The sequence below is a fragment of the Barbus barbus genome (assembly GCF_936440315.1).
Source record: "Barbus barbus genome assembly, chromosome: 45".
Lineage (NCBI taxonomy): Eukaryota > Metazoa > Chordata > Actinopteri > Cypriniformes > Cyprinidae > Barbus > Barbus barbus.
In genome coordinates, this window is record NC_136723.1 from 24,116,018 (window position 1) to 24,260,196 (window position 144,179).

At 36.0% G+C, this 144,179-nt stretch overlaps 4 protein-coding genes across 6 annotated transcripts; 3 read left to right on the plus strand and 1 right to left on the minus strand.

Annotated features, from left to right (window-relative positions):
• Positions 1-342: 342 nt before the first annotated feature.
• Positions 343-31,496, minus strand: atg10 (ATG10 autophagy related 10 homolog). Of its 2 annotated transcripts, XM_079407435.1 has the most exons (8): positions 31,460-31,496; positions 27,721-27,843; positions 26,446-26,562; positions 15,887-16,019; positions 15,391-15,488; positions 3,511-3,608; positions 2,348-2,429; positions 343-1,191 (listed from the first exon to the last, which is right to left on the minus strand). In XM_079407435.1, the coding sequence occupies exons 1-8, from the start codon at positions 31,460-31,462 to the stop codon at positions 1,159-1,161; spliced, it is 687 nt and encodes a 228-aa protein (XP_079263561.1). In that variant the 5' UTR covers positions 31,463-31,496; the 3' UTR covers positions 343-1,158. The 2 variants fall into 2 exon arrangements, with proteins under 2 accessions (XP_079263561.1, XP_079263562.1); XM_079407436.1 differs by lacking the exon at positions 343-1,191 and having other exon boundaries at positions 1,501-2,429.
• Positions 31,497-33,148: 1,652 nt separating this feature from the next.
• On the plus strand, positions 33,149-114,349 carry LOC306863867 (single-stranded DNA-binding protein 2-like). 2 transcript variants are annotated; one of them, XM_079407439.1, is made up of 18 exons: positions 33,441-33,458; positions 54,201-54,273; positions 54,495-54,556; positions 55,620-55,681; positions 55,766-55,850; positions 85,694-85,783; positions 104,283-104,342; positions 104,699-104,765; positions 105,958-106,028; positions 106,114-106,181; positions 106,288-106,333; positions 106,470-106,505; positions 109,560-109,614; positions 111,042-111,112; positions 111,246-111,324; positions 111,605-111,633; positions 111,769-111,867; positions 112,850-114,345. In XM_079407439.1, the coding sequence occupies exons 3-18, from the start codon at positions 54,545-54,547 to the stop codon at positions 112,877-112,879; spliced, it is 960 nt and encodes a 319-aa protein (XP_079263565.1). In that variant the 5' UTR covers positions 33,441-33,458; positions 54,201-54,273; positions 54,495-54,544; the 3' UTR covers positions 112,880-114,345. The 2 variants fall into 2 exon arrangements, with proteins under 2 accessions (XP_079263564.1, XP_079263565.1); XM_079407438.1 differs by lacking the exon at positions 54,495-54,556 and having other exon boundaries at positions 33,149-33,458; positions 112,850-114,349.
• A 3,193-nt stretch (positions 114,350-117,542) lies between these two features.
• Positions 117,543-128,138, plus strand: acot12 (acyl-CoA thioesterase 12). Its single transcript, XM_079408091.1, has 15 exons — positions 117,543-117,857; positions 120,090-120,159; positions 121,166-121,226; positions 121,311-121,412; positions 122,548-122,692; positions 123,107-123,266; positions 123,984-124,103; positions 124,358-124,508; positions 124,613-124,668; positions 124,758-124,821; positions 125,591-125,674; positions 125,758-125,891; positions 126,004-126,132; positions 126,908-127,034; positions 127,113-128,138. Exons 1-15 carry the CDS (start codon positions 117,671-117,673, stop codon positions 127,251-127,253), a joined length of 1,731 nt encoding a protein of 576 aa, XP_079264217.1. The 5' UTR covers positions 117,543-117,670; the 3' UTR covers positions 127,254-128,138.
• Positions 128,139-134,440: 6,302 nt separating this feature from the next.
• On the plus strand, positions 134,441-135,787 carry LOC306863834 (alpha-2B adrenergic receptor-like; the record flags this gene model as incomplete). The annotated part of the gene is made up of 1 exon (XM_079407376.1): positions 134,441-135,787. The coding sequence occupies one exon, from the start codon at positions 134,441-134,443 to the stop codon at positions 135,785-135,787; it is 1,347 nt and encodes a 448-aa protein (XP_079263502.1).
• Positions 135,788-144,179: the final 8,392 nt, after the last annotated feature.

Below are 144,179 nucleotides of genomic sequence, written 5' to 3' on the forward strand. Positions count from 1 at the left end.
ATACGGTCTGTACAGAAGAAAAACCATTACGCCTATGAGAGTCCCCACAAGAATAGTGAAACGAGTGTGTGTGTGTGTGTGTAAACTATTCCATTAATTTAATTAGATGTTATCATTTACACACTCTCATCTCATTTCATAATTTCTCGCTTCCAAGAAATGCTAAAGAAGCTAGTTTAAAGATGGTTCAGACTGTTTTCATCTATACAATTGAAACATAGTGACCAGGGCCTGTCACGAGTTACAGAAAGGGACAAAATGCACCATCAAAGCTAACAAGGAACAGTATCAGGACTTTGACTAACATTGTGATTCACTTAACGCTGTGAACAAACATTTTTTGGATATTTGTCTTTTATTAAATGTTTCAGAACGTTCAAAAGTAACATTTCCTTTATTATAAAATGTAACGTTACTTTAACATTCTTCCAGTGCTACATAACGTTAATAGAATGTTCATTCAAAGCTGTCTGGTCTTTAATAACATTCTCAAAATTCCAGCACAAACATTTTAGTATATGAACGTTAAACATTTTAAACATTACACTTAAAAAACGTTCAGAGAACATTAAAAAATGTGTTCTCATCTGTAACATTCGCATAACCAAAAAAAAAAAAAAAATTACAAAATTCAGAGAATGTTTTTTATTTTGTATTGTAACGTTACCAAAATGTTTGTAGAACATATTTTTCTTAGATGGGATAAAAGCAGACTTAAAAATGAATTCAAGACACAAATGAAACCAAACACCATTGGACGTACCAATTTCAAGTACACAGATTTGAAAAGATTTACACACTGTAATTGAGTTTGACAGTCCTTAATTCATTTATCTAAAGTAAACCTTTAAGAATGGCCCTGTTTATGAAGCAGGTAACATTTCCTACTGTGCTGCATCTATGCGTTTCTCCATCATTCCTGTCTGTCCATTAGAGCGAGATGCTTCGGGTAGGAGGCTGACCTCCTTACCAACACTGATACAGTCCCCTGAGAGACACGCGCCCCATTTAGACATGCTGACTGAGGACTTTCACCGCCTTCTCTCAAACTCCGGACTCTAAACTCAGCTCCTCCGTTTCAGACTTCACATCAGACGGTCAGGATTTCAGAGGGATTTGATTCCATTTAACTTTTAAACCGTGTCCTGGCACGGCACACTACTTGGATGAGCAATGAAGAGAAATGTCAGACTGCGGGGAGACACAACAAAAAATATATTAGACTATTTACTTTCCTTATTAGATGCAAAGTTCTAGAAATCACGTTGGACTTCGATTTCAGGCCTCTGAAATGTCAAAAATAGGCCAAACGCAGTCGCATGCTTCACAAAACCCGACCAGTGAGGGAAAACATATTGAGTCACACACACCTACGCAGCAGAAGACAAAGACTTCCAGACTAATGTTTGAATAGCAATCCTCCGTATGCCTGCACACACAGCTGCTCTGATGAGTTTTACAATCCCTTTGATAATGCAAAAAAGAAATAGCAGCAGAGAAAACTATTGTTTGTCTTTTTAATTTGATTATAATATCACATACTGTACATTTTCTGAACAAATCCCTTTATATAAACGATTTTCCCATGAACAACGATGGCAGCAATGCAGGTTGCATGCATGCATCCTCTGAAAAAATGCAACTGGGTTCTCAGGCGCATTTCCGTGATATCTGTCAGATAATATGGATGTTTTATGGTTGGTAATACAAAAATTTAATTACAGTACACACTATTTTGTATACACTACTAGTAAGATTTTTTAAAATGTTTTTGAAATAAGTCTCTTCTGCTCACCAAGGCTGCATTTATTTGATCCAAATGTAATATTATTATAATTTAAAATATCTGATTTCTATTTGAATATTTAAAAATATTTATTCCTGTGATGCAAAGCAGAAATTTCAGCATCATTACTCCAGTTTTCAGTGTCACGTGATCCTTCAGAAATCATTCTAATATACTGATTTACTGCTCAAGAAACATTACTTTAAATCCATTTATTTAAAATAGAAAACTTTTGTAACATTATAAATGTCTTTACTGTCAATTATAATCACTTTAATGCATCCTTGATAAATAAAAAAAAAATCTTACTGACCCCAAACATTTGAGTGGCAGTGCATGAATTATTTTAGTGCAATTTATTTAAACATTAAGAGCATTCTTGAGCTAACTTGTGAACTTAAAAACTTGGTGTCTTGAATGCTCAAGCATTGCTAACAAGACTTCTGAAGCATCTTTGGCCCCTCGGAGACCCTCAGCATGTCCTCTGGGTCTGTGGAGTCTGAGACAGACAGGAAGATCACAGCAGGCCAAAGCAGAGGCGCTTCAGTTGGGAGCGGACACCTCGGTGCTGTAGCTCAAAGGGATGTCCAGTCCGACGACAGGTCCAACAACACTGAGCCAAGTCACGATATAGTTCACCCTCCTGAGAACAGATGAGAAACAGAGCATCTACCCATACTGCAACGCTGCAAATTAAGAAATGATTATATCTATCACTAATGTAGCTAAATAGATGGATATGCCAGATCTCATAATTAACATTCAGAGCTAAATGAGACAGCCATAACTCTATGAGATGATATAATACCATATTAAAATGTTAAAAGGAATATTTCTAGATTAAATAAAGCTTGTATTAAAAGTATGCTGTTGATTACCACAGAAAATAATGTTGATTCGTTCCTCATTTTAAATGGAATCTATCGGGCAAGTATTGTGGTGGGATTATTTTAAAACAAAACACTTAAAATAAATAGTAGTTAAAATATTTAAATGAGCTGTAAAAATCATATGTTTGTGGATGTTTCTTGGTGAATAAAATCCTTAGATATAAGCTTGGTTTCCTGAGGCTTATGGAAAAAAAATTAAAATTAAAACAAAAATCACAAAACTTAAACCAAAATAAATCTCAAAATCAGTGCTTTTAAAAAAACAAAAACAAAAAAACTGTGCAAACACCCCCTATGCTTCCTATTATTCATTTATATTACATTGAATTATAATACAATCCATAAAAATTAAACACATTTCATATGTTCATATATAATTTGTCAAGTCCTACCCACTGAAACCCACCATGTTTTTTGTTGGTCAAGATAGTAATGTTTAAATCATATGTTTAAATTTTCATAGCAGTTGCATATTGTTGGTACTTGCACAAGTTAAACATTTATTCACTGTGCTGTTTGATTGTCTACTGGATTCCAATGGAAGTGCATTATTGAGGAATGAGTCCATATATATATATATATATTTCATGGTAATCAACAACATGCATTAGATGTGTTGACCGAGCTCAAACAGCAGAGAATAACGCAAGCAACACCAAGCTTATAGGTTTGATTCCCAGATATTGTGTGAGTTTATGTACCTTGAATGCAATGCACTGTAAGTGGTTTTTGGAAAATAGCGTGTGATAAATGTAAATGTAAATATGAACTGAACCCAGAATATTAATTTCACATAATGCATGACGAGTAGAGCTGCAGCAGGGAGAAACTCACTTGTTTTCAGCTTGTGCCAAATCCAGAGCAGGTTTCATAAACTCCTCAGTGCGACATGGATGAAGCATGAAAAACGGTTGGCCTAGTAAAGGATGTTCCTACACACACACACACACACAGATCGTTCAGCTCTTTGTTAATGTCTATTCTGACCTCATTTTTTATTAGGAACAGGTTCTCACTGTCACACGCTGTAACACAGCCATTAAAGCAATGCCACAACATGTGTTTTTCCATCTTAACTCGATGTTAACTACTCACACGATACTTTTCACTACCCGAATCCAATTATGCTCAAAGCTTCAGATAGATTAAAAAGAAAATTACGAGGCAGACTTGAGCAAATCTGCCATGCGACACATGGGCTTCATTGGCACCCTGCTGCTCTCGAGCGAGTCTCGCACACTGGAGGGCACTCATGCACAGCAGAGATGGAGGAATGTCCTATCCCATAATGCCACACCAGAGAGACCTGGACCACACCATCACAGCGAGATTATTGTGGGGCATTTGAAGAAGTCATACTTAGGAAGAGGTTTGTAGCAAAGGCAGAGAACAGTGGCTGAACATAATATAATAACTTCTAAGCTTTCCTCTCGAATCAACAAGAAAAAACATCTACGATCATTTTAACTTCCGTAACCTGATGTAATCTGAAATATACATCAAGGAAAAAAAAAAAAGAACTACATGTAAATCCATTTTTTTTGTGCTGTTCTATAATTAATATTACATTCATTAATTCATGTTTTTAATGAATGATTATAAATTATTATTTTATAATAAAGTTGGTTGAAATATAAAAAATGTATACAGTATTTCAATATAATTGAAATACAATTTATTTAAATAATTTAACATCTTTTTGGAAACCATGACACTGTTTTTCTAAATATAGATATTTTTCTTACACAAAATGTTTCGCTTCACTTCAGAAGGTCTTTATTCACCCCCCGGAGCCGTGTGGAGCACTTTTTATGATAGATGCATGCACTTTTTGGGCTTAAAAATCTCAACCCCCATTCACTGCCATTATAAAGCTTGGAAAAGCCAGGACATTTTTAATAGGACTTCAATTGTAATCGTCTGAAAGAGGAAAGTCATATACACCTAGGATGGCTTGAGGGTGAGTAAATCATGGGCTAATTTTCATTTTTGGGTGAAATATCCCTTTAAGTTCAAATTCAGTCAGCAGCATTTGTGAAAACAAAAAAAAAAAAGGTTTGACTTAATTTTGTCCCGTGTCTACTTTTTTTTTTTTTTTTTTTTTTTTTTAAATGAAAGTTACTGTGAAGCTAGTGCGGTCACAAAAAGTACTACTATTAATCACTTTACATTACACATGAAGTGTATCTGTGATAATAAATACATTGAATCTCATTTATATGAACACAATCCATAGACATAGCGACACGCTTCATCATCTGAAAACCACACCCACTGGTGGGAAAACGATCCAACCCTGACTTATAACAAAAAAACAGAACAATGTCTAAAAGCCGCTATGTGACAAGATGTACAGCAATCAAGCTAAAAAACCCAGAACTACGTTTTTATAAGCTGTCAACCCAAAAAAGGAGCTTTTAAGGAGACAAAAGTAAAGCGCAGCGTGTAATATTACTCTGAGATGGGAAACGTAATCGCGACAGGAAACATTCATTATTTTAACCATGTCTATTGATTATTTCACCACCCTATTTGAACCTGAGAGGAGGAGATATATTGAGAAACTAAATTTTATTGGTCTGTGTCAGTGCTTTTGTTTGAGAAATGATCCGACTGAATGGCCCAATGTGAAATACCCCGACATCTACAACTATTTGTGTCATTAAATCCTCTTTTTTTGGGGTCAACAGCTTATAAAAATGTAGTTCTGTTTTTTTTTAGCTTGTTTACTGTTCACTTTGTCACACGTCAGCATTTAGGCATTGTTCTGTTTTTTGTTATAAGTCAGAAATGACAAGGAGGCAGCTTCCATTGGAGAGCGTTGGGCATGGCTGAAATGTCTCTATTGCTGAAATAAATACTGTCAGTGTCTTTCTGTGGTGAGCTGAAGTTCCTTTATGCACAAATACCTGAAAGAATTCCACAAAAACAGTTCCTTTATGCATAAATACAGATGAGGAACACAGCACAGTTCACTCCAGGAGAGAAACTAGAGCTAGTTTGTGGGCATCTTGACGACACTGAAACTGTCAGACAGTCTAAATGAAAATATAGAAAAGGGCACAACTCAGAAAATGCACAGAGAAGATGAAAAACATTGATGATGTCTAAGAATGTTGTAAGAGGTGAAGTCAGAAAACAAAGATCATAGATTCAAAACGATGAGAATCCCAGATTTTGACAAAACAAGCCGTCGCCGCCACTGATGTCACAACCTGAAGCTCATCGAACACTGAACGTTTTCAACGCAACCTGCTTTCAAAATGAACAAGCTCCTGATGGCTTTACACATAAACATGCAAACTGTGGCAATGATTGTGTTTTTTCACATGCTTATTAATGGTCATTAGGTTTTTTGAGGAAATGTATTAGCAGTTTATACCTGAGGGAAGTGATTGTGTGATAATATATGCAATTAAACCTCATTTAATCAAACCAAGCATTGCTGAAGACTTTCTGCATAAATACTGGCCACACAAACGCAGATGAGGAACACAACACAGTCCACTCCAGGAGAGAAACTAGTGTTCTTGAAGACACCGAAACTATAGAACATTACTAAAAAGGGTACAAAATGCACCGAGACGATGGACGAATGGCTGATGAGGTGTACACAAATATTGACGGTGTAAATGTTCAATCTGGAAAAGAGATCGCGGACTGTAACGCAGCAAGTATCCAGTCATCTGAACTCCCAGGTACTGAGATTAATCATGAATCAGCACACAAACATAATACTACAGATTTGATCACTTATGCATGTTTTCAGTTGCTGCGAGCGGTGTTAAATGAATAAATAAAGTGAATAAAGCTACATTTGTCTATTGTAAGGAAGTGACTGTGTGAAGATGAGAAGCTCCAGAGCACCTGAAGTGTGTTCTTCTGCTGACCATAATCCTAGTGCTGTGTGTCCTCTTCACTCGAGCCACCCAACAATACCAACTTCACAGAAGAGAGAGAGATCAGCTACTAACCAAGATGATCAACCTAATTCAACTAAACGTACAATTAGTTCGAGAGAAACATGAACTGACAAAGTTTTTTCAAGGTATTCTTCAACTGAAACCACACACACATACTGCACAGAGAGAGGAGCAGATCTAGTGATCATTAATAACAGCGGAAAACAAGTGCGTGAAACTTAACCATATTTAGAGGAGGACTAGAAGTGACCTAAATCTGACAAAACAACCCTACAGGGATGTCCTCTTATGTAAATAAAGTATGCAAAGTAGTGCTGTCGAACGATTAATCGCATCCAAAATAAAAGTTTTTGTTTACATAATATATATGTGTACACTGTGTATATTCATTATGTATATATATATATATAAATACACACACATGCATGTATATATTTAAGAAAAATGTAACATTTACACATTAAATATATTTATATATGATATAAATTATATGAATATAAATATATACATGTAAATATTTTCTAAATATATGCTGTGTGTGTGTGTGTGTGTATTTATATATGCAAAATAAATCTAAAACTAAAAATCTGAAAATATAAGTAGCTATAAAATTATCCAATTCTAAAATAAAACAAATTATACAGGCATTCGTTATAAACAACAAAGGCCTATAAACATCTAGCAATGCTATAAATTTGATGTTGTGTGTACGCGAGAGGCTCTGGCGCGGAAACTCAACAGAAAAAAAATCTAATATTCTGTCGTTTTTGGTCATAAAGACAGGAGTAAGACATTTGAAACTGTTAAGGGTTTACTTTTATTTATGCATACTCACAATAAAAGCAAAACTATGCCTTTGTTTAACCCTTTGGATAACATTTTGTGTAGGTCTATTTATTTTATTTCTATCATATGTCATTTTATTCTGTTTTCCGTTTTCTCCTCTAAACCACTGAAAATAAAAACATCTAGTTGTAATGGGTCACATACACTTATCAAATTAATTTAAATCTAATATAATATTCTAATTGTGTTGATTACTGGATAGGAAATGAACATAATATTAAAGAATTAGCTCAGTCTGTGGAGAGTAGGTGGACTTTAGTGACTTTAGTGTTGAATCTGAACACGTTCAACCACATGAGCATCCACACAATCCGGAAAAAAATGCGGTTTTGACTACCTCTGTAATGCCGAGTTCACACTGCACGATTTTAGCCTGATTTTTCACTCGTCGATAGGTTTTGATAAATCGCCGTCAAATGCCCGAGATCGGAGGCAAACCGGTGCTCGTTCACGCGAGTGACAATCGCGCGGTGTGTGATGATTTCTGACTGAAAACTACTTCAGCCAATGAGAGACAAGGGCAGAGGGAAGTTCGGGGAGGAGTTATAGACCAGAATATCAGTATTTTAATAGATATATGTACAATTATATCATACAGAAACAAGCACAAACATTTGCTTGACCAGCCGCAACATAGCATAACAGTTACTGCAAAATTATTATTTCCCTCTCTTTGCAGAACACACAATCCCTGTTCCCCGCATCTCCCTCCTGCATAATCTGTTTGTCTTTTTGTAGCTGGAAATCAGCCCACAGACAATTTGCGGGCTATATTTTTTTAATATTTCCAGTCTCGTTCGAGAACTCCGGTCTGATGCATGCGGGTTCTCGCGTTATTTCCTTATCACTTCTCGCGTGCGTCTTGTTGTGAAACGTAGTTTGCGGATCAGACAGAGATGTCATATGGACATATAAAAGAGAACTGTACAGTCACTCATTCAACAGGATGGGCTGATTATTCATGTACGATCTGTTAGAAGACTTTATTATATGCATTACATGTTTATTTTAAGTTTAAACATGCAGGATCATGACATTTACCATTTTTAATGACTAAAGTCTTGGAATTATTAACCTGCACATTTATCTTGTTTGTCATCTTGCTGTAACTCCCAGCAACAATTATATGTGACCCTGGACCACAAAACCAGTCATAAGGGTTAAGTTTTCAAAATTGAGATTTCATCATCTGATTAAATGAGCTGAATAAATAATCTTTCCATTGATGTATGGTTTGTTATGAAAGGACAGTATTTGTCTGAGATACAACTATTTGAAAATCTGGAATCTGAGGGTGCAAAAAAATCTAAATATTGAGAAAATCACCTTTAAAGTTGTTCAAATTAAGTTCTTAGCAATGCATATTACTAATCAAAAATTAACTTTTGATATATTTACAGTAGGAAATTACAAAATATCTTCATGGAACATGATCTTTACTTAATATCCTAATGATTTTTGGTATAAAAGAAAACTCAATAATTTTGACCCATACTATGTATTTTTGGCTATTGCTACACAGCAACTTGAGACAGGTTTTGTGCTCCAGGGTCACATATTGGAATAAATATGCAAATAACAGGAGCAGCAGTGAGTTTAGATCTGCTAAACAGTTGTCAGTCCTGTTTTTTGAGAGCTAACTATTGTTTGTACACTGTTTAGATATGAAAACAAAACTCCCTTTCAATATTGCAACAGAATTTGGTGAGTGAGTTCAGTAAACCTGTGTTGTGAGCAGAAGTGTAAACAGACGCATTCGACATACCTCAGAAACAAGCAACGTGACAAAACACCCTGCCAACACCTAGAAACCAGTCAAAATACACTAGCAACCAATCAAATAGCCTTAGCGATGTCAGGTAACCAGCTTGAACACACTTCTCATCTTTATTATTTACTTATGGTAATGCCAGTATAAGCTATTCATGGTTCTCTTGCAATTAATGGAATATTCCAGGTTCAGTAAGAGTTAAGCTTAAATTCATTCAACAGCATAATGTTGATTTACACTTGACTTAATTTGGTCTCTTCTCTATTTTCCCTCTGTAAATGGAAGTTACAGTACTTTAAGAAAAAAAAAAAGCTTGACCATCTAACAATTGCACTCTTTATTCTATTATATATATACAGTGGTGGCCAAAGTATTTTCACCAGCAAAAAATTGGTTTTAAATCAGTTATTTCTATTTTTGCTGTAGTGTGTCAGTACGAAAATATCAGTTTACATTTCCAAACATTCATTTGGCCATTAATTGTAATAATCCAGTGAGATTTTTGTGCTCCACACAGAGATCTGATCTGATTATCATCCAGTCTGTCTGGAATGACATGAAGAAACAGAATAAATCCAGAAGAACTGTGTCTCGAAGACGCTTTAAGAAACCTTCCTGCAAAGCTACAGTGCTGTTAGAAGTTTTAAGCACTTGTGTAAAAATGCTGTAAAATGATGATGCTGTTAAAAATAAAGTCATAATTAGATTTTCTTTATCAATTAACATTTATTAACTAAATTAAATCAGCATTTGGTGTGAGCATCCTCTGTGTTTTGCCCTCGGTGCCCTTGAGCAGAGACTCTCAGGAGCTTTGCAGGTAACTTTCTTGAAGCATCTTGGAGAAGTTGCTACAGCTCTTCTGGATTTAGTCTGTCTCGGTTTGTCCGTTTGTTATTTATTATAAAAAAAAAAATCACTTGAACCTCTAACACTAGCTCTCTCTATTCTATATCACTTCTTGTGCAAAATACTTACATTTCCACAAAAATAGTTCCTTTCTGCATAAATACTGGCTACACAAACACAGATGAGGAACTCTACACTCCAGGAGAGAAACTAGTGTTAGTTTGTGAGCGCCTACATGACACCAAAACTGTCTGACCGTCTAAATGAAAAGGGTATTACTCAAGAAATGCACAGAAATGGATAATATCTACAAAAATGGGATGTTACTATAGGTAAATTTGGAAAAGAGATCACGGACCATAAACACACAGGTACTAAGAATAATTAAAAATATTTTGAGCACACAGTAGGAATATAGTCTAAAATAAACCTGAGGAAATTGTTTCAAATGTAAATAATGCACGAATGTTTCCTCTTTTTGGGTTCATGTATTTAATTCAAAGATGTATTGAGTGTACTGAGTATTGTGCTCATATGCTGAATGTTTGAATTGGTTGGAGGACGACTATAAGGTCCGATGGCACCACTTTTAACAAACACTTTCCTGTCAGTAAGCACCATTTTAATCCAGTTATCCAAAACCTCAATAAAAAAACATCTCCTCTACTCTGCAAATAAAAACAACCTCAATGCACGGTCACCATCTGCATTAAAATTCACAACATCAACTGTCTGGATGCATTGCTCTGTTACCGTTCAACAGAAGACGTGCTGACTCTTCAAATTCCCTCGACGACACCTCACTGTTAGCATCAGCGGTATAGAGTTGGACTTTTTCATTTTATTTGTGAATAACAATGCCTATACTGCAGCACGATTCCAGCTCGGTTGGTCAATTATCATGACTTCATCTACAGGCCTCATGGGAGAACAGACTGAATCACTATATGCACACAAACTGTTGTGAACGTGGACACTAAACACTGCATTTAGAGACTTGTTCTGTTAAAACAGGCACTTCTGTTATATATATACATATACATTTCTGTCAAGAACATTTTATTAAACTAAAGAACAACAATTTTTTATCTCAATATTTTTTTCCACAATTTTGACTTATATATAATTGTGATATAAATGTAAAATTCTGACTTTTATCATTTATGGTCATATTATTTAAAATAATGTAAATATAATTTACATTATATACATTTTAAAAACTAGACCATATCCATGTATATTTATTTATTATTACTTTTTAAATGACTTTTGACTGTAAAGTCACAGCTAGCACATAATGGCATAAGAGTGACAAACTTTTTTTTTTTTTTTTTGAAAGATGCCAAATTTAATTTGTGTAGAAAATAGTTAATAATATCTCATAATTCTGAATCCACAATTAGATTTGCAAGTCAACTTTCGAGTTTATACCTCACAATTTATACATTCTTTTGTCTCAACTTTTGTTTTTCTCAGAATTTTGAGAAATATACTCAGAATTCTGACTTTTTACATTTCGCAATTCTGAAATCTTATCAGCCACTTCTGACATGTTTTCTGAGAATTTTGAGTTTACATGTCGCAATTGTCATTTTGTTTTCCGCCACATTATATATAATATAATTCAGGCCCTATGAAATCTATTTTAAGTTTTTCCCAATTTCCCTTTTTTCCATTTTATTTGTTCTGGGATTCTGTGTTTCTTTTGTTTTGGAAGAAAAAAAAAAAAAACATGTCTGTGCCATTCATTCACACAGAGACATGCAGAACATGCAGGATTCATATTTAAATAGTATTTTTGCTGCTTAATATTCACAGACACTAGTACATACCGCATTTTGATTTAAGTGTACTGACCTACTTTTTACTTATTCATCCAAAAGCTGGCAAATTCCGTGTTATACAGTAAATCTTTGCCCGGATTTCGCGATTCTGTTCGTGTTTTCTACGTTGCAAAAATCACAGGGCCCTAAGAATACAAAACGGGTTTTTGCTACTTTTTATCTCACAATTCTAACGTTTTTTGTGAATTTAAATATTTTTTGCAAAAAATTAAAGGGGTCATATGATGTGATTTCAAGTTTTCCTTTATCTTTGGAGTGTTACATACAAGCTGTTCATGCATAGATAAGATTCCTGAAGTTGTAAAGATTCAAGTCTCAAAACCAAAGCGATATTCTTTATCAAAGTTAAGACTCTGACGCCCACATGTCTACGTCACGATGTGGGAAGATTTGCAAAACACCGCCCAAACGTATATGCAAAGAAAGAAGGCTATTATTCTGGCTGTAGCATTGTTGCTGCCGCCGGGGCCATGTCCTGGAGACGCTGTGTTTCGTGGTGAAAGCGAAACTACTTTGCATGGGCTTCCAAAAGAGGACACAACTAGAAATCAGTGGTTAAGTTGTGTTTACAACACTGTTCCAGAACAGTTCAAACCAAATATTAGAGTGTGTGCAGCGCATTTTACAGAGGACTATTTCCTGAACCTGGCAGGAGAGTAGCCTACAATGCTTGCTTGCTCAAAGGCTGTTTCTATAAAGTGGGGCAATTCCAACTTTACAAGGGCAGTCCGGCACTTCTGACGCACAGCCTGTAAGTAAGTTTTCTTATTTAAAGATTTTGCTACTGGCGATTCAAACATGAGTTTTGAGCAGTGTAGAGTAGTGCTTGTTGTTTGTTGTTTCTCCAATCATCACAAATGGAGATATGGTAATGTTTACGTGGTGTGATGTAACGCGACGTGTAAAAAGACAATATAAGTCATTATAATCAGTAATTATGTCCTCACTGGATGCAACAAATGCCTTGTTTATAATAGGTTTTATTGTTTATAATAGGTTTTATTGTCGTCGCACCGGGACACAGCATCACAATACGGTGAGGGGCGTAACATTTCCGTCACACGCTTGAGGTACTCGGCCAATCGCAATGCACTGGATAGCTGGCCAATCAGAGCACACCTCGCTTCTCAGATGAGCTTTGTACAAATCGACGCGTTTCAGAAAGGCGGGGCATAGAGGAGCAACAATAATGTACAGTATGTGGAAAATTATGTGTTTTTTGAACCTTAAACCACATAAACATTGCATTACACCAAATACACAAAATAATGTTCTTTTTAGCAACCCCTTTAATAAAAGGTAACTTTATATCTCACAATTTAGCCTTGTTTCTGGCAACCAAAAGAAAAATCAGAATATTTGTTTTATTTATTTCTGTGGCAGAAACGGACTTCCATATTTTATTTTCGCAAGTGTACAGTCTCAGTTGTGTTCACAGCCTGGGTTTGTCAGTCCACAGTCAGTTTGGGGCCTTATTGAGTCCTCAAGAGAAAAGTGTTCTGTGTTGTCCTAATCGGTTATGTCCTAATCGGTTATGCCAAGAATGCGATTTGGCTTTGAGAAAATTGGGCAGATAAAGAGGAGACTGAGAGATTCAAGAGGGCAAAAACAGAGAGGAAAGCGAGAGACCGAGCGAGAGATAAAGAGAGAGAGTCCATTGGCGTCACTGCTCATAAGGCCTTGATGTGAGTCACTCATGTTTACCTGCGTCAGTGAGAACCTCGAGACCCTAAACCCTTCTCCAGTCTCTCACCCTGCTATTACTGCCGTCCCTCTTCTCTAGTATCCTACACTACCTCTAATCAGCCTTTTTCTGCATCTATTTTTCCACTCTCTCCATCCATTCAATATCTCTCTGTAGTCATGCCTACTGCTCTGCATCCCTCGCAGCAGAGCTAAAAAGAGCAGCAGCAAACAGCCAGAGTCAGTTTTTCCAAACGCTCCCGGAGATCTATGAAGAGGGAAGGCCAGCAATCGGCGTAAAGTTTGATCAACATTGCAGCTTGTTCTCGCCAAGAACTATAACAGGAACATCCAGAGTCCGAAATTTTTGCACGTTACAAAAATAAATACGACCTCAGGTTGTGTCAATCACGTTTACACACTGCCTCCGAAACTTTCGTCCGTCATAAACAAAATTCGGATCAGGTTCGATTTTCTGCGTTTTTGCATCCGTAGCATGCATTTTGATAAGAAAGGATGAGCAATATGAAAAAACGGAAAAACGCACGCTAAAATTTCGGACTCAGTTTTGATATAAACAAGTAAAACTTATAGGTATGTTTAGGGCATAAGGGAACACGTTAAGAAAGGCTACCTCTGATGTTGATTTGACTGCTTTTTTATGACTACACTTATAGTCAGAGTAAATCTGAAATCAATGATTTGACAATAATAATCTAGAACAAAATAAAATGGCAGATTATTTTCAAACAGTACAAAAGTCTCCATAAATGATTGTGTAACACTTTACAATAAGGTGTCCTTTGTTAACATTAGTTAATGCATTAACTAACATGAACAATGCATTCATTACACTATTTATTCATCTTTGTTAACATTAGTTAATAAAAACACAGATGTTCATAGTTCATAGTGCATTAACTAATGTTAACAGACCGAGTCTGTTACACAGCTACTTATGTAACCAAAAGATTGTTACATATGTTTTCCAGACTTTATACAACGTAATTATAAATGTAAGTACACAGACATAAGCTACTTAAAATAAACTGCATCAAGATTGTACTTCATGTGTATCTATACTGTACACCTTATCCAGCTGCACCTTAGTTTGATTTAACCCACCAGTACACAGCTAAAATACATGTAATACCTTTCTAATTACATTACAATTACAGAATATTACACAGGCATAAGCTACTTAAAATAAAGTGCATCAAGATTGTACTTAAGTGTACAAGTAGCTGTGTAACAGACTTGGTTTGTTACATATGTGTAACAGTATCTGCCTATTACATCTATATAATTACAAACTGTAAGTATAGTCTGTTCCATAACTTACTTGCATGGCAAGTACATTTTGTTTCATGTAAGTACAACGGCCACTACTAAATACTTAAGTAATTACTCTGTATTATGACACCTTAAAATAAAGTATTACCAACTTAATTTTTGGGAGTAATCCAGATTACATGTTATCAGTTACTTCCCAGCACTGATTATATATTATTTTCTTTTAAAATAGAAATATCACTTATAAAAAATTCTGGCACCTTGTAAACCATTTTGCATCCTGACCAATTAAAACCTGTGCATCTTGAATCTTAGGAACTGCAAAGGCGAACATTCGCAACAGAGCATTGATTTTGAGAAAGCAACTGCCTCCTGCAAAAGTGCAATGCGACAGTCTATGAGCCATTTTTGGTAGTTTGTATGCATTCCATCTGCAGCTTTGACTAGAGTGACACCTCAGAAACAACATGAAGACTCTTCAACAAATACATGATGTCACACAGGTTACCTGTTGGGTCAGTGTGTCCCAGGGTCCCTGCTGTAGTCTCTGTCTATAGTTCGGATGAACATTGCTCCACACCTCCTCGAGAGATAGGGGTCGCCCATCTGTGATGGAGAATGAGGTTTTCTGATTACAGACCCGTTTGAGTGATCACTTTCAAATGGATCACGCTTGCATGTGCCTATTTGTTAACTTGCTCAATAACAGCTCTGAAAATGTGTACATGGCGGCTATTAATGTATTTACAGCACAAAGTCAAACTTTGTTGAGCAGAGATGCGAGTCGCCGCGCTGCCTGCTTTCTCAAAACTCAAACACTCCTGTCGAGATGGGATCTCAGTGTAAATGTTGAGTCTGTTTTTGCAGAGCACATTAAACCAGACTTTGAGAAAGCAGAACATAGAGGGTTCTGAAATACACACACTGATAAGGGAAGCAGACAGCATATAAACAAGGCTGTGCGGTTTAATGATAGAAATGCAGTGAGGGAGAATGGCGTGTACCTAACGTGGAGGCTCTGAAATAGAGGACGGGGATCTGATAGCTGCAAGAATACAGAACGTGGTATTCATAGCGCAGCACAGCGTGAATTTCACATACTGCCTGAACTCCAGCCCTTTCATCCTCAACGTTTGCCTAGAAAACAAGACAAGAGAGAAATGGGTAGAAAGTGTGTGTGTGAGAGAGAGAGAGACACTCGTGCCATTCAATGACAAAAATACGGACATATTTGCGACACAAAAAAAAAAATAATAATAATTTGAATAAGGTTTCTAAGATGTCTGTTAAGGTAGGGGATTGTTTAATATCAAATAGAACTTCCATTAATTTTCTTGGATGTGTCCTTGACGATGATTTAAGTGGTGTAAGTATGGCTATGAAAGTCCTGGGTAAGGTTAATGCTAGAACAAAATTTATTGCCAGACATGTTAGTTTTCTTGATAAACAGATCATAAAATTACTTGCATCATGTTTAGTGTCATGCCATTTCGAATATGCATGTATTTCTTGGATGTCTGATTTGTCTTGTGGTTGGTTGGATAAGTCACAAAAATCTCAGAATAAATTGATAAGGTTAGTTTCAGGGTTTAGTCGTTTTACACATGTGGAGGTTTCCCATATTAAGTGTCTTGATTGGTTACCTATAGAAAGTAGACTAGAACATATGAAATTAAAAATGGTACATAAGATTATCAATAATAGAGCTCCTTCATATTTAATGCACTTTTTTCTAGGGTAAATGAGCAGCATTGTTATAAAACTAGGCAAAGTGTTATGGATATTACATTATGTCGTTTTAAAACTATGTATGGTCGTAGGTCTTTTAGATATTCTGGGGCACTTTTGTGGAATAAGTTACCTCTGGATATTAAAGGCATGGTTAGTTTTAGTTTAAAAGCTAAAAGTTGGCTCTTAAGTAGGTTGTTTTGTTGATGAATTTGTATTACGTACGTGGTTATTTGTGACTGTAAATGTGGAATTTTATTGTAATTTTTGTATTTATAATGCAGTCACAGTGTCAGTGTACCTGTTACCGGGAGTGGAGTTTGAGCTTCACATCAAGGGCCACAATGTAAACAAGTTTTATTTGAAACTTTATTGTGTTATCCTTGACGAATTGAGTGTATTCACTACATTTTTTGTCACATAAAGAGAAAGACAATTGCTATAAATGATTATCAAGTAAAATTTTGAGATAACATACTAAATTCAAGTATTAATTCTCTAAAAATGAATATTCTACCATCATTTACTCACTATCTTGTTGTTCTAAACTCTTATGGATTATTACAATCCATAGAATACAAAATACATTTATTAGAAGGTTTACACTTGTTGTACATAAAGTCTGGGGTCAGTAAGATTTTTTTTTCTTTTAAAGAAATAAACATTTTAATTCAGCAAAAATGCATTTAATTGATAATAAAGACATTTATAATGTTACAGAAGATTTATATTTTTTATATTTATTTTAAACTTTCAATTCATCACAGAGTCCTGAAAAAAGTATTTTTTTTTCCCTCAAAAATTTAGCAGCACAACCGTTTTCAACATTGATAATAATAAGAAATCAGCCTATTAAATTAATTTCTGAAGGATCATGTGACACTTAAGACTGGAGTAATGATGCTGAAAATTCAGCTTTGCATCAGAGCACTAAATTACATTTTAAAATATATTCAAATGCAAATCAGTTTGTGAAATTCTAATAATATTTCACAATAGTACTATTTTTACTGTATTTTTGCTGCTATAAATGTAGCCTTGGTGAGTAGAAGATGCTTTCTTTTCAAAAATACTTAAATTTACTGACCCCAAACTTTTGAAAGGGCATTCAAGCTCTAAAATTGACAAAATAATAAGAAAAAAATAAATAAACACTATAAAAGTGGTCCATGTGACTTATATTGCTATAGGATTCAAGTGATACTGTATACCGTAAAAATCATATGCACTGAAAAATTTGGTGCATTAAACAATTTTCACACATATAATTAAACATGGAATTTTGTTGACGAAAGATGCAAGTAGCATTTTGGAGTAAAACATACTTCAATAATATTTATTTACAGTACAACTTGTGGATTAAACCTATAGTGCTTTCATGTTGTTTCTGTTTTTGGATATCAACAGAATCCGTCTCTGTTAACTGTTAAGAGCAGCCAGCGCATTCTCCTCAACTTCTCCTTTTGTGCTCCAACAGAAATAAAGTCGTAGAAGTTGAGGGTGCATGAATTAATACATTTCCATTCTATTCATATACAACAGATATGAAATCTTGCCACGTAAATGCTAATTCGGTTTAATGAATCTTCTGCAAGAAAAGGAAGTGGTTTCCACATGCAAGACGTCATGTATGGAGCCACATCACATATCTGATCCATGATACGTGTGCAGACTTGCCATTAACCCCGAGGCACCATACCAAACCCAAAACCAGCGACATACGTAAGTGATTCATCGAGCGACTTCATTCTTCTTCCCATAACTTGACTGATGAAAACAAGATCTCCTCAACAGTTCGTGTGGGCAACACCATGTGTTTACTTTTTCACTTTCCTCTTGCATCCTTCATTCAGAGGATGTTGTTGACATGCTGAGGGAGTTTGTATACTCCCCCCTTTGTGTTGTGGCGCATGAGTAATGGCATCATGCACAGGACCCTCGAGCGGGTCCACATGCACATATTTTGTGCAGACTGTTTACCAAGGTTACGTCTCTTTCAGGCGGCGCGCGCTGGATTTTCCCGCTCTTTCTCGACCTGCAACCCCTGGTGATTAATTGGCTGTCAGAAAGTGTAATAAAGGTTTAGGGCGCTGCAACTTGCACAAGCACAGATAAACAGGAAGGGATGCCGTCATACTTGGGAGGAGTTCACAACCATTACTGAGGAGTAACCAGAGCTAACAGAGACACAGCTAACTTACTGTAACTACATCACAGACTACATCACAGTGTAGCTTCGCCACTAACAAGATACTTTTATTGACTTGCAATTCAACAAAAGACTATGTTGCTGTTTTATGTAACAATTTGGAAAATCATATTTGTTTTAGTAAATCAGTTAAATTGGACAGTCGTAAAGATGATATAAATCAATAAATCAAAGTATTATATATATATATGTATTTCAAATGAATTAATAGCAGTAAATTACATTGAAGCTATATGAGCTGAAATGAATATGAAAATAGTTTATTATAATAATTATAATTAAATACTACTACTAATACTAATTATTATTATTATTGTTACCAATATACTATAATGTAATATAGTATAATATAATAATAATTATTACTACCAATAATATGTAATAATATTTAAGAGGGCAATGTATTTGATTAAAAAAAAAAAGATTATAAAATAATATAATATCAATAATAATGATATTATTATTATTCTATTGTTTTACACACACACAGACACACACACACAAATATAAATAACTATACCAATAATAAATAAATATTATAAAAATATTCTAGGTCAGATTAATACTACACTGAAGCAATAAAAGAGTGCAATATCTTTTAAATATATATATAAAAAATAAAAAGTCATAATTACTAGAATTATAATACTTTATTTTATTTACATTTAAATGATATTGCCCCCTTCATTGTAATTAGCTTTTGTTATTAGTACATCAAAAACATCTACATCACAAAACAATGGCTTGATTGTAATAAAACTACTTCATGATTTAAAAAAAGTCCTAAATTAGCACTCCTAAATGGCACCTGTGACGTGATTTCGGTCACATGGAGGAGGCTTTGAGACGCTATGACATCACTATGGCCTTTGCGGCCCACACTGATCCGCGCAGGTTTAATTAGCGATAGTGTCTGAGCGACAAGTTGGATCAGCAGCGGCGGTGGCTGGATCCCTGGCTGCTTCAATGCAGGCTCCAGGATTGTTCATGCATCCATGCCTCCACCGATAACATCTCCTCCCTCCCATACAAGAGCAGTCACTACTACTGTTTCACATCCGACGTCTGTCAGGAATGAAAGGGTTTGGAAAGAGGGAAGGCAGGTCAAATAAACAATGACGTCATGCTTTTTCCAAACAGTACCGGCACTGAAAGGTAAAATATCTCACCTAGAGGCTGTAAAATAACGTGTGGGATGATGAGTTAAAAGAGATCGCATACATGCAAGCAGAAAACGCATTCAATTTCGGGTCCGCCGTGACAGGAACTCGTTTAGCACAACGAATACTCACAGCTCTCATTCAACCTTTGCATAACTGACTTCGACTGCATTTGGAATTAAATAAAGGACAAAAGTTCAGCTGCTGATCGTGCACCGCTTAAAAATGTCAAAAGGTCAAGTTCAAAAAGGGCGTTTATTAACTTTGAAATGTGTTTCTAGCAACAACTTCTGGCATCCGCCGCCGTTTGTTGTCATTCAAACGCTGCCATGTTTACGTTCAAGCAGGTGCACAGACGTAACGGTGCAATCACTAAACGACGGCACCTGTTCAACTCCACAAACACACGAGCAAAGCAAAGGGCTGCGTGGCACGCTGGCGCAGATGCTTGAAATAGCATCGTCTAAAGAGATCTAACAGAGCCATGAGATCAGGTATACACTTTATAAGCGCTCCGTTTTTCACTGTCAAAAGGAAGATCAATACTGGACACGCAATAGCAGAGAAGACGTTCCCTTCGCTTACCTGAATGCCTGCGCATGGCTGGGTAATTTCAGAGGATGATGAAGGATGGGCTCTTTCATTAACCTAAATAAGCCCTAATTATGGGTTTAATTATCCTAGTAATTCCGTTTACATTCTTTGCACTTGAAGGATTAAAATACATTTGGCTTCTGCATGAATCTATTGGGGAACAAATAAAGATTGCTTCCTTAAATGTGGTTATAAAGCAGCACTCTAGTGGTTGAGTGAGACCTAAAAAAAGAGCCTGCTCTAAAAGGGAAAAACAATGCTGACTGCAAATAATAAAATGCATCTAACCATGTAGTCGTGACTTTTCTATGCTGAATTATTGGCTGAAACCATTTTGAATCACTACTAAAACTTAAAAGTATGGAGGGTCAAATTACTCAAAATGAAATCATTATGCTGAAATAGATAAATCGTTAAATATTAATCGTAGCGTTAGTTCGGAGTTTTTGCCCAGAACAGAACCATACCGCCAAACCAAACTGTATGCTAAGTGTCTATCACTGATGATAGTGGTCCTGACAGAAACATAATTAAATTACACTAATAATTAATAGTGATATATATATATATATATATATATATGTATGGATATACACACAGTGGTGTGAAAGAGTGTCGGCCCCCTTCCTGATTTTTTTTTTTTTTTTTTTAATGTTTCAGATCATCAAACAAATTTAAGTATTAATCAAAGATAACACAAGTAAACAACATGCAGTTTTTTATGAAGGGAAAACAAAATCCAAACCCACACGGCCCTGTGTGAATTTTTTTTTGAGGTGGATTATTTATTTATGGATTTATTTATTTATATATGTATGTATTTATTTATTTCCTCCACACTTCATTTTCAGGGTTATGGTTGTTGGCAAATAAATAAATAAATAACAAGTATGGATTGCATTGTTAATGAATGAATTAATTAATTTATGTATTTAATTATATATTTATCAATTTTTTTAAATAAATTTCAATGATTAATGATTTAATTTTGAGTAATTTGGCCCTAAATCAGGCAGCTAAATGAATTTCATGCTAATTCAATTTATGGTAATATTATTAAAAAAAAATTGTTTATATATATATATATAAATTAATTAATACTTTCATTCAGTAAGGATGCATTAAATTGATCAAAAGCAACAGTAAAGACATTTATGTAACAAATGTGACAAAAGATGCCGTTCTAAAACAAAATTACTGAATTTGTGAACTGTAGTGAGAGAATGAAAGAAAAAAGTAACTATGGAAGCAGTTGAGAAGCACATTCTACTGCCTGCATAACTAAATAAGACACTATAAGGACGGCTATTCTTGTTTACTGAAGTAACGACCCCTTCATGTACAGGTGCTCATAGACAAAGAGTAACATTGAGCACAGCTCCACAGGAGTCAGGTGTGTGGCACTGAAAGGGTTAACCCTGATAGATTTTTGTTGAGTGAGGCATTTATTCACTCCCTAAAAGAATTCCACCACTCAAAACAGGATGCCACAAAAAAGAAAAAAAAGCAGTCCTGGCTTCTCTAATCTTCCACAGATCTTTTTGGATTTTTTTTCTTCCTTTCCTCAACAATGGGGAAAAAAAAGAGGCTTTCTTGTAGCCTGCAAGCTACTGCTTGCTGGCGAACAGTCTTTACCAAGGTCAAGTTTTCTAAATGTTCTTTTATGCAGGGCATGTCAGGTGACGTGCGCTGTGGTACGACTGCACGCAAGACTTTGAATGTTGAGGAGTGAACAAAGGAGATGCTGATGTTGAATTGGTATCACTGCAGACAATACTGGCCTTTTGGTTTATTAGTAATTAATCTGCAATTAATAAATTGCACAAAAATATGCTAACATTTCAACTCAAAAGCAAAAAGACAAAAAATAAAGCATTTGCATAACGAGTTACATAAACACAAAGCTTACTTTTTCCATTAGGATTTTATGCTTGAGATTTATGCATATTTTAAGAAGTTTTTTCTATTTAAAATATACAACAAATACTACCTTCATAAATTAACTTTACAATTTTATATAATTTACTACACTATTTATTTTTGCATTAAAAAATGTTTTTGCTTGAGATTTATGCACATTTTCCCTTCCAATTGGGACATTTCACTGTAAAGTAATTTTTTTTTACTTAATACTACAAATTATTTATAAATTACTAACTAATACTACAAATTATTTATTCTTCATGGTAAAGTATATAATTTTATTTAAATTTCTGCATAACAACAATTACATTATTTTGCTTGATTTATATATAAATATATATATGCACTGTAAAAATAATTTGCTCTAGGTTATACACACACACACACACACAAACAGTATGTATATGTATATATATATATATATATATATATATATATATATATATATATATATATATATATATATACACATATACACATATATATATATACACATATACATATACATATATATATATATACACACAGTGGTGTGAAAAAGTGTTGGCCCCCTTCCTGATTTTTTAAAAATTTTTTGCATGTTTGTCACACTTTAATGTTTCAGATCAAACAAATTTAAATATTAATCAAAGATAACACAAGTAAACACAACATGCAGTTTTTGAATGAAGTTTTTTATTATGAAGGGAAAACAAAATCCAAACCCACATGGCCCTGTGTGAAAAAGTGCTTGCCCCCTAAACCTAATACCTGGGTGGGCTGCCCTTAGCAGCAACAACTGCAATCAAGCGCTTGCGATAACTTGCAATGAGTCTGTTACAGCGCTGTGGAGGAATTTTGGCCCACTCATCTTGGCAGAATTGTTGTAATTCAGCCACATTGGATGGTTTTCGAGCATGAACCGCCTTTTTAAGGTCATGCCACAGCATCTCAATAGGATTCAGGTCAGGACTTTGACTAGGCCACTCCAAAATCTTCATTTTGTTTTTCTTCAGCCATTCAGAGGTGGATTTGCTGGTGTGTTTTGGATCATTGTCCTGCTGCAGAACCCAAGTTCGCTTCAGCTTGAGGTCACGAACAGATGGCCGGACATTGTCCTTCAGGATTTTTTGGTAGACAGCTGAATTCATGGTTCATTTATCACAGCAAGTCTTCCAGGTCCTGAAGCAGCAAAACAGCCCCAGACCATCACACTACCACCACCATATTTTACTGTTGGTATGATGTTCTTTTTCTGAAATGCTGTGTTACTTTTATGCCAGATGTAATGGGACACACACCTTCCAAAAAGTTCAACTTTTGTCTCGTCAGTCCACAGAGTATTTTCCCAAAAGTCTTGGGGATCATCAAGATGTTTTCTGGCAAAACTGAGACGAGCCTTTGTTATTTTTGCTCAGCAGCAGTTTTCGTCTTGGATCTCTGCCATGCAGGCCATTTTTGCCCAGTCTCTTTCTTATGGTGGAGTCATGAACACTGACCTTAACTGAGGCAAGTGAGGCCTGCAGTTCTTTAGATGATGTTGTGGGGTCTTTTGTGACCTCTTGGATGAGTCATCGCTGCGCTCTTGGGGTAATTTTGGTCGGCCGGCCACTCCTGGGAAGGTTCACCACTGTTCCATGTTTGTTCCATATCCCGAACCCCAAATCCCATTCATAGTGGAAGTGGATGCCTCCACCACCGGCGTGGGAGCAGTGCTGTCTCAATACCACTTCACCAGGAAGCTTTCCCCAGCGGAGCGGAACTATGATATTGGAAATTGGGAGCTGCTCACAATTAAACTGGCGCTAGAGGAAAGGGACACTGGCTGGAGGGAGCTCAACACCCCTTTACGGTCATCACTGTCCACAATAACCTGGAATATCTCCAAAGTGTTAAGAGGTTAAGAGGCTTGCTGGGCCCTCTTCTTCACCCGGTTCCAGTTTTCCATCACGTATAGAACCGGAGATAAGAATGTCAAGGCAGATTCCCTCTCACATATCCATGCCCCCGACGAACCCTCCACACCTGAACCCATACTCCCTCCAGCTGTCCTTGTGAGCCCCATCCGGTGGGCCCTGGATGAACAGATCCGCATCGCCTCCATCACCGAACCCGCTCTGCTGGGAGGCCCAGAGGGCAAAACCTAAGTGCCCACTTCCTTGAGGACTTTCCTTCTGGGCTCCCTGCATGCTTCCCCAGGCTCTGGACACCCAAGCAGCTAGCGTACTCTCTCGCTCACTCGAGCTCGGTACTGGTGGCCCACTTACCCGCCGGAAAATTAGTCCCATTACCCATTCCACGTCGCCCCTTTTCCCACGTCGGAGTCGACTTCGTCACAGATTTCCCCAAGTCAGAAGGTTATACCTGCATACTCGTTGCAGTTGACAGATTCTCCAAAGTCTGCAAGTTAATTCCCCTCTGGGGTTTACCCACAACCCTCGAAACAGCAGAGGCCCTCTTCCATAATCTCTACCGCACCTTCGGCATCCCGGAAGATGTCGTCTCCGACCGTGGGCACACAGTTTGTCTCCCGTGTCTGGAAGGCATTCTTCAAACTCCTCAATGTCACCGTCAGTCTCTCCTCAGGGTATCACCCCCAGACTAACGGCCAGACTGAGCGGAAGATTCAGGAGATTGGAAGATATCTCCGGGCCTACTGTCATGACAACCAGCACAGCTGGAACCGCTTCCTCCCGTGGGCAGAGTATGCACAAAATTCCCTCAAGCAAACCACCACCGGCCTCACCGCAGTCTCCACCAACGACCAGACTAGACCAGATCCCAATCCCCTGATTTCAGATAACCGCCACCTGTCAGCAATAATCAGCATCCCTGCACTCCTCCCGTTCACTCACTGTCTGGTCTCAAACTTTCCATGTTGACTAACCTGATCCACTTACCCTTTGTCTACTTACCAGTTGCTCCACTGTTCCTATCCCTTTTCTCCACCGCTCCTGTTCTCCACCATCTCCACGCTCCACTGTTACCTCCGGATCCCCTGGATAATGAAAAAGGACATTCACACTCAAATAAGCCCTTAGAGACATTCCCATTCCCCGCCTGCTTACCTGGACATTCTGCTCATCTCATTCCCCTCTGCTACTACTCAATAAACCTGTTGATTGTATTGCACTTACCTCTGTGTCCTGTGTCTATCTGCTGACAGATGGATTGCATTATAATCAGTTACTTAATAAAAACTAAAATTGTTTTCTCCAATAGCACTGAAATATGGCAAAATCTCCTTCATGAAAGGAGAAGGTGTCGAGACTTCACTAGTGTGTGTGAGCTGAATGCAAATATGCAAGAAGACGAGTCATTTGTAATCAGCCGGAAGGGCTTACTAATGAAATGGGCTGAGAGTGGAGGTAAAGAAAAATCAGCCACAAGGCACAACCCCAATGTTGGAGGAGCTCACGATACGAATCAAAATATTTTGCTGATACTACCTTTAAAGATATAAAAATAAATGAAGCGTACATACCCTTTAAAGTTTAAATATGTCACACACAACCATTTTTTCCCTAAATGGAGAATGCATATAGTGTGCAGACAAAGCTAAATGACTGAGTGTGCAACACCCTGATGGACAAAAGAGCATTAACATCTTAACAGTCACATAAAATCGTATGCCAACATTAGCAAGTTTTTCCAAAACTAAACCCGGGATGGTTGTAAAGTGCAGGATTTAGTTAAAGTGTTTCCTTCAGGTAATTGATCCAGTATGTGGGGAAACTCTTAGGTCAATCTTCCTTTTTGGTGGCCCATTTTGTTAGGGTTTTATAAATGGACTGGCACATTCTACCAAGATCCACTCCTGGTTCAGAGACAATACACTTTTATGACTAAAATGGGTAAAATGAAGTGCTGAGGGATGACTTGATTGTCAAAGGTTAATACTTAGTGTTAGTTCTTTGTTCAAATCACTAACCGTAAGTATGAGTAATAGTAATAGTGATGCTTGTCTTACCTGGATGTCATCTGTCACCATGTTTTCATCCTGCATGGAACACTCATGTTGTTTGTGCAAAATGCTTGGTTTTACAGGGATAAGAACAGTCTTCTTCATGAAGCCTTCATCAGTGCCCTAGAACAAAGTACAAAACCTGTCGGTCACATTTTACCAATAAAACTGTTTTAAAAAATTATATACATTATATTTTGGTTATAGAAATAGTTCACAAACTGTAAAAAAATAGTTTCAAAAAGTTGTTTCAACTTAAAATAATGTTACCCCCGCTGACTTTATTCTTTGGTTTAGTCAGCTTGAAATTTTAAGTTACTTAATGTTCATTTAAGTGACAACTGGAATATTTTAGTTGACTAAACTAAAAATTTAAATTTTTACAGTGCACAAAAATGCTAATTTTCAGAAAATTTATTCACCCTCAGGTCATCCAATATGTAGACAAGTTTGTTTCATTTTGGGGAAATATATCATTACATCACTTGCTCACCAATGGTTCCTCTTTAGTGAATGGGTGCCGTCAGAATGAGAGTCCAAACAGATGATAAAAACATCACAATAATCCACACCACTCCGGTCCATCAATTAATGTCTTGTGAAATGGAAAGCTGCATGTTTGTAAGAAACAAACACACCACTAACACATTTTTTAACTTCAAACCATTGCTTCCGGCTGAAATAAGAGCCTTCTATCCTCACTCAGCTTTTAACTTCACAAGACGTTAATTGATGGACTGGGGTGGTGTGGATTATTGTTATGTCTTTATCATGAGTCCTGTTTGGACTCATTCTGACGGCACCCATTCACTACAGAGCATCCATTGGTGAACAAGTGATGAAATGCTAAATTTCTCCAAATTTCATTCATCTACATCTTGGATGACTTGATGGTGAGTAAATTTTCAGCAATTTTTAAAAAATTATTTTTGGTTGAACCAATCATTTAAACAAAGCCTGTCCTATTTTTTATATTCCTCAGTTAACTTTGGACGAAAGCATCTGGTAATGTAAGGTAATGTAAACAAAGTGGTATTACAGTCATTTTAAACATTACAGCAGTGAGAACCTAAAAAGTAGTGAGAATATTGGGAGAGAATATCATCGTCATTAATGCCAAATATGTTATAAAAATAGGCTTAATTTTCTTCATCTTCAAAATAAAAGTCTTTCTTTCTTGACATGTTTTGTGAGATCCACGCTTTTTTTTCTTTCATTCTGATCCTCTAAGGAGAACAAGTAGGCCTAGACTTTGTGGAGTTACTCAAACATTCACTTCACCTTGATCTGCTCCCAGCTCCAGCCATCCTGGATGGACTCAGAGTGCTGGAGAAAGAGCTGACAGCAGAGCCGGAAGGTCCTTTCATCCAGGTGACACGATGCAGGGTTTCTCTCACCTGCCATCTGAAGGGAAGATTAAGCACATTTAAATAGCTAATAACCAGTGTTGGGCTAGCTACTCAAAGAATGTAATATATTACTCATTACAAGTTACTCCTTTCAAAAGTAATATTGTTATTAATATTACTTTCCGGCAACAGTAATTAGTTACACTACTAGTTATATTACTTCACGCCCCACAGAACTTGTAACTGTGTATCTTCCAAATTCTTCTAGAATGTTACTAACAACATATTTCTGCCTCATCATTCGACCAAAATCCACATTGGATCGCAGTCAGAAGTTATTACAAACACTCAATAATGATTAACGTGACATTCAAGTAGAAATAATGTATTAATCTCATTAATTGTCATGTGTAGCTTGAAGCTAATTGTAATTACCCATATACGATTATATTTCACTATGCATTCTATCAAATCACATAAGTTTGTAATTTTCCAAAAAGATGTTTAATTATAGTATTATAATGTAGCACTTGTAACTGCTCAACACTGCTAATAACTGAAGATCACTTCACCTTCATGCTCCAAAACAAACACTGAATATTCTAAAGTCAACTTGAAACATTCTCAACCATATTACTTCTGTAATGTGATTTCCAGGTAAGTATATGGGATAAGATAACAAGCGATTTTTTCCATCTCTTAATAAATCCACATGTTTTTCGAAACACAAATTCCTTCACAACTTTAGTTTGCTGGATCGCAGCAGTGGCTCTGGCTTCAATTACTCAAGAGGAAACGGTCGATTCACTAAGTGGCCCTTTCCTGCTCGTGCCTCTTTCACCCCCTCTGCATGAACACGCAGAAATGAGAAACATCAAACAAACCCATTTATTCACATCTTCACTGATCAGCCGCTTTAGTGAGCATCTACAACTCCAAACTGAATGGAAGCAACATGGCTTGATTAATTACAGCATATGAAGCAATAAACAAAATGTGCTCACACTTGAACGGATTAGCTGTTCTGACATGTTGGGGAAGGACAATTCTTTAAATGACGGTTAGTACGTACTACGAATTGTGATTCAGATGGGATAAGCCCCGTTTGAAGCCATTCTCGATAGCTTAAAATCTTAAACTCAAGATTTTTTTCACTTGCCACAAATTGTGTATTGCAATGATTAAACTTGCCTTGCCTTGCCAATTATGATGAATAAACAGAATGAATATAAAGGACTAAATGATTGGAGAAGTCCTGCAAACATGACCAGAAAGAAGCCTGTCATTTTCACTGAAGGGTCCATATTATTTTAAATAATATTAAAAATATTGTTGTTAGTTTGTTATAGTTCAACAAGGTGAATATATTATGTACAGGAATGTATTTATATTACACACCTTCATATTTAAAGAGATAGTTCACCCAAAACTTTCTATGGATGTTAATGCTTCTCATCAACTGTTTGGTTTCCAACATTCTTCAAAATATATTTTATGGGCTTAACAGAAGAAAGAAACTTGTACAGGATGAGTAAATTATGGCATAATTAAAATTTTTGGGTGAACTATCCCTTTAAAGAAGACATTTACACGATGTGCTAAAAACAAAAATTATTTCCTTTGTGTTTTTTTTCGTGTACAGACGAACATATTGTCAAAACAATGCATGTAATTTTGGAAAGAAACACTACACGAGCATGTAATACGCATGCGCATGACGTCACCGTTGGTGAACGTGATTTCACCAACCCTGCGTCCCAATGTTCATACTATCCATCCTAAATAGTATGTGAGATTAGAAGAAGTGGGTCCCAAAGCATAGTATGTTGAAAAGAGTATATCAAAAGTCCCCGGATGGTCTACTATTTCAGGTTGATTTCTGAAGTGTGGATCATCTAATGACTAAAATTGCCCACAATCCATTGCGCTTTGGCGAAGGATTCGGTCCAGAACTACAAACACAATTAAAATGCGTTAAAAAACTACAAACATGGCGGACGTGTGCGACCAATGGTTAGGTAGAGAGGTTTAGAAAAGGGTGTTGTCTGTGTTATATTTAATCTGCAATAGCAATGTGAACTTTTATAAACATCCGTTTGGTAGTTAACTTTTAAATACATCATTATGCAGAAAATATATCTGACAGATGCAGAAAACAACATTCCAATCAACCAATCAGAATTCAGGTATAAGTTTACAGGAAATGTCAATTTTAGCCTTACAACCAGAGTTAGGTGCTGCTTCTACACCCTTGTTATTCAACCATCATTTCAATCTGATTTTAGGGATAAATTATGGGTAGGGTTATCACAAATATGCATTTCTGCAGTTTATACGGACACGAACAATATAGTTATCAAAAAGCGGAGTGGAGACCACTGTGTTTTCAAAAGTTTGTGTTCTCAGACCTCCAAAATGACGCTTGTTTTGTAAATGAACGGCCAAAACGCACAACATTTTTTAGTTGAAAATGGCGTAGCCTAAATTCCTCCTCAGAAACTGCACTGTATTCACACAGGTTTTCTGTACAGACCACTCCCACGAGAGTTGATTGACAAGTCTGTCTTACCTTAGACCCGCCCTGAGTGAGCTGAGAGCTGTCCGCCATTGTGCTGACTCCGGAGCAGGGGAAGACAAGAATGTCTCCGATGAAGCGATTGAAGTGTTTAGTTGTTGGATGTAATAATGAATATAGCAGTCGTCATTTACTCAAGACATCTGAGCCGCTGAAGATACAGAGGATTAACGTTCACTTTGAAGGGAATGTGCCGATCTCGATCTACATAAATGCATCTATGTTCGCGCGAATCATTCGTGATCCAGCTTCATCTACAGAAGAAGTGAGTATAAGGGTTTTTATGAATCTTTGCAAATCTCATTTCCTAATAATGTACTAGCTAGCCAGTTTTGCTGCTGAAGCTTACAGTCTGCTCCCACGGAAGAGAGGGGCGGGGTCAGCAGAGCTCATTAGCATTTAAAGCAACATGGACTAAAATGGCTCGCTGAAAACAGAGCTGATTTAGACAGGGTAAAAAAGGTTTTTTACACTACCATTGGGAAATTTTAACCAAAGTATGTTATAGATTTTTTATTAAGACCCTAAAGAATCATATCAACGTGTGGACAATGTGCATCCGATGACCCCTTTAAAACCACTAATTATAGCATTTCTACTATGAATGAGCTACTTATAAACATGCTTTTTTAATAAGCATAATGCAGATGTCTCTGTTTATTACATTTGGAAAGTAGGCTTTCTTTTTAACATCTAAAGATGACACAAATCACATTAAACTTCCAAATATAATTATTTCATTGTATTGACAGCCTCCTGAAACTGTAGCCTGAACCAGATCACGAGTCTGTTTAACATGCTTTCAGGGAACACCCTTTACTGATATTGACATTACATAAAGCGTTGTATGGCGTCTTAATGGAGCTGAGAGCAACATAAAGGATGCAACAGCAGTTTGAGCATCAGCTCATGCAACACTCGAGAGCACATATTTATAAAGTCAGCAGCAACGTTGCTGTGATAACTGCATTGCACGTTTTTATACTTTGTTGTAATTTCTAAAACGCCGACATCCTGTTACAGTGCTGCTGCATGACTCGGAGCTGTTATAAAGAACATCCACACCAGCGCAAACTGCTCTATCGCTCTGTCTTACCATGATCTCACGCGGCTACTTCCGGGATCCTGAGCGCGGAGGGGGTGGACGGAACAGCCAATGTTATTCAGCACAGGCGGTTTCAAGCCGCCCACTTTGGGGAACAGCACAGAGGACAGAGATCAGCTAAAACATTCGCCAAAATAATATACACAACCAAAAAGAGAAAAGATCAGCGTCCACAACGAGGCACTTTCTACCAAACTAAACATTTGATGCATTATTAGTAGCCATTGGATTTTTAAATGCTCATTTATTGCCAAAACGATCTTATGATGCAATGAATCTACATTTCAATAATGTATTTATAAAGACTTTTTAGTCGGCAGAGAATAAAACAAGGACCCTTAAAGGTCTCCCAGAGTCCTTATATGATCTTAGCATAAAATATAACAGGTTGAATATTACAGTACATTAACAACAAAAAGTACGGTAACAGAGGGCTACTTGTATTATTTCCAATATTTTACAGTTTTTTTTCATCTGAAAAATATGTAGGATATAATTTTATAGGATTTTATACATTAAAAAATGTATTTAAGACTTGCAGAGTGGGATCTAACAACCAACTATTCAAGATAAAAATAATTCAGTGTTTTAACCCATTTTACTATCATTTTAATGTATTTCAGAGTCAAACACTGAAAAAAATGCATGAAGGGAACGGATTGGGTGGGGAAAGTGTTAATAGGACCCAATGTAGTTTGCTTAAATAATGGCTGACCTGCATACTAGCATACCACTGTTTCTGCCATATGTTGATATGATAGTATGTTATTCTGAAAGCAGCCAAAAGCTGAGTAGCTGTTTAGCTATTGGTCAACATTAAAGTCCACTAAAGTTAATAAATTAGGCTCCCAACGACCGCCAATAAACACCAAAGAAGAAGAAGATCCATATTAGCATGTGTGGCCTACCTGAGACAGGTGGGAAAGCCATGTTAGAAGTAGTGTGCTGTATTTTGATCAGTTTACAAAGACAAACATTTTATTTTCTTTGCAATATCATGCAATCGATGTATCATCCATAATATGATGAAGAACGTGCATTAGGAAATAAATAGGTAAGTAAATAGTCCATTTGATTCAGTGTTTACTGTCACATTTACTGTGTTTACATGCACAAAAATATTCTGATATGCATCGTTTAAACGCAACCAGATTGCAATAAAGACATTAACCCAACATTCCAGTTCCTAAACATCAGAATATATGATTCAATTTGATTTTGCGTCATTTAAATCCTTTATTTGAAATGTCAACCCAACATTTATATTGTATACTGTTTTAAGTATTTAGTATTTAGTTGATTTAGTAGGCTCTACTTTAGTTTGACATTGTGTAAAATACATTTCTCTGGAAATATAAAAGTAATCAATTATTATTTGCACGTTTTTCATAAAATAATGATAATAATCACAGAAGTAAAGATTTGACTTGTTTTTCTGTCTAAACTGCTGTGGCTCCATGCATCAACTTTTTAGGAGATAAAACTAATATTATGCAAAACTATTAGTTATGTGTACTTCATGCAGAGATATGTAATTTTGCACGCCCTAAATAATCTTACTTCAATCACTAGAAGAATTTGGGATATCACTTTAAATGTGGCCAGTGACAGCAGAGGGAGTGATTGCTTGTGAGGGGAACAGCCAGTTGTTTAAAATCCCTCTCAGTACGGTTTCAAATTCCCCTCAGTGCCGGGTAAGACGAAGTGTGTGCGTTCAACAGACAGAGCGCTGGAGATAAGAGAGGGGTTGTGTTTCTGTTGGGGCGGGGCCGAGTAGCTGTCACTCACGCGAGTTACCCAACGAAATGGGCGTTCCTTCTCGGCGCTCGGTCCAATGAGAGCCATCGCTCCTGTAGTCACCATGGTGACGGGGTTGTGTCCGGGGAGGCTGTGATGGGTTGACAGGTGCGTGACAGTCGGAGCTCTCTGCAAGCATGTACGCCAAAGGCAAGAGTAACAACGTACCGTCCGACAGCCAAGCGAGGGAGAAGTAAGTGTTATTTATGAGGGGGATCTCTATAATGAGACTTTTAGGATGCTGCGCTTGTAGTTCATGCAAGAAAGTTGTTGTCAGTTGCTGGTAGAATTTCTTGCGTCTAATTAACGCGACAAGAGATAAGAATACTAAACTTTATATGTGTACTGTCTATAAAAAGAGTACATGTCTGCATCAGTAAATATGTATTTATGCATGCGAGCGTGCTTTATAGCTAGGATCTCAGTTTTGTATTGGAATAAGATACATAAGTTTGTTTGGCTTTAAAAGTAAAGTGTATGAGGAATACAGTACTTACCTGTTTACAAGCGCTCGCGGGAGAAGAGAGTATGATTGACGTTCAGCATGAAAAAGTTCCGAGTATGACTGTGAGTTTTCGAGTGGGGGAACGTCAATCAAACTCTCTCGCGCGCTATACTCTACTATACTCTGCTATACTATACTCTACTATACTCTGCTATACTATACTATGCTCGCGCTCGCGTGAACTCTTCATGTTTGGCTGCGCGCGAATCTCGGTGAAGATGATGATGGCACGAGTCGACCTGAGGAGAGGATTTATCGCTATTTTATGTAATTTAAATGATATTATATTATTATATATTATTAGTTTGGTAATGTCTGAAACTGAAATGATTACAGCGGGTTTTTTGAGGGGGAATCTTTATTTAGGAGCTTCCGAAAGAACTTTGTAATGAATATATTGTGGATTTAGTCATTGATGTTGGAAGTGTGTCATATTTAAGTGTGTTTGATGATTTTAGAGTATCCTAGAATGCTGTCTAGCACACCTTCAACCTTTCTGAGAGAAATGTTTGTTAGGAGCCTCCTTTGTTGTGATATTTAATGACTTTTGTATTTTTAAAATGTGCTGTATTAGTGTATTTAGCTTGTCATTGGGTATTTTGGAGTATTGTGATTTGACAAGTGTTAATCGAAAAGTGTCACCTCACTCATTAATTGGTCAAAAACTGCATTATTATTCTCAAATCTGCCTTTGTTGTCACACAGTTTTGTCTTCCTGCAGTACGGTCTTGTCTTGAAGTAATTAGCAATTATTGCAGTTTCATTCAGGCCAATGTCTTATGGGACATGTGTGGACTTGTGGTTTCAATGAAAACTCTCCAGCATTAGATTTGAGCTTGAGAAAGCAGTTTTGCTGGTTATGAGATTTTCTTACAGCTTCTCGCTCCTTCTAAATGAATTTTTCTGCTGTTTGTGGTTCTTAACTTGAGCTGGGAATGCTTCAGGATTTAAAAAATAATCACCATTGTGCAACTTTTTGTTAATTTGCAATGTGTTCTTTGGGGTTTTGCCACTTTTATTTAAAAGGACGGTGTAGAATAGAGAGAAAATTATAGTAAGAGAAGGAAGGAATGGGAAAGTGACATATGGACTCAAACCCACGTCTTCCATATGAGCATGACAGAGCACATGTGCTAACAGCCGCACCATGGCTCCTAAATTGACATTCATTTTAATCAGTCTTGACTACTTTACTTACTTACTTTACTTTTGTCATTTAGCAGACGCTTTTGTCCAAAGCGACTTACAAATAAGAAAAAGTAACTAAAACTAAAAAGTTACAACTCTATAAATACTATCTACCCACATATTTAAGAAAATAAAGAAATTAAATAAAATTAACACATGCATATAACAACAACATTTCAATAATAAACATATCAATGAAAAAAATTAAATAAAAAGCTACTACTATCCCTTGCCGGTGTCCCTGCCCGGTGGAGTCGCACGGTAGAGTCGATGGTCTTTACACTCTTTGGTCTTCACACTAAGAGGGCTTCACACGACGACTGCCGCGACCGCTGCCGCGGTATAATAACCTTTATTATACCAATCCAACAAATGATCGTTTCAATTCAGCTGGACCCACTTTCCTGTTTATCAACTACAAATGGCCAAGCAAGTGCACACACTGACAAGATACACGATACAGTACGAGACCAAACGCGATTTCAGCAACTCTCATCCTAGTAAACAAAATAAGCATTAATGACTAAAACTTAGATGATCTTGATCTAAAATCCAAGCCTAAAACTTGCATATACAGGGCTCCCACAGCCATAGAAATCCTAGAATCAGGATGTTTTCCAGGCCTAGAAAGCTTGTGAATATTAACGAAATCTTAAGACATGTAATTGTAATCTTTTGTTAGAAATATATATTTATTTATGCTCAGATTTAAAATATTTAATTGCCCAGAAATTGTTCAAATCCTTATGCAAATTAATTTTTTATCCAATAAAAAAACATCTTAGTCATCAATTATTGGTCCAAAAATTTGGGAACTCTTTATGATTATTGTGAATGTGTTCTTTTTATGAATGGTCTGTCATTTTATGCATTGGTTGAAAGTGTGGGAATGGAAAGATAAAATCCCTATGGAAGTTTGACTCATACTGCATGTGATTTTCAATGGCATATTCAGTGTGAATGAAAAGCTTCACCTGCATGGATCAAACCGATATTTAGTAGACAGACTGTATTTAGTTGATTGTTTTCAGAGATCACAAGCTGGTTTAAATCATCTGATAGAATGTCTTTTTGGAAAGCAAATCTCAGCATGGAATTGATAAAAGTTAAGTGACAAAATAAGCTTTTGACATCTATGTTTTATTTGATAGGAAGTGCAGAATCAGTCAGTTCTGTTTTAACACTTAAGCTGTTTGAATTTGACAACCGCTAGACTGTATGGTGTTGTAACTCCGGCAGGTGACTGCTTTTAGAAGATCACAGTACCTTTTATCTCCTCTCTTGAAAGAAAAGTGGACAAGTGGTTAACTGTCAAGGAGGATGGTTTGTGTGATATGAGGAAGGGGGGACAAAAAATGAAAAACTCAAAGCTGATGTCCCAACGGCTTGAAAAGCATGCAAAGCACAGAATTAATCTGTTCCATTGTTGATGGAAGTTAGGCTTCGTTTTCGTAGGGCTGCACGATATATAGTTTCAGCATCGATACCGCAATGCGCCCATCCACGATAGTCACATCGCAGGATGTGCGATGATTAGTAGACCTATACTGATCGTTATATTTATACAAGGGCTGCCACTAACGACTATTTTTATTTCGATTAATCTATCGACTAATTTTCCGATTAATCGATTAATCTAAACGATTAATTTCCCACAAAAAAATAAACAATTTTACTTAAAAAAATTTTATTAAACGAAATGAAATCTAAATTTCTATGAAATCCTTTTTTAAAGCAAAAGTGAAGTGCAACAGAGTTAAAGTAGCAAGTGTCCATCTCATATCCCAATCACTGAAATCAGTTCAGTATTAATCGCTTTTTGTATTCCCCAATTGTAAGTCGCTTTGGATAAAAGCGTCTGCCAAATGACTAAAAGTTAAATATATAGTGTGAGAATGACAACATATCCACGTGTTCTAGTCTAGAACACTTTTTAAAGAAGTATTTACCAGAAATATTATTTACCAGAATTTATTTAGGTGAAAAATATAAATGTGCAGTATTTCTGAAAAAATACTTTTTTAAATATAAAATCAATTAATTGGAGATGCTTTATATCATTAAAATTTAATGGAACAATTAAAATGGAATCCAGAAAATAATGGAAAACAGAATTTGGTACAGATAAAACTGTAAAACTCAATTAATTAGACAAATTAAAAAAACTGAATTTGGAAATAAAACGGATTTCATAGGGCCCTATAATTATATATTTTTTATGTGTGTGGTAATAAAAATGGATCTAAGTGAACAATAGCTTTTAAAATGACTTAAAGTTCATATATTATAGCAATGATGCAATAATAATTAGTTCAAATAAAGTATCAAAAGCAAGAAATGGTTTTATTGAACAAAACTGTTAAAATGCATAATGTATTATAAACAATAGAGCTAATATAGATTACGCATCACAACAAAGGCCTGCAGGAGCGCCGACAGCCTGATGATTATTTTTACACATTACTGTTGAATATTGACCAAGCACCATTTAATTCAAACGTACACTTAATCTTTAATATTTGTCCATTTCTTTAGGACAGAAGTGCTATAGCCGCTGTAATTACATGAATATGTGGACATCAAACCGTGTAAACAGAGTGAGGGTTTGAGCTTTTATTTTGAAATCACGATGTATTCTCCTGTGTTTGTGTAGATTTATAAATGATTTGCCTCCCAAATCTGATGAAATGCGCACGTTGCGTTCCCAGATGAACGTTATAATAAACCCAGACTCACAACAGCATGCAGAGATGAGTTTGAGTCGCTCCACTCATGTAAATGATAACAGTTTCTGTGTAACTACTGTGAACGGAGCCGCTGTGTGACGCACGTGCTTAATCTACGCACATGGAAATAATTAAAGCGCATATACTGTGTCGGCATCGCATATAATTATTTCATTAAATCATAGCGTTTGTGAATTCACAATTATGCTTATGATTTTTAAATGGGTTTAATATATCATGCAGCCTCGGAAAATAGTCTAAAAATGTGTTTTATGGATTTTCGTCCGTGAAATGCGCCACTTCCGGTATTTTGCCGGTTAGTCGACGCGAGCAAAATGAAGTCCACGATTTTTAAAAATCGACTAGTCGACTAAAATCGACGAATCGCGACAGCGCTAATTTATACTGATCTTTTTCTTTGCTCACACATAGACACCGCGTCTACACCAGACACGACAGCTGTACAGAGATATCAATTTTTAAATAAATTTAGTAGCAGAGCTACTGCAAGCGATTTTCAGTTCTGGAAATCCATTTATCCTTTGCTGAAACTTCCGCGTCGTCGAGGAGAGCGCTGATCACGGTTGCTTAGCAACGGCAGACGCCACGAAAGGGCAAGCTCCCGAGCGCTTTGGAAAGAAGGAGAAAGCGGCGCGGCTGGAGTTTTCCACGCGTTTTTAGTCGCAAAGTGAACTGCCCCAAAGTCTGTCTACATTGGACGCGATAAAGCGACTGTTACAAATCATTTGAACTTTGTGTCAGTACGTCATAAATAAAGCGAGGCATCAGTTAGAGCGGGGATTTAGAGCGGGAATTTGTCGCGCCGCGCATCGCATCCAGTGTAGACAGACAGCATCACTCATTATGGGTTCTACAGTATTTTGTCGTGTTGCGCGCGTCAGGTGTAGATGCGGAAAGAGCCACGCAGATGCATGTGAACATTGAATTCTGGTCACTTCTGCGTCTAATTGTGCCTGAAATGACACATACGTGCAAAATTAACTACCTGAATCCAGTCTAATAGCAGAGACTGTAAATTTTCTATTGTCTAATATTATGCTAATTTACTCACAATTCAATTCCATGATAGATGAAAATAGATAAAATTATATTTTTTGATTTTACTCAAAAAATCTGCAAAGCAGAATAGAAAACCGATTACCTGTTGATGAAGTTGATTGCATATTTTAGAACGGATAATCTCAAAATGGACACATATTGGCACATAAATTGGACTAGCGAATATTTTTGGTCTATGACTGCCATTAAAGTTTGTTATGGCCACAAATGCAAAAACGAGTGTTTAATTCGTGCTAGTGGTCAAACGACATTTTGGCCAATCAGTCAGCCAATATTTGCCATTTTTTAATTATCAGCATCAAGTTAAGTTATTCTGTTTGGCCAATGTGTTGGAAGCAGGACTTTTATTTTGACAGCGCCTAATGGCATGGCAAAATAAACATTTAACAGTTTTTCTTTACAGTACAACTTTGAAATTACAATACTAATATTTATGGCTGTCTCATTCATTTTCAGATTTTAGGCCTAAACGTGTTTTTTTTTTTCAAATGTGACTTTTTAATGTGTTTCTCTTTTTTTGACAACAAAAGAGAAGTTAAGCGCTTCTTACATTTAAGATGAAGGTGGTTCATGCATATTGCATTCCCAAATGTACATTATAAGTGACTCAAATTTGCAAAACATAGATAAGTTTGTGTGGAGCCATATTTATGTTCTGAGACACTGAAAACACCAGATCATGAGCTGCTCATGTGTAAAAGGACATAGTGCTCCGCTTTACTCTGAAACACGCAGCGCATGCTGCTCAATTAAATCACATCCTTAGCAATTTGATAATTGTCCTAAGCCATATTTAGGCTTTATTTTGATTCATTGTGCAGCCAGATATATACCATCTAACTCAAACGTTATGTGCAGGATTTGTCTTTGCAGTCTTTCAACCTGTAAGCTTTTGGAAACATCCAGGTGTGTTTCAGAATGCAGTTTGTGGTTTCAGAGTTTGTCTGCCTGCTGTGGGTATATAGCTGGGTATGTTAGTGTTCGTGTATCTGTCTTTGGTTTTGCGTCTCTCTCTCCTCTGCTGATTCTCGGGAGAGCAGACCTCTCTAATATCTCCACGCATTAATATGCAAACAGTGTGGTCCACACAGCGGCACAAGGTTAAGCATGCGTGACGAGAGGAGAGAGAAAGCGCCTCAGATACTGTTGGGGAACTTTGCTTCCCTCCTCCCTGTCACTGCGTGTTTGGGAGTGTTCATTATGGGAGACTATTGCATGTTGGAGGTACTAGGCTGTGACATGTTATCTTTTCATCATGGAGACAGGCAATCGAACTGACCTGCTGTCACAGAAGAGTGCAAAGGGGTGTGTTTTTATTTTTTATTTTTTTTGCGTAGGTTCAGCTTGAGTGTGCCTAGGGATGTGCACGACTACATATCGACTACTTTCTTGAACGCCCAATCGGTTTGAATAAACCCCTGTAAAATTAGGCTGGTTTTGGGTTCGCCAAACTTAAAACTTTTACCTTTATGCACTGTATCGGATGTATGGCTGGATTTTTGTGTATATAATTATAATAGCTGTAAATTTGTAAGCTATATTTGCAGATTTTCTTTGAAAAGAAAACCTAATTTGATGGGAAAAAATATATTTATAAATTTAGAGTAATAGATGATTCTTAAATGTTCTACCATAAAGTCATTTTAAAATTGTTATAATTAGTGCTGAAGAGGTGGTCTCAGTCTGCTTCCAAACGAACTCTGGTACGGTTGAATGGATGAGTCAATGAATGGATTGGCTAGTTCACGTGTGAACTAGCCAATGACCAAAACAAGTGAACTAGCGGACTTTCCTGGTGTGAATACACCCTAAATCATCTGCTGACACCAGTTTAGTCTGATTCATTAACAAATTACTCTTCTGAGCCAGTTTTTAAATTATCACAAATATATACTGCGGAATCATTATATAGTTTTATTCATGAACAAATGATTTTATTAACTTTTTTTTTTTTTTAAACCATACATTACATACAAGTTCAATTCACAAACAAATGGCTCTTTGTGAGCTGGTTCTTTTAACGAATCTTTAAAACGCTCTAAAATGTATCTGTTGAATAAATAGCAGTTGGATCATATCAAATTGAGAGCCTGTGAATTGGAATTGAATTGAATCAGAAAATATGTGTAGATAGATACCCATACCCTAATTGTCAAGCTGTCGTTTTGTTTCTTGAAAACTGATATAGTCATGTTTTCATGTTTTGTCCCATGAGCCTCTCATTTGTTCTGTAAAAAAATCTGACCACGAGTGTGAAAGTTGTCTGTGGTTGGCCTCTGCTCGTGCTGTACTATGTTAAAGGTCATTTCTCTGCTGTAGTACAAGACTTGTCCTTATCATCAAATGTCATGGCATTGTCAGTCTTACTTCCCGGATAAAGCTCAAAGCGTATCTCAGTTTGGACTGCCTTTCTGCACTATTTAAAACAGGATGCCTAAAACTTCTGCTCTTCCTGTCTTATTTTAACAAACAAAATCATTAGGATGTTTCCTTTTATCTCATCAAGAAGAGTTATTGTTTTGACCTCTTCTCATACGGGCATGATTGAGGAAACCACCTCTTGGTTTTTGAACCAAACTTGATGGTTTTCCAAGCCCATTCATCGTAGGACAAGATTAATGGTTATTTTGTCTGAGTTGTCCATCTGATCAATTTCCTGTTATGTTTATGAACTGTAACTTTCAGAATAAGCCAGATGGCAAGTCCTGAGCATGAAGTGCTTCATCAAAGAGACACAAGGGGTCACGTATAAGGGACGTCACGTAGTACATTGTCTATAGGCACAGTTATGTTTTGCCTATTTTAGCAAATGTTTTATCGAGTTATGGCTGTCTTGGAGTTTACATAACACCTGTAAAATTTCCTGAAAATTTTATTTGACAAGAAAATGTTGATGTTAAAAAAAAAGATGTATGCTACTGTTCAGAAGTTTGGGGTCGGTAAGACTTTTAAAAGAAGAGTCTTATGTTCACCAAGGAAAGGATGCATTTATTTGATCAAAAATACAGTAAAAAATTATTTTGTGAAATATTATTACAATAACTGTTGTTTTAAAATGTGATGCAAAGCTGACTTTTCAGCCTTACTTCAGTCTTCAGTGTAACATGATCCTTCAGAAATCATTCTGATTTGCTGATTTATAAGAAACATTTATTATAAAAAATAAGGATTTTTACTGATCAATAAACATTTATTAATAAAATAAATTAAGGATTTTTTGAGTGGAAAGTTGAAACGAAAAACATTTGTTTGAAATAGAAATCTTTTCTAACATTATAATTGTCTTTTTTTTCAATGTGCAAAGTACATTCTTGTTAAACAATTTCTTTAAAAAATAAAATCATACTTTTTAACTGTAGTGTATGTATTTATAAATGTATATTTATATGGTAGAATAATAACTACAATTTTAAGCGTATTATCATTATTATTATTTTATAAATAATCTTGATATAATTAAAATAAATATTATGTAATTTAAATAATGTCTTTCAGATGAGACGTTAAACCGAGGTCCTGACTCTCTGTGGTCATTAAAAATCCCATGGCACCTCTCGTAAAGAGTAGGGGTGTAACCCCGGTGTCCTGGCCAAATTCCCTCCACTGGCCTCTATCATGGCCTCCTAATAATCCCCATACACTTGATTGGCTCTATCACTCTCTCTCCTCTCCACCTGTAGCTGGTGTGTGGTGAGTGCACTGGTGCCGTTGTACTGTGGCTGCCGTCGCATCATTCAAGTGGATGCTGCACACTGGTGGTGGTTGAGGAGAGACCCCCACATGATTGTAAAGCGCTTTGGGTGTACAGCAATACACAATAAAAGCGCTATATAAAATGCATCATTCATTCATTCATTCATTCATAATGTAAAATATGAAATAATGTTAAAAAGTGTAAAAATGATAAATATATATGTCAAATATAAAATATAATAATGTAAATATAACATATAAATGTCAAATTATAATTATATAATTGTTTATGAAATGTAATCATCATAATCAAAATCAAAGAAGGGTCGTAACAATTTATTTTAAAAATTGTGTTGGAAATGGTGGCAGGACAAGTCAAATTAAAAAAAAAAAAAATATTATTCTGCCAAACCTTGCTTTTGAGCCAGATTTAATCAGCTTCATTGTCAAATCGATATGTTGCATCAGTATTGACGTGAATGATATTTCACTCGGTTTATTAGTGCTTTATGAATGGATCTGCTATAGTTTTTAATTCAGTGCACGCAAAAGTGCATACGTTAGGAACTTTATAAGCGAGCGGTTTGACTAGCCGTTCCAGCATCTCTCCTGGTTGCTAGATGTCAATTCATAATGAAGCACCACTTGAATTTAAAGAATGCCGCTTTGAAGCAGCAGATACATATGCTCCCGCTTTCAAAAGCATCCTACTGGATGTGGTTGCAGCAGACACTTCCCTGGATCCGGCCTCGGGGGACATGCTGATGAAACTGTTTGTTTTTGCCTGTATGTCAGTGGCGTCCTCAGAACGTTCTGTCTCTTCTCCTCTGCTCCTCTCTGCCCAGACGAGAGGCCCTCAAAGATCCACGTCAGCAGGCTTTCAGGCAGCGATGGCCCCTTGCCCCGCTACCTCGGGGAGGCTGGCAGAGTCTGGCTGCAGAAGATAATGGCAGACCAGGAACATTTTCAGGGAGGGCAGTTGCAAATTGGCATAAGCTTTGCCTCCTCTGTGCAGGTGTGACTCAGCCGAATTCTTCCAGACGTCTCACGCTCCCTAAACACAGCGCTGCTACGGTCCCTGAACTCCCAACACAGTCTCACAACTTCTTTTGGCGCTGATGTGATTAACTTGTTTAATATTTTACAGAACAGGGACACAATTGCCAAGCAACGGCGGTTTGTTTCCTTATTTCCGTCTCCAGTGCACAATCTATTATCTGTGTTCATAACGAAGCTTGGCAGGTATTACCTGTAAACCGGGTTGCCAGATTGATCTGGTTTGCCTGGCTGGATCTGTTGTCCAAGAATGGATGGGAAACTTGTGTACGATGTACATGATCGAGTCTGTGTCTTCGAACATAGCTTTTAATGAAACATTCTTGTTTACTTCCATACACTGATTCATACTTGGTGTTTGATGTTTTTTGCAGTGTGTGAATGCTTTGAGAAGTTCATTATTTGAACCGACTGAATGAATATGATTCAGAGTCATCTTGTTTGTGAATGAACCAAATTAACGAAGCATCTTGTTTGTCTCCACTCTTTTTGGAGTCTCATAGTAGATTTTAGATAGTCGAATTTTAGTAAAGGATTCAAACTTATTTGTGGTGCGAACATCTGGTGTGAATTTATAAGGAATCAGCATATGATTCAGTGACGATGATTCACTCTAAATGTGCAAAACGTCACTTGTTGCCAGTTGGTAATGATGTAACAAGAAAGTCTTATTGTAGTATCATTGATATACTATTAAAGTTTTTGTTAGTATTTATTTTTATATTTTTGTTTTGATTTTAATTTTATAGTTTGTAATTTTTATGTGTTTTGTAATAAAATTTTTTTTATAATTTTATTAGGTTTTGTTGTTTTATATGTCTGTTGACCTATTAGCTAACTCTTGTCAATTTTATTTAGTTTTAGCTATTTTAGTACTTTTGAAACAAAACAAAAACAGAGAGAGAAATGTTGCCTTGCCAGCAAAGCTAATATATATATATATATTTAATATAATTAATTTTTTAATTTAATTAACGTTTATTTAGTTTCAAGTAATGAATGTTTTTTGTAGGGATGCACCAAATGTTCGGCAACCAAAATTATTCGGCTTTTTCGATGTTCGGCAGAATAAGTGAAAAGACTGAATAAATTGTACCAAACAATGACGTGATGCGATCATATAGAGGCGCGCACTAATGCAGCAAACATGTCTGCTGTGTGGAAGCATTTAAAACGGTCCGAGAAAGACGCAAAAATCATTACAAGCACCGACAGCGAGTGAGTGCTTAGTACTGCATCTCATGTCTCCGATGAGAAGAGGAAGGGTGGTTGTTGCTCGTTACTGTATGATTGAAATCGCAAAATACCCTTAAACAATTACTAAATAAACTGCAGAATGTTGTGTTTTCAAATACATGCAAAATCCCAAGTTTGAGGAAAATCTGCACTGAAACAGTGTTACTCGTCAGTTGCTCATTAACACTTTTAGAACACTTTTTAAAGACGTGACAATGCGATACATGCGACAAAAATCATTTATACATCTCCTTTTGTCAACAAAAAGAAGCACAGAGATCTTCCTGCGGGTTTCTAAAAGCTGAGAAAAAGCAAGAACTCATCAACATTCATTAATGTTAATATTGTAATTTTACTGTTCTGTAAAAGAAAAAAAAGACAATAATAATGATAGTAATAATAATTACAACAGCTACAAATTGGGATGTAATATATTCTAATGTTTTAAAATTATCTTCTGCTCAGCAAGGCTGCATTTATTTGTACAGATAAAAATGCATGCCTTATTCAAGAAGGGGGTCTCAAAAATGGCCAAAAAATATTATTTTTTCTAAGTTATTAATTTTAAGTTAAATTGTGACCCTGGAGCACAAAACCAGTCTTAAGTCGCTGGGGTATATTTGTAGCAATAGCCAAAGATACACTGTATGGGTCAAAATTATCCATTTTTCTTTTATGCCAAAAATCATTAGGATATTAAGAAAAGATCATGCTCCATGAAGATATTTAGTGAATTTCCTACCGTAAATATATCAAAACTTCATTTTTGATTAGTAATATGCATTGCTAAGAACTTCATTTGGACAACTTTAAAGGTGATTTTCTCAATATTTAGATTTTTTTGCATCCTCAGATTCTAGATTTTAAAATAGTTGCATCTCAGACATATTGTCCTATCCTAACAAACCATACATCAATGGAAAGCGCATTTATTCAGCTTTCAGGTCATGTAGAAATCTCAATTTTGAAAAATTGACACTTATGACTGGTTTTGTGGTCCAGGGTCACAATTGTGCTTTGTTGGTATAATGTCTGCTAGAATGTTAAAAAATGTTCAGTGTAAAGTAAATATTTTTAAATTGTTGTTTTGTAATTGATTTTTTCTTTGAAGAGCAAGACAAGATGGTAAAAAGCACATTTAATTTATGCAAAATGGCAAAATACATGGGGAAAACCACGCGAAAAACCGTGTTCGGTATTTGGCCTTCGGCCCAGCGTTTTATTTTCTTCGGTTTCGTCCAAGAATTTTCATTCCGGTGCATCCCTAGTTTTTTGCATTGTTGTAGTTTTAGGTAAAGTTTAATAGCCTGTCTTTGAATGAATATTTTTGGTCATTTGACTCCAATGATTTGAAGCATCGAGATGAGTCATATCCATCCCCACTAAGAACCAGGGCCTGAATTTCATTTTGGAAAAATACAAAACATTTGCAAGCACACAACTCTACATGATGTTATGAGAGAATTTTTTTATACTAGATTAAGCACGAGGAAACTTGATTTCACATTTGAAGTGAATTTATTTAACTAAAAAAAGACGAATTATAAGTCAGTAATAAAATAGGAACAAGTAAACCAATTACAAGCTGTAGCGCAAATAAGTACAACAGAATAAATACAAATGACAAAAGTACAGAAATACTACAGACATTGAATAAAGTAATCCAATGTAAAAACACTGGACAGTCTGTAAATAAATACAGATTAAACTTTACAAATAAATTTACAAAAGTTATTTAGTCAAGTGCAGTGAGGGATTTTCTTCTTGTTTTTTTAACACAAACAGAAGCATGTAGGCCTAAATTAGGCTGCTGTCACTTTAAGACCGACTCACAGATCCAGTATACTGATGCACATGCATTTTTATTCTCAGTTGTTTGCTTTCACTTAACCGACTGTGTTATTTTGACATTATTTTGTGTACCGTTTAAGCACCATTAACAGTAAAAAATACCTAAATGTGGTACTTGTGAGCTGCTGGAGAGACATCTCTATGTACGTGTTTTGAGTGTGAGCGCACTGTTCTCTTGAAAAGGGAAGATGCACTTGCGCTGAATCATGAAATGATGAAATTACAGTTTCACAAAGTTTTCAAAATACTGATTTGATCTGATAATCTGTGTGGATTAATATACTCATTCAACCTATAAGATTTAAAGAATAAATGTTTGCAGGAATTTCCGCATTATAAACATAGATCCAGGTGGAATTAGTAAAATTATGTGCAATACCCACAATCCTGCACTGAAATTCAAGCCCACTTTTGATTTGTACTTTTTGCGACAAAACATGAGTGGTTGTTTTCATGCAAAAGTGGTTGTCATCATGCCAGGGTGTTTTGGATGGTTGCCACATCATTGCTGTGTTGCTAAATTGCTAAATATAAGATATAGTGGTGGAGCATCACCAATATTGCACCAAATGGTCTGTTTTTTGCACCATTGTTTGGACAAATGGTTAGTTTCAATCTATTGGTTGAGCGCTGAGGCGTTGGGCATTTCAAACAGGGCAATATGGAAATGCCACAGTGTTTACAATCCACCTACAAATGCCTTGCGTTAAGTTGTCTCTGTACATTAAGATACTGATAGTGTTTAAAGAGGTGGTTGATTGACTTTTTTAATGTTAGTTTGTGTAATGTTGCTGTTTGAGCATAAATAATATCTGCAAAGTTATGATGCTGAAAGTTCAGTGCAAACGGAGATATCGTCTTTTAAAATTATGGCAGTTTAATCCTACAAAAATGGCTCATAGGGACTACAACAAGCTACCTACTTCCCAGGTTTGTGACATCACAAACCCTGATAAACCCCGCCCCCAGCAACATGCAACAAAGGGGGCGGGGCCATGCTGCGCTGCTTTAGAGTAGAGGAAGAGTTGTTGCCATGGAGGTGCCCACCCCTGCCCCCAGTTCTCGCTTTGGTCATTTAGCAGACGCTTTTATCCAAAGCGACTTACAAATGAGGACAACAAAAGCAATCAATTGTAGTATTAAAACAACTAAAAACAGATCCAAAACTAAAAGCTAAAACTTTATAAATACTACCTATAAACAGGTATTTTCATCTGGATCTGATACACAACTTTGGTAACATGAAAAATGGATGGGTTCAAACAAAAGGTGCTATCTTCTAAATTGTGTATCAGATCCAGATGAAAATACCTGGAAATAAAAGCTGAAATGTTAATCTCTCATCTCATATTCATCTTTTGATGTCAAACCCAAATGTTTACAGTCTACAGCAAAAATAAAGGAATTGGCCTTACTGTTCCAATACTTTTGGAGGGCACTGTATGTATATATATATAATTTCATTTCCATTTAGTTTGTTGAAGTATTAAAATAAGTCAAATTAAATAAAACTAAAACTTAATAAAAGACCTATACAGAAATAATAAATTCAGACATTATTTAACTAAAATTAAAATAGATAACTACAAATCACGACAGTATAGTTTATCAGTTATCCTAAGAAATAAGACTGCCAAACACACATGCTAAAACAACAACTTACACATAGTAAGAAATGGTTATAAAAACTCAAACGGAGAAAGAGGAGAAATCAAAAGCGATACTTATATCCTTATCGCCCCAGCCCGGTGGAGTCGCACGGTAGAGTCGATGGTCTTTACACTCTTCGGTCTTCACATGAGGAGGCCTTCACACGACAACTGCCGCAGTAAACTAAGCTTTTTTTATACCCATCTAACAAAATACTAATTGAATTTAGCTGGACACACTTTCCTTATTTTTCCACAACAAATAGCCAAGCAAGCACAGACACTGACAAGATACGCGAGACAGAACGAGACCAAACGCGATATCAGCACGTAATTGTGACGTATGCCCTAAAAGGGTCTATACACATTCTAAACCACGGCTTCTTGGGGCTTATTGCTTTATTATAGTGAATTTATAACAGCTAAGGGGCGTTGTTAGGCACGACGCAAAGCGGCGTTATAACCCTCTTAGCTGTTATAAATTCACTGTAAACCATGGCTTCACGGGGCTTATTGCTTTTATACAATGTTTATTCCATATACTCAGTAAGGTTTCACTAAATAAAACAGAGCAAATAAAGTCTAATGATATTAATAAAAACAGTATTCTTCCACCAAACAGTGTAGTTCCTCAGAAACCGTTGTGGTTGGAACCTATGGTTGGAACAAAGTGGTTGCCAAGCAACACTAGGGGTGTAAAAAATATACGTTACACGTGAGTATCGCGATATTTTGTTTGGCGATACTGTATCGATTCTCAAAAACGGAATATCGATATTTAAAAAAAATTAAATAAAAATCATACAGCATTCATGGCAGTATGTTTCGTTTTGAGTTCATATCCCGACCGCTAGAGAGCAGTCTTCATCTCTGAACTTAAACAGTGATAGGAAATACTAGCATCAGGGCACTCCACTAATGTTAGTGTTAATATAGTTCGCTGCCAGTAATGAGGATGAAAGAATAGTTGCAGCTCCCGTTTCGGTGCACAAAGATGAAGTGTGGCGCCATTTGGGCTTTTGTGGTAATGTCCGCCCCGGGACCACGGCGTGAGCGCAACCTCTGTTCTGCTGCTTGCCGCGTCCCGTGTTGAAGAGCCTTCACGCGGGGCGTGGAGGGCGGTAGAGTTGCTGCGCGGCTGCAGCTTTCTCTCGTGTTGGGGGCGTTTTGTGCAGTTGGGGCGGTGCTTGCGTCGCGGTCTCGGAGATTCCACGCGGAACATAGATACAAACTGAAAAACCGGTGAAATCCAAGTTGAAAGGTTCTGAGAATGTTTAACATCTGTATTTATTTGCTTGTTTTACAATTGTTTTGTTTTCTTTAGGAATCCTGCAAGCACTTTATTTTTCATTGATACTAAGCAGATGTAATTTTTTGTTCAGATCAAAATGTTATGATATTGTATGTTACAATTGTAAACTTAAACTGTGAACCTTTAAAGCAGGGTCTAAAAATATATATGGTCTTTTTTATAAAAATAAATTTGTTTAGCCAAAGAATCCTGCAAGCACTTTAATTTTTCCCCCTTTACTCGTACTGCACAACAAGTGCTTCAATAATGTTACAGGGACTGATTATTGCAAATGCGGATCCCAGTGTGTTCTGGTTAAACTATTTTTATTTATTTATTTATTGCTAAGGTTTGCATATTGTGGTGTGCTCTTAATGACAGCTTTCCTAAAAAATATATCCTATTCCTAAAATAAGAAATATCTCAATATATCGCCTTGCTTACAGTATCGCAATGTATCGTATCGCAACCCCTGTATCGCGATATGTATCGTATCGCCAGATTCTTGCCAATACACAGCCCTAAGCAACACACAAAGTAACAAAGGTGTATGTTTGTAGAGTAATTTACAACGGCTTCGAACGCAGCTCAACCAATCAGAATCAAGGACCAGAATTATTCCGCTTTATAAGAGTCTTTCAGTAACCATAAAGTGAACAGATTTTAAATCTCTTTCCATTTGAGTTTTCAGATTCCCACTAGTTTCAACTCATTCAATATAATAATAATAATAACATTTATTATTATTAAATAAAAATTATATATTGTAATAATACTGTTGTAGTATAAAATGCAGAGTGTTTCATTTAAGTTATTATATATTACAACTCTACAATGACAGTCCTACTATTTAAATCTTAATTTCTTCATTTTCAAATGTTACATTTTTAATCTTTTATTTTGGCGGTTTAGGTTTCAAAGTGAACCGTGGCATAATTTACACACGTGTAGCTCATGGTATTTCAGCATCCTGGAGCATCCTGGACCTTTAAATATATGATTTTTATTTTATTAATATTTTATTTTAATTTATATATTATTATTATTATTATTAATGTTTTTGTTAGCCACAAAAAGAGAGACAAAATAAAACAGTGCTGCATAATTTTATAAAGGTGGGCTAAATTAATCATTTAAATAATGACTTCTTAAAGTTGTTAAACTCGTCAACTTGTTAAAGTTTAATTCCTTAAATTAGGTTTGTTCAAATCTCATTTTTTGTGCAATATATACTTATGTGTGCATATATTGTGTGTGTATATACATATATTTATACACACACACCCAAATATATATATTATTATTATTTTTTTTATAGATATGTGGCTTATCCAATCAAATATTTGTAATAATATTGAAAAGATTTGTTAGGCCTGTATGTTTATATATAAAGAGACAGGCCTGTGTATTTGATGATTAACATTCTGTGAGCTTCTCTTCAGTGTTTTGCAGGGAGACGATGAGTTTTCTATTGAGTTCATTCTGCAGCCCTGCTAGGGGGTATTTTCACTGCGCTTCTTCCCCCCGTCACCCATCACCATGACATTACCAAAGTTTCTAGACCTCTGGAGTATTAATTGCCCCCCACTTTTCCACCCACCCGACTCCTTTCATCTTCTCTGCTGTTTGCGTCAGAATCCGTAGTTATTATCCTCACCACATAGCCCTGCTCATGCTCCTTCTTTCCTCTGATATTCCTTCTCTCTTCAGTCATTTCTCTACCTGCGATCGGTCACATTCCACACGCGGATAAGTGGGCACACATCTCTTTGTGTAAGCTCTGTCCTGGTCGCTCATTAGAATTCGTTTGGTGGTATATTACCGACCGGTCTCTGAGTGTACGAGGCTCTGGTAATGACAGAAAGGGCAAACTGCTCGTGAAACTCATTTGCATTTGTACTAAAATGATGCGCTGTGGACTGTTGGGCTTCTGCATTCACTCACTGTCATTATTGCTGCCTTCATACTGAGATGTTGGGACATCAAAGTTTCTTGATGGTTTGGGAAGGATAAATTAGATGTGTGATAAATCAGGTTTTACTGGTCTTGTTTCTTAATCAGTATCTGACACTCAGGGTTAAGGGGGCGTTTGATGAACTGTTTGAAATCGAATGCAAAATCACTAGCAGTCAATACTGGCTGAACCCACCTGATCAAAGCGCTGTTCTCTGGTTTTACATGCTGTATTGTCCATTTGATGACGCATATGCAGATTAGATTATATGCATATTACTAGCTATATATCACACAAAAATGAGTGAGGTTTGCAAGCCTAAATAAAAAATAAAAAAAAACTTTAAATTTACATTATTTATTTAGCAACCCATTACAAAATTATGCACTACATTTTTCTTAATTTTATATATTTTTTTTCTTAATATTTTAATAATTATTATTATTGTTATTAAAGCATCTGTTATTTATATATTTTTTTCTTTGATATTAATTTGGGGATTTATTGCATTACAATGAGTTTAATTAGTTATGCTTCCTTCACAGCCATAATATCATAATAATTTTAATATTTATAAATATTTAAATTATTTCCATTATACAATTATGCAGCGTCTAATCTTTTATTTTTAATTGTATTTATTTTTTTACTTGATATCTCACTTTTTTGTGGCTAACATTACATAACAAAATAATAATAAACGTAATATATAAATATATTTATAAACATATTGTTCTACATTAGGCCTCAGATATTGATATTTGGTTTTGAACAGTGACAACAAATGTTTTAATGTTAATTTGTAGATTTAAGACTGCAAGTCCAAAGTCATTTGAAACTATTCAGCTACATTTGCATTATTATTTTTTTCAAATATCTGAATAGATTAGACTAGGCTGGAATGTTCATAGAACATTATCTAATGAATTATAGCACAAATCATGCAACACTGAAAGTGCTGAAACTTTAAATGTCCGCATGCCAGACCATAAATCAGATGAAGAATCCCATAGATTTACATTTAAAGGAGGGCCCTGAGCTACATCTATGGATCATAGAGCCTTCAGACGAACTCATTTGACTTGGACCAGTCAATAACCTCCCTAGCAACCGCAAACAGACCTTAGCAACCACCTGGCAATGCCTTAGCTGTTTTAGTAACTCTCATCTGGTGCTTGAGATATACGTCTCACTGAGGTTTAGGATGTGTGTGAATATTTGGCATCGAGGCACAGAGCTGCGGTGGCCTCAGATGAAGCGTGTTGAGTCAAGTGATCAAATCTGAAAATGCAGATCGATGAATGAACCTGGATGCCTCTCTCTTCTCCCAGTCACCATGTTCATCATTCAAAGGAAATGGTACTTTTTGGCCTATGCTGACAGGCAAAGTGATGCTTTTGAAGTCTCATTTTGTTTGATAGATTGTTCAGCATCAGGAAAGCTGATCTGCATCTAAAGTTTGTCTTTCTGTTCGAGTGCAATCTCTAGCGTGACCTTTTCTACACGGGTTTTCTCATTTTTTATGACTGCTAGAGTGAAATGTCACTACGGCTATTAAGTTAAAATAAAATTATTTTCTTCATGGGTAAAACTTGCCATTTGTTGGTTTTGGAAACTTTGACTCCATGCTCATATTTCTGTCTGTGTGGTCCAAATTGTTTTCCTCATCACATGTTTTTCGACTGTGTGAACGGCAAAAATCACAATCAATCTTTGTCAAATCTGGCCACTTATAAGTATATGGCAATACATCATATTGTTCTAATATCTAGAATGTTTAGAGCATAATCTTCTGTGAATTAACTTGAAGTAGTCCCCCGTTATCTGTGCTTCATACCTCAAATCACGCAGCGCTGTTTTACGTGTTGAAACTTTAGAAAAGTACACTGAATCTGACATTTTTGCCATTTATTTATGGAAATAAATCAATATGATCATGCAAATGCAGATTATTAAAATTACATGCTTGATTTTACCTTTATATCAGAAAATAATGTAGCATTTGCATTGTATAAAGGATTACACAGAAAGGTCCAATTAATTTGTTTCTCACTTTTTTTTGGCAAACATTTAATTAATAAATTTATATATCAGTGACAATGAGAATAATACAAAAAAAGTAATTTAATGTAAAAAAAATTTAATGTGTTTTTCACTTTTTTATGGCTTAATTTAAAATAATAGTTATAATAATAATAATTTAAAATATAATAATAATATTATATTGCCACACATTGTATGTATAATGTGTGGGTTTTTAACAGTTTCTTAAAAATGCTTTTATGGGAGCATTTCTAACCATAAAAGATTATTATTATGTTAGCAATTAAATAATTGTTTTATGTTGATTCTGCATTAATTTGAGGATTTAATGTGTTATACTATTTGAAAACTGTGAGGTTAATTATTAAATTATTTATTTTATTTATTTAGTTTATTCACAGCCCTATTATTATAGTGATATTAATATTTATATTGATACATATTGTACAGTAGATATTATAATAATTTCTTTTGAACAGTGAGAAGTGCTAATGTTTATTTTTAAATTTAGACTGGATGTCCAAAGTATGTAGCCTTTGAAACTATTCATTATTTAGGATTATTAGCATTATTTTCCTAATATCTGAGTAGAATAGAATGCTTGTAGAGCACAATGTTATATTAATGAGCTTGTGTTTGTGTGTGTTTCTCTGTGTTTTACAGGCTAGCGCTCTACGTGTACGAGTACTTGTTACATGTAGGAGCCCAGAAGTCGGCACAGACCTTCCTGTCAGAGGTGAGCCAGCGGGGGGTTTTATTTAAGCTCCTGCTTATCGATGTGCCATCCATGCACACGGCCTCGTAAGCATCGGCCCACCCCCCCGGGGCGCCGGCTAATTTAATTACACGCAGATGATATGCTGAGCAAGCAGGACACATTAGATGTTTGGTGTCCACTTAATGGGATTGGAGGAGAGTCAGTGCATCGCTGTAAAAACCACCAAATTGTTTCAACAGAAAGGCTGGAGCGGTGCTGGCATGTTGATCATCACCTCTTCCTGCTTTTTATGAAGAAAAGCGTATATGTTTTCTTTGTTATATCAGCTGCTCACGATCCTGTTTCAATTGCGATATAAGGCTTTTAAGGAAGATCACAATCATTTATGCCTGAATGAGTTCTTTTCAACGTCACTGAGGCATTGTGGGATTGATCTATGTGAAACCACTTCGATATTTATAGGATTATTTGCATATGAGTCATACACACTTAAAGAGTACAAGCCTGAGAAAATACAATAATACACATCTAGCACACCATTTCTGATTGTCGTTCTAATTCCAAAGCTGTGCCTCTCACAAGAATCACCCGATATATTCAGATCTATTCAGACTAGACTATTTTAAGTGAGCTACTTTGTATCTAGAAATGAGAAGTAAAAATAAAACAGCAGGTTTGGTCCAGTTTATATGTAAAATATACACTTGAACCAGTTCAGCACTAGTGGTTGAAATTATTATTTTGATTCAGAAAAAGGACACTAAATTGATTGAAAGTGGCAATAAATGCTGTTTCTTTATAAATGCTCTTTTCATCAAAGAATCCTGAAAAAAGGATCACGGTTTCCACAAACATATTAAGCAGCTTAACTGTTTGATAATATTAAATGTTTTGAGCAGCAAATTAGCATATTAGAATGATTTCTGAAGAATTTCTGAAGGATATATTCTAATAGAAAACATTTTGAATTGTAAAAAATATTTCACAATATTGCTGTTTTTACAGTAGTTTTGATGAAATAAATGCAGCAAAAAAGACTTCTTGACCCCAACTTCTGAACTGTAAAATCTGGAAATTAAAATCCCATTTAAACCTGGAAATAAACTAAAGTTTTAGGATTTTCAAAGAAAAGTTATGAAGTATTATTGCTGATAGTATAGTTTGTTTTAAATTTGACCTGAGTTGGTATTCATTTGGACTCCACTGTGTTGCTAAAATTAAATGAAAGTGGACTCGCCAAATATTGACCAAATATTAGCTTGGCTGACTACAAAACACATGCTGGTGGACATTTAGCCTAATGAAGGTAAAGTAGTCTTACTGTGAATCGAGTCTTACAGTGTATTTTTCACCTCTCTATCCAGATAAGATGGGAGAAGAACATAACGTTAGGAGAACCTCCAGGATTCTTACATTCATGGTGGTGGTAAGATTCACATTGTTAAAAGTTTCTCATGTGCTGATGTGTTGTTCATGGCAACTGCTTCATTCACCTGTGTGTGATTTGCAGTGTATTCTGGGATTTATATTGTGCGGCACCTGAAAGGAGAGAAACCTGTGAGCATTCCAGTGAAGCCAAGGCATTCCACGACTACGTAAGTTACTCTCACAGCGCATGGATGGATAAATGTGTGGCGTGGTAGTTAAAGCTCAGAGCTGGGACAAATGGATGGATGGATAGATAGATAGATGGATGGATGGATGGATGGATGGATGGATGGATGGATGGATGGATGGATGGATGGATGGATGGATGGATGGATGGATGGATGGATGGATGGATGGATAGATAGATAGATAGATAGATAGATAGATAGATAGATAGATAGATAGATAGATAGATAGATAGATAGATAGATGGATAGAACACTAGAAAGATGGAAGGATGGCTGGATGGATGGATGTATAAAATGCTAGAAAGATGAATGGATGATGGATAGATGGATAAAGGGATAGAATGCTAGAAAGACAGCACACTAGAAATATGGATAGATGCATAGATAGATGGATATAACATTAGAAAGATAGATGGATGGATTGAATGCTAGAAAGATAGAACACAAGAAACAGTGCGTGGATGGAGCACTAGAAAGATTGGATGGATGGATGGATGGATGGATAGCACACTAGAAAGATGAGGGGCGGATGGATGGATGGATAGATGAACTTTGACCAAGCGGATGTTTATCAGCTCATTTGAGATTTACAACACAATGCAAATGGTATTTCCCATGAGGCCGCAGTGCATCAGTGCAGTGATGCTGTGGCTTTATTCTGTGCACTGCAGACTAAATGCTGCTGGGACTTACAGGAAGGAAGCGTGATTCAATTTCCTGTGTACCTCGGGCTGCTGGTCACCTTACGTCTTGTAAACAAGAGCGCAGGGGAGCTCAAGTTTTCCTCGTGTTACCTCGGAGGGTGATGTAAACGTTCAATTATAGACCCGACTCCTTTCACTCAAACGCGCTGTCTGCTGTTGTGTGCACCTCAAAAGCGCAGTTTAGAAGAGGAGCAAAGAGCGCAGCTATGCCGAAGATCACTGGTTTGGCCCCAAACTCATTTCTCTTTCCAGCACCAATTAGCTGAATTTCCTCTGAGAGCGTCTGGAGTGTAGGCACAACACGAGTAATTACAGAGAGCTCGAGATTCTCAAACGAGAACATCTCCGTCCCATACATCGCCTGCTTTCTGTGACTAATTGCCAATGTACAGCAAATGCACTTTACAGCTGTGGTGCACCATATCACATGACTACGGTTTGAAAAACTCAAAATTGATGAAGTTTACTTTATAAATACGCATTTATGTTTTTTATTATTGTCAATGATTCAGCATTGGTGCACATTACTCCTAAAGAATTTTTTATTTTTTTTATATCAAAATGTAAAGGCTTTTCATATGATGTTATGGATTGTTTTTCTGACTCTATACTCTATTATAAAACTTAATAGACATTTTGCAGTTCATATACACCCACTACTTTTCAAATGTTTGGTTTCTGTTGTTTATTAAATTTGTTTTGGTAAATTCTTGTATTTTATTTATGTATATATATATATATATATATATATATATATATATATATATATATTATTTACATTAATATATGTTAAAGGCATTTTTTTAAATGTTTGTATATATAAATAAAACACTAATATTGTGAAATATTATTATAATTTAAAATTTGCTTCTCAAAAAACATTTATGATTATTATCAAATATTTAAAATACTGAAAATATTTAATATTGTATGGAAACTGTGTTTCCTATTTTCAGGATTATTTGATTAATAGAACATTTGTTAGTTTTATTTGTTTTTTATTTGAAATAAAAAAAAATTTAGCATTGTAAATATATTTACTGTCAATTTTGATCAATTTAATTTATCCTTGCTAAATAAAATTATAATTTTTTTTAACAAAAATAATCTTACCGACCCCAAACTTCTGAACAGTAGTGTAATTCTCAGCCCTCCAAAAAAACGTTTTGTGACTAAATATCCCATTTAATTCCAAAATATGTAATGTTTGTGAATGCACGTTGACTTGCGGATGTTGCTTGATTTTGTTTGGACTGTGTTGCACATATGCTTTGTTTTCCCTGCAGTGTAATAAAGTTGCACGGGGGAGTTGTTCTCATCCTGATTTGGAGGATATCACAGGCTCAGGCAGACCTGCAGTGCCAGAGTCAGCACGGTGGCTTTTGTGCTAAGAATAAAAGCCACAGCAAGAGGGAATAAAGCCCTCGTCTCTTCCCTCTCACCTCTCCTCATCCTCCCTCAGGGAGCGAGAACGCGTCCAAAGAGAGCTTCCTAGAGGTCACTTTCCAAGACAAGGTCAAAATGTCACCTCTCTCTGTGAGTGTGATGGGATGCTTCTCCCTCCGGCTGTGTTTTCAGTGACACACTAGCATACTGCTGTTTGGGAAGTGTGTACTGTATGCTGCCTACTGATTCTTTGCATTCATGCATTTGGCATATGCTTTTATATACAGTGACTTACATGGTATTCAGGGAACACGTGTACATATTATCAGTACTTGCTTTCTCTGGGAATTGAACCCATGATCTTGGAGTTGCCAATGCTGTACTGTTTAAACTACAGGAAAGTTTCTTAACAGATTATATAGGATTTCAAACAGATTACTGTCCACGTATATTTCAGGAATAACCAAAATATTTTTTGTACTTTTTATGCAGTTTTGATTAGTTTTGTCATCATTTTATGGTATGGCCCGTCATCATTTCTTGTTTAAACTTTCATACACACATGCACTTTATGTAATATTAATTGTTACATATATATATAGTTGTTATGATTAACAATAAAAAATACTTTTAAAGCAGTTATTAATCTCAGTTAATATTAATTTCAACATTTACTAATGCATTATTCAAATCCAAAGTTATATCTGTTAATATTAATTAATGGTCATGAACTAACAACAAACAGTTGTATTTGATTAATTAACATTAATAAAGATTAAAAAATGTTGTTACAAATGTTTGCTCATTTTTAATGTTAATTAATGCATTAATTAGCATTAATTAATGAACCTTATTGTAAAGTGTTACCATTTATATAACATTTTTTAAGTTGTCATTTTCAGACCGCCATATTTCAATCAATATGATTTTCATAGGCAGATATTTAGAAAAATGTTTATGCAGTTTGCTTTTTTAGCAATAAATAGAAAAATGTAATACTTTTTCTAAATTTGCGGTATATGTGGTGAAGTAGTATGACATTTTTAACTCTGAATTTTTGATTCGTAGTGTGTCGTTCACTTATATATCAGAAGTAAATATATCTTATATAATAAATAATATATTTTAAATTATGTAAAACTGATGTTTTGTCATTCAAATCAATGTTTTTTTTGTTTTTTTTTACATTTGCTTAAAAAGCATTTTTATACCATGCATATAAAAAAACTTTTAGTATATTTTGGTAAATTATACTTTAGGATAGTATGTGATGATCAACAATTCAGATTTACATTTCAATGCCATTCACTTCCATCTCAGAAAATTAAATTTAATATATACTTATAATATTTATTCTCTTTTAAATTATATAAATAAAAAAAATCAGCATTCACAAACTATTATGTCATTCCAAATCAATATGGTTTTCATATGCAGATATCTAGCAAGATGTTCATGCTGTTGTTGTTTTTTCCAGTGCATATTGAAAACTTGTAAGTATGGCATATTTTGAACATGAAGTCTTTTGCTTTCTCACACTGGGGCTTCTGCTTCTTGCCCTCGGATGGCTTCCTCCATAGCTCCGGTCTTTGACCCGGCCTCGGCCTGCCTTGCATCAGTTCATAATGACTTCTCTGTCGGTGGTCATGTTAATGGAGTTAGTATAAAACCATACACGGACATGCCGGCCGAGTCTGTTCTCCCTCATTACACCGTGTCACTGTGTTCGTTTGGGCTGTCGGGGAGTTCTAATGCACTCCGAGGGCCCTGCGAGTGGTGTTGAATGCCATGCTAATTGATCCTTAGGCAGATATAAGGGCTTAATGTGATCTGCTCAAGACTAATGTCCCATAAGGACGCTGGCGCTGGTTTCCTTTCTGCGATAAGAGCCAAGTGTGTGGTTGTCATATCTAGAAACAGGCTCTGGGATGCTCCTGATACTGTTGTTGTTCGTGGATGTGCGTCACGCGAGCTAGCAGAAGATATGTCACGTGCCGAGGCCAAATCAGAGCCCGGCGTCCCCCGTTTCATTGATTATTAGCACATTAATATAACCTGTATTCATCCTGGTGTCCGTTCTCATGGTTACCTCATGATAGTAAAGTCGAATGGGATATGTAACATGAACTTGTTAATGCTCAAAATGGAAACGTTTTTTACTTCCAACCCCAACAAAATGTGATCTTTGGAAACCTAATTTGGCTTTCTATTGATTGACCACAATCATATAAACGATAGGGGAGCTCATTTCTTAAGTGACGGTGGATCATCTGAAATAAGTGTTTGTGTCATGACGGCCACTAAAAGCTTTCTAGGGGCATTGCTTAACATCGTGTCGCTGCTGTGGCAGCAGTACTGATAACTGACCTCAGTTTAGTTTTGACAATGCATATACTTTTTATTAGGGCTAAGAAAATGACTGTTATTTGTGTGATTTTTAATATGGATTTTTAACAGAAAAACGAAGAAAGAAAGATTAATGCAGAAATAATAAATAAATAAAGTTAATGCAGCATCCATTTATTTTTCACTTCCTGCCCTATGAGCAACCTAACATTTATTAATCATGGTTAATCACAGAAAACGTTTTTACTTTTTATTTTATTTTATTTCATATTTTATTTTATGCCCAGGAGCAACCTAACATTTAATAATAATAATGATTGATTGCAGAAAATTGTTTGTACATTTGATTTGTTTTGTTGTTATATAACATAAGACCAACCTAAGATTTAATAATCATGTCTGATCACAGAGAGCTGTTAGTACATTTCTTTTTGTTTTTGTTTTGTTTTGTGAGCAACCTAACAATTGTGACCCTGCAGCACAAAAGCAGTCTTAAGTCGCTGGGGTATATCTGTAGCAATAGCCAAAAATACATTGTATGGGTCAAAATTATAGATTTTTCTTTTATGCCAAAAATCATTAAGATATTAACATCATGTTCCATGAAGATATTTTGTAAATCTCCTACTGTAAATATATCAAAACTTCATTTCTGATTAGTAATATGCATTGCAAATAACTTCATTTGAACAACTTTAAAGGTGATTTTCTCAATATTTAGATTTTTTTGCACCCTCAGATTCCAGATTTTCAAATAGTTGTATCTCAGACAAATATTGTCCAATCATAACAAACCATGCATCAATGGAAAGATTATTTATTCAGATTTCAGATTATGTATAAATCTCTGTAAATTATGACTGATTTTGTGGGCCAGGATCACAATTAATAATCACTTTTATTTGATTGATCACAGAAAATTGTTTGTACAATTTATTTTACATTACATTTTATTTCTTTTTTAATTCATGAGTTGAAATTTGATCAAAAACTAAACTGGAAGTAAAGGAATTAGAATTTGCAGAGAAATTTAACAGCTAACTGCATTCTGGGAAATGAAGCGTCCTTTCGTCCTGTTAAATTACACAGGTTTATTGAATATAAATAAATTATGTATATTTAACGCAGATTTGTATAGGTTATGTAATGAGAATTGTAAAAATGGTCTTGACCTACTTTTGTTTTTTAAAGGAAAAAATAGCACTTATAGATGTTTTTATTGTTTTTTTGTTTTGTTTTGTTTATTCTACTTCCCTAAAGGGATACAGTAGTTCATCCAAGAATGAAAATTGTCATCATTCACTTGCCCACAAGTTGTTGCAAACCTGTACGTGTTAAACACAAAAGAAGATATCTTGAAGAATGTTGCCCCCCCCCCCCCCCACAAACACACACACAAAAAAGTTGAATACTATAGAAGTCAATGGCTACCATCAAATGTCTGGGTACCTAAATCCTTGAAATATCATCTTTTGTGTTCAACAAAAGAAGGAAACAACTTGAGGGTGAGCTTTCAATTTCAAGATTCAAGATTTGCAAGTCTGCATCTTGTTTGCTACCTAGATTCAAATTAAATTCAAATTCAAGAGCTGAATTTAAAACAGTCTCAGTCCAGTTCTGAAAGACACAATCTTGATCAGTTTTAAGTGCATTGCAACCAAACGTTTTGCTACAAATAATCATTATCCATCTTTTAACCAAACTGGATGTTATATTTCCATCTGTCTGTAGATTTTGTCTGTTTTCTTTGGTTCATACTAGCAGTGCCAGAAGGGTGTTGGGTCCGTGGCCTGACGGTTCAGGACACATTGAGCTGTGGTGCTCATGTGGGAAATTCTCTCTTTGGTTTTAGGGCTGCCACTAACAACTATTTTTATTTTGATTAATCGAAAAGAAGTATTTACCAGAAATATTATTTACCAGAATTTATTTAGGTGAAAATTTAAATGTGCAGTTCTTGTAAAAAATTTTTTAATTAAATTTAATATTATAAAATTAACTTTAATATTTGTCCATTTCTTTAGGACAGAAGTGCTATAGCCGCTGTAATTACATGAATATGTGGAGATCAAAACTCAGAGTGAGTGTTTGAGCTTTTATTTTGAAACCGCGATGTATTCTCCTGTGTTTGTGTAGATTTATAAACGATTTACCTCCCAAATCTGATGAAATGGTGCATGTTGCATTCCCAGAAGAACGTTATAATAAACCCAAACTCAACATGTAGAGATGAGTTTGAGACGCTCCACTCATGTAAATGATAACAGTTTCTGTGGAAATACTGTGAACGGAGCCGCTGTGAGACGCACGTATCTAACCTACACGCATGGACATAATTAAACTGCATCGCATATAATTATTTCATTAAATCATAGCGTTTGTAATTTCACAATTCTTCTTAATTCAGATTTTTAAATGGGTTTAATATATCATGCAGCCTTGGAAAATGGTCTAATAATATGTTTTATGGATTCTCGTCTGTGAAATGCGCCACTTCCGGTATTTTGATTAAGTCGACAATTTTTAAAAATCAACTAGTCGACTGAAATCGACGAATCGTGACAGCCCTATTTGGTTTCCTATTATTTTCTGTCCTCGTTCTTCTGTTCTGTAGATAAAAAGTGTCCAAAAGTGTCAGGAGTGCGCAAGCCGTGGGGATTTGATGCTTGTCACACATTTATGCAGACTGTGTCTGGATTTGGACGAATGGAGTGTGTGTTAAACCTCTTACAATCTGCTTTTGAAGTATGTAAATCATATATAGTTTGGATCGGCACCACCACTCCGAGTTTCAGCATCCTTTTGAGTTTAGATTCTGGGAGGTTTCCTCCCGTCTTAAACAGCTGTCTGCTCAAACCGCGTAGAGACGGCAAGCTTTCAAAAACCCCACAATAAAGTCAACTTCTGCACAGATCAAAGCCGCCTCGTGCCGCCTCTTTGCCCCAAGCATCCTCATTGGGTTCTTTCTCCACGGATTAAAGTCTGGCAGGAGGATCGGCCTCCACAGTATTCATGGCTGCTTTCTTTGTCGTGGGCTTTGGGGAAGGGACAGACGAGACTTTGGGATAAGCTTTGGCGTTTTCTCTTTCCGCACCTCCAATCTGGAGCTTCTTGAAGGAGGCTGTTCATCGCCGATGTTTACCCAGCATTCGGCTCACCGTCTCTGGGTTCAGCTGTTCTCTGGTGCATCACTAAGCTCTGCGCTAGCCAGCACTCAGCTTCCTAATAAGCAGGAGAATTGAAGATTGAATTGCTCCCGGTTTCCTGTCGAGCTCATGTTGCCGTGATTTTAACTGGATTAAGATGCAAAAAAACGGCCTGTTCCGAGCCACGCGTTTCGGACACATTTGCTTTGAGTGCACGGCCACCCTTGTAATACGATTTCCGAATGGCCTCACTTTCTTTTGATTGTTGGTAAAATGCTTTCTGCATTACAAATGTTCTTCCTCTCTTGGCATTATGCATCAGATGTGATTGTCACACACGATCCCAGATATGCATTTCGTCTTCATGTCTGATCGCACGCTCTGAAATTCAGCATATGCTCAGTTTCATGAAAAAGTGTGACTGCTAAATGGCTTCAATGTTACTCAAACTATGCTACAATAACTTGTCATTTAGAAATGTATGGATACTTTGGCACCAGTCAATACTCAAATATTATTGTTTATAGTAAAAGTGTTTTTTTTCCCCATAGTATTGTAATGTTTGTGTAAATATTCAGAAATTGAAGGAGGACCTTTATTTATTTTTTTATTTAAAAAAATGCCCCCTGAATTTTTACATGAATACTTGATTCTGCCGTAATAAGAATACCTATAAAACTTTGACAGTTTAATCAATTTTAGCCAATTTTATTTATTTTACTGATCTTGAATGATTTTATTTAATTGAGAGATACTTTTAGACTATATTCAAAATTTGTATATTTAATATTTCTATTAATGTGTAACTTCAATAATAATATAAATAGCTATATATTAATATTACTTATAAAAATATTTTCATATATTAATGTTATCTATGCAAATGACTTAGAAAAAAGTGTTTAAATCAGTCATTTTGGTATTATTTATCTATAGTATTATTTTAGTTATTATTTATAGTGTATATAGTATTTATTAATGTTGAATTAGTTCTTGAATTTTTATTTATTTAATTTGAATTAGCTTGTAGTTTTATATTTAGTTGTTTTAATTTTAATTTTAGTTTATTTTGTTTTTGCCATTTTTATTATTTATAAGGGCAACTCTTCTGATTTGTTAAAGAATTTTAAGCAAGTTTTAAATGTAGTTATTTTATATTTAATTGTATTTTTCAATTACCATTTTTTTTTTATTTAACAATAACCCTGATTTAAATCTATGTTAGATGACATTGTGGTATCTAAATTTATATTTAGAATGGTTTACATTTACATTTATGCATTTAGCAGATGTGCTTTTATCCAAAGCGACTTACATTGCATTCAAGTTACAGTTTTGACATTTTATCAGCTCTTGCGTTCCCTGGGAATCGAACCCATGACCTTGGCGTTGCTAGCATGCTCTACTATTTGAGCTACAGGAAAGCCTGGTGACAACCCTATGAATGATTTTGAACTTTCTGGAGTTTAGTTTGTTGCTGTAATGTTTTCTAAGCAGAAGAAGCTCTGAAAGTTTTGCTGCAGTGCTGTATGAGTGTTGTCGGCTGGCGGTACGAGGCAGCGAGTCAGTATTTGAGCTTCAGCTGTAAATGATGAATGAGCAGCGAGTCGGCAGGCTGAGGAAGAGGAGGCAGGCGGCCACTCGCTGCCTGACAAGCTCCTTCATAATGCAGGATAGGGATGCCGAATGGGATTTGGGAGATGCAGGTGGTCTTTTCTTCCCTCTCTAATTTTTTATTTTTTTCTTTCAGCGGAGAAGAAGATTTATTTTTAATGTTTCGGGAGCAAGAGCTCCCCCAGAAATGGAGAATTAAGGCAAAATATATCAAATAAAATCCTCCCTTCACTGAATCTTCCCCGGCTACACCTCCTAACGTGAGCTGAAGTGGAATAGAGAGATGAGAGGCCGATAGATGGGAGTTCATAATTTTGCATATGCTTTGAATAAATTTGCATCCGATAACACCATTGGTTCCTCTAAGTCTCACTTTCCATAATTGAATACTTTCAATATGATACAGCCCTTAAAACCAAAAGGCAGTTTTAATGCAATTTGTTTTGATTTGTTTTTGACTACATGTTTGTTCATACTTGGGATTCGAGATTTGAACAAACCCCAAAACATCATGTTTTATCAGACACCATTTACTTTTAAAATCTAGTTTTATTATTTTTAAGCATATTAAGTATTTATCAACATTTGTTGTCTTGAATTTGTGTGTTTGAAATGACTTTTATACCCTTCGGCTATCTGTGATTCAATGACGGTGCATCTGACAGCGTGCTGCTATTCAAGGCATCTTTTGTGCGTCGCCCCAAAACATCTCCAGGAGGCCCTGCTGAATTAATTAGGCATCCAATTAGTGAGATTCTGCATATTAATCAAAGCAGGATATGACACTGAACAGATTTCCACTGATGAGTGTTATGATTGTGACATGAGCGATCATAATGACATCAGTACGCCGCGGCACTTTGAGTCGTAGCATGACGCACAGGCACAAAAATGACTTTAAACGATCCATAACTGCTGCCTTAATGACATGCATTTACTGAGTCTGCGTCAATGATGCTTTTTTTAGTCGAATGATTAAATCAAGTGTTTATTGTTGTACTTGTGCTTGGCCAAAAGCAGTAGCAGGTCAAGACAGAAAACACCAGCCATAAATCATATTTAGATATCTTGAACACATTTTGCATGGATTTATTTTGGTTTTGTTTCATTCCTAAAATTATATATATATTGTATTATTTACGTATATAAGTATTTTATATTTAACATTTAATTTATTATTATTGTTGTTGTTATTTAATTAGTTTAAACTAAAATTATAATCTTATTTTTTATGTATTATTTATGTATAAATGTTTTTTACCCTTATTTTTAAATTAGACTTTTTATTTTGCTTCTAAATGTATATTCATATTTTTTGTATTGAATCTAAAATTATGTTCTTATTTTTGTATTTAAATAGCGTATTATTTTTGTTTAACATTTATTTATTATTATTTAAAAAATGTTTTTTTTATTTCTTACATTTTATTATTTTTATATTTATGTATAATATAATTTTATTTGACATTTGTTTTATAAATAATTTATATTATAGTTGTTTCTAAAATGTTATTTTTAATGTACTTATGCATATAATTATTTTATTTATATATCTTGTTTTGTTTTTAAAATAATATGAATATTTTTTTATTGCAAATGTATCATTATTTTTATTTAAAATATTACTTAACATTTATTATGATTGTTAAATTATTATTTTAATAAAATTGTCTTGTTTGCTATAGCAACTGAATATGTTTTATACTATTATGCTATAATTGTAAGTTTTATCCTTGGATATTGGCGACCAACAGTGCAAGTTATTGCATCACTCACAGGATCATATCATTTAGTCTCCGTCACAATTTTGTTCCTCTCATATTTGTTTTTGGTGGAGGAATATTCATGCGTCATGCGGTTAGGCAGTCTTGATGAACTTGTGATCAATTTGAATAGTTTTTTCACTAGTGTGCATTTGCCAAGTTTCACGCCTGACCTGTCATGCTCTCCTCAGCATGTTAGGAACGCACATCATCTGCCGTAATCCAGGGAATTTGCTGACAAATCGTGTTTACGCACCTTTGTATAACCATGCGAGTGTGTGTGTGCATTACACACAATACTATGCGTCTGTTGTCGGATTTGAGCGTGTTTGGGTATGTTCATATTTTTATGCGCTCTCTTGTGTAAATGTCACCTTTGGCTGGGTCTGGCCTCTCTCTCTCTCTCTCTCTCTCTCTCTCTCTCTCTCTCCCTCTCTCTCTCTCTCCCTCTCTCCACCACGCCAGGGTTATTACAGAGTCTGTCGGATACACCTCGGATCAGCAGAGCCTCATGGGAGGGATTGGGATAGACGTGGATGTAATGATTGTGTATTTCTGAGGCCGTGCTCTCTTCAATAGATCAGTCTGTCTGGATCTCAGGCCAGTGACACAGCGATTTCTTTTTTTTTCCCTTTCTCCTCAAACATCCTCAGAGAGCAAAAAAAGTGTCTGGTCATCTTTTCCAGCTTGAAAGAAATTCAATCAATCAATCTGAAGAAACTGGAAGCCTGTTTCCACCACGGTTATAAAAAATCTATTAATTGTGACTTTCTGAGTTTCTCTCTCACAATTTAGACTTTTTTTCCTCACAGTTTGTAGAAAAAAACTCATAATTTCTAAATTAAAATTCTGAAAAAAAAGATCAATTGCAATTCTGAGAATAAAAATGCAAATAGTGATATATAAACTCGCAATTGCAAGAAAAAAAATCTGAATTATGAGATTAAAAATTATTACCTTTTTTTATTCTGTGGTAAAAAAAAAACAGAATTGCAAGAAACTCGATTTGTGTGGGGAAAAAAGTCTTTCAATTTTGAAGAATTCTTGCAATTTTGAATGTATTTTTTCACAGCTTCAAGAGTTTATATCTTGCAGTTCTGAGAAAAAAAGATAGAATTGTAAGATAGAAATTTAAAGGACATGGGTAAAACAGTCCATGTGACATCAGAGGTTCGAGAATACTTTTTGTGCACAAAGAAAACAAAAATAACAACTTTAGTCAACAAGTTGTGTCCTCCAAATCTAATTTTCTGACATTATGGAGAGTACCACGACACATGCGCATTGCTTTCCTCTGCAGCGTGTGGTGCTGCCGACGGAGAACACTTCAGAGGTTCAACTGCAATTTTGCAAAGCCTCGACGGATGCGCGGGTGTTCCTCTGCATGTAAAACAGATGCAGTGCATGTGTCGTGGTATCGCTAAAATGCGGCTGAACCTCTGATGTTACATGCACTGCTTTACCAATGTCCTTACTACGTTTCTGGGTCTGGGAACATTTTAGTTGCATTGCTGTCTATGGAGGGTCAGAAAGCTCTCGGAATGCATCAAAAATATCTGAATTTGTGTTCCAAAGATAAAGGTCATGCGGGTTTGGAACGCATTAAGGTGAGTAATTAATGACCGAATTTTCATTTTGGGTGCCACTACTATGGATTTTTGAAAATTACCTTTCATGCAGTGAGTAACACAGCTCCAAGTGAATGAAAATATCCTGCAAAGTTTTAAATCAATAAAGTTATTGTCTCTTTTAAAAGAAAGAGTCGACTCTGAATTGCGAAGGAAAGTCTGAATTGGCAGATAATGTTGCAATTACCTTTTTATTTTTTTAAACCTGTGGCGGAAACGAGCTTTTATAAGAAATGTCCCTTTATTGACAACTAATGTTTTTTCCATATATTATTACTTATGTATAGCACAGATAATATAATAAATCAGTCATATTTTTTACATTCAGTATTTTTTACATTGCGCTGTACAGTAGGTGGTTGCCGTTTGGTGGTTTATAGTGCATTTCTTTGTGGTTTCCAGGGTGTTCTGTGCGGTTGCTAGGGAGTTATGAGTTCAGTGCATCTCTGATGAAGTCGTAAGGAACTTTGGCATTAATTGCAATATTGCTGTGGCTTGCTGAAGCTGCTGTTTCTGGCAGTCGCAGCGCTGCTGTGTTCAGGGGTAAAGATGGGCTGCTGGCAGGTGCTGTAGTTTGTGTTCACATTAGAAACAGCCCTTTTTCCAGCTGCACCCATTTACTTCTAATCTACAATCTAAATAATCTGGCATTCTGTCACAGATACTAATCCAGTCTATTCCAGTCAATACTCCATTCCTGCAGCATGTTCCCTGGAAATGAGCTCTTCTCTGTCTAGACTTTCAGTAACACAATTGCAGCTCTGTTTTTCCCGCTATAGAAAATAAACTATCACAATCAGTTCATCTTACTGTTAGTATGCTGTTTAATGGTGTGGTCAGACCTCATTTAGAAAAATAAGAATGTACCATGAAAAGAAAAAAAATCTCCTTCATATAATGTTTTAATTGTTTCTCCATGACAGAAATTAGGTTTAAATAAAGAGCAAATGGAGACCTTTTAATTTTCCTGGTTCTCAGATTTTTCGCCTCAAAAAATATTCATTATTTTATTTTATTATATTTTAAACCATAGGAAATAAAAATCAAAAGCCAGCTTTACAGGTTTGTCTTTATATGTGACATTAATGTGACATTCATTTCATGCTAAATATACTACAAATACATTTTCATATTAATGTACTTAATAAAATGCCCTGCAGTTGTACTTTTAGTGTACTAAACTGCTTATACTTAAAGTCTGCTAAATTGGAACAACTAATTTTGTACTTAATGCACTTTAATTGTGCAGAAGTAGTGCTGAAGTCCAATTAAAGACATACTTAGTATATTTGATTTGTGCTAAAGTGGAACTATTGCAAGTATACTTCAGGTACACTTTAAAGGGCGTAATTTTACATTTTAAGGGCGATATTATACAATCCTCATCAAAAGTGACATTTTAGGCTTATTAATAATAAATGTGCATTGTGCACAAGCAATACTCCAAATACATTTTCATTAATGTTTATATCAGTAGGTCTCGAGTTATCGGTCAGTAAATATGTTAATAGATTTGAACTATACTTAGTATGAAATAAATGTGTTTTAAATACATAACTTTTTTTTACTAGGGATTACTACTAATTTTATTATTTTATTTTGTTTTATTTTAAACCTAACAGTTTTCTACTGAGACACGTGGCATTACTAATATTAATTAGTATATGTTTTTATTTATTTTAGATCTCAATATAAACTCTTAACATTTCTAATCAAATTCTTCTAATAATCCAAGCTATGCAGTCTATGTTAATTTTATAGCTCTAAATCTGTACTGCATGCAAGCAGTTGCCTCATTTGTGATTAACTTTATTACTCTTACAAATGTTGTTATATAAAAGAAGCATGATAAATCTATTAAGTCTCCTAAACTCCGAAAGAGCAATCTCTGAGCGGTAAAGTTTTCCACTGGGTGCTACTTTGTTCACACTCGCATGTATAAACTGAGAAAGAGGAGGCATATCTAAGAGTTAATGATATTTACAGCAGCAGTGAGGCAGTCCAGCAGCCTTGAGCCGCATCCAGACCTCTGATGAACTGATAAAACACTGGAGTGCACATTCACGCTGGCGCCGAAGATGACACAGCCCTGCCATGCAGACGTGGCCAGACCTACAAGCCACAGCAGCACCATGAGCTCATGCTGCAGAGAACGGGACGGGCCCATTAGCTGACTAACAACACCAGAGATGGACTGGACAATGTGTGGGGGAACTGGGTTTATGGGGCATCTGCTGGACTGAATACCTGTCTTCTTGAGCCCTGAAGTCAGGTTAGATTCTAGAGAGTTAAAACTGAGTTTAATCATCTAGGAGGGACGTATGTGAAGAGCATGACATTTTCAGTTGAGCCCAATCCAACCCCACCCAAAGGAACCACCCTTCTGTCACCCCACATGGCCTCTGTTGTAGTTGATGCCAGAGCTCACACCCTTCAGTTATACCCTTAAATATCACCTTTATCTCAGATGTTTGTCCTAAAAAATAAGTCAGTTGTTGACGTATAGTGAAGGTACGGTCACATTAGCTATTTTATTTTATTTTAAACCCCAAAAGAAGCCAGCTTCGCAGATTTTCCACCTTTACATATTTGCCTTTTCTTGAGACATATTTAACGTCAATAATAATATTTTTATTTGATTTATTTTTATATTTTTTTTAAACCCCAAAGGAAAGAACATTCAGAAGCCAGCTTTACAGATTTTCTACCTTCACAGATTTATCTTTTCTTGAGACATATTTGACATCAGTAATAATATTAGTATTTTTATTTTATTTTATTATATTTTATTCACAGCATGATTACTAGATTTTCCAAGAAATTAAAGTTTGTAATCAAAGATCTCAATATAAACTCTGCATAGTTTAGATTATTTGGAAGAATTTGATGAGAAATGTTAGTCTATTTTAGCAAAAATTTGGCAAAATCTTGTGGCAAAAAGGCTATTGTCTATAATATAGTGATATGTGAAGTCGCTTTCAAAGCAAGCAGCTTTCTGTTGGTCAACATAAAGAATATGCATGTCAAATTGGCCCTCATGTGAAATTCTCGATTACTTGGACTGGATTTTTTTCCACGAAAATTTGATAAAATAAAAAGGTACATATGACCACACATTAAATATTAAATGTATGTGAAGTGCATAGTGAATATTTGACAGAAATGCACAGAATGTGATATTGAGTCATCTATTGAAGATCTAGAGGATTACTGAGGCCTTTTATCTCATGAAAAACATCTGAGAAGCATTAGAGTCTTAATTTGCTCTTCATCTCGTCTACATTTACATTTATTCATTTAGCTGACGCTTTTATCCAAAGCGACTTACAATTGCTATATATGTCAGAGGTCGCACGCCTCTGGAGCAACTAGGGGTTAAGTGTCTTGCTCAGGGACACATTGGTGTCTCACAGTGGATTCGAACCCGGGTCTCTCACACCAAAGGCATGTGTCTTATCCACTGCGCCATCACCACCCCCATGTCTAGGAGAACCAATATGTCTAGGAGAACCAATCGAGATACTAAAGAGATCTCATCTGTGCCTTTTATTTCTTGTGTTGATTCTCAGAGTTCGCCCTGTACCGTCCTCATATGGGATTGTATTGAAAGCCACAAAGTTTATGAAATTATAAAGGAAATAAATGTTCAATTATTGAAGGCTTTTCCAGGGTGAAACATCTGAGAAGGAAAAGGGTCTCTGTTTCAGCCTCATTGCTGTCTAGGATCAACAATCGAGAAATTAAAGACGTCTAATTTGGGTTGTTTTTCCTATGCTGAAGTTCACATTGAAGAATCAACAATGTGAAAAGCAGTGTTGGGAGTAACGCGTTACAAAAGTAATGCATTACAGTTACGGATTACTTTTTGCTGTAACGCAGTAGTGTAAGGCATTACTAATCAATTTTCAGTAATATTTTACTCGGTACATGTTCAACACACTTTTAGCCCTAATTTTTATTTATTTTTTATAGTCGGGCTCCGACTTTTTTACGCCCCTAGGGCTGGGCTTCGGGACAATATTCACATCATAGTTCAGACGCGGGCCGGTCCTCGAGCCTGTTTTTAGGCTTCTCCTTATCTTTATATTTTAGACATCCATCAATTATTGATGAAAAAAAAATTGCTGGTGGAAATAACATGAGTCTGTGCTGCGGCTCGACGGTGTTTAGTGTCCCGCAGCGAGCCGTCAGCGCAGATAAAGAGTTCTGTCTTCAAATACACCAATAAAGCAAAAGCCCCAGCAAAAGTAATTACCATGAATGTGTCCGCGGGACATAGTAAGGATTCGCCATCTCCTCGTTAGACGCGCCTTTAGAGAGAACTGCATCTTCACGGATAACGATTATATTAAATAGTTTTTGTTTTTATTTATTTCGTTAAGTAGTAATTTCAAGCTTTCTATAGATATATTTATCATGTCTGTGAGGCATGTATTTCGGTTCATTTTTGTGAAGCGCTCCTGTTCAAGATACAAGCACGACGTTTTGTTGATATTGTGAGTGCACACAAATAAAAGTAGACCCTTTACAGTTACGAATGATTACCTTTATGAGCAAAAATTACGGCGTAAGTTGTTTCCACTGAAAAAAAATTGCAACTGATTGCGCTGGCGCCTCCAAACTACTGATGCAGCGCACATTAGAGGTCTGCACGGGCTTTAAACTGAAGCCCGAACCCGGCCCGTACCCGCGATCATTTAACCCGACCCGACAAATACATTTACATGTTAAGCCCGAACCCGACCCGAACCCGAGGTTATCTAACATCTGACTAATTAAAAATTAACCTCAAAACATAACATGCTAAATGGGGGATATTTAGCATAAAAAATGTATTGTCAGAATGTCGTCTCTCAGTTGTTGAATTTCGCGCAGACGTTGCCACAGCGTAAATGTGTTTGCTCAGTCCGATCTCATGAAAGCGCGAATACCACGAATTGTATCTGTAGTGCTTATGATACGCAGTTTTCGTGTGCATATGATACGCACTTTATGGGGTGTAATAGGCACGCACTCCGCACCCCTAATCCTAACCAAGGGGTTTACAGCTACGTAGCATATGCATGCAAAAAACATTTTTGGTGTATAAATGGCACTAGAAATTAATTTGTGGTATAGATACGCACTTTCATGAGATCGTGTTTCATAATCTGCTACTGGGCCGGCCCTCTGTCAAATTTTAAAACCCAGTGCGGCCCTTGAGCCAAAAAGTTTGCCCACCCCTGGGCTACACAGACCACAGACACACAGGTAGAGCCTGTGTGTCTGTGGTCTGTGTAGCAGATGCACATTGCACATCTGCGCACGCAACTTTCTCTCTCGCGCGTGCCGGTCACCACAACACAGCAAGCAGGCAAAGCACACGGCACGCAAACTATATATAGCCTATTTAGTTTTTCTTAGTTACAAACCCGAACCCGACCCGAACCCGACGCTGTTCAATAAACATTAACCCGAACCCGACCCGAAACCCGCACATTTTTCGGGACCCGTCGGGCTCGGGTCGGGTAGCAGACTTCTAGCGCACATTTATCTAGGTTTAACGTTTAAACATTGTTATATGCTTGAACTGTTTTAGTATATCTATAGATTTTATTTTAGTCATGATGATTTGAGAAGGCTAAGTTGATCGGTCTGCCGCTGGCCGCTTGGTCGTTACTTTAAGAAAGAAAAAACGTATTTAATGAACAAAAAATGCTCCAAACGTTATTTCTAAATGAACTTAATAAAACGCCGGAACGAAATATAAACACTTTGTCATTTTAGAAAGTTAAGTTCTACTTCTGTAGTTATTTTGGTGAAAGTAACTTAAAAGTAATAAAGGAGTCTTGTAACGCATTACAATTCTGAGACAGTAATATTGTAAAGTAAGGGATTACTTTTAAATAACAGTAACAGGTAATCTGTAATGTATTACAGTTTGGAAGTAACTTGCACAACACTGGTGAAAAGCACTCTCACAGTGTGAAAGTATTGAAAGCCACAATGCTCATGAAACATGGGGTCTTTTTTCTTCAGGAGAAGCATATGAGCAGCGGGCTTCTGTCTGGGTCTCAATTTTTTTTTTTAAGACATCTAATTTGTGATTAGATTTCCAAAGTTGATTCTCAAAGTTCACCCTTTACCAGCCACAAAGTAATTGTGATGACAGCCACAACGCTTACCAAACTTTGGTCTTTTTCTTTCAGAAGAAACATCTGAGAAGCATCAGTCTTAATTTACTCTTTTTCATCTAGTAGAAACGTTTAGATGTTAAATAGAGCTCGTTTTTTTATGATGGTTCTCAGATGTGATTGTATTGAGACCTACAATGCTTATGAAGCTCTAAAGGATGCAAATGTTAAATTATTTAGGGTTCTTTATCCAGGAGAAACATCTGAGAAGCAGGAGGGCTTCTGTTTGTGTTTCTGAGAACATAGATGCAAACTCCTCACCTTTTTGAGATCAAATTAGGTCACCTATGAGATTTACTTACATCCAATGAGAAAGTGTTTTTAGGGGTGATCTTACAAGGGTAAATAAAGAATTATTTTTTTTTTTTTCAATAAGTTCTTTACTCTTTACTTCAAAAACTTTGTCTAAAAAAGGTAATATTTGATGTATTTGAGGTCTGAGATGAGGGCACGGTGAAGAGAGAGGGCAATCATTTTGCATTTTAGGTCAGTGTTGCCGTCTAATCAGACAATATTGTCTTACTTTTACTTTACTTTTACTTACTTTTGTCATTTAGCAGACGCTTTTGTCCAAAGCGACTTACAAATAAGAAAAAGTAACTAAAACTAAAAAGTTACAACTCTATAAATACTATCTACCCACATATTTAAGAAAATAAAGAAATTAAATAAAATTAACACATGCATATAACAACAACATTTCAATAATAAACATATCAATGAAAAAATTAAATAAAAAGCTACTACTATCCTTAATATAGTAGGTATATATATATTGTCTTAAATAGCTTGCATAGCACTTCATATTTTAGAACATGGGATTTTGACCAAATATATTCAATCTTGATTTTTGTCAAATGTTGCAACAAGATATTAAAAATGTGTATGTTTTGTTTTTGTTACAGTTTTGGAGATGCAATAAAAAAATACCTTTAAAGTGCCCCTATTATGCCATTTTTAAGGCTCCTAATATTGTTTTGGGAGTCTCCTATAATAGGTTGACATGCATGCAAGGTGAAAAAACGCTTATGTTTTCTCAAAATATGTGTTTAATATCGCCTCCTTTTCCAGCGATTCTCAAATGATTCGTTCGAAGCAGTTCTAAGATTCAGTCTCTCTAAACCCCTCCTTTCCGTGACCCTACTCTACTCCGATTGGTCAGATGGCCCAGTCTATGGCGGCAAATCTATGCCATTAATAAGCAAGCGCACCACTGATGCTGGCACGTGCAGTAAATAACTAGATAACTACCAGATATGAAACCATGTTGGTCAGTGCCTCCTGAAGAAAACATGAACCTGGCAATCTGTACATCCTCCAGCACTTGGTCTCCCTTGACCCTGATTTAAAGAAGAAAAAAACAAACTATACATTTCCAGAACAGAATTCAAATGTTGTACCAAATTTCTGGATTGCTTCTGAGAAGAGCTGGTATGATGTCGAAGCCGGTTGTTATTTGATGCATTCAAGTACACGACCTGCAAATACAAAGGAAAAAAGAATAGTGCAACAAAAATAAAATAAGTAAATAGATTGGAAATGAATGTATTACAAACTTCTTTTCAATAAACAGGAATCAATTTTCATATACATCATAGTGAATGGACTGATCTTGATAGCAGATGACTAGTAACACTAAATCTATTGCAAACATGGTGAAACACACACTAAACAAACCTTCATATATTACGATGTTGTATCTATTTACAAGATTAAAGATAAAACACTTTTTGAAAGCTTACTGTCGTTCTTTTAGCTTTATATACCGACAATTCCTGCTGGACCCGAGACTCGAACCCGCAACCTCAGGTTACAAGTCCGACGCTCTATCCATTAGGCCATGATGGCCATATTTTTTATATTTTATGATTTTGAAAATGTGTTACCACGTGGCGTGTAACCATCACGGAACTGGGATTCGAATTACTAACGACTCGTTTAGGCTGTATAGAGTCGAGTCTTTATTTTTGGAGACAAAAACTTTATTTATCATGCACTTTCGGATTTACAACTTTGCAGATCGTTTACATTCACATACAGCTACATTACACGCTGCATGAAAGGCAATATTGGAAATGGCATAATAGGGGCACTTTAAAGTAACTACAAATGAGCATGTAAAGCTAATATCTTTTAAAACAAATTCAGTGTGGAGCATGCCCTTGATCCGAGCAATGCTCTCACCTTTTTCCTCCCTTACCTGTTTGCATCAGTGGAGAAATATGTGAGTTTATATTGAGATATCTGAGCACAGAATGAGATATTATTGAGGCATCTTTTGAAACGCCAGAGGAGTATTGAGATCTTGGTCCTCAAGAAAACATCTGAGAGTTTTAGTTTGCTTTCCATGTCGTTTAGGAAAAACAATTGAGATGTTAAAGACATCTAATTTGTGATTTTTTTTATTTCTTGTGTAGCTTCTCCGAGTTCTCCCTTTATCAACCTCCTACCGACCACAAAGCGATTGGGATGGAAGCCACGACGTGCGGCTCGTGTTGTCAGAAACCACACGACGGCTTTGTTGTGGTCACATGTGTTATGTGAACTTGCAGACGATACTTTAATAGTCGGCTGTAATTGCTCTAGTCGGATGGAGGAGTTTCGACACAGTGCGGTTTATTCCGGGTGAGCGCTTGGATCTCATTCCTCGTCTAGCGTTGGTGGTCCTCCAGGGAGGTGCAGTGCACTGGAGCCGTTTCCTAGGCAACCTCTTTTTTTCATCTGGGCTTTGAAATGAGGACCTGATGTGATTGTTAGCAGCTTGGGCTTGTGCCATTGAGTATGCGGCTCTGTCTTAGCCTTCACTTCCCTGAAACACCATGACATCACCGATTCCCACGACTGACATATATCGTCTGATGGACGCACATTAGTGCACCGTCGATAGGAAATATGCTTACGTAAGGGGATTGGTGATTCATAAAACATTTATTCAGTTTTGTTGGGAATCCATTTTATGATGCAAAGGTGTGTTTTTAATGGCACTTGTAATCGTTGGTCATTAGTAATATGTTCAACTGAAGTGCATAATTATATTTCAAGTATTATCATCATTTACAGTCACTAGCAATCACTTTCAAGCAAGCATCACTGTTACTATTAATAAAAAAGGACAAACAAATCCTATCTAAGATCTAGAACACCCTAGCAACCACTTAGCAACAGGCCAAAAACTGAAAATGACAAAATGCATCTATTAAGTTATAATACATATGATTTACTTTAGCTGTTTTTCGGCTGAAAATGGCTGCAAATGTGTCTCCGGTGTAGGAAGCTGGGTATATTTAGCTCTCACGTTAGCCCTCGTCTTGTTTCTCATTCCTAAAAGTTTCCTGTTGTAACAATTGGCTTATGGCTGTTGACATTAAGTATAATGGTCCAAATAGGACGGGTGTTTACTGCACCTTTTAGGTTCTGTACAGAGGCCGTATTTTACTAGATATTTATTTAATTATGCAGCATTTTTTTGGCAAGTTTTGGTTTAACGCGATCATTTTTCACCTTCTCTCTGACCTTTAGAAATAAACAGGTTGTTTTGGCTACTGTACCATGTAATGATCTCTGTTATGAATGGCTAACCTCTTCAGATAAATGATAACAACGCCTCCACTAAAGCTGATGAATACGGTATTTGTGTTTTTATGTAAACACGGATGGTCATATCAGGGATTTAACAGTAAGGCTGTTTTTCCCTGAAGATTTCTACTTGCTTTGCCAATATTTTTACTGGCACTAATACAAACAATTTATTTGTATTATTATTATTAATTTAATTTATATATAATTATGTTTCTAATTTTAAGTTTTAAATAAAATATTTTTTTTATTATTTAATATCTGTTTTTAAACAACGATATTTAAAAACAAAAATTGTCTTGGAAGAATGTGATGAGAAATGTTTAAATTAATTTTGAGATAATGAGCAAAATATCAGCACAGAATGAAAGTAAATATAGAAATGAATTAATTAAATATTTAAAAATACATACACATAAATATATATGGTAAGTTTTCTCTTTATAAAGACAGTTTGCAACAAGGATTTGCAATTACTGAAAATCAAAAATTGCTGTAATGATAAAGGAATAAATTCATAAACTCTTTTGCAGGAAGACGATGGTGTTCATGACAACATTTTCAACCCAAAGTGATACGTTACTAAAATTATACATTCTTTGAATTTAAAAAAAAAAACTCTATGTGAGCCAGTCAGATCGTTTCACCTTTAAAATGAGTTCACCCAAAAACTAAAATTTTATTTTTTACTCACCCTGAAGTTGTTTCAAACCCATAAGAGATTTGGAACAACATGAGGGTGAGCAAATTATGACAATTTTTTATTTTTTTAAGTTTAAAAGTTGGCAAGCCAAATTCACAACCAGATGTCACAGGAAACCGAGTCTTTACTTTGCAGTATAAAAAAAAGCATGCTCATGATGATCCAAAAAAATAAATAAAATAATAAAAACATAGATATCATGCTAGACCAATAAGGCAAGTGACATTATTGAGCCCTGAATATATTAATGTTTTTTATGTTGTGAACATAAGAGTACATCACAAAGTACTATTGATTTATTTGTTTATTTAGTCTCTCTGTATGTGAGCTCAGGTGAACTTTATACATTCAGCTGAATGAATGTGAGAGCAGATACAATGTCAACACAGAACAGCAGGAGGAGTTCTCGCAGTAATCACATCTTTATTCCGATCTGAGCCGTTAATCGTCACTGCAAAGGCATCGCAGAGCGTTGACAAATGTGCGTCGAGCGCTCCTGCCAAAACAAAGACGGAACAGACTTCAGGCCAGCAGCATTGTCGGCTTCCCAGGAGAAACTTCCAGTCCAAATGTTTGTCCACTTATACAACAGAGCTGGCACCGAAGCTGGCCGCCAGAGCGGGATGCTTATTACCAGATTTGCCTCCTGGGGAAGTGCAGTGGGGTAACCATTAGCCCCTCAATCCCGTGCCAGGACCCCATGCTGGTGACCCAGACTGTGTGCTATCCCATTTAAGAGGCTTGATTTGAGGATTGGACCCCAAATCTCCAAAAGCCCTTAACTAACCCCAGGTGCATCATGGGAGGTGCTTTCTTCATGTTAGTCACTTCTACAAGCAATTCAGTTGCTAATATATTGTGGTTTGCCGTTTTATGCGGTAACAGATGGATGTTCATGGCAGGCTGCGTCCAATGTTCCCAAACTACTAAATGGGAACAGTAAAGAGAAAAAAAATGTTTTTAATTAATTACTTTATATCCAAATTTCTTGGCTGGATTAGCTTGAAGCGCCACACTTTGACAGTCTCCGTAACATTTGTAGTTTTGCTTTTTTAACATGCTGTATTACAGTTAGTACACAAAATATAGCTTGCAGCTTTATGGCGTGACTAAAAATAGTGATGCTACCAACTACTTTTCTCAGTAGCGAGACCATAGCTCGGCATGACTATGGCAAATACAACTACTTTTCTAGCAAATACAGTGGGTTTTTATTTGTGGATTAAGAATGCGAATTCTTCCACAGATTAATTTCAATGAGTCACTGATTCGTTTGAGTCTTTGCTCAGAAGTCGATGATTAGATTTAGCTTAAATTATTTCAATGATATATTATTTAAATGAAATATTTACATTATATTATAAATATTTTCTCTTTTTTCTATTTTTTTTTTAGATTTAGTTTTGGTGTTTTTCTCTTTAATTACTTTTTTTATAAATATTTATTTAGCTATTTTTTAGTACAATCCTTGCACACTTTGTTATATTTAAATATTTATTATTATTATTATATTATTATTATTATAAATATTTATTTAGCTATTTTTTAGTACAATCCTTGCACACTTTGTTATATTTAAATATTTATTATTATTATTATATTATTATTATTATTATAAATATGTATTTAGCTATTTTTTAGTCTCTGCACAGAAGTCTTTTCTTTGTTTTTATTGAGATTTTCAGAACAATTCAGATTTAGCTCAGGTTATTTAAATGATGTATTATTAAAATTAAATATTTACATATTTATATAAATGCAACATTTATATTTATTTAGCCAAATTGTTCCTGTCACCATTATTATTTCAGATGAATATTGCTTTGATTGCTAAAATTATTATTTATTTTTAGATTTATTTTAAGCATTTATAAATATGTATTTAGCTACATTTTTAGTAACTTGTTGTGTAGCTTCATTTCAAATGTTTTTTTGTTTTTTTGCAGCTTAACTGTATTTTAAATTATTAATAACATTTGTCAAATTGTGATTTGGTTACAGTCTTCATTGAATCTACAACATCTTACGCTTTGAGAAACATTATAGGTCATTTTCTTGTCTCAGCTTTTAGGAATGTTTCCCAAATGTTGATAGCAACTGAAAGTTAGAGCGCTTGTTTGTGGATATTGTAAACATAAGTAAAACCCATCCGATTCAACTTTATTCTGTTTGACAAGGGGTTTTTGTTTAACATACCCAAATGTCGTACTCAGGGACTGATAATGCTGCTATTGTGCATCAAAACAATGCTGAAGAATCACAAATGTTGAAACCATTAGCTTTTTTGGGCTCAGAGGGTGAATTTGTTCTGTTGTGACTGCTTGTGTGAAACGCTGACAGCCTGTTGTTTGTACTGTATATCAAGGCTGGATAAAGCTTCATTAAAGCAGCATACTGAATCGATCTTCTCTTATAACACACCGTCTGTAAGAAGGTATTTGTAAGTAGAAGACATTCAGTTTTACTGATCTATTGCTGCCTCCAAGTCCTCTTCGGAAGATTCTGCTTGTGAGTTGTAGCCTATTTAGTGATTTTTTTTGTTGCAAATAATATTATTTATAATTGTTACTACTGTTATTGTTGTTAAATTGTTGAATAATAATAAAATCAATTCATTTATTATTATTATTATTATTATCAATAACCAATGATTTAGTAAATAATTTGTAACATTAAGAAATATAAAATTGCAAAATATACTATATATGATAGTATAACAACACTAATTTATAGGTTAGAAAGTCAGAGTCGAAGAGTTTTCTACTGACCATTATGACGGTGTTGTGGATGCGCTCATGTTGTAAATGAGATCATTCCTACATGAAGGTATCTTATGCAGTTTGTACCAGAGTTTTGACGACAAACTGGTCAGTAATCAGCACAAAAAAGTGCACACAAGTAACACCAATGAGTTATTAGAGTCTCTGGTATTGATAGTGGACCGTCCGTCAGCAGTCCAGCACTCTCCAGTCACTCATTCTTGCTCCCTGTCGCAGGTAATTGATTTCATTAATCAGTGCTAATCGGGAACACACTCCGTAACCACCAGGAATCAAGTGGGCAGCACAGGTGGAGGGACTCCCGCGGCAGGCTGTTGAGTTGTTAATTGTCAGAAGTCCTTTAATTAACATTCGTAGACTGGACACAGGAGGACGGACCTGGGTCTGGCATACTGGGACAAGATTGCAGAACTAGAAGCTCAAATGATTGCGGTACAGCATTCACCAATGGGATTTGTGCTACTGTTGACAGGTTTTAAAGCTAAACCTGTGCTTAAATAGCTGTTAAGCTATACCCGGCGTGCCGAATATGCGTCAAGCCACGCTGCTTTAATCCTTTTCCGTCTTCTCTTAAATAAACTCCCAGCAGGATGTGCGTTTTATCAGTTCCCTCACAATTCCAAGAATGGCGTTATTACACTCGGCACTTCAGGCTCTCTGTTGCAAGAATGTAAAGCTTACAGGCCCATTACACTTAACTGAAGACTTAAGAAACGGCTGAATTAAACCCAAGGTGCCACTGAGCCAAACGGTAACTGTAGTCCCTGAAAAGTAACCACTCAATAATTCATAATACAAATGCCTTTGCCAAAAGGTGGTAGGTTTACAATAGGTGGGGCAAGTATTATTTGCACCCAAGCTACATCTTAAGTGCTTGTTTACATCGATTGTTTGCTTTGGCTGTTTTATTGTTGTTGTTATTTGCAAAGATTGGCACATTTTTAAAGGAATTATATGATGTTGCTAAAAAGAACATTGTTTTGGTGTAATGCAATTTGTTTGTGGTACGAGGTTAAAAAAACTATTTTCCACATACTGTACATTACTGTTGCTCCTCTATGCTCCGCCTTTCTGAAACGCGTCGATTTTTACAAAGCTCATCGTTCTAAGAAGCGAGGCGTGCTCTGATTGGCCAGCTTTCCAGTGCGTTGTGATTGGCCGAATACCTTAAGCGTGAGACGGAAATGTTACGCCCGTCGCCGTATTGTGATGCCGTGCGCGACGAGACTAAAACAATAAAACCCATTATAAACGAGGCATTTGTTGCATTCAGTGGGGACATAATTACTGATTATAATGACTCGTATGTTTTTTTTACGTCGCGCAAACATAACAGCATGTCTGCATTTGTGATCGGAGAAACGCCAAACAAGCACTACTCTGCACTGCTCAAAACGCGTTTGAATAGTCAGTGGCAAATTCTTTAAATATTGAAACGTATTTGCAGGCTGTGAGTCAGAAGCACCAGACTGTCCTTGCGACGTTGGAATTGCCCCACTTTATAGTGTTCACAGCCATTCATAGTGTTCACATTGTAAGCTACTCTCCCAGGTTCAGGAAATAGTCCTCTGTAAAATGCGCTGCACACACTCGTGTTGAACTGTTCTGGAACAGTGTTGTAAATACAACTTAACCACTGATTTCTAGTTGTGTGCCCATTTGGAAGCCCAAACAAAGTGCTTTCACAACGAGAAACAGTGTCTCCAGGACATGGCGGCAGCAACAATACTACAGCCAGAATAATAGTTCCGCCTTCTTTCTTTGCATATACATTTGGGCGGTGTTTTGCAAATCTTCCCACATCGTGACGTAGACATGTGGGGGCGTGTTTAAATGAGCCGTTTTAGGAAGGCGTGGCAGAATCTGAACTTTTATAAAGAATGTTTCTTTGGTTTTGAGACTTTAATCTTTGCAACTTTACAGATCTTATCTATGCATGAACAGCTCTTAACACTCCAAAGAGAAAGGAAAACATGAAATCGCATCATATGACCCCTTTAAAAGTGAATTTTAGAAGGTAAATGTAATGGGGTTTTTTTATCTTAAAGGAATAGTTCACTCAAAAATTAATACATTAATAAAAATGGTTCGACCATTCAATTAAAAAAATTGCTCCATCATATATATATAAACGCAGTGTTGGGTAAGTATAGCTTTTAAAAATAATGCATTGCTATACTGCATTACTCCATGAAAAAGTAACTAATTGCGGTATTTAGTAAGTAATGCATTATTACTTTTGCATTTTACTTTTTGCCTTGACAGTATCTGTCTATTTAGGACGTTCTGCAAAACTGAAATTAATATGATTGAAGGATGAGTGCATTTTTGGGTGAACAGTCCGTTTAATTGTGCATGAGAGAGTCGGTGAATCTCTATCAAGTCATTTTCGGCACATCTTGTACACAGCATTCAATATTCAGTTGTATTAAAAACACCCGCTGTAAATGCACCGTTAACGATTTTATCAGCTCGTTTTTAAGACAGTCACACATCTTTTCTTATTACATTAGTGCCACTTTGGTTTCCCCTGAATGGGACGCACGCTAAATGAAAGTTACTCTAATCAGAGGCCAGATTTTATTGCCGTGCCCTCGGCGGCGAGGGTTTTATGACTGACTGTGGACCTGTGAAGAGCTGAGGGACGTTAGTTTATCTTTGTTGGTAGTTTTGATAGAGTGCTTGCTCAGCACGGAGGGCATTAGGCTCATTATTGTGCCGCTGCTATCAGGAGATGAGACTTCAGCATTACTGCAGGAAAACACAATATTCAGCCCCTCGCTGCGGGATCTTATTTACCACCACAAAAGATGGCTTCGGCGTCGATATAAAACGGCACGGACGTTTGTGCCACTCTGGCTCGGTTATGATTTGTTATTATGTCTTGTTGATCTAGGTGAACTGTTGTTGAAAGCGCTGTAGCTGTTTTCATCATGTAGCCGTCTAGCATTAGAAAACGCTCCTTCCGATTCGTACATCTCCACCTTCAATTTGCCAGCAACTTCTTTATTACTGGGCGGATATGAGTGCATTTCCCCTGCTCATTTCCCTGTGTGCCAAGGGTAATCAGACTGTTGTGTCTAAGTGTGTGTGTGTGTCTCTGCATGTCAGTAATGCTCCGCACACACACACACACACACACACACACACACACACACACAGTCTCTAGTCATTGTAGCACAGTTGGTCTTGGCGCTGCAGCCGTGCCGGTGTGTGCCAATCCAACTTACAAGCCCCCTCGTGCTAGATAAAACATTGCGGTTTGTTACTTGACGGCTGTTGTCAGATGTCAAAACAAAGATTTTGGTCATTACTGAACACGCAGACTTATCACGTACAAGGTTAACTGTAACTAAAAGCAGAGGTGCTACTAACTTAACTGCATTTTTCAGTAGCGTGACTACGGCTCGGGTGTTTGCAAAGCAATGCAGCTTTTCCAGCACTTTTTTCCAATGAGAAGCAATGTAGCATGACAACTTTGTCACATTTTCTATCTATCTATCTAAATAAATAAACTGAATGAACTGGGATGCAACCTGTGAGTACAGACTTCACCAGAGGGAGACCTAAGGTCCACATGATGACCCATCATCCATCCACGACTGACCCGTTCTCTTCTAGCACTGAGTGTGTGCTTTACTGAGTCTAGCACAGGACCCTAAACGGCCTCCTCATTAGCTCCCTGCATGGGGCGCGCGGCCGCCCGTGGCTCTCTGCATCCTCAGACAGAGTAATCCTGTCTCATTTCATGTGTCATCTGACCTCTACCATCCCCGCCTGCTTGCTTGTATTTTTCAGAGGCAGCTGAGAGGGTTTCCAGACAGAAAGCCAGTTCTTCTGGTGGTTAGCAGCTGTTGACAGTATCCATGTGTCTGTCTAAGAGATGTAGATTTTGGCTCCAGGGACTGTTTGTTTATGGGTGTATGTGTTTGTCCTTGAGTGGTGAAGCGCCGGTGGCTGCATGTTTGTGTTTAACTAGAATTGTGTGTGTGTGTGATTGCAGAGTGCAGCGGCAGCTCCGAGTCCTGTCCTTGGAAACATGCCCCCAGGAGAGGGTATGCCGGTCGGCCCCGTTCCTCCGGGCTTCTTTCAGGTACACACACACACACACATGCATTTGCTGCATAGCCATGGAGAGCTGGGATCTTAAGAGACTCATTTGCCATATATATGAAGTTTTAAAAAATACTAGCAGACTACTTACTGCATACTGTGCAGTACTGTATATTTTCTACTATGGATGGTCAAGTAGACGACATTGCATTGTGGGAATTGTCTTATATATAATGGGAATTGCCTTGTATATGCCTTGTGTATATATATATATATGAAGAGTTCAGATGCAAAAGCCTCTTAGTGCCATCTTAAATTTTCTTCTAAACTTAGAAATTTTATCAGGCGCCAATGTTTATGTTAAGTTATTTCACTTTAATGGAAAAGAACCTATTCATTGCCATTAAAGTGAAATGACTGATCCTACACACAAGAGGCTGGTAAAAATGTTCATTTTAGAAGAAAATTTCAAATGGCACTTAGAGGCTTTTGCATCTGAACTCTTCATATATATATTTAATTTCACATTGTGGGAATTATTTTCCATAGGGTGTTTTGAGGTTTTATTCTGCAACTTTGCATTCTTCATGCACACAGATTCTCAGAATGCATAATGTAAAACTAGTCTGGGTGGTGTGGTGTTTGTGAACATAAGCATCGTCTGTATAAGAGGTTTATTTTATTGACAGTGTATTTGAGTAGTTGACAGGAAACTATTTTAAATAGAATTTCTGCACAATTCTTTTGCATAATTTGTATTTAGTTTGTGTACAATTATTTTTATACATTAATTATGAAACCTCATATTTATGTTCAATAGCAAAAAAAAAATTTTTTTTTGAAAAATATAAAATAGTGACCAGTCCCAGAATCTAAAAGATATATTTTTATTATACATTAATATATTTTTAACTCCAATTTGTTGAAAATAATTTAAATAAAATAAATACAATTATAATGTATTGTCAGTAATGTATTATTATTATTAACAATATACAATTTTTTCAACATCAAGGTATTATAAAAAATAATTTATATTAATGGATTATTGTTAATATTAATAATCATAATTATTAATATAAAAATAATTTTCTTCTACAATTAAAATGTAATAATTTCGACATTTTGGTTATTTAAAACTTTATATTACTGCATAATGAAAAATGTTTTAGAAAATGTGTGTTTCTTTTACAAAGGGCATAAAACTTCATGTCCATCATGTTAACTAAGCATTTGAACATGATGTGATTTTTCTTAAGGCTCACGCAGTCATAAACTAGCCTTGTATGCACTTGAACCTGTGTTTTTGTTTTGTTCCTGGTAGTTTGCATGCGAGTCTAATTGCACCGGCTCAGAGTGACTGAAAATAACTCCTGTGTGCTCTCACTTCTCTCCGGTCAACTCTTCAGATCTTTGACTTTACCTGGATCTTGTCCACATCTTTCGCAGGATTTTAGGATGAAGGCATCTTTGAATCATTTTAATTCTGTGTTAAAACATGTTAAAATCCCTCAGACATTAACATGGCTGACAGTGATAGAACACACACCTGTGGCTTTTTTCTGAAAGGCTGAACCGTTTTGCACGCGGTGCAATTGTGAAGTCCACTTCAGACAAAATTACTGTGCTCTGAATTCTCAAAAGAGAGGTTTTCTCCTCAAAAGCACGACCTTTGTCCAAATAAAGTGTGGCATGTTTTCATTTTGATCTGGTGTGGCTGTTTGTGGCCTCGAATCACCGGTTTGAAGGAAAGATGTGCAGATGCGACGTGACGCTTTGACCCAGATACACCGAACACTCATTATCCAAGCAGAATGGAAACATCCTCTAGAGTCTATGTTTACCGCCGCAGTTTGTGTAACTCAACACCTGTGTTGACATATGAGGTATTGCTTTAGACGAAGAGTTCTTATGAGGCAGAGCCAGCTTAAAGAGCGCTCGTAAAGCAGCCGTCTTTGTGCGTAACGTCACCATGCTAAGGAGCTGTGGTATTTGACGCCCAGTGTGTTGTAATTGGTTTGATTAAGAGCGACAGGATTCCAGCAGTGTGACTGACTGAAGCAGATCTCCAAGCGTGTGGCGGGGGGCACAGGAATCCCCAGCAGATCGCTAATGGTGCTCGTCTAATAGAACGATAAGCTAAGAAAATCAAATCATCTTTCTTAAGTGGCTCAACAAAGGCTCATCTGCCTCCTGCGGTTTCTGACGGGAACAGCCTGTCTTTGTAGTCAACATTTGAGTTTGCGGCGTGTGTAGAGTCGCACGATCATCGCAGGGTTAAATAAAACTACACAAAAAGGAATTCATTTTTAAATAAAATAATCATTAACTGAAATAAAATATTAAAAAAAAAATATTTTATTTCAGCTAGATGCCAGGCCAATGGCATATATACATTACATTTCTGGATAACTATTTTGTGTCATTTGTATTGAATTCTTGGATCATTTTTATACATGTATTATTTATGAAACCAATGAAATGCAAAAAAAATTAAAGATTTAAATAGTTAAAAATATATAAGAAACTTGATTGCACCGTGTACACAGTTACACAATTGCCGCAAGGTTATTAACTACAATTAAAACAACAACAAAAGTTTTTTACTTAAATTAAAATTTACTGAAATAAAGCATAATAAAACCTAAATAAAACTTCAGCTAAATTTCAGCTAGTCAAGACAACTGCATATATACATTACATTTCATTTTGTATAATTATTTTGTATTATTTGCTTATTTTATATATTAAATACAGGTCCTTCTCAAAAAATTAGCATATTGTGATAAAGTTAATTATTTTCTGTAATGTACTGATAAACATTAGACTTTCATATATTTTAGATTCATTACAACACAACTGAAGTAGTTCAAGCCTTTTATTGTTTTAATATTGATGATTTTGGCATACAGAGGCATTTTGGAGGCAATCAGCCTGTGGCACTGCTGAGGTGTTATGGAGGCCCAGGATGCTTCGATAGCAGCCTTAAGCTCATCCAGAGTGTTGGGTCTTGCGTCTCTCAACTTTCTCTTCACAATATCCCACAGATTCTCTATGGGGTTCAGGTCAGGAGAGTTGGCAGGCCAATTGAGCACAGTAATACCATGGTCAGTAAACCATTTACCAGTGGTTTTGGCACTGTGAGCAGGTGCCAGGTCGTGCTGAAAAATGAAATCTTCATCTCCATAAAGCTTTTCAGCAGATGGAAGCATGAAGTGCTCCAAAATCTCCTGATAGCTAGCTGCATTGACCCTGCCCTTGATAAAACACAGTGGACCAACACCAGCATCACTGACTGTGGGTACTTGACACTGGACTTCAGGCATTTTGGCATTTCCCTCTCCCCAGTCTTCCTCCAGACTCTGGCACCTTGATTTCCGAATGACATGCAAAATTTGCTTTCATCCGAAAAAAGTACTTTGGACCACTGAGCAACAGTCCAGTGCTGCTTCTCTGTAGCCCAGGTCAGGCGCTTCTGCCGCTGTTTCTGGTTCAAAAGTGGCTTGACCTGGGGAATGCGGCACCTGTAGCCCATTTCCTGCACACGCCTGTACACGGTGGCTCTGGATGTTTCTACTCCAGACTCAGTCCACTGCTTCCGCAGGTCCCCCAAGGTCTGGAATCGGTCCTTCTCCACAATCTTCCTCAGGGTCCGGTCACCTCTTCTCGTTGTGCTGCGTTTTCTGCCACACTTTTTCCTTCCCACAGACTTCCCACTGAGGTGCCTTGATACAGCACTCTGGGAACAGCCTATTCGTTCAGAAATGTCTTTCTGTGTCTTACCCTCTTGCTTGAGGGTGTCAATGATGGCCTTCTGGACAGCAGTCAGGTCGGCAGTCTTACCCATGATTGCGGTTTTGAGTAATGAACCAGGCTGGGAGTTTTTAAAAGCCTCAGGAATCTTTTGCAGGTGTTTAGAGTTAATTAGTTGATTCAGATGATTAGGTTAATAGCTCGTTTAGAGAACCTTTTCATGATATGCTAATTTTTTGAGATAGGAATTTTGGGTTTTCATGAGCTGTATGCCAAAATCATCAATATTAAAACAATAAAAGGCTTGAACTACTTCAGTTGTGTTGTAATGAATCTAAAATATATGAAAGTCTAATGTTTATCAGTACATTACAGAAAATAATGAACTTTATCACAATATGCTAATTTTTTGAGAAGGACCTGTATTTATATATGCATTATTTTTGAAACCTCATTAATGCTGGAAAATTTAAGTGAACTGAAAAAAATGTAAAAGATGTTGAAAAATATAAACATTTGATTTTGCTCTGTGTCATGAAATAAAATGAAATAAAAAACTGCAATAAAATAAAATATACAAAATGTTTAATTCATTTTATTTCAGCTAGTTGCAAAGCAAATTGTAAATACATTCATTTTATGCATAATTGTTTTATATTATTTGTATGATATCCTTGCAAAAAATATTTAACAGTATTGAAAGAATATAATTGAAACCTTATATTTTAGTCTGTGTACACTATTGCATGATTGTTTTAGGGTTATTATTGTAAACTAAAAAAAATAAAAATTGTTACTTAAAACAGTTTTATGAAAAATTTATTTTATTTCAGCTTGTTGCCAAGCAAATTGCATATATAATTTACTTTTACATAAAATTATTTTGTATTATTTATCTAACGACTTGCAAAAAAACCCAAAAATTAAAGGTTGAAGAAAATGATTGCATGATTGTCACAGGGTTATTACTGTTATCTAAATTAAAAAACAAACAAACACATTTTTACTCTAAGTAAAATTATAGTATAAGTAATAAAATTATACTAAAGTAAAACTAATTAATAAATACCAAATATTATATTTAGGCATATTTAAAAATGAAACTAATAAAGAAAAACTATAATATTATATCAATGATACTTGAACAAAGGATTTTGTATATTAAAGGAATAGTTCACCCCCAAATTGATTTTTTTTTTTTTTTTTTTTGTAATTTACCCGGTTTAACTTTATTTCTTCTGTGGAGCACAAATGAAGATCTATTGCAGAGCATCCAGAGTGCTCTTTTCCATAATGGTGGCTGTCAAGCTAAAAAAAAACGCTCCACGGAAGAAAGAAAATCATACGGGTTTTGAACGACATGAGGGTGAGTAAATGATGACAGAATCCTCATTTCTTGTTTTGGTGAGCTAACCCTTTAAAGTACGTTGGCCATGTGTTAGCGGAGTGCTGTAGCGTTACAGATGAGCTTCAGGCCAGCAGGAGGGCTCTGGGATCACACATGCGCAGAACGAGCTGGAGGATGTTGAAGTCGAGATGATTCCAGGGGAACGAGAGCAGAAGAGCAGCAGATGCATTATTAAAGGCGCTGCATCTGCATTCCGCTCCATTCCTGCCTCTCATCTTTAACTTTCTCTACACTCCCACTCTCTCCTCTCTAAGAACACTGAGGCGTGTCATTTCTCCCTCAAAGATGCTATTGTCCCCCGAGACGTCCTGTCCTGCCCTTAAAATGTGTTCTCAAAGCAACACCTAACTCCCAGCTGGCCCTCGCCCTCCAGTGCCCCGAGACTGATGGCATGACCTAATATTACTTTTTCTCCTGGAAACAGTGTGTGCATCTCTATTAAAGATTGAATAATATTTATATATATTTTTAATGCCTGAACATAATGTAAGAACTATATGTTGAAATATAAATGATCCGTTATTGTCATTTGTAGTCGAGCAAACTATGCTATATTTGTGCTTAAGTGGGATAATTATTGTATCTCAACAGTAATGATTAACCAGTGGGTTCGTTTCCATTACAGATCTGTGCAAAACTTTTACAATATTTTATAAATAACTATTGCAAATTGGCAGCGTTTCCATTAACCAATGTTAATGGGTAATGGAAACGCAGCTACTGTTTTTAACAAATAGCAGTGTAGTGTGTCAAAACATTAGAGTAATTTTATGAGGTATGAATGTCATTTCACTTTCTCTCATACAATGGATTTGGAAGTCATTTATTTTTAGTGAAATGTAGCAAAATAGTTTGTTTAATGAATCGGTTCATTCAAAATGAATGAAAAACATTACTCATTGATTCTGCAAAGGGACTATAAAGGTTTATTCTTTGTTGTATATATATATATATACACATGTCTTTGTGTTGTGTGTGTATTGTGGCGGGAGGAGTAAACGACAGACACAGTGGGTGTGGCGTCAGGCCTCGGAGAGGTTTTTATTAAACAATAAAAAAATCAAGCGCGTGCAGCCGCCGGACTCCGCCCCTTACCTGGACCCTTCCTTCCAGAGCACTGCCCTCCTTCACGAACCCTGCAGCACGATGCAGACACCAGACCCCCCTGTTTATTTTGGACACTTTTACCGCCTTTGGACACTTTATTTGATTATTTTGTTTAATAAAAACCTCTAATTAATATAGCGTGCTCCGGCTCAGTGCAGTGGCTCAAAAGCGCTCGTCAATGTCAAAATGTTTGAAACAGCCAATCAAAGTGTAGAAGGCAGGATTTACCGTTCACAGACGCTGAGCTGCGTGCAACTTAAATGCGAGCTGAGGTAAGATGTAAGCAGCTAAACATGACGAGACAATTCAGCAATATTTGCCAACCGTTTAGTTAAACGACAGACATTAATTTTCAGGAATGCAAACTACTACTGGCCTTTTCAAATGTCTCAGATTTTAATGGCGTTATTGGAGTCGTCACAATGTAGGCTATAATGCAGTTTTCAGCAGACATGAGATAAGAGATAATGTAAATCTGCTTTCTTCCGTGATTCCACGTGTCTAAGAAAATGTTTAGAAATCTATCAAAAATCATTCTCAATCTTACTCTAGAACACTGTAAATCTGAAGACCTTTGCTTTCGAGTGCTGTGCATAGGAAAGTGATAAAATATAATTTGCTTATTAATTCACATGCATTAGCCTATTTTATATACACACTGGTGGTTAAAAGTTTGAAATAATTAAGGCTTTTTATGTATTTATTTATTTGAAAGAACATTGAATTGATTTGATCAAAAATACAGTAAAACAATAGCCTAATATTTTGAAATATTACACTTAAAATAGTTTTTTTCTATTTAGGATGTTTTAAAATGTCATTTATTTTTGTGGTCAAAGCTGAATTTTCAGCATCATTACTCCAGTCTTCTGTGTCCCTTCAGAAATCATTCTAATGTTGCCTAATTTGCTGCTTTTATCATCAGTTATTATTTGTGATCAATTATTAATAATGGTTTTATTATCGGTATAATGGTTCTCAGTTAAAGAACAACATTTATTTGAAATATAAATACTTTGTAATAAGTGTAAATATCTTTACTGTCACTTAAATCAATTTAATCAAAGTCCCTTTTTGTATTCTAATCTTTGATTTAATGCAGCATTGTTGAAGAAAAATATTAATTTATAACTTTTAATCTTACACAAGACTGAAAAAATGAAGCAGCACAACAGTTTTCAACATTCATAGTAATCAGAAATGTTTGTTGAGCAGTAAAAAAAAAAAAATAATTCAGTATATTAGAATGATTTCTGAAGATCATGTGACACTGAAGACTGCAGTAATGATGCTGAAAATACAGCTGCGCATCACAGCAATAAATTATATTTTACTATATAGTCGCATAGAAGAGAGCTATTTTAAATTGTAACTATATATTTCACAGTACTGTTTACTGTATTTTTCATCATCAAAATAATTTGTATAGTCTTTTCCACAATTGGAGCTCTATTCCTTAAAATGATAGATGTCAAGCTCCTACAAAAGGACAAATACTGTATATGACCAATATGAAAAGGCACCATAAAAACAGACCACCTTCTGGACTATTCAAGTCTTCTAGAGTAGACGATACCAGAGCATTGTGTCATATGGACTGATAATATTGGTATATAATTGTAGTGATATTAAACTGTCCCTTGTAAAAATTCTTTGAAATTATTTACTATTTGCCTTATACACCAGAAAAGACTAATTATAATGTCAAGAATATGCCACTCATTTATGGTGTGGTGTGGTGCGGTGTCTTGTGGTGGGCCGCTCTGTGCCAAAAAGTCCAGGGTCACTTTTTGGCCCCAGTCCGCCCCTGGCATTAACGCATTAATTAATTAACACCGTCAATTATTTAATCGCGCATTAACGCAGCTTTTATTATTATTATTTTGAAAGCCCGTTGCTCACTGGCTCTGAATACACATACAGACAAGCCATGGGTCACAGGAGGGGTGGGATGTTGATCAGTACTGGCTTGGGATTGAGTGTCATCACGCGTCTCAATTTGGGGTGGGCCTAAGACTGCAGCAGCGCTCACATCATGAACGCATGGTTCAGTTGGGCTCGGGCGTGGTACTCATGTAGTATGAGCGCTAACCCTGCACTTCTGATACTTGCAGCATGATTATGTGAACATTTTGAGTCAGGGGAGGCAAGAATTTTTTTTTTTCTTCGGATGTATGCCTCAAAAAAATGCGCTATCATATTGCAATAGTGCATATCGCAAAGGTTCAGTGTTAATTTTGGCAGGGATTTTTGATTTAGTCTTAGTCTTTATCTTGAGACAAAAATGCTTTAGTCACATTTTAGTCATTTAAGGCCCGGTTTTACAGACGGGGCTTAGATTTAGCCAGGATTAGATCATAGTTCAATTGGGACATTTAAGCAATTTTTATGCATGTGCTTAAAAAAAAACATTACTGGTGTGCATCTTGAGACAAAACAAAGGCACTGATATATTTTAAGATCAGTCAGTGCAAGTTTCTTTCAGTTGAAACAGCTCAGACTTACATTTTAGTCTAGGACTAGGCTTAAACCTTGTCTGTGAAACCGGGGGTAAGTCTTTCATAGTTTTAGTCTAGTTTTAGTCGACGAAAAGTCATTGCATTTTTGTCAACTTTTAGTCATTACTTTGTCAACCTGAAGTTTCCAGCATTTATTTTGGTAGCTATTTTATATGTAGTATTCAAACAAAAATATTCATTAATTCTTCTCTTTAGGACGCGCTCTGTCTGTGTAAGTTTGGTCAGGACTGCTTCCAGAATAAATCACTGAGGCATTTTTGTCCCATCCATTGCTTATCACTGATATTTCCAAGTAGGGCTCGCTGCATCCTGCGGTGGACATCCAACCCCACCCACATCCAAGTGTGACATCATATTGGTAGGTTTAGGGATCAGGGCGTGGAGATGGGTAGGTTTAGGGATCAGGGCGTGGAGATGGGTAGGTTTAGGGATCAGGGCGTGGAGATGGGTAGGTTTAGGGATCAGGGGGTGGAGATGGGTAGGTTTAGGGATCAGGGCGTGGAGATGGGTAGGTTTAGGGATCAGGGCGTGGAGATGGGTAGGTTTAGGGATCAGGGGGTGGAGATGGGTAGGTTTAGGGATCAGGGCGTGGAGATGGGTAGGTTTAGGGATCAGGGTGTGGAGATGGGTAGGTTTAGGGATCAGGGTGTGGAGATGGGTAGGTTTAGGGATCAGGGCGTGGAGATGGGTAGGTTTAGGGATCAGGGCGTGGAGATGGGTAGGTTTAGGGATCAGGGGGTGGAGATGGTAGGTTTAGGGATCAGGGTGTGGAGATGGGTAGGTTTAGGGATCAGGGCGTGGAGATGGGTAGGTTTAGGGATCAGGGCGTGGAGATGGTAGGTTTAGGGATCAGGGCGTGGAGATGGGTAGGTTTAGGGGTGGAGATGGGTAGGTTTAGGGATCAGGGCGTGGAGATGGGTAGGTTTAGGGATCAGGGCGTGGAGATGGGTAGGTTTAGGGATCAGGGGGTGGAGATGGGTAGGTTTAGGGATCAGGGGGTGGAGATGGGTAGGTTTAGGGATCAGGGCGTGGAGATGGGTAGGTTTAGGGATCAGGGCGTGGAGATGGGTAGGTTTAGGGATCAGGGCGTGGAGATGGGTAGGTTTAGGGATCAGGGGGTGGAGATGGGTAGGTTTATGTAAATGTAAGGTGGGAGGAGTTGGATCTGGATCCAACCACACCCCCTGGACCTTGTGGGCTGCAGCGAGACACTCCTCGAGAAATATAAACCCATATTTCGAGAAAGAATCCAGCATCATTACTGACAATTTGGAGCATGTATTTATTCGTGAAATTAAAGTTTTATTCAAATTCTGAATTGATTATAGAAAACAAACAAAGCACGCTATCATCACTAAAAGCATCACTCGTCACAATCTCAAAAAGTTCTTAATCAAGCTCTTTAAACTAATGAATCTCTTATTTACATTGCGTCTATATTTAGTTAGTCATGAGATGATTCACGAGCGTGTAAAACTCTGTCAATTCTGAAAAACTACAACGTTTCTGATTGGCCATTACATTGAAGAAATCAACAGATGTCTGTGATTGGCAACATAGCTCAATGCCACAAAAACACGTTGGATAGTTTGCCGAATCTTTAATTGCTTGTGCTTTCGTTTGAGGGTATTTAGCACCGTCTAGTACCCCCGTACAACCGGGCCTGCGCTGACATCGGAATTCCATGATTGACGATATGCCGCCCATGTTTACAAAATACATTTACGTTGGTAAGTGAAAACTTTAGAAATCTTTTCGTCAATTAAATAATTGTTAAAGAGAATTAACAGATCACAGATTCTTTATTTTATTGCTTTTTATAAAATGTCACCACTTCTCTGGAATTGGGGTTGTAGTTTGAAAGTAGCTTCCCGAGCACCGCTGTGCCATGTGGTCAGACGAGGACAAGCCTTTAATCTTTAAGCTCGGTATGAAGAAATCCACAGATCCATCGGGCTTGTAAAGTGAATGCAGGCTGTTGAGAATGCATATATATGAGATCTGCTCCTCAGATGTCTGTAGAGGTGGGTGGACGTTTCAGTAATTCAGGCAGATGGTTTGTCAGTCAGGTGTTCTGCAGCTCACTGTCTACTGCAGCACATCTGCCTGTGCTGGCAGAAACACTCATTATATCATCCAATTCATAAACTTTATTCTTGGCTTTCAGCTTAAAGTATTGAGATTTTAAAGTGCCATCTGCTTAATCCATGTTTACTGAGCAAACGCAATCTGAATGTGTATGTTGATGCATATATATATATATATATATACAAAATATTCCACAACAGAACATGTGTGATGAGACATTGCTGGGGTTTTAATGATGGCAAATATGATAAACATGTAACGCACTGGTGCTGAGCGTTTCAAGTAAGTTTTTCTGTTGTTTTGTCTTTGTCGTAGTGATTGAGCCTCTGCAACAGTCTTTGTCTGATTTCCAACAGACCTTAGATCAAACAGGGAAGTTTAGCATTACAGTGCCCCCCAAAGGCCCGAGAGTCACATAACACTGTCGCTTTTACTAACTTCACTTGTCTTATCATTTTTGCTTAATGTATTTTAATCGTCTGGAGTTTTGGTGGTTTTTAGTGGCTGTATTAAGTCTGTTCATTAATATGACCATGTTCCACTAACGTGTCTCAAAGCACCACAGTACTTTTTCTTCATTTTGAAGATTATATCTATTGTTGTATCATTTCAAACCTACTTTATTGTCATTTTTTGCTGAAAAATGTGCTTGAGCTATTTTTATTTGAATCTAACATTGTGGCTTTAATGCAACTTAAAGGGAAAGTTCAGCCAAAATGACAATTCTGTCATCATTTACTCACCCTGTATGAGTTTTTCTTCTGCTGAACCCAAAAGAAGATATTTTGCAGAATGTGGGTAAACAAAACGTTGACGTAGCCATTGATTTCCATGATATGGAAAAAATACAGTGGAAGTCAATGGGTACCATCAACCAAAAAGAAGATATTTTGAAGAATGTGGGTAAACAAAAAGTTGTCGGTAGCCATTGACTTCCATGATATGGAAAAAAATGTGGAAGTCAATGGCTAACTGTCACGGTGCACACAGCAAGGATGAACGAGGGACACGAGACGAGGATGTAAACTCAAATAACAGTCTTTAATGACTCCAAACAAAGCAGGGCAAGACAAGGCAAGGTAGACACAGACAGGAACGAGTAGACCAGAACAAAACTAACTGAACAGACAGGACTATAAATACACAGGATAATCATAGATAATTAATCAAACACAGCTCGACAAGAATTAACTAATCATCACACTTAACAAGGACAGGAAACAAACCAAATATGGAAACATGAGGCAGGAACACAAGACACACACGACAGAGGACTGACACTAATATCAACCCAAAAGAAGATATTTTGAAGAATGTGGGTAACCAAAATGTTGACTGTTGCCATTGACTTCCATGATATGGAAAAGAATACCGTGGAAGTCAATGGGTACCATCAACCAAAAAGAAGATATTTTGAAGAATGTGGGTAACCAAAAAGTTGACGGTAGCCATTGACTTCCATGATATGGAACAAATGTGGAAGTCAGTGTGGCTAACATTAACTCAAAAGAAGATATTTTGAAGAATGTTGGTAACCAAATAGTTGACGGTAGCCATTGACTTAGTAGTATGGAGTAGTATGGAAAAAAATACAACGGAAGTCAATGGCTACCGTCAACAGTTTGGCTACCCACCTGTTTGGTTTACTCACCCACACATTGTTTCAAACCTGTATGAGTTTGTTTCTTCTCTTGAACCCAAAAGAAGATATTTTGAAGAATGTGGGTAACCGAATAGTTGACGGTAGCCATTGACTTCCATAGTATGGGAAAAAATACTGTGGAAGTCAATACTTTGTTTACCCACATTCTTCAAAATATCATCTTTTTTCTGAACAGAAGAAACTCATACAAGTTTGGTACTACGTGAAGGTAAGTAAATAATGACAGAAACTGTCCTATTAAGTGTCTAAATAAATTTTTGCATCACTTTGCACTCTTTGGATATCCGTGATTTGTCTCTTTGCCTTTTACGGAGCGGCTCAGGAGAGTGTCCAGCACTTAATATTTCATGCTCGTAATTTGATGTAACTTGATAACAGAGAGAGATGGTACAGCAGCAGGGCTGGAGGCCTTAGAGATCCACGTCCTGCTGATTACAGTCAGAGTAAAGCATGCTGGGTATTACTCTACTCTGAGTGTGAGATACTGCTCTTCCACCAGACTAATGGAGATGATTTACCCTAGGGATGCTTCAACTCGCTCTGGAGTTCTCAGTCTTTATCCGTGCATTTTTGCAGGAGCTAAGCAATGATGTGCCAGACTTGCAGACAGAAGAACTTTCAGTGGAGTCTAAAAGCTTGTCACTGGGGCAGAACTTGCAAAGGTACACCCACTGTCCCCATAACATCAGTCAGAAATGTGTTTATACCTACTCTACCTATAGAGGGAACATTTCAGAGCCTTATGGGTGATTATTAAGAGTGCAGCAGGTGTAGCTTTGAGCTGACCATTGTTGATGGTATGTCAAATTTGTTTGGTTGTGCGTTCATTAATTCATGCATTCACTAATTATCCATATCATGCTTTTTCATTATTTGCTCATAGTTTTTACTTTTATTACTACTTGGGAATAGGCAATATAATGATATTTCTGTATTGCAAAAATAATTTTTAAGAGTGCATTGATATATTGATATGTATTTTATTGTTGCATCTTATTATTATGCATCATAATAGTATAATGTTAAGGTTGAATGATAGGTATATGTTATATTATAATATATTGTGTATTATATACATTACGTTTTGATGTCTTAAACCATGTGCAGTTCTAGATTGAAAGGATGCTTTAAAGCAACACACAAACTCGTATAGATTTATAATATTAGTTGTCAGTTATTGACCAGTTTTCTGCCCATATTTCTATAGTATGTCAATGCATCCTTGATATCATTCTCTGATGCATGTTCACTTTATTTCATTAATAAGTTGTAAAAATAGACTAGTCTGCAGGCACGTACGGACACGCTCAAAATTCCAGCCTTAAGCCGGATCACCTTCTTTGTACCTTTTTTGCCAAAACCTGTTAGAGAGATGAATGATTGTGCCGGTGTGTTATTTTTAGAAATCTTAAGCCATGAATTATGCAGTTGACAGATATTAGATTAGATGAATTTCCTGTTCCTTTTTATTCTGGCTTTTAGATATTAGACCTGGGCAGGTATTCATGAAACATCATAGACTTGAGTGTGTTTGTGGTCAGTGGTGGTATATATGTATACAGTACTTTGAGGGATTTGGTTCTTGTAACCTGAGGGTAGTAAACATGGGCTGAGAATGTACTGTCTGCTGCTTCTACCTGTAAGGAGACCTTTTTGTTCACCACGGTGAAGTCCACAGACCTCACTCATCTATTATTAAAGAGGACAAATGCAGACCTCTCACCTCGGTCCATAATTAATCAGAGACTGAGGTGTGCAGGGCCGCGGAGAGCATGTCAGACAGCACTGAGCAACTGAGCCCGGTCCCTGAGTGGATGTAGTGCTTCTCACATACTCTTACTGTGATCCAGCTCCCGCCAGAGAGACACTCTTTCTAGTCTAGGTACATCATGATCCAGATTTCAGCAGTCAGAGATCTCAAACCTCTGTTATCAAATTCTTCAGGAATTCTTCAATATTATGGAGCTATGATCAAACTGTATGTATCTGAGACCATGTTAAGACTTCCATAAAACGTAACATAGAACTCCAAGAATTCTTCTGAGCAATACAACTTACAAGTGTGCAAATATTACAATGACTTTAGAGGGTTGTTAATAAATAAATATAGGGTACAACAGGGCTAAAGGCACCCCGGGGTAAAAGGCGCCTTTGATATTATTTTCATCACTAGATGGCACACAGTAATTAACATGATCATTACAGTTTTTCTCAATTGCTTTGGCATATTTATCGAAACAGTCTCTAAACTGTGAGTGCACAACTGTTTGCTGGAACTTCAAAACTGTATTGCATGTCTGCAACATGTAGTTACTCACCCAAAACAATTCATTCATGCTTCAAAACCTAGTTATCGTGTCAGTCATTTGATACCAAATATATAAAGAATGTTTGCCATCGTGTGAGCCACACTGGTCAATATATTTAGTTGTTTTTTCACCATGACAGTCAACCATGGAAATTAAGGTTTTATAAACAAAAATCTGATATTTGTTGAGAAGAGTCAATAGTACATAGGAAAAAAAATATATGAACATTTGTATTTATACAGTACATTTTTTTGTAGGAATGTATTACATGTAAAGTAGTGTGAAGTTGAACAGTGCACTCTGTTACTGTAGTATTTCCTGATGTAAACTATGGCTACAGTTTGGATGACAGTTACTGTACTGAAATGACTTCTTATGTATGCCATATATCCTTTCAAAAGTGCACATTTACACATTACTGTATGTGGGATATCGATTGAAAGAGACTGCTTCAAAATGTTTGAATTAGAGGATATGGTCAATCTCCCAATTTTTAGCTGCACCCTTCAGCCGTTGTAAGGTCATGATTGACAGCATTATTTCCTCTGATATGCACCTCTGGCCTTGGCCTCTTCTTCCTCTTCCTCTGTTTTGTCTCTGTACACTTCCATGCATCCTTACTCCTCTTCTTCCTCTCGGCTGTTGACCCTGATCGTTTTCTGGATGTTCATCTATCGTCAGAATTTGTAACTTTTGTGTTGTCCTCTGTCTATATATGCTTTCCAATTGAAGGGTCATGAAATGCACCTTTAATTGGTTTATCTATATTCTCTTCATTAGTGAGAGTCAAGATTCACTTGCACAATTCTTGGCAAATTTACAAGTAGTTTTGAAAATTTCATTTCTGTTCTGAGAAATGCACCAAAGCAACTGAGAAAAACTGTAATATATCGCTGACTTTTCCATTCGTTGACATGACATGGTTAGATTCAGATGGTAAATATCATATATTATGTTGGGTGTCCATATTAGAGACAATCACCATCACATAAATCATATTTAAAAACATGATATTAATCGTATCATATAATAAAATATAATTTGCTGTTACTACTGTAAATATATATTCAATTATTATTGGATCTCCTTCAATACTTTCAGTATCTTTACTTATTAAAATGATTTTGTTTCTGTATTTTAAAATATATTTTTTTATATTAACATTTTAATGACAGTATATTTATTGAACAAAAAATAATTATTTTATTTTTCAAAATAAGCAGAAAATAGTACAAACTTAGCTAAAGTGATTGTTTTGAACAAGTATTAACTTGTTATTATTTTAGCTGAAGTATTTGTGTGGGGTAAAAGGCCCCTCTTGCCACCTCATACATTTATAAGATTTTTAAACAAAATAAACAACTTGAATGATTTATTTTCACACAAAATCTGTTGATCCATTAATGTTCAATGCAAAAAAAAAATTTTTCAGCAATTATACATTTTAGGCGCAGTGACAAGCACATTCTTTCTTAAGATAGCCCCGTTGTACCCTATTTATATATATATATACAGTATATATATATTAGTGTTGTCAAAAGATTAATTGTGATTAATCGCATCCAAAATAAAAGTTTGTTTACAGAATATATGTATGTGTACTGTTTATTTATTATGTATATATACACACACTCACATTCAGTATATATTTTGAAAATATTTACATGTATATACATATATATATTTATATTATTATATTTTATATTATATATAAACATTTTAATATATAATCATATTTTTCTTAAATATATACATGCATGTGTTTGTATGTATGTATATATATATATATATATATATATATAATAAATAAACAGTACACATACATATATTCTGTAAACAAACTGTATTTTGTATTTTGGATGGGATTAATCACAATTAATCTTTTGACAGCAATAATATATACACACACACACACACACACACACACATATATATATATATATATGTGTGTGTGTATGAATGTATTACAAATAAAGAAAAGCTAAACATTAATAAACATTTAAGTGTGTGTGTGTGTGTGTGTGTGTTTGTGTGTGTGGTTAATTATGGATTTTAATATTTATCAATCTATTTATTAAAATTATTAAGCACATTGCACTCACACATTTTGATTGTAATATTTATTTATTTATTTATCCATTTATATATTTTAAAAAGTTATGGAAAACCGTTTTCCATTGAAATTTCTGTGGTGATTATAGTATTTTTGTTCTGATCTACAAAATATAATTTCTCTAGATTTTGATCTTGTGTAACTTTGTGAGAGAACTGTTCATTTGAACTAAATCAGTCAAATTGTTCTGAATGATTCATTAGTGAATCAATATGAATCAAAATGATTTTAACATTTTCAGCAATCAGAAATGACTCCAATAGAAAGTGTGTGAGATCCCTGAATACATGTGAAATGTAAATCTGATAAAGTAACAGATAATGTCAGTATTTATGTTTTATCGATGTATTGGCTGATGTGAATCCTAACGGAAAGTGCTCAAGCAGCCTGCTGTTGCTATGGTTACTTGCTAAGATGATCACGACTCCACACTCTGAATCTGAACTTACTCTTACTTTTGTGTTTGTTGAAATGTTCCTCATGCAGTATGAAGAATTAAACATGTTGAGTGTCTGCTTTTGAAGACCCTCAACCTTTTATTTGGACTTCAGCGCTTCTGTAATTCTATTTTATAAGAGATGCACACACATAGAAATGTGACTGAAAATGCATCGTGTTCAGGGCACAGCATCATCTCTCCACGTTTGCGTTCCCTTTGATGAACAAAGAGCTGCATTTTCATGAAAACCCAGTGAAGATGTCCAATTTTCACATCATAATGACTGACTCTGAATGAACCCCTTAATTATTAATAGATGTTGGCCCAAAAACAGATTGGCCACTCGTCTGAGCTTTGATCTCTGAAATGAGACGTGACCACCAAAGTCTTGTGAACTAATCAATAGACAGCTTTTAACTCTTAGGGATGCGTCACTACATATATATATATATATATATTACAAATTAAAATATATTAATTCATTCTACTACTTTTTAATCTTTAAAAAACCTGAAAAATGGTTTCCAAAAAATATTAAGCAGCACAGTTGTTTTCAACATTGATAATAATCAGAAATGTTTCTTGAGCAGCAAATCAGCATATTATTATGATTTCTGAAGATCATGTGACACTGAAGACTGGAGTAATGATGCTGAAAATACAGCTGCGCATCACAGAAATAAATTACATTTTAAGATATATTCAACTTTGTTTGCATAAGATACAAAAACATTAAAAAATGTTACCGACCCAGCCGTTTGTTCTGTAGTGTATATATAGGGATGTTTTCTTGAGCCTTCTCGTCTTAGATACATGTGGTATGTTTACTTTGTCATCAAGGGTTTTTTCTTAATCTTACCTCAGATGTGGAGGTGGAAACGGCCTCGTTCGGTTGGATGCTTGGAAATAATTGTTTTCTGTTCTCCTGAGACTTTCTCGGTGCTATTGATTTGCTCGAGCTTTAAGTAAATGCCCCCAGAGCTGAAGTAAAGCTAGTTCACTGTGTACTGACGGTCACTGCTGGCTATCTAGCTGGTGTTTTAATGAGCCAATATAGAGGAATGTTACTCAATTTTGATTTTATGCTGACTTTAGAGTAGGAAGTTGCTGATTTCACGTGACATCTCTTCTTTTTTCTAGCCTTTCATGTCATCACGTTATCCTGGCGGCCCCAGACCTCCTCTCAGAATACCCAACCAGGTGCTTTTCCATTTCAATTTAGTTTTAATACACAATGCCAGATCAATATAGAAATACAAACTCATAATGGAGTGATTGAAGCTTTAAATGTTTTATTTTAGTCTTGTCTAATTGACTTGCTGTGAGTCATGCTAGGACTTTTCAGCCAAGACTAATATTTCCCTCGTATAATATCTTTTTTTCCTATTCCTGTCGCTTAAGGCTACACATTTTATTTCCAGTCAGACTGCATGAATGTGATATTTTGGGTCCTGATCTAATGTCATAGCCCAAGGGCACCTAATGGGCCTTATCTACTCCTGCTTGGAAGATGTTGACGAGTGTATGTTAATTTGTACTGTATCTTACTGGTTCAGGCGTTAGGTGGAGTCCCTGGAAACCAGCCGTTATTACCCAGTGGCATGGACCCATCGAGACAACAAGGTTTGCTTGCAATTAAACCTTACAATGTGAATCTCACAAAAATATTTGGGTCATATTTAACACCTGAATCAAAATGAAAAATAAATTATATTTTACATAAAGAAAACCAAGCCTATTTTAGGACCATTTTGTCCATGATGACATTATTTTCATAACAATTAAGCACTTTTCCCCCAGAATTCTCATTATCGTAATGTGGGGGAAAAATCTCATTCTCATTATGGTAATTCAGTAATGAAAATCAAGTCTGGACAAACGATTGTTTTATTTTTTAATCATCATAAATTAAATATTTCCATGCTGTTTAAATACATTTTAATGTTTTTTTTTTTTTTTTTCATATTATAGTAATGAGAGCAGTTGATTGATGGTTAATTGTCATGAAAATATTATGATCCTATAATAATAGGTAATTTATATATATATATATCATATATTATTCTATATTAAACATCCACTTTTATTATTCTAATATGTATATTACTATAGTAATAGTGAATATTTAATATTACCGTATTAAATGTACATTATTAATATTATGTCAAAATATATTGTAATAGAAATGTAAATTGACAACATTCCTGAAATTTGCCTATATATATATATATATATATATATATATATATATATATTGCTATATTGAATATACATCATTATTGTTATATAAAAATTGTAAATGTATTTAGTACCATACATTATTTTTGGGTGAAATGCTCTTTTTTTTAAACATTACTTGACTGTTTTCATGAGATTCAACTAAAGAAAGAAAAATAGAAAAGTTATATTACCATATTAAACATTAAATATATTTGAATATATTTAGCAACCTACGGTATATCGTTTTAAAAATATTTGTAAGGAAATATTTTTTTGAAACCTTTTGTGACAGGTTTCATCATCACTCATCTTAAGAAAAAAATATAATAAAAGAGGCCATAAATATTACCACTTAACATATACATTATTATATGAAAACTTATGTAACATTCTCTTTTTTTTTACCTTTATTAATTTTTTCATTATCAGTTGATTCAGTCACTGTAAGAAAAAAATTAAATGGTATACATTTTACCTGGTTAAGTATACATTATTATTATTATTGTTGTATAAAAATATTTTGAATTTTTTATTTTTTTTTTCATTCAACTAATGCGTTTACCACTAATTTCCATCTGATCATTTGATTGGACAGGTCATCCAAATATGGGCGGGGCTATGCAGAGAATGACTCCGCCCAGAGGGATGGTACCTCTTGGGCCACAGGTATGATCATCACACATGTATGTCTGCATCTCTCATGTAAACTATGTGCAAAGACACTTCACTATGTTTCTTTCTATTGTTCCAGGCATATGGAGGAGGCATGAGACCACCACTCAATGCTCTTGGGGGTCCTGGGATGCCTGGGATGAATATGTACGTACTTCCTATTACACTAACAAGTACTTGCCTAATAACAAAGATTATTTCCTACTTAGCCGTACAATAGTCAATGAGTACAACACGTCTCTCCCTATTACAGGGGTCCCGGAGGAAGACCGTGGCCAAATCCACCAAATTCCAACTCGGTGAGTCTTTCTCCAATCAGTCGTTGTGAAATGTTAGCCACTACAGCTGTAGGTAAATGTTTGCACTTGAAGAGCATCTGATTTGTTGACATTCTGTCTGTTTTTTCTGTCTGATCGGATCCACGTGGCATTTAAGATCCCGTACTCCTCGGCATCTCCAGGGAGTTATGTGGTAAGTGCCGTGACCCTCTCCATTTACACCAGCCATGAATGCTCATGTCCAGCTGTTAGACATGCATCTGATCGCAGATAGTTCTGTGTACTCAGTCGTGGAAGCCAAGAAATGTTGTCACTAGTCATTACCAGTGTTGGGGAGTAGCTAGTTACATGTAACAGAATTACATAATTTAATTACTTAATAAATGTAATTGTAATCAGTTACAGTTACTGAGATTTTTTTTTTTTAATAAAATTACATTTACTTTTGAAAATGTTAAGAATTACAAAGGGGGTTATATCTGAATTGTACCCACATGCAGATTTAATTGATTTCTTTCATAAATTGCAGTGACTGCTCTAAAATATGAGACACCGTTGTTTCTGGAGTTTAGGACACATGTTTAAATACTGTTATTTAAATACTGTTTGGTCAAAAGTATAGAACAATTTTTTTATGTTATTAAAAGAATTCTCTTCTGCTCACCAAGGCTGCATTTATTTAATAAAAAATACAGTAAAAACAGTAAAATTGTGAAATATTATTGCCGTTCAAAATAGTTGTTGTCTATTGTAATACAGGTACATCTAAAAAAAAATTAGAATATCGTGAAAAAGTTCATTTTTTTCTTGTAACTTATTTCAAAAAGTGAAACTTTCATGGAAAGTAAAACATTTCAAAAGTTTTTTTGTTTTAATTTTGATGATTAGAGCTTACAGCTCAAGAAAGTCAAAAATCAGTATCTTAAAATATTAGAATATTTACATTTGAGCTTCAATTAATGACCATCTCTACAGTATAAATTCTGGGTATCTCTTGTTCTTTGAAACCATAATAATGGGGAAGACTGCTGACTTGGCAATGATCCAGAAGATGAACATTGATGCCCTCCACAAAGAGGGCAAGTCACAGAGGGTCATTACTGAAAGCTGTGACTGTTCACAGAGTGCTGTATCAAAGCATATTAAATGCAAAGTTGACTGGAAGGAAGAATTTGGGTAGGAAAAGGTGCACAAGCAACAGGGATGACTGCAAGCTTGAGAATACTGTCAAGCAAAGCTGATTCAAACACTTGGGAGAGCTTCACAAGGAGTGGACTGAAGCTGGAGTCAGTGCATCAAGAGTCTCCACGCTCAGACGTCTTCAGGAAAAGGGCTACCAAGCCACTTCTGAAACAGAGACAACGTCAGAAGCATCTTACCTGGGCTGTGGAGAAAAAGAACTGGACTGATGCTCAGTGGTCCAAAGTCCTCTTTTCAGATGAAAGTAAATTTTGCATTTAATTTGGAAATCAAGGTCCCAGAGTCTGGAGGAAGAGTGGAGAGCCACAGAATCCATGTTGCTTGAAGTCCAGTGTGAAGTTTCCACAGTCAGTGATGATTTGGGCTGCCATGTCATCTGCTGGTCTTGGTCCACTGTGTTTTCTGAAGACCACAGTCAACGCAGCCATCTACCAGGAAATTTTAGAGCACTTCATGCTTCCTTCTGCTGACAAGCTTTATGGAGATGCTGATTTCATTTTCCAGCAGGACTTGGCACCTGCCCACACTGCCAAAGGTACCAAAAGCTGGTTCAATGACCATGGTGTTACTGTGCTTGATTGGCCAGCAAACTCTCCTGACCTGAACCCCATAGGGAATATATGGGGTATTGTCAAGAGGAAGATGAGACACCAGACCCAACAATGCAGATGACCTGAAGGCCGCTATCAAAGCAACCTGGGCTTCCATACCACCTCAGCAGTGCCACAAACTGATCACCTCCATGCCACGCCGAATTGAGGCCGTAATTCACGCAAAAAGAGGCCCAACCAAGTATTGAGTGCCTAGAAATGAACATACTTTTCAGAAGCTTGACATTTCTGTTTAAAATATCCTTTTTTTTATTGATCTTATGTAATATTCTAATTTTCTGAGACACTGAATTTTGGGTTTTCATTATCTGTAAGCCATAATCATCCAAATTTCAAGAAATAAAGCCTTGAAATATTTCACTCTGTGTAATGAATCTATATAATATATGGGCTTCACTTTCTGAAATGAGTGACAAAAAATATTGACCTTTTTCACGATATTCTAATTTTTTTAGATGTACCTGTATATTGTAAAATGCAATTGATTTCTCTGATGAAGGAAGGTGACACTGAAGACTCCAGTCTTCAGTGTCACCTTCAGAAAACCTTCTAATATGCTGATTTGAGCCTCAAGAAAAAAAAATTCTGATTATTATGATATCATTTTGACATGGAAAGACTGAAATTGTATTTTCAAGATACATTAATGAGATGCAAAATGATTTTTAGTATTGTTTTATGAAAAAAAATCAAAAATAGATGAATTTTTGCTTAAAACAATTGTCTGCCAGTGAGGTTTTTTAAATTAAGTTTGTTTTTCTCACCCCATAAAATTCAGCATAAACTCACTTAATTTTGATAGATTCTTTAAAAACGTAAAATCTGAAGTCATTTTGCTTCTGTTGCAAATATATCTTGATTTAAGAATGTTTAGACAGTTGTACTGGATATAGTAATGTATTATATAATATATTGAATATGTATATTTGTTTAAATGAGGCATGTAGCTTGTAGAAAGACATCTAAAAAAAACTGGTGAAAAATCAAGTGAAAATCCTTCACACAACTAGACATTGCCAGATACACTGAAACACATTTGAGATACCCAGTGCGATTAAGCACGTCATTTTAAGACATTTACACAAGATCTTCTGTTAAACCGCTGTCAGTAACTCCCGGCTAAGATGATTTGTGGAAGGGAAGCTGTGGTAGCTTACTGAAAGCAGCCAGACAAGACGAGCTGCTCGGGAAAGCAGAGCCGAGTCAGCAGAGAGGAGGAGAGATAATTAGATTTGGGAAGAGGGAGGATGAAGCAGATATGCACAGTGCTGACCACAGCCAGGGCCTCAGGCCTTTGTCATGAACCACACACACACACACACACACAGGACTGTCTTCACATTTACACCTGTGCATGCCATAAGTGCAAGCAGATATAACTAAATAATCTGTGTTACATGAGATTCAGAACAATATTCGTCTTCTCTCTTTCTCAGGGTCCACCCGGAGGAGGAGGGCCCCCGGGGACTCCCATCATGCCTAGCCCTGCAGGTGGGACTGCCGAAGATAGTTTTTCATGCAAAGTTGAATTTAATTATGGATAGATATACTGAGGGGGAAAAATAGAATAAAATTATATATAATATTAAAAAAAAAATCACACACATACACAAAGTATATGTATATAATATATAATTTATTTAATATAATTTCATTTAATGTATTATATTTTTTAATTATAATAATAACATTTTTAAACTATAGCTTTAAAAATAACATTTTTATTTTAAATTAATTTTTTTTTAAATAAAGGAATAAAATATTTTGTTTTATTTACATGCATATATATATATATTTTTTAATAATTTGTAATCTATAAAAATACATTTCTTATATTTAAAGGTTTCATTTATATATATTTATTTAAAGCTGCAGTCCGTAAGTTTTGCCTCTTTGTCTCCATCTCTGTTGAAAACCTGGTATTGCAGCCAGGTGCCGAATTATCTTTATTATGTGGGTTGTGCTCCGGCACGGCTTCAGCGCGGATGAATCTAATGTTTTGAGGTGCAGCTGTCAGTCACCGCACCGGTGTGAATCAAACACTTAGTAATCACAAATTCTAGCCTACGTTTTGGAATATATGACCCAAATCAGAATTTTCACCGTATATTGTCATCTGAACAAGTAACAAGTCTGCCACGTTTGTTCTGACCAACTGAGGAAAAAAGCATTACCATAAATCACACTACCAAGGGTGATTAAATCTAACGATCGGTTAGCTCATATCACATCAAACCGTGCAAATTATTATTACTATTATAATTTATTCTCAAATTATTAATGTTAAACATCAGCATTGCGTGGGTATAGTGTGTTATTAACATGTAGGTTTCAATTTCTATACAGTCTAATTGTCATGCCATTAGAAATTCATATTAAGAAATTATTTTAAGCCCAAAAGCAAACTATGCTCCCTTTGAACTGGTTTTCTTTAAAATACAAATCTTGTGTAATCCCAGGCTATCTGTAATCAGAAGAACATTTAAAACTGGAATATAATTTAATATCATTCACATGTGTTTCATAAACACATAATCCTTTCTGGATCACAGTCCGCCATCAAAATGATGCATTTAATTATTACAGCTGCTGTGAGAAAAGACTATAATGGATCTGGCACCTGCAGGATCCTCACGTGCGATAGCCTACTAGCCGGGAAAACTTCTTCATGTTTACAGACGTGACATAATGACGCAGTGCCATGCTCGAATTTCCCACAAAAACCTACCCGTACCACTCAAATTAGAAAACATTATTATAAGCTAACCTTTGTGAATCGAGCTAAAGTAAGGCGATAGTTTTGAACACTGGCTGGTTATGTACTTGCTCAAATATTGATTTCGGATCATTTTTAACCAAAAGAAGTTACCAATAGTATTATTGTTGATGCGCTTGTGTGTTTGGCTCTTCCTCTGCAGACTCGACAAACTCTGGAGAAAATATATACACCATGATCAACACAGTGCCGCCCGGAGGAAACAGGCAAAATGTAAGCGAGCAAAATATTTACACACATGTCTCAGTTCATATTGAGCTGCATTTGTTCATTCTGTACTTACTGACAAAACTTTCTCTGTAGTGTTTATAATAACGTTATATGAGCTTGTGTGTGTTTTTGACAGTTCCCTATTGGTCCGGGTGGAGATGGTCCGATGGGCAGCATGGCAGGAATGGAGCCTCATCACATGAATGGATCATTAGGTAAGAGCTTCTCTAATACAAACAACCACTTTAGAACTTACTCTCTGACATCTTTGAGTGCTGTCCACTTACTTTGCTTGGAGAGTATCAAAGCATGTCATAATTCAATGTGAAATCGCAGCTTTCATGCTTGATTTCCTGATTTGTTGTCTATTTTTGCCTTGCGTGATTATGCCACCTTGTGGTCATTGAAGATTAATCATGCATTTTAAAAGTACTGCCTTTGCAACTATACACCTACAGTATTTCAAATCCGAAATCTGTATTTTTATTTCTTTAGGGTCAGCTGACATGGACAGTATGCCCAAGGTATGTTTTAATCAAATTCATTATATGATAGATGGGCATTTTTGGCTGCTGTTTCTTGTCTTGTTAAAAGTCCAGCTTTTATTAATTATTCAGTGACCTTACTGGACTGAAAAATCACACTATCTATCTGTACAGAACTCTCCTGGTAACCTAAGCATGAGCAACCAGCCTGGAACTCCTCGAGATGACGGAGAAATGGGCGGAAACTTCCTCAACCCTTTCCAGAATGAGAGTGTATGTCATTTCCTGTCCTGTCTATTTGTGCTTTAACTTTGACACGAGCCACTCATCTCTTTGTTTATTATTTATTTTATATATTTGTATTTTTAAATTATAACAATAACATTTTATATTTAAACAATTAAGTGTTTAAGATGATGTATTTATGTATATTTTATATACACTCAAAAATGACAATTTGCTAAAAGTTTACTAAACCTCAGGCCATCCAAGATGTGGAAGAGTTTGTTTCTTCATCTAACCAGATTTGGAGAAATGTGTCTCTGCATCAGTGTCTCATCAATGGATGCTCTGCAGTGAATGGGTGCCGTCAGAATGAGAGTCCAAACAGCTGATAAAAACATCACAATAATCCACACCACTCCAGTCCATCAGTTAACATCTGGAGAAGTGAAAATCCATCAAGACATTTTTAACTTCCTCTATCCATAATATTACTTTCTACAGAAATGTCATCTCATCTGAATCAGAAAAGAAATACGCACAGATCAAGCATCATTTACTAATGAAAACGGCTCTAAGCAGATGTCTTGGTGTATTTTGATGTGAGAGGATGACAGGAGATGGACTTTTTCACAGAATTAAGTGTTATATGGATTAAGGACTTGTATTTTGGCCAGAAGCAGTGGTTTGACGTTAAAAATGCCTTGATGGATCTGTTTATTACAAACATGCAACTTTTCACTTCTCAAGATATTAATTGACGGACTGGAGATTACTTGTGGATTATTGTGATGTTTTTATCAGCTGTTTGGACTCTCATTCTGACGGCACCCATTCACTGCAGAGCATCTGTTGGTGAGCTAGTGATGTAATGCTACATTTCTCCAAACCTGATGGAGAAACACTCTCAGGTCATCCAAGATGTTGATGAGTTTGAGTCAAATTTCAGCAGATTTTCATTTTAGTGTAAGCAATTCCTTAAGAGTTCTTAAAAACGCACTCAAACTCTTCTCTATCTCTAATGTCCTTGCAGTATTCTCCAAACATGACCATGAGTGTGTGAAGACCTCATTTGGAAATCCAGGTGGATTCCACCACATGAGATGGAACTTGTGCAAGCGCGCTGTAGCCAGCCCTCTTCTGCTCTCTGAAGAATATGGGTCCAAGCCTCTCCTTTCTCTCTCCTTCCTTCGTTTCCTTTTTTCTTCAAGCGTCATTCTTTCACCTCCTCTGCCGTGTCACATCGAGAGACAAAGCTGAACCACGTTGGGTTGAGAAGGACGAATCAACAGCCTGTCTATATTTATGTATATCTTCGTTGTATATATGTGGGTGTACATTCAAAGTTACATGTGCATGTGTGTATGAAAGGACATATATTGATCCTAGAAAGAGAGACGATGGACTGTTTTTAACGATCGGGTTTTCTTGAAATATGATGTAAATTGACAGATCTATGTAAACGGATTTATCGCAGGAAACACTTATTGAGATGCAGTGGGAGTGGAGTTCGTAAAATGGCAGAAGCGCAATGCATAAAATCAATTTCCCAGCGAGGACACACTGTAATTGATTCATAATCGTCTTTGTGTCATCGACGAGAGAGTTCGATTCGCATTTTATCGAAACAGGTTAACGGAAATGTGTTTGTAATTCCAACTGTCGTCTGTAATTTATCATTCCCTACTGCATTCGGCCTTCACACATCTGTGCGATCTGATCAACACCCTGGAGGTTTTGTGTGTATATACAGGAGATTTATTTTTCAGGACGATGCCTACGAAGAACAGCCATTCCATACGTACACTTAAAACAAAATCTTAACTGGGGGACGCGAGAGGAACGTCCTCCGAAACTAAACTGAGATCGTTGCACTCGCTTCAGTTACCGAAGAATATTTCTGTCATGTTTTGAAAATACTCGTAATCATGTGACGTACACAGATGCGTTTCCTGCTCTTATATTACGACGTTTTCTTTGTGAAAATCTTTGCATGTGAATACAGGAAGTACGGATGGTTTTTTGGAGAAAGGAAACTGGTCCATTCAGAGGAAGGGCACATGAATGGGAATTATAATTCTGTGCATCTGTCATTCTAATAATCAACTTATTTATACAGCCGTTGTTGTGTCACCCGGAGAAACTGTGATTTGCTTTGATTTTGTTTTTTTTTTCCAAGTGGAATTATTATTATTATTAATATTATTATTGCGGAATTTCTAAAATATATATGTGAATTTTTTTATAGCTTGGGGATCTGATTCATCTGTGTCTCTGTGAATTATTTAAAACAATACTGTACAATAACTGAGGTGTTTTCGTGTTTATTTGTAATAACATTTGCCCTTTTTTGCCCCAGATTTGTTCCTGACTATGAGAGAGACCCCATTATGAGTGTACAACATTTTAATTTGATTTTTGATTTTGTGAAGTGTTTATTTTCTACCTTGTGTTGACTTTTGTAAATACACAGAGAAGTTTTGGATATCCTATACTGATATAAAGCTTCTCATTGCTGTTTAACAGACTCTCCAATCATTTCGCTTGTTTGTTTTGTGTGTGTGTGATTTTGTATGTGCTAAGCTAGTGTTCATTCACATTTTTTCTGTTTACATAAGAAAGATGTACAAATTGTTGCTTTGTATAATATATAGATTAACTTTTTACAATATTTAGGTGAAAATGGTTCAAGTTTAGCAAGGTTAGCCATCTTAAATACAATTTAGACTTAAGTCATTGATATTATAATTGAAGCCAAGCAGCCTCCTGTTTGTATGGTGACCCCTTAACTATCTTAACTACCCTTAAGTAAGAGTCTGTGGGTAAAAAGACAACTCCACAATTTTGTATTTTTATATATATGTGACTCTGGAGCACAAAAGCAGTCTTAAGTCACTGGGGTATATTTGTAGCAATAGCCAAAAATACATTGTATGGGTCAAAATTATCCATTTTTCTTTTATGCCAAAAATCATAAGGATATTAAGTAAAGATCATGTTCCATGAAGATATCTTGTCAATTTCCTACCGTAAGTACAGTGGTGTGAAAGTGTTGCCCCTCTTCCTGATTTTTTTGCATGTTTGTCACACTTTAATGTTTCAGATCAAACTAATTTAAATATTAATCAAAGATAACACAAGTAAACACAACATGCAGTTTTTGAATGAAGTTTTTTTATAACAAAATCCAAACCCACATGGCCCTGTGTGAAAAAGTGCTTGCCCCCTAAAGCTAATAACTGGTTGGACCACCCTTAGCAGCAACAACTGCAATCAAGCGCTTGCGATAACTTGCAATGAGTCTGTTACAGCGCTGTGGAGGAATGGTCCACTCATCTTGGCAGAATTGTTGTAATTCAGACACATTGGAGGGTTTTCGAGCATGAACCACCTTTTTAAGGTCATGCCACAGCATCTCAATAGGATTCAGGTCAGGACTTTGACTAGGCCACTCCAAAGTCTTCATTTTGTTTTTCTTCAGCCATTCAGAGGTGGATTTGCTGGTGTGTTTTGGATCATTGTCCTGCTGCAGAACCCAAGTTCTCTTCAGCTTGAGGTCACGAACAGATGGCTGGACATTGTCCTTCAGGATTTTTTGGTAGACAGCTGAATTCATGGTTCCATTTATCACAGAAAGTCTTCCAGGTCCTGAAGCAGCAAAACAGCCCCAGACCATCACACTACCACCACCATATTTTACTGTTGCTATGAGCGGTTGAGACGAGCCTTTATGTTCTTGTTGCTCAGCAGCGGTTTTCGTCTTGGATCTCTGCCATGCAGGCCATTTTTGCCCGGTCTCTTTCTTATGGTGGAGTCATGAACACGGACCTTAAGTGAGGCAAGTGAGGCCTGCAGTTCTTTAGATGTTGTTGTGGGGTCTTTTGTGACCTCTTGGATGAGTCGTCGCTGCGCTCTTGGGGTAATTTTGGTCGGCCGGCCACTCCTGGGAAGGTTCACCACTGTTCCATGTTTTCTCCATTTGTGGATAATGGCTCTCACTGTGGTTCGCTGGAGTCCCAAAGCTTTAGAAATGGCTTTATAACCTTTTCCAGACTGATAGATCTCAATTACTTTCTTTCTCATTTGTTCCTGAATTTCTTTGGATCTCAACATGATGTGTAGCTTTTGAGGATCTTTTGGTCTACTTCACTTTGTCAGGCAGATCCTATGTAAGTGATTTCTTGATTGCAAACAGGTGTGGCAGTAATCAGACCTGGGTGTGGCTAGAGAAACTGAACTCAGGTGTGATAAACCACAGGTATGTTCTAACAGGGGGGCAAACACTTTTTCACACAGGGCCATGTGGGTTTGGATTTTGTTTTCCCTTCATAATAAAAAAAACTTCATTCAAAAACTGCATGTCGTGTTTACTTGTGTTATCTTTGATTAATATTTAAATTAGTTTGATCCGAAACATTAAAGTGTGACAAACATGCAAAAAAATAAAAAATCAGGAAGGGGGCCAACACTTTTTCACACCACTGTATATTAAAACTTCATTTCTGATTAGTAATATGCATTGCTAAGAACTTAATTTGAACAACTTTAAAGGTGATTTTCTCAATATTTAGATTTGAGATTTTTGCACCCTCAGATTCCAGATTTTCAAATAGTTGTATCTCAGACTAATATTGTCCGATCATAACAAACATACATAAATGGGAAGATTATTTATTCATATTTCAAAAGATGTATAAATCTCAATTTCGAAAAAATGACCCTTATGACTGGTTTTGTGGTCCAGGGTCACATCTTATTACTATATTGTCCCTCACCACTTTGTTTTGACTTTCTTTAACAGAAAAACAATTGTTATTTTGTTGATTTGATTGTATCTGTTTGGTAAAATTTAATTGTGTATTATTTATTTATTATTGGTTTCTGGTCATGCCTAATTTAGATCCGTTACGCATAACACATAAGGTTTTAAAAATCGCTCTATAGCCCATTCTTACCAAAAACGATAACAATCATTTTTATTCTGTGGGAATGTTAAATGCTCCAGCTCTTTTAAAGTTGGGTTCTGATTGGCTGTCAGTGTTTTTATCAAGGATGAGATCATCAGCTGAAAAAAATAATAATAATTTAAATACCGCGGTATTGCTCTGTCGTTTTACTTTCCTGTAGACTTTCTCATATAAATAGAATGATTATTAAATCTCTATAGTTATCGTCATTGGTGTGAACGAGCCTTTTCATAACGTTTTATTTTTTTCTTCTGATGAACGATAAAAAACAGCCAATCAGAATCCACCCTACAACTACAGCTTGTGCCATGGCAAGTTGGTGTAAACAGACCTTAACTCTATAGCAAAAGTCCACAACACAACATTCAGAGCAAGTTTTTTAGGGTGATAAGGTGATACAAATATTGATGGCCAATTAAAATAAATCTGAATTTAAACGCTTGCTGCAGTTTTTGACAGAACACTGAACTGAAGCGCTCACTCAGTTCGTTGATGTACGATAATCGCTGATGTAAATTGGACTTTTTGGTGTATCAGAGCTCCTCAATTCTACCACAGTATATTACATTCGTGACCTGTCAACACTGCAGCTTTATGACTCTCTCACATAAAACAAGTTAATAAAACACATGCCGATTACATCACAATACATGTGTGTCGTAACAGCAGCTGCAGCACAGGTGTGTGTGTGTGTGTGTGTGTGTGTGTGTGTGAATAGTGTCCTGCAGTTCGCAGAAGTATTCAGCTCGGTCACTTGGCACACATCACATGGTTCCACAGAATGTCCAAGTTGGCCAGAGTTGAGGTCACCTGGCATCGGCCTTGATAAGAGAGAAACGAGCTGACCTCCTGTTATTTCAACGCTCCACATCTTTGAACGAGGTCTTATGGATCAGAACTGGTCAAGAGGAACGTTAGATTTGGACGGGTCCTGCGAGAAGGGACGGAAGAAAGGGTCCGGCCCGGTGGAGGTGCAGATGTGCCAGTCCATCCTGCCCTGCCATGCAAACCATCAGGGAGAGCTGGGAGCAGGACAGCTGCTGAAGTGGATGGACACCACCGCCTGTCTGGCAGGTGAGTGGACTGTGTTCTGTAGATGCAGATGTGGGATGGAGTTCAGGGTTGGTAACCAGCTTTTTTGATTGCCTTCACACATTTATTGAATGGTTATATCATGACTTATAATCTGTGACATTGTCATTTGTGAGATTTGAAAACAAGTTTTTAGTTAATCTAATATTTTGGCATTTAATAATAATGATATTATATATATATATATTAGTGCTGTTAAACGATTAATCGCATCCAAAATAAGTTTTTGTTTAATGTATGTGTGTATACTATGTATATTTATATATAAATACAAACACATGCATGTATACTGTATATTTAAGAAAAATATATTATGTTTGTATATTAAATATATTTATATATTTAATATACTAAATTAAATATATAAATTATATTTAATTTATATTAAATATATAAACATAAATGTTTATATATATTACATATGTATGTATATATAAACATTTATATATATATTATATTTATGTATATTGTATGTATATTATATATATTAAATTTATGTATATATTTATGTATATTAAATATATAACATAAATGTATATACATGTAAATATTTTCAAAATATATACAGTATGTGTGTGCATTTATATATACATAATAAATAAACAGTACACATACATATATTATGTAAGCAAAAACCTTTATTTTATTTTGACAGCACTAATATATATATATATATATACATATATATGTGTGTGTGTGTGTATAGGAGTTCATTTGCAAAAACAGATAACTCTGTTTTAAAAAAATTCAAAAATCATGTATTTTCATTGTGCATTCCAATTAATTTCAATCAAACTCCAGTTGGGTTATTTTGATTAGGAAAAAAATACTAGATAACTAGCACAATAAAAACATGATAACATAATAAAAAACATGATTTTTTAACATTTTTGTTATTTGAGTTATCTGTTTTTGCATATATATATTTTTAAGGTATGATGCCACTTTCAGACCTAGGACAGAAAACCAGCAGTGGCATGTTGTTGAAGGTGTTTTAGTTCATTTAATAATTTCAGTTATAAACTCACTCGATATTTAACATTTTAAGCATCTTCATGATTCAGCACAACTTGTAGGCCAGTTGGTGGAATCATTATGTCTAAATGTACAGTTTGTCGCTATCATGACATCAGTTTAATTAAAAACATAAGCCTGCATATAATTAATAGAATGGTAGTATATATTGTAACTCAGAGGTTCTGTTGTTTTTTCTTATTATTATTTAAATATTTTAAATCACCAAATATAGTTAATATTAAATATTACAATAGTTTATTAAATAATTAGAATATTTATTTATTATATATGAAAATTACATTAAAATATTATCATTATTCAATTATTACATATTTAAATTATCTAAATTATTAAACGCTAAAATAATTGAATTTACAGTGACTTAAATTTACTTAAAATATTTGATTTAGTACTTTAAGTCAAGTTTATGTGTATAGCTCTTTATACAATTAAAATTGCTTCAAAGCAGCTTTACTGTAAAAATAGTACGAGTTTCACAAAATTCATTTTCAGGAATCAGTAGTGACAGTAATAACACATTTTTAATATTATAATAATTAATAATTATATGTTTACTTCTCTGATCTATATGTCCCTAGGGCAGTCGTTGGGACATGGTCGTCCCCTTTCATAGTTTTTGTGCAATAACAACTAGGCAAATCAGCTCATTTATTTCCCTTAATAATATGCTGCATCATCACCCTGGAGACAAACTAAAGATAAAAATATGTAACTATTGAGTAGAAAATGCTAAATTGCTTAAATAACCTATATTGTAAATCCATTTGGATAAAGTCTTGCCAATGAGACAAAAGCGAGAAGAGCAAGACCTCGACTGACCTGCTAAAGCAGTAAAAATGTCCTTTTTCTAAAACAACCTAGTGTGTTATCAACCCATCAGAGTAGATTGAGATAAGCAGTCACCTTTAGACTACGCACGAGGAAGGTAACTAGCATACATCCACCTTTTACCCACAAATCTTGTGTGAATCCATATTTCTCTGTCACTGAAGAAAAGGGGCTTGAGGAAGGCACACATCAATGATTTACACGCGTCCTCTCTTATAGTAGATGCTCTATCTCCTTCCTGTTTCTGCTCCAGTTAGACACATGAAATATAAATAACGGATCTAACCCATCTTTGAGGGTTCATTTAGCAGTTCATGTTATAAATCTCTGTCTTTTTCTTCCTTTAAGCTGAAAGACATGCAGGAATGGCGTGTGTAACGGCTTCCATGGATGATATCCAGTTTGAAGAGACTGGAAGGTAGGATGTGTCCTATATCACGGAAATTACATTTTACTCACCATCTTGCCATCCAAGATTTAGATGAGTTTGTTTCGTGATCGGAACAGATTTGGAGAAATTTAGCATTCCATCACTTGCTCAACAATGGATCATTTGTAGTGAATGGGTGCCGTCAGAATAAAAGTCCAAACAGCTGATTAAAAACATCACACCACTCCAGTCCATCAATTAACATCTTGTGAAGCAAAAGCTGCATGTGTGTATGAAACAAATCCATCATTAAGGTGTTTTAACTTTAAACCGTCGCTTCAGGCCAAAATGTGCATCCATAATCCATAATAATGCTTCCTTCAGTGAAAAAGTCCATCCTCTGCTGTCCTCTCATATCAAAATCCAGCCACATATTTGTTTAGAGCTGTTTTAGCTTGTAAATGGTGCTTGACCTGTGCAGATTTCTCTCCTGATTCAAGACAACGTTTTCACAAGAGAAAGAATGTTATTAATATATTTTAGCTGGAAGCTATATGATCTAAAGTTAAACATGTCTTAACCCAGCTTCTTGCTTCACAAGAAGTTAACTGATGGACTGGAGTGGTGTGGATTATTGTGATGTTTTTATCAGCTGTTTGGACTCTCATTCTGACGGCACCCATTCACTGCATGTGATCTGTTGTGAGCAAGTGAAGTAATGCTACATTTCTCCAAATAAAATTTCTGGTGAAGCAACAAACTCATCCACATCTTTCCTGAGAGTGAGTACATTTATATCAAATTTTCATATCTGTGTGAACCTTTCGTTTAACATGACTTGTCAAAGTAGAACATCCTTGTTGATCCTGAAACAACAGACTTAGCATCCAATCAGATTTTAGTGACAGGTATAAGGTCATGTGTAGCGAATGCTAGATCAAGTGCTTCTTGAGTATCTCAATGTTGTGTGATAAATTGATCTGTTATCATATCATATCATATCATATCATATCATATATCATATCATATCATATCATATCTCTCTGTATTTCAGGGTTGGGCAGGTTATCAATATCAAAGCCAGAGTTAACAGGGCTTTCAACACAAGTATGGAGGTAATACAAGGCGAAATAATTAAATATTAACGGAATAACTATAATGCATTCCTGTGTCTGATCAGGCCTCTCTGTTTTGATCAGGTAGGCATCCATGTAACAGTACAGGACGTGCTCAGTGGGGTGACAAAGAAGGTTTGTGTGGCCTTCTCCACGTTTGTGGCCAAACCAACAGGAACACACAAGGTGAGGAAACATCTCTGTCAAGAATGCACCATAGAATTTGGGGTAAATTACCCCATTAAGCCAATTCAAATCTAAGTTTTACTCTACTGATTAAAGGTTTTGGGTCAGTAAGAGCAAGCGTTCATGAAATTGATCAAAAGTGACCGTAAAGACCATTTCTAATATCACAAAAGACTTGTATTTCAAATAAATGCCATCCTTTTAAAGTTTCCAATATTTGAAAAACAAATATTGGAAAACTGTAATCAGAAATGTTTCCTGAGCAGCAAATCAGTATATTAAAATTATTTCTGAAGGATCATGAGACGCTGAAGACTGGAGTAATGATGCTGAAAATGCAGCGCTGCATCACAGGAATAAATTATATTTTGAAATATATATATAAAAAATTTTTATATATAAATATATATAAAAGTTATTTTGCATTGTAATAATATTTCACAATATTATGATTTTAATGCATTTCTATTCAAATAAATGCAGCCTTGATGAGCAGAAGATTTTTCTTTCAAATATGTTTAAAAATTGGGTTTATAGATATATGGACACATTGAAGCCCATTATGTGTTATTTAATGTAAATGCTTCGCAATGTATTTTTTTATTTTTTATTTATTTTTTTATTAGTCAGCATAAACTAAATTTAAAAACTATTGATGGATTACGAACATATATTTATTAAAGTTGTAATATTTGGCATTTTTTCATCAGCATGTATTATAATTACAGACAGAATTAAGACTTACTCATGAATATTTTTTAATATTTTCATTTAATGTGGATATCAACCATTTTTAATTTTTATGAACATCACTGTCATGTGCTGCAAATACTCTTTAAATCCTTCTTTTAAATTCTGGAATATTGCTTTAAAATGCCAAGTAAAAACGTAATATGTCACATTTGATTTATTCATTTTAACTATCAATATTAGTCCATTTTGTATCTGGATTCTATTAAAATAGCATCTTTGTAGGCCCTCTCAAACAGAACATTTTTAATGTGACGTCTACAGTGACTGCCAGAGTAGCAATATAAGATAACAGTGACAAATATGTGTAGATAACTTCTCTCTTGCTTTGACTTTATGTATAATATAATTATTCCTAAATATTCATTGCTGTCTATTTCTGCAGGTGTCTCTGAAACCCTTGGACGTTCAGGGCTCCGTAGAGGAAATGCTGGAATATTCACTAGCTTCAGAGAGACGACGACTGCGTCTCTACAATGAAGAGGCCTTCAAGAACCTGATGAAGGACTACTACAACCTTCAAGACAAGGGTTAGCACTTTACTTCAACTCTGTCATTAAATTAGTATATACTTGTGTCTGCTTACGAGGTTCTGAGATGAATGGTGTATCGAGTGATCTGCAAGCTATTACGTCACACCTCAGTTTACTCCGGGAGATTGTACTTCTAATAACCTCACCAAGTCATGGAAACAAACTTCATTGGTTGTTCATAGGCGATAAATCCTGAAAGAACAAATGGTGCAACATTTGATATTTAAATCACTGCCCAAACACACTGAGTGTCTCCAGTGGAAAGAATCCCATGATAGAGTCAGCCAGAGGACAGACACGGGACTCGACAAGAGCTACAACAGCCACAACTTGGCAGTGGGATCAGAAGTTCCAGTCATGAGTCAATGTGCTGGTAAAGTGCATGCTGAGCAGGATTTGTTGACATTTCAGGACTGTGTAGCAGGAAGCCCATCGCGCCCACGGTGTTGACCGAGCTCACGCGGGTTGAGAGCATCGAGCTGGTGCTGCCGCCACACGCCAATCACCATGGAAACACATTTGGAGGACAGATCATGGCCTGGATGGAGAACGTGGCTACAGTAGCAGCCAGGTACCAGATCCAGAAACATAGATGTTATCTTACAGTACATTTACACGGGGCATCGGCATCAAGGCTTGTCTGAAGCTTGGTGCTGACGTGACTGTCATGTGACAACAGCCAATCACGTTAGAATTAGTTTTCTGGTGTTTCATGAACGCGATTGGCTAGCGTCTGCGCTAGGGTATTTACATAAGGTGATCTGATTGGCTGACACCTACGTTGGCGCTTGAAAAATTTTAAACTTTTCAACTTCTGCCAGGAGCAATGCCAGTGACGCAAAGCGACTGACCCACAATTCAGTTTGGCAATGCTTGACGTCAACTAATGTAATTTAAAACGAGAGGTGTTGACGCCGATGCCCTGCGTGAATATACCTATCTATCTATCTATCTATCTATCTATCTATCTATCTATCTATCTATCTATCTATCTATCTATCTATCTATCTATCTATCTATCTATCTATCTATCTATCTATCTATCTATCTATCTATCTATCGTTCTGTCTATCATTCTATCTGTTATGGCCTTACAACCTTCAAACTTCAAAACTTTTTCAGTCCTTCCGGTCAGGCTTTCTCAAGCCATCATAAAAATTAGTCTAGCCTTAAAAGTTTGCCTCTAGCAGAAATTATTAATTTTGATAAACTTTCAAATAAGCATATTTCCATTATTTGTAGATTTAAATCTACATTTCATCTTCTGTGTGTGTGTCTGTTCTCCTAGTCGTTTGTGTGGCTACTATCCTTCTCTCGGAGCTGTGGACATGTTTCGATTCCGAGGTCCGTCCAGTGTCGGTGACAGACTGGTGTTTAAAGCAATGGTCAATAATGCCTTTCAGACCAGGTACAGTAGCTACATAACCTGCCTGCTGTAGATGCACAGTCATAAACAAAACAAACTTCTTTTGAGGCATTTCATTGTCTGGACTGTTAAAGACTACATGCATTTCTAATATGCCATAGTCGCTCACATTAACACCAGGTAGATGTATTTTGAAATTAAATGAGGTACATTTTGATTTCATATTGACTTTATTACTAATATCTAATAAACTGAGGAATATTTTAAACACATGGTTCTCTTATTCTGTGCATCAGTGTGGAGGTTGGTGTTCGGGTGGAGGCGTATAACTGTGAGGAGTGGAATGAGGGGACACCAAGACACATCAACAGTGCCTCCATGATTTATTACATCCCAGGACGTGACGGTGAGAAACAGATGTTTCCTGATGTCACCTACGCAACGCTTGTGAGTTATTTACATGTTCAGCAACACTAGAATATTTATTATATACAACAGATCTGAGCCTCACTTAAAGGCACATGAATCAATTTATCATTGTATTTTTTCAGGATGGAGAAAGACGGTTTATTGGTGCTATCGTCAGGAAGAGAATTCGCATGGCCAGGTAATTCCTGTGCAGAAAATCAGTAAAAGTGAGAACTTTATCTTTAGATCCCTTATTATTTAAGAAACATACCAAATTTATCTTCCCAGAAAACACATTCTGTACTCAAGAGATGAGGGACCAATTTCCGTGCCTTGGGACAGAAGTAATCAGGTACCACAAAAAAATATAATAAATGCATTATCATTAAAAAATATCCAATGCCTAAATTCAGAATCAAAATTGAATAATTATGCTATAAATGCTATTGAAGTGATACATTTTTCAAACAGTAGTGTGTTGAATTCAGTGAGTGGTAGATTTACACAGTTTTGTGCAGAAATGTCAATTTTAGAAGTGTGATCAAATGAAAATAACTACAGATCTTTATTGATATAATTTCCAGTTAATTAGTCACATTAAATGGATGGTGAAGTTGAGTGCATTGCATTGTGGGATACTGTTTTCCACACAAGAGCTTCATCTGAAATCACATACTTCCTTACAATATAGTAGGGGGAAAGTATGTGAAAAGCATAGTTTGTCTAAATGCTCAGTATTCAATAAACAGCAGGCGAGAAGTACACAGATGACTAATTACTTTCAGCCAGATTCCATTTGATGGACACTTTTCTATCCCAATGAGGCCACAGGAGAGGATTTGTGAATGCCAGTGAAGCGACACAAAGGACAGTATTATTATAGGTCACATTCATACCATATAGAACATAATTTTCCTCAGTTACAATGTAATTACTTATTCAAAAGCAATACATACTCGGAGAGTATAAGATTTCGAGTGCATTCAATGTGTTCTAGTTCTTCTTGTAGGAAAACAGAAAGCTTCCTTAACAGTATTCATACTGCATGCTACATACTGCTACATCCCTGTTGTTACAGAGCAGGACAAACCTTCTGTGTGTAACATCTCTGCCCTCTACAGGTGTATTTGGGGTATAACAACGTTGCAGCTCTCACAGTCTTGGCTGGAAAGCGAGGCTGGGAAGCCAGTAACATCAATGAAAAGGTCATCACTTTGTTTATTCTATATGATGCATCTATATATGTCTAGCATGTGGTTAGAGTGCTGAATTTACTTGTGTTTTGCAGATAGGAGTCTATGTGCACGAGGAGGCAGATAAGCTGTGTTTAAAAGTTGAGATGAAGATCAAAACTACGGCTTTTCATGCTTTCTCGCTGCTCGCCGACCTTCGGATACGGCCACAGTGGGACAAAAACTATTTGTAGGCTAACAAGAGTTTATTACATCCCTTTATCTTAAATTGATTGTGTTATAAGTTTTGTATTTACATAAAATAGTTTCTCACCATCTTCATCCTTCCATCTGTCCTGCAGGAGCTGTGAAGAGGTTGAGAAAGCAGATGAGGAGGAAACCATTTATCACATTAAATGCATCACAGTCAACGGAAGTAAAAGTCGGGATTTCGTGGTTCTGTTGTCTAAAAGACAACCCTGCAAAGATGGGTATGATTCCAGTGCTACCACGAGTGATCCTGTTTTGAATAAATCTTTAAAGAAATAGTACACCCAAAAATTTAAAATTTGCTAAAACTTTACTCACTCTCAGGCTGTCCAAGTTTGTTTCTTCATCAGAAAAGATTTGGAGAAATTTAGCATTCCATCACTTGCTCAGCAATGGATGCCCTGCAGTGAATGGGTGCCGTCAGAATGAGAGCCCAAACATCTGATAAAAACATCACAGTAATCCACACAACTCCAGTCTATCAAATAACATCTTGTGAAGTGGAAAGCTGCATGTTTGTAAGAAACAAATCCATCATTAAATTGTTTTGCCTCTGGTCTATAATCCATAATAATACTTCCTCCAGTGAAAAGGTCCTCTCACATCAAAATCCACTGACATATCTGTTTAGAACTGTTTTGGCTTGTAAGCGGTGCTTGATCTGTGTATATTCATCTCCTGAATCAGAAGAGATTTTTTACATAATAACATGCTATTCACTTCAAATGTCGTTAATTGGTGGACTGGAGTGGTGTGGATTATTGTGATGTTTTTATCAGCTGTTTGGACTCTCATTCTGACGGCACCCATTCACTGCAGAGCATCCATTGGTAAGCAAGTGATGTAATGATACATTTCTCCAAATCTGTTCTGATGAACAAACAAATGCATCTACTTCTTGAATGGCCTGAGGATACGTACTTTCTCTGCAAATTTTCATTTTTGGGTGAACTGTTCCTTTAATGTGAATCTCAATCTGTATTTTTATCATCACAGAGACCCGTATGTCGTAGCACTCCGGTCCGTCACCGTGGCAACAGTTACCCCAGATAAGAACTCTGTTCGGAGCGAAGTTAAATGTGCAGGATTCCTCGTTCATGAAATAGGCTATTCAGCCTGCAAGGTACCAACGATACCCTCTGAAACTGAATAAAAGCATCACTCTCCTGCTCAATCTGATCATTTCTGGCTGCTGTTCTAGGTGTCGTACTACAACCAGGTGACGTCTGGAGTGCTGCCCTATGTGGAGGGAAACTTAGCCGGCTGGTCCAAATCTATGGAAGAGACAGCAATGTCCTGCATTTCATTTCTGGAGCAAGATTTGCTGATCACACAGTTCTGATGTGCACACATTCGGACAACTCTAGGACAGTTTTTTTTCTTTCTTTTTTTTAATAAACGGTTATGATAACAACTGCCATGACTAAGTAATGATAAAATGAGCCATGCATGTTTTTCTGAAGGCCTATTTACACCAAGAATGATAACTACAGTATAAAGCTAACTATAATGATATCTATATTAGATATTAAGAATTATAGTTGTAGTGTTAGAATTAGAACAATTAGAACAAGTCTTTGGTGTCAACTGGTCTGAAGGCTGCCAATAAAACCATAAATATCTATGGTACATTATAACAATTTAATATGACTAAACCTACATTATAATTTTCATAGTGCACACTCTTCAAAGTGTCTTAATAAAGGTCAGTTTTCGCTGGACAAAAATGCTGTCTCAGTGTGGACAAGAGAGTAAAAGAGAGAGAGAAAAAAGGACTTATATGTAGACAGCCTCAGGGACTACAGTTATTTAAACAAACACTGAGGTCATGATAATGTCTGTGATGATTAAATAATGATTAAAATGGTCAATTACAGCATTGCATGTAGGTCTTAAGTTTAGCATTTAGAGTAAGCTTAGAACGGAAGAGAAAAGATTTATTTCTAAACAATGAAATAATTTAAAAATACAGTTGTTAGATTGATTTGGATATGTAGCTACATGATGAAAATGACATGCAGTTGTATTTTGATGTCAAATTAAAATGAAACCAAAAATAACATAGATATGCAAAATAATATTCTTCAGCAAGACGCGTGCAGTTTTATTTTTAACTGCTAGTTACATAAAGTAATATGGCCTAGACAGAAAACACACTTAAAAACCCTCTTTTATAGAGTATATTTGTACAAAGATGTCATGTAAATAAATGTTGCTTTTCATAATCAAATTCTCTTCTTATTCTTGAGCATATAATTGAGAACGCACACGATTCATAATTAAATCTTTAAATTTCCAAGTCAGGCGCATGTTCATAAGTCTCAGGTAACTTCATCACGAGGACCTTTAATAGCAAGTAAATGGTCTGTCAACAGGAACAGTCACTTTTGTTTATGACTAAAAAACTAAACGGGGAATCATTGGTGAGTTCATGATTGCAGAAACCAAATCTAAATGAACTCTCAGTTAAATAGTCCATTTCTGTGTTCCTCCTCAATCCTCTGTGGATCAGAACACCACCACCGTGTCTTTTTTGGCTTCTGATTTCTTCAAGGACACATGGACGTCCTCGTGGTCAGCAACCGCCTACAAGAACAAAACTCCACAACATGTTAAAAGTGACCCCGCGGCCAATCTCTTCATTGTTATCCGCTTCTGAGACTGAGTTTAAATTCTGAGTTTATCTTGCGATTCAGATTTTATTTCTTCAAATTGTGTGTTTTTGTCTTGTTTTTACATGTAGTTTTTTTTTCCTCAGAATTGACCACAAAAAAAATCTGAATTGTGAGATAAAAAGTGAAAACAGTTCTCACAATTCAGACTTTATCTCACAACTGCAATTAAGTTTATATCTCACAATTTTCTTAGAATTATATCTTATTCTTTTTGCCGTTTTGTCCCTTTATCCGTCTGTTTTCTCATTGCATGTTTTTCTTCAGTGCCATTGCCACTTTTTGTCTCAGATCCCAGTCTGCTTTAAAGGGGTCAAGCACTGAGAAGTCACAATCCCCTTGATCTTTTGACATATAAGAGAACCTCAGAGCATTCTCGTTAATCTAATATTGAAGGCAGTCTGCCAAAACGACAACTTGTGAATGTTCTATTCTATGATGTAATCTGGCTAAACAGCCCTTGGCAGAAGATGATCAACTCCTGCTTCTACATCGCTGCCTGTTTAGCCCCGCCCACCGATTCGGGCGTGTAGCGTAAGCGCGGCAAACGCAGGTCTACACAGAAATCAAACGATAAAGATGCCTCCGAAGACAAGAAGATGCTGCGCAGTGGAAATTTGCAAAGACTGTGTTTTTCCACAGCTTATGATCCTAACATTAGCAGGGTTTCCGCAGGGTCTTAAAAAGTCTTAAATTTAGTTGTATCAAATTTAAGGCCTTAAAAAGTCAAAGTCAAAAGTCAATTTCAAGAGGTCTTAAATTTGGAGACGGAAAGACCAGAGTTGCAATATGGCTGAATGTGATGATTAAACTTCAAAAGGCTATGATTTCATTAAATAAACATGAGCACTGCAAGTTCAAAGTCCCGTGCTGCTGCTTTCTGTACCGCCTTTCCCGGGAAAACCGCTATATTTCTGCCAAACGCGCCACCTGCTGGCAGAGAATGAATCAGTTAACATAGGTTATACTAGAGGTGTACGAGTTTCACTGCACGATTCAGTCTATTAAAATAATTTGATAAATGATCACATAATCTAAGATATGGGGGCATTTGGCCTATATTTATATAATTTCATATAGTTAATATCGCACGAAGAATGCCATTTTTTCTCCAAAAAATCAGTATGGTTACAAATGTGATTTTTATTTTATGCAACAGATCAATAAACAAGAAGTTAATATTAAGAGACTTACGTTTTAGACACCATATTTGCTGCTTTTGCTCTATTTCTCCAACAAAAAAATAATTCTAAACAGCCACAGAGCTGCTTTGCGTCTCTGAGGAACATGAATGGGTTTCCTTCCTGAATGAATAAAACGATTAAATGATTCAGTTCAATCGCAATGACTCACTTATTAACGCTGACTTACTGCTACCATATTCTGTGTAAATTTTGAAATAAATTTTGTTGATACTGATTTAATTTGCTTGGTAACAGCCCAAATGCAAGAACTTGACTGAAAAGATGATGCACACTTTTAGAAAAAAAATGGCTTAAAAGGTAAAAATGCCCATAAAACTTTTTAGTTTTAGGAAAAGATTAATTTCTATCACTGCTGTGAACTGATCACACAGAATATGAAGAATATAAAAAAAAAATTGAGTCAGCTGTCCATGGTAATCTTTAAGATACCAGCACGATAACACACTCAGCAAAATATTGTCTAATTATCGTTATCGATAAAAACCCAGACAATATCAAGATATAATTTTTTGCCAATTTCGCACAATTTTAATTTATTGATAATAATTGTTAAAATCAATATAATTAATACTTTGACATCCATTTTCTTAAAAATGGTTTAAAGGCTGAAATGTAAAGTTTATCATTTTATAAAACTTTTTGTTTTTGTGAAAACTTGTATCTGAATTGTAAATTATGCTTTTTACAGTAATTTTACAGTTTAATGTGGTACTAGACATTGCCCTACCCCGCTCATATGATATTAATTTTATTTGTGCAGGTCTTAAAAAGTCTTAAATTTGATTAGGAAAGCGTGGATGATCTTTATGTTTAATGAAGTTCCAGACCGCATCAGTAAGAACTCATTAGTCACTTCCTTTCACCGGATTTGTTTACAATCATTTGGATTCGTTTTGTCCAGTAGGTGCTAGTCACTGTGCACTTTCTTGTTGGATAATGTGAATGGAGTCTGTGAATGTTGCCAAATGATGCACAAATGTGACCCTGGTCATAAGGTTCAGTTTTTATAAATAAGCTTTCCATTGATGTATGGTTCGTTAGGATAGGAAAATATTTGGCTGAGATACAACTATTTGAAAATCTGGAATCTGAGGGAGCAAAAAAAATAATAATATTGAGAAAATCACCTTAAAATGTGTCCAAATGAAGTTCTTAGCAATGCATGTTACTAATCAGAAATGAAGTTTTTATATAATTACCGTAGGAAGATTACAACGTATCTTAATGGAACATGCTCTTTACTTAATATAATGATTTTTGGCATAAAAGAAAAATAGATCAATGTATTGTTGGCTATTTCTACAAATATTCCCGTGCTACTTATGACTGCTTTTGTGCTCCAGGGTCACATATGTACCATTTCATTAAGTCAATTTTATGACATGTTTCAATGTGTTGTGTTTTTCTTTTAGGTTCTTAAGTAAATTTGTGACTACACTGTAAAGAAAAAAAAAAGTTGAGCCAATTTAAAATTTTAAGGCAACCAGCTTCAGCAGATTTTTGAGTTCTCTCAACTTATTTTTGCAGGAGATTCTCAACTTTTTGTTGTATAAACTTAAAACAACAAGTTGAGAAAACTCAAAAATCTGCTGAAGCTGGTTGCCTTAAAATGTTAAGTTGGCTCAAAACTAAACTCAATCCACTCATCTTGTTTGGAAAGCTTAATCTGTTGCAGTTTCTGATATTATTTTATTATTGTATTTTGCAAAGCAGCCTTGATATGTGTAGTGATTCTAGTCAGTTGTATGCTTCATTGCCTTTAATTGTGGCTTTTTAAGTAATAGTAGGGGTTTAAGTTTCATTCACAGACTCTTTTGCATTTACAAGTTCCAGAGAGAGTTGTACACCAATATGGGAACCTGAAGGACCCACTTTATATTAAGTGGCCTTAACAACTATGCACTTACATCAAAAAATAAGTACAGTGTATTTATTGTAGTCATATTGTATTGCAAAACACTTTTGCTGCTATTGAGGTGGGATACAGGTAAGGTTAGGGACAGGTTTGGTGGTATGGGTAGGTTTAAGGGTGGGTTACGGTGTAAGGGATGGGTCAACAGTGTAATTATAAGCAGGCATGTACAGAAGGGGGGCTTTGGGGGCTCGAGCACCTGTCCTTTTTCAAAATTATTCAAAAGTGCCCCTCTCTGACAAATAGCAATGATTGTGGTCAATAAAACAAAATGCATTTGAATTCTAATTAATATGAAAATTTGTACAAAACAGTAACTACTCGCTCAAAAGTCAGAAAATTCTTGTTTATTTTTACATATCTGTCAATCTGAGCCGTTGCTATGGGTTGCGTGCGTTTTCGGAAACCATAGGCTCTGGAGCCATATATGGTTAATGAAGCCCAAGTGCCACCTACAGACCTATTATGTGAAGTGCAGGCTGACGAAATGGTGACGTGAAAGGTCTTTATTATATTAGCATTTTTGATAATTATGCAGCATTATGAAAGTGTCTTATGCTCATCAAGCCTGCATTTATTTGATCACAAATACAGAAAAAAACTGTAGCCTAATATTGTGAAATATTATTACAATTAAAAATAATGTTTTTCTATTTTAATATACATTTATACTATTTTAATAAAATATCATTTATTTCTGTGATTCAAAGCTGAATTTGCAGCATTCTTCAATGCGTGGTGCTTTAGAAATCATTCTGATATGTTGATTTATTATCAATGCTGGAAACACTTGTGCTGCTTATTTTTATTTATTCATTGGAACTGTGATACTTTTTTGGGGTTCATTGATAAATAAAAAGTTTAAAAGAACAGCATTTATTCAAAGTAGAGATATTTTCTAACAATATCAATCTTTACTATCACTGTTTCTATCAATTTAACAAATCCTTTAAATTGAACAATTTCTTTAAAAAATACAATTAAAATACTGACCTCACGCTTTTGAACGGTAGTGTATATTGTTACAAAAGTTATATTTTAAGTAAATGCTGTTCTTATTTAACTTTTTATTAATCGAAGAATCCTGAAAAAATATCACAGGTTTTCAACATTGTTAATAATTCAACATTGCATAAAATGCAAAGTAAATTAATAAAGTATATTCAAATTTGATCAAATAAATGCAGGCTTGATGACTATAAGTGACTTCTTGCAAATATAAAATAGTAATGTATCCAATCTTTTGACCTATATTTTTTGTCCCCCCCATATTGCCCTTTTTTACATTTGAGCCCCTGCCCCTGAGGAACGCTCTGCATGTCCCTGATTATAAGTATAATTAATTACAGATGCAATTACATGCAGGTGTTTTTAAAATATAAGTACAATGTAAAAACATGTATGTACACAATAAGTACTAAATGATTAATTTAAATGTAAGTACATAGTCGTTAAGGCCACTTAATATAAAGTGGGACCTTTTTTTTATTCTGCTTCAATGCGTCTCATGTGACGCGAATGGCTGTGTGAACGGCCCCTTAGACTTCAGTCAATATTAAATTAACTTGCTGTTTTGCACTTCCGCTTCTAGTGCATTTGGCAATATTTTTCTAAAAGTTGTTATGTTTCTTGTGGTTTGAGTCAATTACAACTATATGTGAAAAATTGCTATATTCAAGTGCATAGTGGACTATAACCTCGAAAAGGAGTGATTCTGTGGCGTGGCGTCATGTCTGGAGACTGTGAGGCGCGCGCTCAGTGAGACTCGAGTCAGTTCACTCCAGTGACTGATTGATGCGCAAACTAACAGAAAACGGCTAGAAGAAGAAAATGGTATAACAATAAAATAATGGAGAAATTAATGGAAGGACTTAAATATTCGAATTCTCGGTTTATTTAGATTTTTATTCCGTTGATACTGAGGAAGTTAATTATATTTTAAAATAAGCAATTATTTAAAGTGGAGGTCTTAAAGTGGATAATTCCTTCGTGGATTTTTTTTCCCTTCTCTGACATGGAACATTTTATGCAAAGATAATTTGTCTTTACAATATTAGCTATTTGAGGAATTGTAATTTTGGCTTGGCTGGTGCGCGTGTTTGGAGACGGTGAACCTTTTTACGCATCTTGAATATTTCAGAGCTGTTCGGACACACACAAACACACGGAGCTACTATGTTTGGATCACTTTTATTCTTCCGTATTCTGCAAATATGCAAATGTACCTCACTAACTTTTACTGTCTAAAAACCTAGTGTATTGTTGTTACGCGCTAGTGTCCTCGCGCATGTTCCATTGCTGCAAGCGCGCTGTCTCTAATTTTTATTTTTTTTATTTTTCTTTCTTTTTTTGGACTTACAGATCGGAGCAGATATATTAAAGATGTCGTCGTATTTAAAAGCTGTTTGATTTATGCTGTGGTAAGTTAATACTTTTTAAAAATTTTAATTAATGACTGGGTTTGCAGTTTTACTTGCTGATTGATTTTATTAAGTTCTGAAATAGACAGACTGCACGACCCCCTTTAAATGCAAATGCATTTATATTAATGCATCTTGATTTGTTGTGTTTTTCCCCCCTTGAGGTTTGCCAAAGGAGGAAGTCATTCTTTGATTGATGGAAAGACTCATTTTAGTCATTTCACTTTCTAAAAGAAATACTGTTTTGGAAGGATTACATTAGGATTCAAGTGTACATCAAAGACTGCTTTGCACTTTTCTGTCTAGCCTGGAATTTAAATATGGCCCCAACACCGCTTTCAGTGGGAGAGACTTCGAAAAATCTTAGTTCTGAGGTTAAAGCATGCAATTCCAGTTTTTCTTATTCCCCTGAAGCCACAGCTGCGTTTGCCACCGCAGCGACGCTCATCATGCTCTTCACCATCTTCGGGAACATCCTGGTGATCATCGCCGTCCTGACATGCCGCTCTTTACGAGGACCTCAGAACCTCTTCCTGGTGTCCTTGGCTGCAGCAGACATCCTGGTGGCCACATTGATCATCCCGTTCTCCTTGGCCAATGAGCTGATGGGCTACTGGTACTTTGAGTCATTTTGGTGTGAGATCATCTTAGCGCTGGATGTGCTCTTCTGCACGTCTTCCATTATACACCTGTGTGCTATCAGCCTGGACCGCTACCTGTCCATCTCCCGGCCGGTGCAGTACACGACCCAACGCACCCCTCGCAAGATCAAGGGGGCCATATTGGTGGTGTGGCTCATCTCTGCAATCATCTCTTTCCCTTCACTTCTCTCCACGAATAAGACCCAGCACTGGGGCAACTTGCAGTGCAAACTCAAAAAGGACATCTGGTACATCCTGTACTCCTCGATCGGGTCGTTCTTCGCTCCGTGCCTCATCATGATCCTGGTGTACGTTCGCATCTATCAGATTGCCAAGAAGAACACTAGATGTCCTCCGGGAGAGCCGAGGAAAGACTGTGCAGGTGGTGTGCCACCAGGACAAGAGCTGCAGAACGGGAAAAACCTGGACAATGTTGACCCTTCGATTGTCCCCAATCTGGCTGCATCCAGATCTGATGCTGTAAACCAGCCTCAACCACCAGTAGAGATTCGGCAGAAGATGAAACGCTCAAGGAGGTGCAAGGACAAAGAAGACAGTTCAAGCTCCAGCTCTGACGTTGAGGTAGTTGGAGGACATAATGCCAACGGGACGACCTCCAGTGTGGGGGCGCTGAATCCTGACCATCACACGTCCTCACCAACCCAAACATACCAAAACATCATCGTAACATCAAAGGGCAGCCAGCTGGCCTCTAACATGAAACCAGAAGGAACTCCAAACACCAGAAGGAAAGCCATGATCGTCCGTGAGAAGCGGTTCACATTCGTCCTAGCGGTCGTCATTGGGGTTTTTGTCGTCTGCTGGTTCCCATTCTTCTTCAGCTACAGCTTGCAGGCCATTTGTCCAGAGGCTTGTAAACTACCAGAGCCACTTTTTAAGTTCTTCTTCTGGATTGGATACTGCAACAGCGCCCTGAACCCGCTCATCTACACCATCTTTAACAGGGACTTTCGTAAAGCCTTCAAAAAGATTCTGTGTAAAAAGTGTAAGGACTGTTTTCTTTGAAAGCAGACAATACTGGAAAAAAAGGTTTTGTAGGCCTACAGTAAATTGTCATTTGATTCCTCTAAAGGTGATGCTCGCAGAAACTGTCAGGGTCATTTCACACAAACAATATTCTTGTATTTTCTGCAAGTTTTACTTCTGATAATAATAATAATAATAATAATAATCATTTGTTTCCTTGCCAAAGAAACTAGCAGATCTGTTTTCATGTAAATTCACTTCAGTATTGCCTTTGAGTTTTTATAAAAGTCTTGTCATGTCAAAACAATGGCAAAAAGTGCCAAAAAAACCAACATTAGGATACCGAAGAAAAAAAAATTATTTACGTGAAATTGAACTTATTTCTGCTCGTGACCTTTCCAGTGTGCATTGAAAGACAATGCAGCTCTTTCTCAGAGACACCTCAGGCTCCGCTGCATTGTGAGATGACAGAGCTGGATACGAGAGGATTTCAGCTTCACCTTTCTGGGAAAATACCAGAGCTCTTAATGCCAAGAGAGGCTTTGCTCTCTGGGGTGAGAGAAAATAAAGCACATGCATAACTGTATGGCTTCAGCTAGCTTTAAAATGGAATCCAAACATGCTCTGTTTAGATTAAAAGCATGGTTTTGACTGTCATTTTTGCTGGTTTTACCAATGAATGGATTTTCTGGATAAGAGTCTGCTTGGTCTCTCTTTTCGCTTAATTTGATGGGTTCTGATTGAAAGTAATGGTGTCTGCAGGCTGATGCTTTGGGTTATCAGAACCTCTTCCAGTGTTTTTGTGTGTCTAAAGAAAAGAGAGACAATTATGTAAATTAATTGTGCACTGATTAATACCTCTTGATAAGACTTTTTATTATTTTTGTGCTGTCATAAGAAGGCTTGTGCACTTTAATTTAGCTTCTCAGTGATATTGGTGACTGTGTGAGTGCAGAGAAGTGAATCTAGGCATGTAACAGCATGTCTTTGACAATAAAACTGCTTCTCAGAATTTGGTTCCATTGAGCATCCTGCTGAAATGAGCTGTTGTTGTAAAGCAAATATATTAGTGAAAATAAATGTATATTTGAATCGTCTACATCTTTTGTGGAGTAATTTCCGGCGGCTGATGTGCAAGTAGCTAATGATTGTTTTCAAATATTCTGTTATGTTATGTACTCATTGTGCCATCCCAAAATCACTTTCACAGACTTTTACATTAACTGTTCCCTCCTGGTGGAATGACCTGCCCAACTCAATGCGAGCATCAAGAAATGGCTAAAAACACATCTCTTTGATCTTTATCTGACCCTCTATCTCTAGCACTCTCTTTTCTAATTCTTTTATTTTAGATAAAATATAGATTTTATCTATATTTCTTTTTTTTTATAAAAAAACAAATACTTGTCCCTCTAACACTTGCAGTCTATCCGTTTTCTTAAAAAAGCCCTCTAACACTAGCTTTCGCTATTCTTTTTTCTATTTCATCTTGTTTTCTTTTTTATGTATTATATAAATAACAAAAAAAAAAAAAAAAAAATCATTGCTATGCGTGCAGCATTAGGCTAATCAAGACTTGTCATAGCACTTGCCTATTATTGCTCTTTTGTTGATTTTGATTGCTTATATTGTCCTCATTTGTAAGTTGCTTTGAGTAAAAGCGTCTGATAAATGACTAAATGTAAATGTAAATATGCTTTAGCAGTATACTAATGATAATATAATAATATATATAATATATGTCCCCTCAACCCCTATATATATGTATATATTTACACATATAATATATAATATATACACATATATATTTTTACCTGGTAGATCTGGCATTATCAATTTAAGCAGTTTTTTCCTGCTCAGTTTATACAGTAGTGTCAATGGATTTTAATGTAAATACATTGAACATTTTTTTTTATTATTTATTCATTTATTTGAAATATTTATTATTTTTAAATATTGTACTTTATATTAATTATAACTTAATTAAAAAATTTAATTTCCCCTCAAAATGTCATTCTTTCTTTCTTTCTTGGCCTTCTCAAACTGCATTTGGGTTATTGTGCTTAGGTAAAAAAATAAAAATACAACTAACTAACAGTCGAACACAATAAAAACATGATAACATAATAAAAAACATTACTTTTGAAAATGTAAAAAACTGGAGTTATCTGTTTTTGCAAATAAACTCTTCATATTAATGTGTGTGTGTGTGTGCCGTGTGGCCCTTAAATGGCCAGTCTTTTCTGGCTGTTGTGCAGCACCCATCTGCAAGAGCTGCTGGATAAGGGGAGCACCCCTTCCACACTCAGACTTGGGACTTGTCCATAGTCCTTAGGGCCATACAAGACCCTCCTTCAAGCCACTCCAGTCAGCTGATTTTGGGTCCCCAGCACCCCAGCCTTGTGGCTTGGGTCTCATAATTGGATCGAGCTTTTAGGAGCCCTCATTACGAGTGCTCCGGGGCTGGGCTCGCAGAGCAGCTTCATTCTGCACTTCCTTATAGCACGGTACTATTGGATGCATTCCCCAAAAACATCCTTGATGCAACGGGAAAGACCATTAGATAGAAAATGCTCTGGGTACTAACATAACCTCAGTTTCATGAGACAAGAGAATAAGTGTTGGATAAGCTTCCATGCGATAAATTGATGACTTAGCGGCCTTATATAGAGAATTTGTATTTTTGAAGTGCCATTTGTTTTTTCAGCTACACGAACATGAATGAATCAGGCTTCAGCATCAGAGTAAACAGGAGTTTCCTCATAAAACGATGTGACTTGATGCAACGCTCGTTCCCTCATCTCAGGGAACCGAGGTCACGTTAGTAACAACTCTACTAATCTGGACTCGCCTCGGTATGTTCAGTCAAAGGCCTGTCCCGTCCATTTATGCAAACACGCTGGGTTAATTTGTACATGAATAATTTCTAATTGAGCTGGTGTTTGGCAAGAAATGGCCATTGGCAGTAACGCGAGGGGAATAACCCAGAGATACAGAACTGGATGTTCAAATGATGCTGTCACTGATATGAGAAACTTAACTTCACTTTCTCATGAAAGGTATTTGTGGCGGTGGTTTGTGTTTCTGCGACGAGGCTCTAGTTCTGAGAATGTGATAAGAATTTATTCAGTGATATATATCAGTGAAACTGAGTAGGTTTTATAATGATGCCAAGTGTCTCATAACTTTGTGAATATACTGCTTGCCTGTACAATATTCACCACAACAATGCTAATGTCTGTAAGGGACCAATTCACACAGAACCCCTGTTTTTGGTTTGAAAAAAAAAAAACATGATGTGGCCAGTGAATTGGGCAAGCAAGGCCTTGAGATATGAGCACAGTGGTTAAACACATCCGTCTATGGCATTTAGCATGTGTGTGTGTGCGTGTGTGTAAGGGCTAAATTATATGCATGTTACTAAATAAAATATATAATTAGTTAAAGGGGACCTATTATGCAAAAATAAGTATTTCTGCATACTTTCTGTATGTTTTTTCCCCCCATTTTGTTCATTCATATATGTACAGCATCATCAGCAATATGGGATGAGTTACAGCTAGGCTACACAGAGTTTAGGGTTTGTTTAAGTAGTAATAGTGATGCTAACCTTTGCTGACAACACTAAAAATGACACTGATTGACACTGCTCACACATGTTATTACTGCTAGTAAAAAGCTTGGACCAGCGTCACATGATAATGAGAATGAGATAAAACTGGCGTAACTTAGTCACAATGCTTACCGTTTTTTTGTGCATGCGTTCGATCAGTGGTTCCTAATCAATCAACACGGCACATTTTGTATGTCTCCCTAATCAGACACACCCAATTTAGTTCTTGCAGTCTCTACTAATGAGCTGATGAGTGGAATCAGGTGTGCTAGATGAGGGAGACATACAAAATGTGCCGGGCAGGGGGTACTCCAGGACAGGTTTGAAGACCCCTGCGTTAGATGATTGCAGCAGCAGTCGTTTGATGGGTGATGGTGCCACACATTGGCCTCATGAGTCAGTCATCCCACACTAGTTCTGTTCACACCGCTGTCCATTAGAAAGAAAACACTATTTAACAAATATTATTGAGCATAATGTACCTTTTAACAGCTGTTATACAACAATTCATCATCTCAAGGGCCTCGGTGAACTAAACAACAACACAAGACTGCTTCAGATAGTCGATCTTTTGCAAGTTTGCACTTTCATTTGTGATAAGACAATGCTAAATGCTTAATGATTGAAAATGTTACATTTAATAGCATTTTTTATTTGTTTTTCTTTTTTATACAGTAGCTGTGGAGACTTACACTCTTAAAAATAAAGGTGCTTCAAAAAGTTCTTTAAGCGATGCCACAGAAGAACCATTTTTGGTTCCTCAAAGAACCATTCAGTCAAAGGTTCTTTAAATAACCATCTCTTCCTTACCTTTTTATAATCTGAAGAACCTTCTTTCACCAAAAGGTTCTTCGGATGTTAAAGATTCTTTATGGAGCCATTTAGACAAAAAGGTTTTTCTATGGCATCGTGAAGCTCCTTTATTTTTAAGAGTGTAATTGAGGTATTGGTTGTGTTTTGTTTAAATATCAACTTTGTTTCTGATGTAAATCCTGACAACAACTGACTTCTCAAATGGAAATGTCATGGAAAAATTGAGCTTAAATTGTTCAACTCAAAACAATGAGAGTTAATTAAGATTTTTGAGACCTATCCTGATCCTAGAGTTTCAGAAGGGATCTTAACAGTGCTCAAGATCGACATCTGCAATGAAACTCAGAGGTGTCGGTGTACACACAAAGATTTCTCATTCAATTCTCTTGAATCCAAATAATCTGAGCTGTGCTAATATCCACATGAAAGAAATACTAACTTTCTCCAAATCTTTGGGTGAACTTGCTATTACATCACTTGCTCACCGATGGACCCTCTACAGTGAATGGGTGCCGTCAGAATGAGAGTCCAAACAAAAGGATCAATTGCCAAGCAAGTGATGTAATGCTACATTTCTCCAAATCTGTTCCGATGAAGAAACACAGTCATCTACACCTTTAGATGGCCTGAGGTTGAGTAAATTTTCATTTTTGGGTGAACTATTCCTTTCCTTTTAATAACTTTATACTTTTAGTTTAAGTCTCATTTTGTGTTTTTATTTCTCCAGTGGCTTTTAAGCAGAAACATCTGAGACAAAGCTGACACTTAAACCCAACTGAGAATCCCAGCTTTGAAGGAGCATCCACTGAGATTTCTTTTGGGCTTATGGCACTTTTTCAAAACATGTGTATTATGTTTTGTTTTTTGCGTATTGTATGTGTTTGGACTCTTTGCTTTGAGCATGCACTGCATAATTAATTTTAACCGCATCCCCCAGTGAATTAGTTTAGTTTATACGGCTGATCGCTTAAGCTTCATTATCTCCCTTCTCATTAACTATGTTCGTGTATGAATAATGCATTAGGTCAGTCTGTCTCTAAGTAGAGTATCATGTTATCTTTGTTTACTTGACAGTGATTGTGTCTCATGCTTTAACCCCGGGTTGTTAACATGTTCCGTAGGTGATTTTGCAGGAATTAAAAGTCAGGTGGCATAAGACAGACAGGACGTTACTCCCTGGTTGACTAAAACAGAAATGTTTTATGCAGTATTTACTCTTATAGAATCATAATGAGGCATCATTATGAAGATTACATGATGCTCATTTAGTACATTTGTTTCCTCACCATAAATTACAAGAATACCACAAATTCCTATTTGTATATAATTTTATGATACTTTTATGTGTTTTTTGGAACTTGAAAGTAACAATCACCATCTTCTCATCCTCTCCTTTTGTATTTCATGAATAAACATATTTAAAGGGTTAAAAATGGACTTTAAAAAGTCATGTGGATCACCTGTGGCTGACGGCACCCATTCACTGCAGAGGATCCATTGGTGAGCGAGTGATGTAATGCTACATTTCTCCAAATCTGTTCTGATGAAGAAACAAACTCATCTATATCTTGGATTGCCTGAGGGTGAATACATTTTCAGCATCTTTTCATTTTTGGGTTTTAATTTATGTTTGAAGATTTTAAAAAGCCTCTGTAGAAGATTTTTATTAGTCAAAATATGAATTAATCAAGTATAATTAATGTGAATTTAGCCATTTATGTATCAAGTTATTCTTCCATTATAATCATGATGGAATGCATGCATAGATGGAATGTGCAGACCCTCGAGATAAGAAACATCTGTAAAAATATAAAGGGTGTCTCTTTTCTTACTATAACACGTCTTGGAGCCCCTTCTCTCTAGGGAGGAATCAAATTGTATGTATAAGGAAAACACAGCCAAAAAAGGTAAAACGCATATGTCTGAAATGTATTGAACACGCCTAGAGAAAAAACTATTTAAAGAGGACACAGAAAACATTCTGGAGATCTTTTCTGCAGAAAACTTCTCGGCTTTATTCTCATTTTGTAATAAAGTCTATTCTCTGGCATCAAAACCCCAAGACTTTGAGAGTGATTCTTCACAGAAAAGGCAGAAGCCACCTCACCTCTTTCTATAATTAAAATATCTTGTATTTTTTGCGACTGATTTTTTCCAGAAAACAACATAGCTAAAGCTGAAGTTATATTCTTTATAAAATAAAACCTTTGACTGCTAATATTGCTGGTTTATGTTAGATTATTGCATTTTTTCCTGTTTTTTAATGCATCTTAGGACAAAAGCATCATGTGAACAAATGTAAATGATCAAAACGTATTTCTTCAAGAAAGCATGAAAAAAAGGAAGTACTGGTCTATGATTTAGCAGTTCCTTCCAAATTTACCCTTGCGTGATTTCAACACAAGCTGACTAACCGTGCAAACCAGCAGAAGTTTGTTAATAAAATAGCATGATATGCATACTGTAACCTCATTCGTTTAGCATGCTTGTGTCTTGCTGCTTTGTTTTTTTTACATTTTAGAGGACAAACAATGAGCTAAGACACACAAATTAGTTGGACTGTGTGTGTTTGCCCCCAGACAAACAGTGGCAATCATAATGAACTATTGTTACAGTATGTCCTTATACAGAAAACCAAGTAAATGTGCATATTATATAAACAATCATTATTCTCACTGTTTCTAGAGCAATATGAGAGCTCTAGAGGAATATTTGAAGTATTGTTTTCTGGCATCAAGGCCCAAAGCTTTTGTCTCAGTTTGCATTCATTATGCTTCTGAGTGCATAGGAAATGGATATGAATATTTCCCTCTATATGGTGTAATAAACTCATAGTCTCTAATTATCAAAAATGACCAATATCCAGACAGCCAAACTGTCTTTAGTGTAGGGAAGCATTTGTTGCCATGCGTGGATGCTTTTGTGATGCTAAATCACAGTTTCTAAAATTCACAGAATGTGTGAGTTAGCAACATATGGAGAGATGTGTGTATATATATATATATATATGTGTGTGTGTGTGTGTGTTAGAGAAGTTTGAACAGAGCAGGAACAAATCAGTGTATGAACAGTTCAATATCAAAAATATAAAAGCTAGAAAGAATACCTGAGGAAATATTAGAGGAGCATTTGAATGAAATGATGTGGTAATGGAGGAGGTAAGCGTGTAATGATGAAACCCATTAGTTGATACACTCAGACACAGTGTCAACTCATTAGTGAAACGAGGATTTGTTACAAATGGCTTTTCCTTCTTTCCATTGCTGTGAAGCAGTTTGGCCTTTTAGCTGCAATTCTCTTCTATAATTTACCATTACATTTATAAGCCATTCAATGCATTAATTACGCAATAAGATATGTTATATTGTTTTATTATATTGGATTAAAATGTGTTTAAATATATATATATATATATATATATATAGCATTTTACTTATATATGAAATAGGATATTTAAAAAAATAATAAATGTATTGGTCCCACTTTAGGTGACCTTAAATACTATGCATTTATTCATTTAGCTGACGCATTTTATTATGCCACCTACATTGAAATTAATCACTTGATACAATGCACTTATTGTGTACAAAAATCATTAGGATATTAAGTAGAGATCATGTTCCATGGATATATTTAGTGAATTTCCTACCATAAATATATCAAAAATGATTTTATCAATATTTAGATTTTTTTCCAGATTTTCAAATAGTTCTATCTCGGCCAAATATTATCTTATCCTAATAAACCATACATCAATGGAAATCTTATTTATTCGACTTTCAGATGATGTATAAATCACACTTATGACTGGTATTGTGGTCCAGGGTCACATATAATCTGTGTTTCATTCATACTGGAAGACTGAGGGCATCCTCCACATATACATCACAGAAGTAATAGAACTCGTGACGTTCCAGGAAATCCCTAATATGGGCAAAGGCATCCAGACTGAGTAAAAAGAAGATAGAAATACTTATTAAATTATTCATACTTATTATATTTATA

Coding starts and splice junctions, on each gene's coding strand:
- atg10 (XM_079407435.1), bottom strand. Junction 16,020..26,445: donor TGGTGACAGATGACATCCAG/GTAAGACAAGCA, acceptor CTTGTTTTCTAG/GCAAACGTTGAGGATGAAAG. Junction 1,192..2,347: donor CTTTGAGCTACAGCACCGAG/GTGTCCGCTCCC, acceptor GTCTCCCCGCAG/TCTGACATTTCTCTTCATTG.
- acot12 (XM_079408091.1), top strand. CDS start 117,671: ATGGATCAGAACTGGTCAAGAGGAACGTTAGATTTGGACGGGTCCTGC. Junction 121,227..121,310: donor CTTTCAACACAAGTATGGAG/GTAATACAAGGC, acceptor TGTTTTGATCAG/GTAGGCATCCATGTAACAGT. Junction 125,675..125,757: donor CCAGTAACATCAATGAAAAG/GTCATCACTTTG, acceptor TGTGTTTTGCAG/ATAGGAGTCTATGTGCACGA.
- LOC306863867 (XM_079407438.1), top strand. CDS start 33,403: ATGTACGCCAAAGGCAAGAGTAACAACGTACCGTCCGACAGCCAAGCG. Junction 54,274..55,619: donor CACAGACCTTCCTGTCAGAG/GTGAGCCAGCGG, acceptor CTCTCTATCCAG/ATAAGATGGGAGAAGAACAT. Junction 111,325..111,604: donor TCACATGAATGGATCATTAG/GTAAGAGCTTCT, acceptor TTATTTCTTTAG/GGTCAGCTGACATGGACAGT.